Source organism: Pseudorca crassidens, chromosome 20 (assembly GCF_039906515.1).
Source record: "Pseudorca crassidens isolate mPseCra1 chromosome 20, mPseCra1.hap1, whole genome shotgun sequence".
NCBI lineage: Eukaryota > Metazoa > Chordata > Mammalia > Artiodactyla > Delphinidae > Pseudorca > Pseudorca crassidens.
This window is the reverse complement of record NC_090315.1, coordinates 51,988,552-52,132,730: the sequence shown is the minus strand read 5'-3', so window position 1 is coordinate 52,132,730 and position 144,179 is coordinate 51,988,552. Positions and strand designations below refer to the sequence as shown.

General features: G+C 43.6%; 2 protein-coding genes, 1 long non-coding RNA gene and 1 pseudogene across 6 annotated transcripts; 1 reads left to right on the top strand and 3 right to left on the bottom strand.

Moving 5' to 3' along the window:
- Positions 1–14,248: 14,248 nt before the first annotated feature.
- SYCE1L (synaptonemal complex central element protein 1 like) lies at positions 14,249–22,569 on the bottom strand. Its single transcript, XM_067720801.1, has 11 exons — positions 22,353–22,569; positions 20,346–20,405; positions 20,080–20,154; positions 19,451–19,498; positions 19,126–19,180; positions 17,858–17,941; positions 17,547–17,610; positions 16,631–16,700; positions 16,457–16,544; positions 16,165–16,243; positions 14,249–15,976 (listed from the first exon to the last, which is right to left on the bottom strand). Exons 1-11 carry the CDS (start codon positions 22,372–22,374, stop codon positions 15,908–15,910), a joined length of 714 nt encoding a protein of 237 aa, XP_067576902.1. The 5' UTR covers positions 22,375–22,569; the 3' UTR covers positions 14,249–15,907.
- Positions 22,570–27,712: 5,143 nt separating this feature from the next.
- MON1B (MON1 homolog B, secretory trafficking associated) lies at positions 27,713–37,364 on the bottom strand. 4 transcript variants are annotated; one of them, XM_067720800.1, is made up of 6 exons: positions 37,020–37,364; positions 36,320–36,477; positions 34,127–34,447; positions 32,782–33,601; positions 32,268–32,415; positions 27,713–29,112 (listed from the first exon to the last, which is right to left on the bottom strand). In XM_067720800.1, the coding sequence occupies exons 2-6, from the start codon at positions 36,465–36,467 to the stop codon at positions 28,903–28,905; spliced, it is 1,647 nt and encodes a 548-aa protein (XP_067576901.1). In that variant the 5' UTR covers positions 36,468–36,477; positions 37,020–37,364; the 3' UTR covers positions 27,713–28,902. The 4 variants fall into 4 exon arrangements, with proteins under 4 accessions (XP_067576901.1, XP_067576898.1, XP_067576899.1 ...); XM_067720797.1 differs by having other exon boundaries at positions 36,890–37,029; XM_067720798.1 differs by lacking the exon at positions 37,020–37,364 and adding an exon at positions 36,694–36,851.
- On the top strand, positions 37,274–106,942 carry LOC137215516 (uncharacterized). Its single transcript, XR_010939304.1, has 4 exons — positions 37,274–37,606; positions 51,486–51,560; positions 105,969–106,142; positions 106,802–106,942. It is a non-coding gene; the product is annotated as an uncharacterized lncRNA (long non-coding RNA).
- A 2,985-nt stretch (positions 106,943–109,927) lies between these two features.
- LOC137214536 (nitric oxide synthase-interacting protein pseudogene) lies at positions 109,928–112,639 on the bottom strand (annotated as a pseudogene).
- Positions 112,640–144,179: the final 31,540 nt, after the last annotated feature.

The following is a 144,179-nucleotide window of genomic DNA, read 5'->3' as shown; positions in this document are numbered from 1 at the left end:
TTTTGGGGGGGAAGCTGAGTCCACCATCTCCCCAGATTGTTGGCATTCTGATTAAAGGCGCCTTTCCTTTCTACCATTTGAGAGTACTGATTTTGTAAGCGGCGAGCAGTGGGAACCCACATTTGATAACAGAGAAACCTAGACATAGAATTTTGTAAGATGGGTGTTTAATCGTCATATTTCCAGTTAGGCAAGGAGCCAGAATTTGAACTAAAAACCTTCCTGAGCCTCGCTTGGCTGTTTTTCTAAGAATTTTTCCCCATCTGTAGTAGGTTCACTACTGTGCTTCAAAAGCCAGAACATCTGAATGTGACCTTATTTGGAAATAGGGTCGTTGCAGATTTGATTAGTTAAGGATTAAAGTAAGATCATGCTGAATTTGAGTGGGTTCTAAATCCAATGAGAGTGTCTTTAGAAGAAGAGAAAAGGACACACAGAGGCACAGGAAAGAGGACGATGGAGATGGAGATTGCAGTGATGTGTCCACAAGCCAAGACACTCCAAGGATTTGTTACAACCGCCAGAAGCAAGGAGAGAAGCACAAGACAGTTTCCCTCAGGGCCTCCTGAGGACACTAAACCCTGCTAACACCTTGACTTCAGACCTCCAGCCTCCAGAACTATGAATGAGGACATTTCTGTTGCTTTAAGACACCCAGCTTGTGTTATTTTGTCACATCAGCCCTAGGAAGCTAGTACACCATCCCTTATAGGAAAAAAATTTTATTTCCTCATAAAATCCACTTTCTTCACGAAGCCAAATGCCCTCTCATTCCAGTGTCTCTTGAAACATGTCATGTAGACTTTTCTAGAGTGAATCTGAAAGTTGTGAGGAATCAGAATCATTTATAGCGCTTAGATTAGCTGTAAATGGAACGTAGTGATTAATTTCCCTTTGAAATTCGCTAATGTTATGGTTGGTTTTATTTGAAGTATAGAGGCTCCTTCTAAAATTCTCTCCAGACCTCAGTTTATCTTCTATTTTTATTCAAAATAATTTAATTACGCTCACTGAGGGTGAAAAATCATGTTTATATCCATTTAGTTGGTTACCCGTTGGACGGAACAACTGAAAAGTCATTCACTGCCTTTTTAACAAACCCAACCCCTGAAGTGATTTATATTGTTTCACGTATTTCTGACTCTCTGAACCTGACACAACAAAACCATGAACAGAAACTTTTCTAGGGCTAAGAAAGAGAAAAATCACGTTACATTATTTGGAGTATTTAAATACTGTGAATGCAGTGAGACTTGCCAACCGACCACAGCACTCCATCTCCTAAATGTTTTCTTTTTCAGATTGAGCCTGTCCCTCTTTCCGGAAATCATGCAGCCATTATACTCTTGAGGATGGAATGTATTCCCTGCAATCTTCTCATCTTTTTACCTCACCTCTCCAATCTCATTCATCTTTTCCTTTTTATTTAAAATCCTACCAAGATTACTTTTTCCTGAAACTCATTTTCGGCAAAAATCTAGGACTTAACTCTACAGATGAATAACCATTAAGACTAGATTATAGCCCAAGCTTAATATTTAGAATCAGTTCATTATTAATAGCACTTAAATGCAATACCATTTCTTTCATGACTACTTCATTGTGCTTGGAATTGAGAGAATGAATGTACAAATGGACAACGGCCAGAACACATATGAAAGTAGAACTGACCCAAATCCGCGGCAACGACAGTCTTCAAGACGCCAACCCATGATACCTAAAATCTATAGCAACCCATCCAGGAAGCCAAACAGCAACTCCTTTAGCAACTGTCCCAAAACGACCAGGACTTGATTAACAACTGACAGGTTCCCTAACTCTTGCACTTACTTCCAACTTAGGACGAACAGGAGACAGGTTTTACCAAGCAACAGGAGAACACGCCTCCTAACCAACCACATGGATGCCCTTCTTGCAGTTCACCCAATCACAGCTTCCCCACCCAACAGCCTCCAATCAGGGCACATCTGACGCCTTTTTTTGGGGGGGGGGGCACTGTAAAGCTTTCTTCTCCCCTGCCTGCCTTTGAGTCTCTGACAAAAGCAAGTGATGGTGGCAGACACCCTTTCTACAGTAAATTCTGCATAAACAGCTTCTGCTTATTCTCACTTGGGTGGTCTTCACTGATTCCCACAGAGGAGTGAGAATGTTCCTGCTCAACTGGTACTTGATAAGGAGATTTCAGTGTGACTGTTTCATAAGCAGAAACACAGATCCGGCTATTGTCATTTTCAGTGGCTGATTCTTCTCTGTAACTTGAGCTTATGCAATAATCTGTCCTGTTTTCCAACACATACTTTGTACTCATAATCCAACTTTATAAATATGTATACAGAGGCAACTGTTTCCCCTGATGTGTTATTTAACACACGTGATTCATTTTGTTAGGTAATCTCTCATAACACTTGTGTTTTTATTTCTGCTCTTCCACGTGGGTTCCAACTTATCAATGTCAGCATGCTATAAATTGAACTGAAATCACCTAAGGATTGACTTCTTATTTTTAGCTTGTGCTATGTTCACAAGGAAAACTGGGAGATTTGCCAAGGATCCTCTGTTGTCTTTGTTCAGATGCCTTATAATACACAAATCAAGGCTCAAATATTTTTAAAAAAATTTTTTAAAGCTAAGAGTGCTAATGTTTTAAGGGGAGATGTAATTCCCAGGAGGGGGGGAGGGGGAGGGGAGGGAGGGAGAGAGGGAGGGGAAAGGGGAGAGAGGCAGGGAGTATCTGGAAGCAGAGATGAAGTCGTGCATTACTCAGGTGGCCACTGCTTCCCAAAGAGAAACAGCTGGGCCAGCCACACAGGACATCTCTGGACTGTGTATAGCATCAGAGGACAAAGAGAGGACAAGTGTCTCCAGCTCCCTGTCACCTCCCGTCTCTCACTGGCCCAAGTCTGGCCCACTAGGCGTTAACTCCTCATTGCCAGCTCGCATCACCCAAGCGTTTCAGGCCTTCACAGGTGAAGCCACACGGCACGCTCTGGACCACGGCACTCCATCCTTGCCCAGAAGCTGTGGGAGGAACCAGAGCCTCAGGGGGTCCATCAGGTCGGGGCTGCCTGGAGCTTGTGCGTCTCCATCCAGTGGTGACACAAGAGTCCTTCCAGATGCCAGCACTCACCCCGGGGGGAAGACGAGAAAGCCTGTGCTATGAGATGATGGGGCAGTAGCCATGGTTTGAAGGTGGCAGCAAAGGCTGGGACTCGCTCCATAAACAAGTAGCCAAAAGCCCAAGATCCAGTGAAGCCAAGAGAAATGTGACCCACACAGGTGTAACCTGGGAAGACTCTGACAAACGAAGTGTCAACACAATAAAGCTCCGAAGTAAATAAGTTCTCCTAAAAGGGGAAACAGAAAGCTGGAGGATGCCGGAATGTATGCTACTGGAATATACAGCCACCTGCCCTTCAAACAGTGAGCAGAACACAGTCATACTAATGGATTCAGATGACTGAAACCACTTGTCTTCAGCGTGTGAGTTTAGAGAAGCAACAGTGAAAATAATCTACCCTGAGATTAAGGATGGATTTAGGCTGACCAAGACAAAATATAAAGAGGACAAAGACATTTTTAATGTCAGAAAATAGTTATTTTGAGGGAAAAGATCACTATTGCCTTTGATGTATAAGCATAGTCCGACACATGTAACAAGGAAAGAGAATTCATTCACGGAAAAGCCATGCTAAATGAGACGTCACAATGTTTCTGACTGTTTAATTGCTTAAGAAACTACTAATAATATTTTATTCTGTATTTTTTTTACAAGAACTTAGAAATTTTCAATTCAAAAATGATTACAAAGCATATTTATTTTCAGTGTCTGATCTACGAATGAATCAGGTCCTGGGCACACGTGGTCTCGAAAGACTACTGTCAGCAAATGTGGTCCTTTTTAAGCATGTTAATAAGAAGACATTAAAGCTGATACGTGTGGGATATGCAAATATTTGGGTACGCGATTCCTTTTCCCTCCATTTCTCTAAGCCCTGTAGCATGCGGCACAGGAACGAGCTCCTCGTTTGTGTTCGATAAAGCTTCAGACAGGAGAGGGCACCGCTGCCACCTCTGTCCTCCTCCCTGACTGCCCAGGCAGGGGCCCTGCTCTCACGCCTTCACGGGCGCCTTCTCCAAACTACCACTTACTAGTAAAAGAGTTCCAGAGACAAGAGCGCTAGTCAGTCAAGAGCAGCCTTGTGTCTGTTAAATCCCCAGCTGGGGGCCTGCATGGACTAATGACTGATTTCATCTGCAACACGATGTCATGGGAACCACCGTGAACTTGGAGTTAAAAGATGTGGTTTCAGTGCTGAGTAAGAGACTTCCAGCCCTCTGATGTCGGGAACGCAGTTTTACCTGAGCATCAGTTTCCTACTCAAACAAGGGAATTCTAACATCTAGTTAGAATACAGAGCCGATGGTTGTAACAAACCCCAAACAGGAGAAGCTTAAACAAGGTAGAAGTGATTTCCCCTGTGCCTCATAGTAGGCTCCTGAGACATCCACACCTGACACGGCAGCTCCACGGGGCCAGGAACGCGGCCTCCTTTCCTGTTCTCCCGTCACTGATGATATAGCTGTGTCCGCGGGGTGAAAGGAGGCCCATAATCACACCGGCTGGGGTCACATCCCAGCTGACAAGGGGGAAACTGGAGTGGAACACAGACCTCTTTATTCTAAGGGCACAAGCAGTGCTGTGCTGGGGATGGTCAGAACCAGCCTATGAGAGCCAGTTTTCTACTTTTCAGGAACTACAGGAGCTGGTTGTTAAACACAGCCTTTGTTAAAAATTATAGAAATTCACAAATTATGTAAAAAAACAAGGGCAGCAGAGGCTCAGATCTCAACCCTTCCTAATTACAGCACTACATTTCACTGTTACCCCTGTTTTGTGGTTATTTACTTGTAGTGTCTCTGTGTGGGCACACTGCACCACCATGTGCTGCTGCAGGCCTGCAGACAGTAAAGAGCCTTCATGTTGCAGCTTGAAATCCATCATGTCAGTGTGTTTCCACTACAGAAATTGGCAAAGTCTGCAATTCAGGCCTTAATTTATTGTTCTGTTGATTATCTAAGACCAGGAGCTAGCAAACCACCCAGAACCTGTTTCGGTTTAGTCCTTAAACTAAGAGTGATTTTTTTTTTTTTTTTAAACATTGTGAAGTACAGGAGGAAGGAAGAAAAAGAGGGAGGGCGAAAGAGCAAAAGCATGAAAGCAAGAAAGCAAGAAATAAAACATTTGATGGTGGCAGGCTGTATGTGGCTGCAAAGCCTTAAATATTTACCAGCAGGGCTTTTGCAAGAAATGTTCCTGAACCTGATGGACAAAATATTAAAAATGCAAATGAAACTGAGAAGCCTCCTTGCTGGCTGTCACCCTCAGGGGATGGAAGCAGCCTCATTCCTTGTCATGTGGCCCCTTGAGATTCTAAGACAGTGAGGAAGAATATCCCTTGTGTTGAATTCCTCTCAGGCTTTGACTCTTTCACCAGGAAGCACCCAGTGCCTTCGAGGTGCTCACCTGAATAGCTCAGGGGATAAGCACCCTCCCTGGAAGTCAGCTGTGCCACATCTCACACTCTCACCACCACGGGAAGGCCCCGCCCCGCATTTGTCTCTATAGTTACAGGTCCCGCCCCCAATCAAGAGGATGGATTCCACATGGCCTTGGATCACTGGCTCATCCTAGAAGTCTTCCTACTACAAGGGGAACCTCATCGTTGGTGCCACATCTACCTCTTTTATTTACTTTTTTGTGTGTGTGTGTGGTATGTGGGCCTCTCACTGTTGTAGCCTCTCCCGTTGCGGAGCACAGGCTCTGGACGTGCAGGCTCAGCAGCCATGGCTCACGGGCCCAGCCGCTCCGCGGCATGTGGGATCTTCCCGGACCGGGGCACGAACCCGTGTCCCCTGCATCGGCAGGCGGACTCTCAACCACTGCACCACCAGGGAAGCCCTACATTATTATTTTGAGAATTTAATGAGATCATGGATATATAAAAGCACTTTATTAAAATAGAAAGTCTGTAGTGTTAAAAAGTGCTCTGTAAAAAGTTACAAGTGCTATGAAGTCTGAAGTTATTCTTCCTGACCTCTACTCTTCCTCAAATTCATGTATCTGAATGTTTGATAACAGAGCTCCTTTCCAATTCCTACCTCAGAACCCAGGATGCAGGTACACCTCTGACCCTGCTCTGGTTTTGTAACTTCTTCCAATTCTCCCTGAAGAGCTTATTGAACATGAGGAATACAAGACCCCTTCATGGTCTATCTAGCAAGTTCACTGTTTACTGAATAAATCCTTCTTTTGGTAACGAGAACTCAAGATTTTCCGTCCTTCCTTCCCTGTCCCTCCCCCTCCCCCTCTTCTTCCTCCCACTTTTTTTTTCCTTTTATTTATTTCACTAACACATTAGGAAAGTGTATAAAAAGCCTTCTAGAGTTTAGCAATAAGAAGTTAGCTCGCACCTCTAGTCAGCTCCCAGACACTGCTGCATCGGCCAGAGGCCAAAAGATAGTAATTACAGTTTTTAAGTTCATCTTTATAACGTACATCTGCTGCCCCACCATATCTATTCATAAGCTAGTCCTAAATTTTCTAAGGAAATAAGGAGGCAAATGTAACAGATTCTCCCCCCAGTGGAGCCCAGCCTTTCAGTAAGATGTTATGCACCCAGGCACACGAGGATCTTTGAGGCTTCTTTCAACAGGAGTTACAACATTTGATTTGAGCTTCTTTTTAACTGAAAGCAGTATTTTCAGTATTGATGGTTAACAAGAACTTACTTCAGGTGCAGAAATAAAGCAAAAACCAACCAGCTGTATTTCTCACAAGGTCTGCAGAAACACTGGGAACCCACGCGCACACGGATGACATGTAAACAAAAGTTGCATCTGCCATTTCAAGTGCCCACGATGTCCCCTCCACCCCATCTTTTTAACAAAGATAAAGATAATGCCCCCAGCCTTTGTTAAAAACAAGACAGCGGGCCCAAAATACAGTAGCTTATCCTAAGCCTCACATCACCAAACCGAGACAATTTCAGTTCTCCCAGAAATCGAATCTTAAATAAGTCAACCAGAAATCCCCTGATTGGCACTACTCAGGTAATCTGCCTGATGGGCCCCTGCTACCCCCTAAAGGAAAGTAACTTTGCAATAACCAACCGGCTTTTTTGACTAATAAAACTTCCTTGTTCTCACTCCCTTCTGCCTATAAAATTCTTTCATTTTGTGCAGCTTCTCAAGAGTTTCTTTCCATCTGCTACACTGGAGGCTGCCTGATTCAAATCAACTTTCGCTCTTAAAGTTTGTAACATGCCTCGGTTTATCTTTTAAATAAATAGGCGTCAGAGAGAGACCCTAAGGAGACCCCCTCCCCCGACAGCCCCCAGGAGTGCTGAGCAACCAGGGAAGGTACCTGCTGAGTCCCTGGAGCTGGCTGTTTTCTCGCTGCCTCCGGAGGTGCTGGGCAAGTCCTCGCGGTCCTGGATCCTGGACCCGCAGCTCTGGCCTCATGAGCTTTCCGACCATCTGAGCCTTCCTTTTTCTGGCCTGGGTCCGGAAACCTGATGGAAGCTGATTGGTCTGACGTAGAAAGGCTGACGCCTGGAGTCAGAGTGGATCTGACTCGGCCCGAGCGGAGCCAGTATGAGGCCTCAGGTGAAAAAAATTGTGTTTTAAGGCTGAACTAGCAGGTTAAACTTATCAAAGATAATCTTGAATTAGAGAGGCCATAATGGAGAACTTTCAACTTCGGTAAGCTTATCCATTTACAAGATGCCCTAGAAAAAGAGAAGTCTCAGCCAGGGACTCACTATAAAGGGGAGAAGAAAAATTCCTCTTCCTCTTCTCTAGAGCCTGCAGACGGCATCCTGGGAGAGCTAGCGGAAGCTGGCAAAGCGTGAGACTTTTTACCAGTCACTTCTCCCAGGTCTCTCTCTGTGGTGCCTGGTTGAGAGAGGAAGGCACAATTTTACATTGTCCTTTTCTTTGCAAATTCAGACTCTTATTAATTTGGTTCTGGGGATCCACCGTGGTTTTTTATTTTTGTTTTTTTTCTTTTTTGGCCATGCCGCGAAGCTTGTAGGATCTTATTTCCCCGACCAGGGACTGAATCCCGGCCCTACAGTGGAAGCGCTGAGTCCTAACCACTGGACCACCAGGAATTCCCTGTTTTTCCTTAATTGAAGTTTAACTGACATACATTATATTAGTTTCAGGTGTAGGACATAACGAGCCCACATTTGTATACATTGTGAAATGATCACCACAGTCTAGTTACCATCTGTCACAATACAAAGTTACAAATTTTTTTTCTTGTGATGAGAACTTTTAAGATTTACCTTCTTAGTAACTTTCAAATTTGCAATACAGTATTACTAACTATAGTCACCATGCTGATGACTAGATATTTAGTTGCATCCCCATGACTTATTTAATTTTAAAACTGGAAATTTGTACCTCTTTATCCCCTTCACTGGTTTTGCCCACCCCCCTTCCAACCCCCCTCCTCTTTGGCTATCATAATCTATTCTCTGTATATATGATTTCTTATTTGTTTGTTTTGTTTTTTAAATTCCACATAAAAGTGAAATTCTACAGTATTTTTCTTTCTTTGTCTGATTTATTTCACTTAACAAAATATCATCAGGGTCCATCCATGTTGTCACAAATGGCAAGAGTTCATTCTTTTTCATGAACTACTTTTTCATTGTACTACTACTACAATGTAGTAGTCCATTGTGTGTGTGTGTGTGTGTGTGTGTGTGTGTGTGTGTGTGTCTGTGTGTATCTCACATCTTCTTTTCCATATATCTATTGATGGACCCTTAGGTTGTCTCCACATCTTGGCTATTGTGAATAATACTGCAATGAACATAGGTGGGCATATATCCTTTCAAATCATTGTTTCATTTAATTCAGATAAATATCCAGAAGTGGAATTACTGGATCATATGGTAGTTCTATTTTTAATTTCTTTAGGAACCTCCATACTGTTTCCATAGTGGCCGCACAAATTTACATTCCCACCTAGGCTCCCTTTTCTCCACATTCTCACCCATACTTATTATTTCTTTTCCTTTTATGATAACCATTCTGACAGGTGTGACATCATATCTCATTGTGGTTTTGATTTATGTCTCCCTGATGATTAGTGATGTTCAGCATCATTTCATGTGCCTGTTGGCCATCTGAATGTCTTGTTTGAAAAAATGTCTATTCAGATCCTCTGCCCATTTTTTAATTGGATTGTTTGTTTGTTATTGAGTTTTATGAGCTCTTTATCTATTTTGGATATTAACCCCTTACCAGATACATGATTTACAAATATCTTCTCCCATTCAGTAGGTTGCCTTTTTATGTTGTTGATGGTTTCTTTCACTGTGCAGAACCTCTTTGGCTTGATGTAGTTGCATTCATTTATGTTTGCTTTTGTTGCCACTGCCTTTGAAGTCAGATCCAAAAAAATATCACAAAGAGCAATGTCAAGAAGCTTATTGCCTATGTTTTCTTCTAGGAGTTTTATGGTTTCTGGTATTACGTTCACGTCTTTAATTTTTTTTTTTTTTGGCTGCGTTGGGTCTTTGTTGCTGCGTGTGGGCTTTCTCTAGTTGCGGTGAGCAGGGGCTTCTCTTCATTGCAGTGCACGGGCTTCTCATTGTGGTGGCTTCTCTGGTTGCGGAGCTCGGGCTCTAGGCGCAGGCTCAGTAGTTGTGTCTCGTGGGCTCTAGAGCGCAGGCTCAGTAGTTGTGACGCATGGGCTTAATTGCTACGTGGCATGTGGGATCTTCCCAGACCAGGGCTCGAACCCTGTCCCCTGTGTTGGCAGGTGGATTCTTAACCACTGTGCCACCAGGGAAGCCCTTTAATCCATTTTGAGTTAATTTTTGTGTATGGTGTAAGATAGTGGTCCAGTTTCTCTCTTTTGTATGTGTCTGTCCAGTTTTCCCAACACAATTTACTAAAGAGACTGTCTCTTCCCCATTGTTTTGATATATTCTTGCCTCCTTTGTCATAAATTAATTGACCATATATGCTTGGGTCTACTTCTGGGCTGTTTATTTTATTCCATTGATCTATGTGTCTGTTTTTATGCCAGTCCCATGATGACTGTAGCTTTGTAATATAGTTTGAAATCAGGAAGCATGATGTCTCCAGCATTGTTCTTCTTTCTCAGTATTGCTTTGGCCATCCAAGATATTTTGAGGTTCCATACAAATTTTAGGATTATTTGTTCTATTTCTGTGAAAATGCCACTGAGATTTTGATGGGGATTGCACTGAATCTATAAATTGCTTTAGGTAATATGGAAATTTTTACAATATTAAGTTTTTCCAATCTATTTATGTCTTCTGCAGTTTCTTTCATCAATGTCTTACAGTTTTCAGTGTACAGATCTTTCACCACCTTGGTTAAATTTATTCCTATGTATTTTATTCTTTTTGATGCAATTGTAAATAAGATTTTCTTGATTTCTCTTTCTGATAGTTTGTTGTTAGTATATAATAACACAATGGGTTTTTTTAAATTTATTTTTTTATTTTTGGCTGCATTGGGTCTTCGTTGCTTTTCGTGGGCTTTCTCTAGTTGCGCTGAGCGGGGGCTACTCTTCGTTGCGGTGCGTGGGCTTCTCATTGCGGTGGCTTCTCTTGTTGCGGAGCACGGGCTCTAGGCACATGGGTTTCAGTAGCTGTGGCACATGGGCTTAGTAGTTGTGGCTTGCGGGCTCTAGAGCATAGGCTCAGTAGTTGTGGCGCATGGGCTTAGTTGCTCCACAGTCCGGGATCTTCCCGGACCAGGGCTCACACTTGTGTCCCCTGCATTGGCAGGCAGATTCTTAACCACTGCACCACCAGGGAAGTCCCCACAACAGGTTTTTGTATATTGATTTTTTTAACACCTCAACTTTACTAAATATGTTTATTAGTTCTAACAGTTTTCTGGTGGAGTTTTTAGGGTTTTCCATATACAAAATAATGTTGTTCACAGTGACAGTTTTACCTCTTCCTTTCCAATTTCAATGCTTTTTATTTCTTTTTTCTGACTAATTGCTCTAGCTAAGATTTCCAATACTGTGTTGAATAAAAGTGTCTAGAGTAGGCATCCTTGTCTTGTTCCTGATCTTAAGGGAAAAGCTTTTAGCTTTTTTTCACCATTGAATATTTTAGCTGTTGGCTTGTCATATATGGCCTTTATTATATTGAGGTACATTCCATCTACACCCACTCTGTTGAGAGTTTTTTTTAAAAATAATAAATGGATGTTGAATTTTGTCAAATGCTTTTTCTGCATCTATTGATACGATCATATGATTTTGATCCTTCATTTTGTTAATACCCATTGGTTGTTGAATCTTTCTCTCCCAGAACAGCTTTTGCTTTTTTGTCTGTCTCATTTTGTGTCCTGAGAACTTAGCTTTGGAACCATCAGGTTGGGTGTCCCAAAATGTGGCCAGAAAGAAATGCAGGTTGCACTCCATTGGCAACTAGAGTTCTACTGATTGTTGTCAGCTTTCAAGGCAACTGTCTACATCTTTCTCTCTCAGCTGTCTTTTGGGAATGGTTTGGGTCTTGGGAGGGTAGTATCTTTTGCACCCCCCTTGGGAGTATCTCTTGCATCTGAAGGGGAGCAGGCTTTGCCACCCCAAAATATGCCACTTACACATGAGGATTATTTTTTGAGCTCTTGATTATTTTTGAGTTCCTGAACCCAGCAGATTCAGGAAAAGCCCTTTACCTTCCCTTCAACTGCCTAATTTACATGGGAAAGAAGGCCTATACCAGGAAGAAAACTATTATCAGAGATATCATTTTGAAACAGGAGGGAAGGCAGCAGGGCACAACCTTTAAAAGAAGGACATAGCTGTTGAGGATATGACATAAACTGTTTAGAACCAACTAGGTCCAAGATGGTGGAAGATTTGATGTCCAGTGGACCTTGAGCCTCATTATAAGCTCATTGTAATACATTAGCATATGCTAAATGACACACCCACAGGCGCCATGACCATTCCGAGGCTGACCATAAAAGGGCAAAAAGTGGTTGGTGACCCAATTCCTGGAAATCCTCACTCCTTCCCCCAAATCATTGGAATAAACCTCCCACTTGTTGGCCATGAAATTATCCAGACCACAAAAACTAACCACCCCATATTTCAGGGCCACTCTCGCCTTTTGAGACGGACTGCTTTCTGTCCATGGAATGTGTATCTCTAAACAAATCCACTTCTTACCCATCACTTTGCCTCTCACTGAATTCTTTTTGCGATGAGACATAAAGAACTTGAGCTTCATTAAATCCTGAGACCAGGTGTGCGATTTCAGTTAAAAGACAGTGGGGGACTTCCCTGGTGGTGCAGATGGTTGGGAGTCAGCCTGCCGATGCAGGGGGCACGGGTTCGTGCCCCAGTCCGGGAGGATCCCGCGTGCCGCGGAGCGGCCGGGCCCGTGAGCCATGGCCGCTGAGCCTGCGCGTCCGGAGCCTGTGCTCCGCAGCGGGAGAGGCCACAACAGTGAGAGGCCCGCGTACCGCAAAAAAAAAAAAAAAAAAGACAGTGGGTTCGAGTCCCAGTCCATGGGTTCAAGACCCAACCTGAGTTTTGGTCTGGTTTGAGTCACATCTGAGGTGTGTGGTTTCAGTTTCACGTAAGAAACTTATGTGCCTAACCAGGCAATCTTTGTTTTCTGAACATCTGCTCTGCCTTCCTGTGAATGACCTTCCTCCTCTTGGTATCATCAGACCCCCTAGCACTTTCCTTAGCTCAGGTATTATATAGGATGTCGTTACTTGGCTGTCTTTTGAGCCTTCCTATCTTTACAGCGCTCCGTAAATGTTTGTTTCTCCTGTTAATCTCTCGTATCAATTTAATTATTAGACCAAAGAACTTAGAAGGGAAGAAGGCGGAAAATTTTCCATCCCTACACATCCAAGCGGTTGTTCAATACTGCCAGGAATATTTACTGTTTTTCTCGGCTGAAGCCTGACAAGATATTTGAAAGGATTCTTTTTTTTTTTTTTTTTTTTTGAAAGGATTCTTTTTAAAAATAGCTCTATGGTCTGAAGTTGGCCAAGTTGGAAACTGATATTCAGAACCTGATAAGAACTTTTTTTTTTAGGCTTTCTCCTTTAACCTAAAATAAAACTATGTACCCACAGGGGGGAGAAACATTCTGAAGCCTTTGTGGAAGGATTTACTAAAACATTCCAAAGACACACAGCTCTAAATCTAGAACATAGGAATCTTTCGATTTCCATCTTAGTGGAAAATCTTCTCCCTGATATAAAGAAGCAAATTGAGGATAATGTAGCTGGGTGAGTGGGTCAACCTCCATATTATTCAGGTGGGCCCCAATCTTTTGAGGAATTAAAAAATGTCCTTGTCTTACAAATCTGGTCTTTACAAGACCGACATGTGGCTCTAGAAACAGTTCAAAGCAAACCTATTGTTTTTACCAAGCCCCAAACATTCATCTCGAAAGGTTTGCAGATATGTGCAAAACCTCTGAATTTAGGAAACAAGAGCCCTTGGTGGCAGAACTTGCATTCTTTCCCAGTGCCTTTTGAGATGTGAGTATTCCACAAGCTGGGTCGGGTCAGTCTCCACGTTCAGAGAGTTCAGTCTGGGAGGGGCAGTCCCGTGCACCAGCCATCTCCTTGTGTATCACACTGTATTCACATGAGGAGGAGATTCAGGTTCCCTCAGAGGAGGTTTTGGAGGAGCGAGGAGTTGGCCAGGTTTATAGTAAGTTCTGTGCAGTTGGTGGTACCATTTTGCAAATTTGGTAACTGAGTTTTGGAGACATTAAACAATTTGTCTGGGGTCACTCAGTGAGCAGGGAAGCCAGGATTTGAATCTTAGGAGGAAAGTGATGTCAATGGAGTATCCAGGCTGTCCCCATTTGTGTGACATAGAGAACATTTAAGTTCCCTAAAGATCCCTGGACGGTGGTCTAAGGCATGCAGGCAGTGTCAGTGGGGCAGGGAATCAGGACCCAGGCCTGGGGGGTCAGGTGGACCTGGTGTGAGCCATGGTACAGGGATTAAAGCCTTCTGGGCCTTGTCTGTGGACCTGGGATAATAATAGCAACAACGGTGAGACCCCACATTTATCGTGGGCTTACTGTATACTTTCACTGCCTCAATTTTCCTCATCTCTAGACTGGGAATAACAAGACTAGTAATGAGAATAATAAATGATAGGTAGCATTTATTGAATATATTTTGCATGAAACTCTCTGTTCTAAGAGAAATACACACCCTGGTGTTCCTCATCTGTAGCCTGGGAATAATAATAAAAGTAATAATAAGAATAAATGATATGAATGATTTATTAAATACTTAATGGATTATAGGCCCCCGTTCAAAGTGATTCATGCATCTGAGTTTCCTTCACAGATGGATTGGGAATAATAATAAATCATCACAGTAATTAGTGATAGCTAACATTTTACTGAGTGTTTACTATATGCCAGGTCCTGTTCTGAGAAGAACAGACTAGACAGACAAGGGCCATGGGTCCCCAGGAAGTCTCTCATATTGTTAAGGGAATCACTGACTGAAACCACCTGCCCTGGCCAGGCCCAAGAGTACCACCTGCAGGAGTTCTCTTACAACAGGAGGTCCTGGTAAGGAATGCAGAACTAACAAGCTACCAGCACCCAGAAGAATTCGGGAAAGGTCAAAAGGAGACCAGGAAGGACCCTGAGTCAGAATGATTGGCCAGAGACAACCCGGAAACTAACCCCATCACCATAAAACCTGAGACTGCGAGCCACGTGGCAGAGCGGTCCTCCTCGGTTCCCTTACCCTGCTGCTCTGCACCCGGGCGCCCCTCCCCAATAAAGTGTCTTGCTCTGTCAGCATGTGTGTCTCCTCGGACAATGCATGTCCGAGTGTCGAAGGCGTTCCCCTTCCAGGGCCAGCACTCGACCCCGTGCCTGGTCACCTCGCTCGGCTCCACAACACTGGCCTCCTCCAGACGCTCCTCGCACTGGACAAACTCAGTCCCCTCCACAGCCCTTGTGGGCGCCATCCCCTCTGCCCAGCGCCCCTTCGCCCAGACACCTACGGTGCTCACTCCCTCGCCTGCCCCCCTCACCTCCCTGCTCAGGCACCACCACCTCAGTGACATCCTTCGTGACACTGCTACTTAAAATCCGGGGCCTACCATAGTGCCTGGTACACAAGCAGACATTCAGCAAATGCTTGTTTAACCCACACGTGCTTAGCAGGTGGCAAGGTGCCCTTTGGAACTGGGTCCCCCAGGCCAGCCTCCTGAGCTGCTGACATCCTTAACAGTCCTGCACTCCGAGGAGACTGGGGTAAGGGCACCCCAGATGACGACACAGCAGGGCAAAAGCCCTGAGATGACAAGGTGCTTGGAGAAGGGTGGAAAATCAGCTGTGTGGCTTGAAGCAAACGTGTGAGGGTGTGAGAGGTGAGGCCAGGTAGGCGGGCAGGTCCGAGGGAGCCTGTGGGTAATGCAGGGACTCTGGGAGGCTGGGATTTTACTCTGAACCACAGGAGACTGACAGGACCTGCAGCGGGTTTTTAACACGTCCCTTCTAGCCCTTACTGGTAAAACAGACGGTTCAGGAACCCGAGATGAGGCCGTGGAGATGGAGTGGTCTTGACACCCACCCAGTCATTGAGCTGTCGGGGGCGTATACAGACCTCCCGCGTCCTGAGCCGGCCAAGGGACTGGTGGGCAGAGTCCGGCGAGGCCCCGCCCAGACTTCCTGAACCACTCCCCCTTCTCCCGGAGAGAGGAAGGGCACGACCCCCACTCCCAATGACTCCTGTGGCACAGACTCAGCCGGGGAGTTGGAGGATGGTCCGCAAACGTCGCCTTTATTTCCGGGCGGCACTTGAAGGAAGGTGGGGCCGGGTGGGTCCTACTGGCCTAGGGGGGCGTCAGGGCCAGCTCCGCCGGCGGTGCCAGGTCGCCCTCGCTGGGGAGCTGGGGGCCGGCCTGCGGGAGCTGAGAGTCAGGCTTTGGGGCCCTTGGCTCCCGCCCACGCTGGCCCGCGCCGCCCTTTCCCTGTCCCCACCGCCCCGAGGACGCCCTGCACCCGCACACCCCCCTCTCAGAGGGGCTCCGGATCCCAGATCCCGCCCGCTGTGTCTCGGCCCGTCTTGCCTCCATCCCGGGCTCTCTACCTCTCCGGCCTGGTCCTCTGGGGTGGTCTGAGTCTGGGCGGGGACCTGCCCCCCGAGTTTCTCCAGCTCCGCCTTCAGCCTGAGGAGAAGGGTCAGAGGAGAGGAGGAAGAGAGAGGGAGTGTGGAGGCGGCACAGGGAGGAAGCGACTGGCACTCTGAACCCTGAAGACTGCAGAGAAGCCCCGGCGGGAGGAGAGCCCCGCCCGCGGAGGCCCCGCCCTTCTGGGAGGGGCAGAAGGGGAGGTGTTGGCGGGGCGGACCTCGGGCCCCCCCTCCTCCTTTCCCCTCTTACCCGTCTTTCTCTGCCGGGGCGCTCTGGACCTCGGGCGGCGAGCGCAGCCGCCGCTCCACCGTCTCCAGCTTTGCCCGCGCCTGCCTCTCTGCGGGTGGGCGGGGCGTCACGGGCGGGGCCGGGAGCTCCCGCCTGCCGCCCCGGCTCCGACCCCACCCCGCGCAGGAGTCCCACCTTCGGTGAGCAGCTGCTCCTTGCTGCTCTGCAGGGCACGGATCTCCCAGGCCAGTCGCTGCTTCAGCATCTGTGAAGAGAGAGAGGAGCCCTGTCCGTCCAGCTGTCCTCCTGGCCCCTCCTCCTTCGCGCCTCTCGGAAAGTCCTTACTTGAATTAGGGCGTTCATTCATTCATTCAGCTCTCCGTTAATTCAGTGTGCAGCTTCTGCTGTGGCCGGGCGCTGGCATAGATGCTCTCCCCCTTAATCACTCCCCATGTCCCCGTGTACCTTAAACCTCATCTCTTCCCACTGTCTCATCCCCCAGCCTCACTGTTTGCTCTTCCTCAAATACCCCAGGCACAGTTCAGCCTCCCCGGGACATTGGCACTCAGATACCCGCATGGCTTCCTCACTTCCTTCGTGTCTGTGTTCAGATGACACCTGCTCAGACAGGACTTCCCCACTGGCGTTACATGATCTATCTACTTATTTTCTTGTTTAGAGTCTGGGTATGCATCTCCTTGCTCCTAACCAACTTGGGGACAGCAAAGACTTGGCCCCTTTGGAATGCTGTTGGACACATCCAGAGACATGGGTTGAACGAAGGAATGCCCTGAACATGTCTGTCTGGTTCGGAGTTCCCATTTGCCACTGCAGGATAAGCACTGTAGGCAAGCAGGAGGGAAGCACGATCAGCAATGGCTGCTGCAACACTCTGGGCAATGGACGCTGGCTGTGGCAGTGGGGGATTATGAGATGTGGTTGGGTTTAAGGTAGAAGCTGAAGGACTGAGTAGAGGCGGTGAGAGGAAGAAAGGAGTCAAGGACTACCCCTCGGCATTGGGCCTGAGCAGTAGGCGGACCCTGGGCTGATCAGCAGAGACACTGAAGCCAGGGGAGGAGTGGCTTTGGTTGAGGCAATGATAATGGCTCACGTGGAATTCCCAGGGGTCCTTGTGCTGGCCTGTCAAATCCTCCAGACGTTCTTCCACGTGCAACCTAGGGGCCGACATCCAGGAATGAGAAAACACATGCTAGGACTGACACCCAGCCTGGCCCAGTCTGGGGGTTTCTCATTCATAGGCCTTCAGATCTTTGCCTGGTGGTCCCTTGCTAGGAGCCCCTTTATGGGCTTTTTCCTCCAAGCCTTGCTTCCAACAGCACCACTTCCACCAAACTCTCCCTCATGCAAGCCCCACTCCCATTCCCCACACCGCGCCACCCCAGGCCTTAGACCCAGGGTTACCCCGGCTTCCTCTGTCCTTGACTCTCTGTGATCTGAGAGTTATGGATAGAAATTTGTTCCATGTGCTCCGCCAACATGTACTTCCTGGGAAAGGCAAGAGAACCCTCAGTTATATTCTCTGAATGAGCCCCCACTCCTTCCAGCAGGAGAGGGGCTGGGAGTCCTCATTCTCCTTTCCTCTGAGCAAATGTGAACCTTTATAGACCTCTCTTGACACTATCACCCTGTCCATTCTGTCCCCCATCAAACCATGCCTTCCCAAGAAACCTTTGTGAAGGGTACAGTAGTTTAGTTTCATAAATTATAAAGTCCTAGATTGAGGCCTGGATCTGCTATTCCACTGTGATGTGGACAAGTTATTTAACCTCTCTGGGTCTCAGTTTCCTCATATGTAAAATGGTGGGACTGTCATTGCGAGGATTAGTTGATAAATGAACATAAACTGCTCATCAGACAGTGGTAGGTGTGGTGGGGTTAAGCATATATACACTGTAACTAACTATCATCAAGTTTTACCACATTATTAAAATCATGATGTGCCAGCATTTGAGACTTCTGGTCACAAGAATGTAAAGGTTCAAAGGATGGAGAGATAGATGGATAGATGGCTGGATGGACAGTGAACTGGATGGGTGAATGGTAGGCTGGAGAGATGATGTCTGGTTAGAGAAATGATGAGCGGAGGGGTGATGGATGGATGGAGAAATAAAGGAAAGATTGTCAGAAGGATGGATAGCTGTCTGGATGGATGGTTGGGGAAAGACATGAACGGTTAAATGGATGATTGGAAAGGTGGAGAGAAGATGAATGAATGATTGGATGGGTGAAAGATGATTAGATGGAAGGCTGGAGAGATAATGGCTGTCTGTCTGGATGAAGAGTTGGATAGTTGGATAGATGTATGTATGGATGGGTGGGACAGTGGGTGGATGGGTGGGTAGATGGATGGCTGGGGTCATAAATGAGTAGACAGATAAACAAATGAATGGATGGCAGAAGAGCTGGCTAACCAATAGGGGAAGACTTAGAATAATACTAATGGGTGAAATTTATTTGATAAAGAAACCAGCAATGAATGATTAAATGAGTTCATTTTAACACCACCACTTAATACTAACGATGAGCAGGGGTGTCTCTTGTCTAGCCACTCGATTTTATAGAAAGGGAAAGTGAGGAGTGTGTGTCCAAGATTTATTTTCCCTAGCTCTTGCCCACTCCTCCCTCGGGCTGGGGAAAAAGGCGGGGAAGAGCTGGGCAGGACCTCTTACCTCTGAGCCTCACTTTCCTTCCTTTGGCAGTGCAGCTGGAGAGTCCTCAGTGCCTCTGTGGGAGGAGGAACCGAGGGGCTTTGTGAGAGCTCTTGAGAACTCAGGGCTGGGGAGAAGCAAGGGGCCTCGCATCATGCTGGGCATTGGAAGGCACTGAGGGACTTCAGTGCTTACTCCGAGTCAGATGGCAGCCAAGGGAGAGATCTGAGCAGAGAGGGGGCCACCCTGACTCAGGTGTCAGGGGGATTCCTCTGGCTGTCTGAGAACTTCAGGCATTTGTGGGGTGATGCGGTAGAATAATGAGGACGAAGCAGCTGGTAAATACCTTGCTTTTTGCTCAAAACCTCCTCCAGGTGCACTTTCTCTCCATTCACTGGAAAACACAATGACACTTTGAGTCTCCAGGGGGCCTCATCCTGGGCCCTGACTGCAACTTCATGCAAAAGGAAGGCCCAAGGTCACAAAGAAGATATGATACAGCCTCAGAGGAGGAGAGGTATCTCCTCACCAACCGTGCACCCATCTCCCGCTGGGGACCATCCTGGTCCAGCTTTTCCCGCTCGGGGCACACATTCCCTGTAAGTGCTGAAGGAGTGAAGGGCTGCAGGGCTCCCTTGTGTACGATGTCTATGGTTTATACTGAGGGTAGAGATGATGAGAAATACAGAAGTACACCATGTCAACTAGAAATAAAGGCTGTGAAGAAATAAATCAAGCAGGAGAGTGAGAGAAGGTGGTGTTCTATTTTTAGAGGGGGTCATCAAGGTAGACCTGTTGGGGTGAAGTTTCAGCTGACAGCTGAAAGGTGACTCGAGATAGCACGAGGCAATGTGGATTATGTAGGATGAGAACCTCTCAGGTGGACGGAACAGCCCTTGCGAAGACCCTGAGGTGTGCACAGGAACGTCCGCACTGGTCATGAGATCTCTGGGTCCCTCTTCTGGTCCCACTTACAGGAGTCCAGGTCCCTACGCAGGGCCTCCCAGAGAGCTTGGGCTTCTCCCAGTTCCTCGCTGGATTTCTTCTTTGCTGGGTCAAAAAAGGGAAGAAGACATGGTGTGAGTGCAGCCACTAGCCTTGCTATTCTCTCACAGACCATGACACTGCACACTCATCTTCAGACAACCCGGAGGGGCCTGGATCTCACAGATGAAGAAGTGGAGACTTTCAAAGCCCAGGTCCCTCTTGGGCAGCTGGCCGTCTTACATCCCGGAGCTTACCTTGCTGAAGCTCATTAATCCGGTTAATCAGGTCTTCGACCTGTGGCTCCAGGCTTCCCTCTGCAGAAGGAAAGAAAGATTGAGCCAGAGAAGGCAGATGCCTGGCTGTCTAAGGCAGAAGGAGGGGGCGGGTGTTGCCACTGTATCTCCGCTGCTATGGATCAGAATTTATTGAGTGTGCGCTGTGTCCCAGGCTCTGTAAGAACCCCTTGCAGGGCTTGCATTCTGGGTGGGAGAGATGGACACTAAACAAAGATTCATGATGTCAATGCTGGTGGCAGGAAACGCCAGGAAGGGAAATAAAGTGAAGCAAGGGGCTGAAGAATGAAAGGGTAGATGGTGCCTCTTGAGATGTGGAGAGGCCCCAAATGATGTGAAGGAAGACAGCCCTGCAGTTCTGTGGGGTGGGGAGTGTGGAGTGGGGGACATGCCAGACAGGAGGACGATGAGTGCAAAGCCCCCGCAGTGGGGCTGAGTGAGGCGCATGCCCCAAATATACGGCCAAGTGGTCTTCTGTGGCTCGTGTGGCTCTAGTGAGCTGGTGGAGAGTAGCTGGAGGCCAAGTGGGGAAGTGGGAGTGGCAGATCGTCCAGGGCCTTCCGGGATGTGGGAGAGGCTTCCACATGGAGATCTGAATGTGGTGGGAGACAAGGGAGACCCCCCGCCCCCCCATGAAAAGGCTGGCGGGGTGGGTTGTCGCTTCTGTCCACCTGGACTCTGGTGCTGACCTCATATGAGATATGGGGAAAATGCCACTTTTCATTATGACAGCTATCAAGTTCTCCAATGACAGGGAGATCAACTGTCTCTTTAGGGCATCATCGCTAACGTCTCACATTCCGAATTTCAGTGCTCCGTATGGGGAAGTCCTCCTTGTGTCTCTCTGGCTTCAAGGTTGGAAGCACAGGGTTGAGATAAAAATCTGCCCAACCCTCGCTGGGTCTCACTACCAGCCTATGAGACACTCTGGAGTTAAGTTCAAGTTCTGGATTTCCAGAGGCCACCACCTTCATCTCCTGTGGCTTCCAGGAGACTGAGTGCTCTCCGAGGTGCTGATTATGATACAAATCCCTGGGGTCTTTGTTTTACTGGAGACGGGCAGAGTCACTGCATTTTCAATCACGCAATTCCTCTACCTAAGTTTAGTCTAGGCAGCAGCTCCAATGTACTTTTGCATGTGGCCACAGAGTTGGGGAAGGGGAGGTTCCCCTTTATTTGGAACAGACCAGTGGACTGTAGTATTTTAAGCTGCTGATGGACTGGGGGGGATCCAACCTCAAACACGGCCAGAACTCTGCCCCAGCGCTGTTGTGGGTACTGGATGCTGGCTGGCTCCCAGTCTCCCGTCAACAAGCAAAGCAAGGTGCAAAGCTGTTTGCATTGCCATTTGCATATAAAAAAGGAGGGCAAAGAATACACACCCAAGAATGTATTTTTTTTAATGTCTAGAAAAATACCTAAGAATTTTAAAATAGTTGCTGCTGGCCTATGTGTCAGGGAAATGGATGGCTGGGGTGTGTGTGAGTGTGAGTGTGTGTGTGTGTGTGTGTGTGTGTGCATGTGTGTATGTGCGTGCATGCATATGAGTGTTGGAGGGTAGGGTTTTCTATCCCTTTATACTTCTCGAATTCTTTTTTTTTTTTTTTGGTATGCAGGTCTCTCACTGTTGTGGCCTCTCCCGTTGCGGCGCACAGGCTCCGGATGCGCAGGCTCAGCGGCCATGGCTCACGGGCCCAGCCGCTCCGCGGCATGTGGGATCTTCCTGGACCGGAGCATGAATCCATGTCCTCTGCATCTGCAGGCGGACTCTCAACCACTGCACCACCAGGGAAGCCCTACTTCTTGAATTTTGAAGTTGTGTTTTTGGTTTAAAGAATTAAATTGTATAAGAGGGAGAAAGTGCAACGGGATAATTTCCCAAGGTTGTGAGTTGAGAGGGTGGGTTTGAACCACATCTTCCTGACTCAAAACCTCAGGCTAAGCCTCAGACACGAGGAGACACATGACCTTTCTGCAGCTTCTTCACCATTTCCAGCAACTCTTCAGTCTTCTTTGAAGACTTGGTCTGACCTGTGGAGATGAAAATCAGAATTGCAGCATCCAGTGACAGTGAGAGGGGACTGAGGAAAGGTCCAAGCTAATCTGGGCAGGGAGGAAGAAAGCCTCACTGGGTTCTGAGGACACCCCTGGGCTGAACCAAAGATAGGCTGAGGTGCAGCTCTCCAGCCAGAGCAGGGTCCCTGCAGGACCCCTGTCCTTGTTTTTTTTTTTTGGCTGCACCACACAGTTTGTGGAATTTTAGTTCCTTGACCAGGGATTGAACCCAGGCCCTTGGCAGTGAAAGCATGGAGTCCTAACCACTGGACCATCAAGGAGCTCCCAGAACCCCGTCTTGTGTCTCTAGGGTTGATGGCGTGTGCTAGATGAATCAGGACCCGTAATGGCCGTTTCTTCCTGAGAGGTCCAAGACCACCACAGACATCCCTTTAATGAAATTCAGGTGTGAGAGAAGGGGATGCCCTTTTGCTGCTACTGCTGTTCAAAATCAGTATGAAGTTGTAAGCAATGCAGTAGGACAGAACAATTTCATATGAATTTCTTTAAAATCATTATAGGCCACAATTTGCAAATTCTTAAAGAACTGATGGGTCTAGGAAATGGTTTACTAATGGCTGCTAACATCCACGAAAGACAACTGGATATTATAAGCCTCCTGATGGAAGAACATAACACCACCTGTGAAGGATTCTGCTCCCCTCAATCCCAACCAAAAAAAAAAAAAAAGGAAACTTCAACCTTTGTCACTTTTGCCAATGGGATAGGCAAAACCAGCATTTCATTTCAAACTTTCTGGTAGTAAATATTAAAAACTTACTCCTCTGGATCAGAAATTCCACCTCTAGATATTTTAAGGAAATAATTAAGGATGGTGGGCAAGATTGTTCCATTGTTCATAATCTTAAAAGACGGAAGCAACTTAAAGTTACCTTAGTTGACTACAGTACATTCAGAGGATAAAATTCTTTGCAGCCATTAAAACTCATGTTGTAAATCAGGGGTTCTTGGGAATTCCCTGGAGGTCCAGTGGTTACGACTCAGCACTCTCACTGCCGGGACCTGGGTTTGATCCCTGATCAGGAAACTAAGATCCCACGAGCCTCGGGGGAAAAAAACAATCAGGGCTTCTTGACCTAAGCTTATTAAATTTTGTTGAAATGTTTGGTGGTATGTTCATTTTCTTTACATCTTTTTGTCTTGTCTGAGATCTTTTACAAATTGGTATGTATTAATTTAATTTTGCATAAATCTCATTGCTTTTCTCTGGTATCATTGGTTGCTATGTCTCCTCTGGAGACTTTTATGTTCTTTAAATATTCTTAATATTTGGAATGAAATAAAAAAATTAAATCTACTTTAATAATGGAGATATTTGTAATTACTTGTTTTGTTTTTAATATTATGAAAATTTCCAAAGGCACATGGAAGTAGAGAGGATACCATGATGAACTCCAGTTTACTCAGTGTCCAGATCTGACAAGCATTAATATTTGCTTCAGCCGAAAAAAACATATTTGCTTCAGCTATGTTTTTCTTGTGCTAAAGTATTTTCAAGCAAGCCCCAGACTTCATGACATTTCATCCCTAGATACTTCATTGAGTCTCAACTAAAAAAAAAAAGTCTCAACTACTAGAAGACATTGTCTTAGATGACTCCAATCCTATAATCACACCGACAAGATTAGCAATCGTCACTAATCATCGGATCATTTATATCATAAAATGCCCACAACATATGTGGTTTCCCCTGATTGTCTCCATATGTCTTTCACAGCTGGCTTGTTGAACCATTTCTGTGAAAGCTCCGTCTGTGTTTTTCCTCTCCACTGCATGTATTTTTTTTATTGCAGTATAGTTGATTTACAACGTTGTGTTAGTTTCAGGTGTACAGCAAAGTGAATCAGTTATACATATACATATATCCACTCTTTTTTTTTTTAAAGATTCTTTTCCCATATAGGCCATTACAGAGTATAGAATAGAGTTTCCTGTGCTATATAGCAGGTTCTTATTAGTTATCTATTTTATATATAGTAGTGTGTATATGTCAACCCCAATCTCCCAGTTTATCCCTCCTCCCACCCTTACCCCCTAGTAACCATAAGTTTGTTTTCTACATCCATGACTCTACCTCTGTTTTGTAAATTTGTACCCATTTGTACCTTTTTAAGATTCCACATATAAGCAACATCATACAATATTTGTCTTTCTGTGTCTGACTTACTTTACTCAGTATCACAATCTCTAGGTCCATCCCTGTTGCTACAAATGGCATTATTTTGTCCTTTTTTATGGCTGAGTAATATTTCATTTTATATATGTACCACATCTTCTTTATCCATTCTGCTGTTGATGGACATTTAGGTTGCTTCCATGTCCTAGCTATTGCAAATAGTGAACATTGGGGCACATGTATCTTTTAGAATTATGGTTTTCTCTGGTATATGCCCTCAGAATGGGAGAAAATATTTGTAAATGAAACAACTGACATGGGATTAATCTCCAAAATATACAAACAGCTCATGCAGCTCAATTAAAAAAAAAAAACCACAATCAAAAACGGGCAGAAGATCTAAATAGACATTTCTCCAAAGAAGACATACAGATGGCCAAAAAGCACATGAAGAGATGCTCAACATCACTATTAGAGAAATGCAAATCAAAACTATAATGACGTATCACCTCACACGAGTCAGAATGACCGTCATCCAAAAATCTACAAACAATAAATGCTGGAGAGGGTGTGGAGAAAAGGGAACCCTCTTGCACTGTTGATGGGAATGTAAATTGGTACAGTCACTATGGAGAACAGTATGGAGGTTCCTTAAAAAACTACAAATAGAACGACCATATGATCCTCTCCACTGCATTACTAGTCCTAGTCACACAGTAAGATCATAGGTGATCAGTAAATCTTTCAAATAGTCCAGCTAACATGTTGACAAAAGTTAAAAAAAAATCAATGTGACAGGGCTTCCCTGGTGGCACAGTGGTTAAGAGTCCGCCTGCTGATGCAGGGGACACGGGTTCATGCCCCGGTCCAGGAAGATCCCACATGTCACGGAGCAGCTGGGCCCGTGAGCCATGGCCGCTGAGCCTGCGTGTCCGGAGCCTGTGCTCCGTAACGGGAGAGGCCACAACAACGAGAGGGCCGCGTACCAAAAAAAAAAAAAAAAAAAATCAATGTGACAAAACAAAACAGCCTATAGAGCATGAACCCCTTTGAAACACTTTATTTTGAAATAATTTCAGATGTATTGAATACATAAAAGTTGTAGAAATAGGCCACAGGGCTATTTGCCCTTGTATCAGATTTCCCATTTGTGAGCATTACTGCACATGAATTGCAGGCATCATGACCCATTATTTCTTAATATTTCAGTATATATTTCCTATTTATAAGGGGACTCTACCAGGTAACTGCAGTATAACCATCAAAACAGAGATGTTAATATTGACCAATATTAATGTATGATCCTCAGATGCCATTCAGCATTTTTTCTCTTATATTTTAATATTATTTAGCACTACTTACATTTTCCTTTCTAAAAACTTACAAAAATGCTTCCACCTCTACACAGCCCCCAAATCTAAGTCCCTTGTTGAGAGTCACCAGTTAGGCCTTCAGCCTTCAGACGTTTTTCTAAGCAGCACACGTAGGGCTGTAGTTGAACTGCCTCTTTTTTTTTTTTTTCTTTTTTTTAATCCCAACTTGCTTTTCTCTCATAAGAATATGATCTCTTTCGAAGCTCACTCTCTGTTAATGAATCACCATCTTCTCCTTTTAAAATTAATTTTAATTAATTAAATTAAATTGGAATTTTTTTCCTGCCTCTTAAGAAAAAATGTCCACTATACAGGCATTCCATAATGCATGGATATACCTAAATTTAGTCATTTCGTGATTGCTCCTGTGTTTTGCTTCCATCAACAACATTCCAATGACCCTGCTTGGTCCACACATCTGTGTATTCTAAGATTACCAAGCATGGTGAGTGAAGATATGAAAATACCAGATATATTTTTCTAAAGCCAATTTTGATGGGTTAGAAATGGTAACTTGATATGCTTTCCAACTTTCTCCATTGCTGGCGAAGTTGATCCTAACTTCCTTTTTTAAAAAAATTTGATGATGTCTTTTTTTTTTTTTAAAGCACAGTGGCAGCTATACTAAGTGCTTTATAAGGAAGATTTATTGGCATGTCTTATTTCTTATTGAAAGCTTGCACTCAATGTGAGGCCAAAATCTAAGAGCTCTCAGTGTTAGTTAGTTCATTATTCATGCAGTAAAAAGATTACTGAGCACCTACTATATGCCACGCAGGCATTGTTTCAGGTGCCGGGGAAACGGCAATAATTGGTCTGTTCTCATGAAGCTCACATCCTAAGATAGACAATATACAAGTGCATAATTACTGTCATCTGCATAGATGTATCTGGAAAGAGGCAATCCAATGTGCTCATTAATATGATGGTTTAAAGAGTGTGTAGGAAAGGTGGTCAGAGATAAATGAAAGGAGGGCCAAGAGTCGAAACACTTGATACAGAGTGATGGGTACAAGGGCATTCATCACGCTATTTCCTGTGCTTTGGTACATTTTGAAAATTTCTATAATTAAAAAAAATGCTAGTGGCTAACAGGGGATCATTGTCTTGGGAGATTTTCTTCTTTTGGCTAGACCTAAATTTCCAACTCCCTCTAGGAAAATTTTGTCTTTCCTCTCACTGGGGTGTGTGGTGCCAATACCAACAAAATGCCCTGGAGAATTTTCTCCAAAGAAGCCGTCTGTGGGAGTGCCATTCACAATTGAGATTTAAGAGTCCATGCAAAGTGTGATATGGGCTGGGTGTGAAATGATTATATTGGGGAATTACTGTTAATTTTCTTAGCTATGGCAGCAGCTGAGTGGGTTCTGCGAGACCATCCACCCATCTTTTGTTTGAAGAGATGCATACTTAAGTATTTAGTCTATTGTTTACTTTGAAATACGTAAGCAATATAGCCAATAAAGTTGACAGCAATTAATCGACCTGCTGAGAATATACATGTTATTTATCTGCACTTTGTTGAAGAGCTTTTGTTTTTATAAAAGGCTTACAATTTTTCTTCTTTAAGTACTGCTATCAATGTTTCATTATTGTAAGGGCACGAAGCCTCCCTTCCTTCTACCCTGGCCACCAGACGCCCACTTGCCCTCACTACCTTCAGCCTCCTCAAGGACTACCGGCGGCGCCACCTCGGGAGGGTCCAACTTCCCCGCCATTTTCCAACGCTCGCACGACTGGCGCGCCTGCGCTTGGGACGATGATTGGCTTAAAAAAAAAAAAAAATCACGCGAGTGGGGATAGGCTGTGCAGAGCGCACGCGTCCAGTGCGTGTCTGTGCGTCACTGGACCAGGGTGAGAAGAAATGGGCTTTCAGCTCCCGGGAGGGGACAGCCCAGAGCCTCCGAGCAACAGTTGGCCCGCACGCGTGCACCACGAGGCCTGCAACTCCAGGTTAGAGAAAAGAAGGGCAAAACTAGGGTCTTGGTCGTTGGCGAGTGAGTGCTGCATGCACGCATGGAAATTACAGGCAGGTCTCGCCATCTCCCTCTCTAGGATTCTTGTGTTGTGCAGGTTGTGCAAGTCTGGGACAAATGTCCATACGCTGTGTGGTGGTACGCATGCGTTGAGTCCCTTTTCGTTCACGAATCCTCACTTAACAGCCTATGAGACGTTAGGTATCTCCATTTCACGAGTAAGTAGAATGAGCCGTGGAACGTAAGTGGATCTATGTAAAAATTCTGGATCTCAGCCACCATGTGAAGTCAGGTGCTTTGCCGCGGGTTACAAAGACAGGTAGACGCTGGAGGCCATCTTCTCAATACTAGCAGCAGCCAGCACTGAGGGGGGCCGTTTTTGACTGGGTAAAGGTGACGTACATGAAGCACAAAGCAATGTCCTTATGGGGGTCGGTTTTAGGCTTTTTATATGCAGTTTTTTTCTTTAAAATATCTTCAGGCCGTTTCTGGGCACAGGCTGGTCCTGCATTCCAATTCCAGAACCCCCGTGGGCCACCCAAGGAGACCCTGGCCAGCCCTGGACCCTCAGGGCTGAGATCCCGTGGGGGAGGCAAACCCCTGATGCAGGACGGAGGGTGTGGTGCCCAGGACTGGAGGAGACGGTCCCTGATAGAGGCTGCAACATCATCCAAGTGAAGGAGGTGTGGCAGAGGGAGGGGAAGAGGGAGTCCTACGGATTTCCCCAGCGGTGGGGGGGCAGAAGGGGGCTGGGGAAGCAGCCTGCTCACCTGTGTGCAGTCACACTGCCACCCATGGCTCATGTGTGGGCAGCCCCCCAGATCTCGCTCCATTGCCCGGGGAGACAGGGACCAGCCACAGACACCACCACCAGCAACCCGCCCCCCCCCCCCCCCGGCCCATTTCCAGGGTGGAGACAGGAAGTAAAAGCCAAAGGTGGTGGTTCCCCACACGGCACAGTCTGGGAGCTCCGCCTCTCAAGGTCCAGTAAACAGGCCGTTATGGGAAGCTTGGTCCGCGGAGGCAGCTGGGGCTGCTGGGGGCGTGGAGTACTTGGGTGGGTAACGAATGAACAGACGATCCTCCTCTTTCTTCACCCAACGCAGAAGTTTGGTCACTACGAGGATGGCACCTGCCTTGGTCACCAGGGGGCTGAGGCAGGTGTACAGCTCAAATTTGGAGGTCGCCTGGGGGTTTGAGAGGAGACAGGGTCAGCTGGGCCGGAGCTGGCCATGCCCGGTGCTGTCCACCCCACCCTAGCCCCATACCTGTCCCATTTGGAAGGTGCACCTGGCAGCAGCTCCTCCTTGGTGCTGCCTGGTCACTGGGCTAAAGTGGGTAAGCTGATGCTATCGTATCATGAGTGGGCCAAGGGATCAGCGAGATCTAGTGGCTTCAGCTGGGTGATGCTGGCTCTGTGTGTATGTACACTCTCTGGACCTCAGTTCACTCATGTGTGCACTGGGGATGGTGACAACAATGCTTAATGTTTAATGAGCAATGGTTGTATACAAAGTCCTGTTCTAAGCTCCACACACCTGTTTTTATCATCTGTAGCCTGGGCAAAATAGGAGGATTAACGCAATTTAATCTTCATTCCAACCTGAGAGGCTTAACCTGACCAGGTCACCAGCACCTTTCCACATCACCTCTCTCTGCTCTCCCCCTCGCGCTCTCTGTTCCAGCCACTCTAGCCTCTCCTTGCTATTCCTCAAACATAACCAGGCTCAGCCTCACCTCATGGCATTTGCACAGTCCTTTCCCTCTGCCAGGTGTACTGTTCCTGGAGATACCCACACGACCTGGGACCTCCCCTCCTACGTGGATGTCATTTCCTGACCACCCGATTTAAAATCCTGGGCCTACCAGATCTTGCTTTTGAAATACCGTCCTCCACTGAAAGGTACAAGGGCTCACTGGACAGATGGCCAATTTCAGGACTGGCACAGAGAAAGTACAAAGTGAGCTTGGAATATCTTGTGCCAGAAAGTAAGAAGTGCTTAAGCGGTCACGCAGACGTGTCAAAAGGATACAGGGGCCAGTCTGGCTAAATCATGGCTCCTGCTGCCTAACTCAGAGACAATCTGAGCACACAAATAAATGAAAGGAAAAGACTTTAGCCCAATGATTTCAAGAAAATTCCATAATATAAAATTCAAAAGTCAACGAAGAAATAGGAGCAGGGAAAGTTCTTCCATACAGTAGAATCTCAACCAATAAATGAAGTTATGATGGAGTCAGAAAAGTGACCGTCTGGTAAATACCGGAGAAACAACTGTCAAAGGCAAAAATCATTAATGGATATTAAAATTAGGGGATGAAAACACGGTGAAAAAGAGAACACTGACATAATCACCACAAGATATTTACTAATTACAAAATCACCACAAGATATTTACTAATTACAAAGGGCAAAGACACCTAACTTTAAAGTGGAGAAACCCGGCAGCTACCACCTTAATGAAGCGACAGAAGTTAACATCATCAACGGGATACAGTGACATTGTGGTCCTCCTGATATGAAGCAGAAAAGGACACAACATCACTTCTGTGATACACTTGCCCAAAATGCATGACCTCAATTTAGTCTTGATAAAATATTAGAAAAACCCAAGTTGAGGGACATTCTACAAACTAACTGGCTGGTACTTTCTAAAAGTGCCCAAGTCATAAAAGACAAAAAAACGACTGAGGAAATGTTCCAGAATAAACGAGGCTAGGGAGACACAATAAACAAATCTAATATGTGGTCCTGGACTGGATTCTGGACCAGTAAAAGGATATTAGTGGGACAAGTGGTGAAGTCTGAATGAGGTCTGTGGATAAGATGTGATTGTACTGATGTTAATTCCCTGATTTAATGAGTTCCTGTGGTTGTGTTAACATCTGGAGAAACTACGTGAAGGACCTATTTAAAGTAACTTCTTGCAACTTCTTTGTAAGTCTAAAATTGCTTGAAAATGAAAGCTAAAGAAATTTTTTTTGATTAAATAAAATTCTCAGCCTAGAACAGTGCCTGATACATAACAGGCATGCAAATAAATGATTTAATAAATATGCACTAAATAGCAGAATCTAGGGGAAAGTGCCATTTCCCGTGGGGTCACATGACCAAACTCCCTGAAGCTGACCTTGAATAGACCCATAGGAAGCGAGGACAGGAGCCCTGAAGAGACCCCAGGGAAGGATACCCCAGGTGGAAGGCACAGCAGGGGACCAAGCCTGTAGTGTTCAAGAGCGCTGGGAACTCATGGCGTCAAAGCTCAACTGGTACCTGCAGACACGTGGGCGGGGCTCATGGGAAATCGGCGAGCACAGTGATGGTGGATAACGGGGCCTCTTGAAAGTCAAAGACACTCTACTGGTGGCTAACCAGGAGACACTCTACTGTAGACTGGTGGCTTGTCTACAAGTGTCAATGCATGTGTCTAAAAAGAAGAAAACTTAATTTCTGTTTTATGTGAAGAACAAATTCAGATTTGGCACTTTTGTGTTTTAAGTGCCTAAGAATGGAAAGAGATAATTAAAGAGTATTTAAGAAATTTAAGATCATGAACTGGGAGAGTCCTAGGCATAACTGCTAAGAATCTTGGAAACAAAAAGAAGTTGAATGTCTGTCATGCAGTTTCCTTAAGCTACAGTGAACACCATCTTCTCTCTGGAAGAAGACAGAAACGAGGAGCAACTGTGCATGGTAATTTTCACTAAATTCTTCTAAGAATATTTACCTTGTTTACAACTGGATTCATTTATTCCTTCTGGTATTGACTGGAATACTCCAGTCAGATACAGGAATTTTTTGTGTAACTGTAATTTCAAAAATTTCCACATGATGGCAGAAGATCCTAATATCTGGAAACACGTTATTGAATGAAATTCAGAAAACTTTGTATTTCAATTTTACCTGAAATAGTATGCGTCTTTTCATATTTCTGCTAGTAATTTTCACACTTGTATTGTCTGACAGAGACAGTTATTGCTACTTAGAACATTTAAAATGTTTTCAGTAATTTTAAAATTTTAAAAATAAATTTGATTTTCCAGAAAAAAACCCAAAAAACCACCAGACTCTCTACTGGTTGTTTCTCTGGTATTTACCAGATGGTTACTGTTGACCGAGGGAACGGTCAATAGAATGATGGCACTAAAGGTTCTGGGCACTGCAACTGCTGGGTTTCACAGACACACGGAGTGGCCAGGACACTTCTGGAGGCAGAACCGCAGCCCAGGCCAAGGCGTGGTGCACTTGAAGGAGGCTGTCACAGCTGGAGGGGATACAGGGGAGGGAAAGAAGGCTTGAAGTGGGGCAGTTAACTCCTTCAGAGCCCCCCACTCAACTCACCCAGGCCAGCAGCGTCTCCTTCTCAGCCACGTGGTAAATGAGGCGCAGGGGCCGGGAGGTGTTGTGGAGGCGCGCGTGCAGGCGGTGGTACAGGTCGGACAGGCGCTGTCGCTCCTCCTGTCTGCTGTATGGGGCCTCCAGCTCGGGGCTGCAGTGATGGACGGAGGCGGGGGACAAGGTCAGTCTAGGGCTTTCTTGGCTGGCCTATCTCCCCTCAGTCTAGGGAGTTCAGTTCAGTTAGGAGCTGAGCCTCCCCCATTAGACTGGAGGCTTCACAGGGCCTAAGCTCCCCATCAAACTCGGGGATTCCTTGAGTCCTGGGGCCCTCCTCTCCATTAGAACAGGGGAATTCTCGAGGCTGCTGGCTGAGCCTCCCGCATCGGGCAGGCCCCTTCTATTGCATCTCTCTAGAGCATGGCTGGCTCTCTCTCCAGACTCATGTCTATGAGTTGCCGAACCTTCCACTTAGATAAGCCTTCCCACCGGGCCACTTGCCTGCAGGGTAGGGGCCCACCTGGTAAACTGGGGCAGCTGGCGGTGATGGTCGGGGATGTCCAGCGGCTTATAGAGGAAGTGCCAGAGGCCGGCGGCCTCCACAGCCTGCACACTGTAGGCCGAGGCACCGGCTGATGGAGTGTTGGAGAAGCTGGCAGCTTCCCTGAGGGTGCGCATGGCCCCAAGGGAGTGCATGCCGTCCTCGACCAGGCGCCGGCAGGTGGCCATGTCGTGGAAGGCCTCGGGGTCGGTGCCGAGCAGCAGCAGGCAGACAGGCAAGGCGTCCAGGCGGGCCACGTAGGCGTAAAAGAAACCATCGGGATTGAAGCGGGGCAGGCACACAGGCGCCCAGGCCTCGCCCGCCGCAAAGGCCGGTGCCCCCACCCAGTCCAGCAGCAACTGCAGGTCGGCTGGGTCCAGCCGGCACTCGGCCAGCACAGTCCGCTCCTGGGCTGCTGTCACCAGGCGACCGCCAACCGCCAGCACCGAGAGGGCCAGGCCAGGCGCCGTGCAACGTCGGAGCAGCGCACCCAGCGCATCCCGCAGCGGGCGAGCGAGAGGGACGCAGCGCACGGCGCCCAGCAGCAGGGCACCCGGGTCCCGCTCCACACTGTCCAGAAGCCGGTCTAGAGTGCGCTCCGAGCCGGCCAGCAGGCGGCGGAGGTCGTAGTTCTGCTTGCGCGCGAAGATGCGGGCCACGCTGGCACGCGTCAGGGTGCTCACGATCTGTGCGTGCACGGCCATAAGCTCCCCCCGCAGCTGTGCTGCTGACTGAGGCGTCCTTGACACGGCCACCAGCAGCAGTGGGCCCTGCTGCAGGAACACCAGCTTGTGGTCCTCTGGGGGAGGGAAGGGGCAGGGGGTAGAGATGCGTCAGTGGTGACAAGACGGGCTCAGGTGGGGCTCTTCCACCCTTCCCCAGAAGGCATACACTCCTGGTCCAAGCCCACACGGTCACTCTAGGGACACAGCACTAAGGTAAGGACAAACTGGGGGAGTTTGGACATTTGCAGGGACACGATGGGATGGTCAGGGAATCAGGCACACAGCATGGAGTGAGGAAGATGTGGCAAGGACTAACAGAGCTAGAGAGGCACCAACTCAGCCAAACAGCCCCCAAACCCACCCTCTTAGGCAAGAAGGAAATATCCAGCCAGTTACTTAGATCCCAGTGAGTTAATCACTCAGAACCCAGCAGGGCCAACAGACAGACAGACGCCTGGCCAGCCTCCACACACACTGACTCACTCCTAACTAGCTGGATAGTCCCCCAGGCAGCCAGCCAGACAGAAAGACCTACTGCCGGACAGACAGCCACAGTCCCAGTCACCGTCACCTGTTCTGCCTCCTGCCCCTTTGCTCACCAGCATAGATGGCGCGAATGGCATCTCCTGCACTCTGCACAAAGGACACGAGAGCTGTCATCACACCCATGGTAGTTGACAATGCCTCCACGCTACCATACCGCGAGTAGATGGGCTTGCCAGCCTCACTCAGCACAAACACGTGCTTCCGCTTGCTGCGCCAGTCCTCGTCACTGGGGTCCCCGCCCTGGCCCCCTGAGCCACTCTCAGGGCCGCCCACGGGACTGTTCTCAGAGGCTGCCGGACCCCAGAGCCCATAGGTGCATGATGGAGCCTCGGACTGGAGCAGCAGGCCGGGTGGGTGGTCCTTGGTCTCGGATCCTGAAAGGGAGCCCCTGGTGAGTCATCTGCCTGTGGACTCCCATTAACCCCATGTGCCCACAGACCAACCAAATCCCTACCAGCCCTGCAATGACCCCCTGCTGCTGACACAGACCTCCAGGTGTCTCCACTGCCCCTCAATGACATCCACTAACACTTAGGTTTCAACGATCCCCCTAAAACTCCAATAATCCCATCTCACTGTCATTACTGAACCCTTTATATCCCTACAGACTAATTATTCCCCTTTCAATGACTGCCATTCCGAAGTCTTCAAAGCACTCCACTGCCTCCGAATGAGTATCAATCTCTTCATCTTCAATGATTCCCCCATTAGTCTCGGACCCCTCATTTATTTTCCTGGTGTCTACTCACCCCTCAATAGCTACCATTATATCTATTAACATCTATGTCTTTGAATGTGCCCCTCACCACCCTAACCCCTTATTTATTCTCACTGATCCTAATGACCCCATTGACTCTCCCAGTCTTGGTGATGACCACTAATCCAAATTCTGCCACGATTATCCACTAACATCTGGATCTTTAGGACTCCCCTCACCCCCTATTCATTCCCACTGCTGTTCACTAACATTCCAATGACCCCACATTAACGTCACTAATACCTGGGTCTTCAATGACCTTCAATGACTGCCCCGACCCACAATTTAATCTACTCCATGTCCACTGCATTCCCAAGAATGACCACCGTTAACCACCTCTACTAACATCCAAGACTTCCAGTGACCTCCACTGACTCCCCTGACTTTTATTCTCATTGATATGACTTCCCTTTATTCTCACTGATATCCACTCCCCTCCCTACAATAACCACCATAACATCCACTAACACACAGGACTTTAATGATCTCTGTTGCCCTTCACCATGACCATCATTAACATTCACCAATGAAATCCACAATTTCATTGCCCTCTACTGACTACCCTCCCATTTATTTTAGTTGATGTCCACTGATCCCCAGTGACAGCCAGTGTTATCCACTGGCAAACTATGTATCAGTACTTTCCTCATAAAATCCCAATGACCTCATATTCCCTCATTTTCTCATTGACAGTCCCCAAGTACCTACTCCCAATACTTGCCAACAAGCTCTCAAAGACGCCCTCCCCCCCCAATTACTGACTGATTTTCAGTGAAGTGTACTGATCCTTCCCAATGACCCCATTAACATCCACTAATTCCAGAGTGGTCAATGAGCACTCATTCCGCAATGACTTCCGCTGATCCTCCACTCTATACCTTTACACGTACACCAGAGTCTTCAAAGATCTTCCTACTGGTCCTCTGACTCCCCAGATAATTTCACTGATGTCCACTGTCTCCCCATCAATGATCATCATTAACGTCCACTAAGATCTGGTTCCTTAAAGACTCCCTCCAACAACTCCCATCAACTCCTGAATGATGTAAATACTCTGAGCGCCCACTGGCCCCCACTGATCCCCTTTCCCACCTCAATGATTTAAAGACCCCAAAGGGGTCAAAGGGGGACTGACTTCTAAATAGTCCCCCTTTGACCGTATTAATATTTTTTTGGTCATTCACTGACCTTAACATCCTCAATCCCTAGTGCCCCTCTCTAACCCCAACGGATCCCTTTCTGATTCTTCCATTATCTAAATTCATACCAACTCCCCAGTGAACATCCATTGACGCCCATTCATTTCTTTTTCACTCCTCAATCATTTAAACTACAACCTGAGTACACAATGACTTCCCACTGACCCAAGCTATGGTTTAAACTACTTCCCCGAGTCCCAAAAGGCTCCCCTCTGGTCCCCCATGGACCTCCCCCAACAATAACACCCACTAGGGATTCCTTCCAAGACCCCAGTGAAGGGAATGCATACCTGTTTTCTCCACGCTCTCATCTCCAGTACCGGGTAGGTCCCTGCAAATCCCTCCACCGTCTCTAGCCTCCCCACTGGGGAACCGCATCTCCTCCAAGTCCTCCGCGTCCCCGGGGGCTGGGGCAGCAGTGCCTCCTCCGGCCTCCATCTGCACATCCCTGTGGGGGAGGGGAATGGAGAGTGACCCGCAGCAAAAGAAACTTCTTAAAAGCTGTTACTGAACCTGGCCCCCTTGTACACACTCCTGGGGCTCGTTTCCCCTCGCGTTTCAACAGGATGAGACATTCAAAAACACGACCACATACTTGCAACCTCCAACACTTTCCGAAAAGTGAGGCTCTACCGAGCCTCTGGAAATAAAGATATATAAACACCTGATTTAACTCCGTATCTCAACTGGCCAGGTACCATTACTTCCCGCAGCCGCGGAAGCATCGCACTTCCGGATGTGGCCGCTCTCCTGCCAGACTTCCGGGTGCGACGCGGCTCTGAAGACACTTCCGGTTGCGGACCTTCATTCGCTCGCTGGGCCGGACCCCTCTCTCCCGCCACCCACTTGTGTTCCCTCACCGTAGAGAAGGCGCGCGCCACTCCCGGATCTACGTCGGATCTGGCCCGGAACCCAGAGCCCTTTCTGCCCTCGTTCCCACCGCACCCGCACCAGCGGCTAACAGGGGCGAGTCCGGGCCACTTCTCGTACCCAAGGTTGCCGGCGTGAGGGGAGCGCGGCTCACGTTCAGCCAATCCGGAGTACGGAGGGCGGCACTGCCTCCTTTATGGCCCAATCAAGCGAAGCCGGTCCCCTCCGACCGTTCCGCCGCTTTCCGTCGGCTTCGTATCTCCACCAATACTGTGCGTCGGATTGCTATTGCACCCGCCGATCCCTTGACTGACATCTCTCTGGACCCAATCGAAGATTCGAGCCTATTCCTCTCTTCACTGGAGGAGGTTCGCAGCCTAGGTCATGATAGATACCCGTGCCTGGTCTATAGACGTGCTCGCCAGAATTGAGGCAACTTCACCCTCCTTTATCCACCAGGAAAGGCAGGGGCGTGAGGGTGGAGTGGAGTCTGACAGAGAGAAAATGATTGACGGACAGTCACCGCTTCCAATCGGAGTGCCGTGCGCAGGCTGGCCAGCCTATGGGACTCAGATTCTAAGGCGAGAGGCGGGCCTCTCAGATGTAGGAAGTATTCGTGGGTGTCTGGGTATTCAGGCAGGCGAAGGGCTTAGCGGCCTCTGGAAAAAGGCAAGCGCGAGCCGTGGACATGCTCATGGCGCAGAGGGGTGAGTTTGTAAAGGCAATGTGTAGGCTGACCAGGGCCTGCCCAGACCGGCAAAAGGCCGAGCTGACCTCGCTTCCGAAGATAGGGCTCTGTGGGCGGAGCCATGCAGATTAGGAGCCCAGGCCTAACTAGGGTGCTTGTGGGCGAGGCTTTGGGAGCCTTCTGAGACCTCGTTGGTTGAGGAAAATGCCCCTTCGGCCTCTGAGCGCCACCACTGGCTGGACGAGGGTAGGGCAAGATGCCCGCCGCTGGGATCCGTCCCCTGGAGGGTGTCTAAGCTAGCTTAGAGGAGTGCGCGGTCCGGATGATCCGATATTCTTTTCCTGGGCTGCATCAGGCGGTCCTAGCCGACAAATTTAGTGTGAGGGTGAGCGCAGATGTAGACAGTCCTGCTCTGGATTCTCCTTCTTTGCTCTGAATGTCTCTGCCCGCGACTCCTTGTCTCTGAGCCTCTTTCTCTCTCTGTGTCTGGATGTCTCTTTGCGTCTGCATCTCTGTCTCTCTTCCGATGTTTATGTCTCCGTGTGTCTGTGTGCCCTCCTTCCTTATCCCTTTAGCTCTTTTTACGTCTTTTTCTCCAGGTCTTTGTCTTAGTCGTTCTTCAGTTTTCTCTCCTCCAATATCTCCCTTTCTCTCTCTTCCTCTGTGTCGCTCTCACTTTGCTCTCAGTTGATCTCTGGCTTCCCACTCTTTCCCCTTTGGTCAACCGAATGGAGCTCAATGAGGCAAAGTCCCTGAGGACCAGCCTACTTGGAACCCCGACCTCCACTGCCCACAGGATTCCCATTTACGTTGAGCAATCTTAGGAGAAGTTGACTCTCATTGTTACCGAGTCCAAGCTCGTTCTGCTCGCCGCATGACAGGACAATAAATCAAGACAGGAGGTGTTGGGGCAAGGAATAACAACTTTATTTGGAAAGCTGGGAGTCTGAGAAGATGGCAGACTAGGGTCCTAGAGAACCGTCTTGCAGGGGGTCTGGATGCAAGTTTCTTTTTTTAAAATTAATTTATTTTTGGCTGAGTTGGGTCTTTGCTGCTGCGCACGGGCTTTCTCTAGTTGTGGCGAGCGGGGGCTACTCTTCCTTGCGGTGCTTGGGCTTCTCATTGCAGTGGCTTCTCTTGTTGCGGAGCATGGGCTCTAGGCGGGCGGGCTTCAGTAGTTGAGGCTCACGGGCTCTAGAGCGCAGGCTCAGTAGTTGTGGCGCATGGGCTTAGTTGCTCCGCGGCATGTGGGATCTTCCCAGACCAGGGCTTGAACCCGTGTCCCCTGCATTGGCAGACGGATTCTTAACCACTGCACCGCCAGGGAAGCCCTAGATGCTAGTTTCTTTTATAGAACAGAGAGGAGGCAAGTGAGGAGGTAAAGTAAAAAGCCCATACGTTTTGCAAATATCTTCTGATTTCACCAGACTCAAGGAGGGGATATGTTAATTTCTTCTTTCCTGCAGTCATTCACAGGTAGCTTGGGTCAGGATGTTTCCCCGTGAGCTGAACGAAGGTATTTTAGTTTAACTTTCAGGCAGAGGGGGCAGGGTTACCTGAGACGGGCCATTAAGTATGTATGCTTCATGCTATAGGCAACATCCTTTTAGTGATTAACTTGTAACAAAAGCAACGGAAATCAAAGGTTAAAGTAAAAGAAACAGATCTAATATGGAGTCAGATTTGTTATTCCCTATTACAATTCCCCACTGTCAATGTCCATTCCACAATCTTATGGGAAAAGGGGCAATGACCCCTCTGGCTACTTCCTGCTAGATAGGGGTGATGTGGGTGATTGTAGAATGGAATTGATCAGCCTTGGGCTGATAAGAATATTCTATTCTAGTCTAAGAATAGTCCTTAGAATCTTTGGTAGATAGGACAATTCTCAATTATTTGAACCCGATGAAATCCCTCAGTCCTTCTGTTGTCTAATTTGTAATTGGACTTGGGGGTTTTGGTTCAAGTTTCTATACATATCTATTAATTTTAACTTTCTGACTGTGTCATAATTACACTAGATTGCTGTGTTGTTCAGTTGAACAAGATTAAACAAGTAGGTTGACCCACCCTTCTCCAGTTATAATGAAATTGCAATCTCAATACTTATCATTTTTGAAGAGCAAACTTAAGTCTTCTAAGGGTTCACAAACCCATTGTTCTCTAGGCCTTTAGGGAGTTGGGCCATTTTCTGATGACAGTGGTGCTGCTTTAATCTGAGTGTGATAAATCCATGGCTTTTCTTCAGCTAACTTGACAGATGAGTGCACGGTAAGTAATACCACATGTGGTCCTGTCCGCCTTGCAGTCAGCTGAACTTCAGGCCCTTGTTCTCTCCAGGTTTTAAGGAAGACTCAGTCTCTGGGTCGGAAAGGATGTAAGGCTACTTCAGTTGGATAGGCAGACCTGTTCGAGGCAAACTCTTGAAGAGAGGTCAGTATAGTGCCCCAAATTTTAACTAATTAGCAACAGCTAGATCTTTCAGAGCGTTTACAGATTCCCTGGTCCAGGTAGACACCTGGACCTACCATAAAATATTTCACAGGGGCTTAATTTAAGCCTGCTTCTGGGAGCCACTCTGATCCATAGCAGGGCAGCTGGCAGAGCCTTATCCCCAGTTAAATTATTCTCTTGACCTATTTTAGCAGTGCTTCTTTTTAATATATGATTCATTTTCTCATTTTTTTCCCTGTTGATTGTGGTCCCAGGATGAATGTAACTGCCCATTAATTTGTAGTGCTTTAGACGTCATTTGTTGGATTATGCTAGAGGCAAAAGCAAGCCTGTTATCACTTTGAAGGGTGTTAGGCAGTCCAAACCCGGGGATAATTTTCTTAAGGAGGGCTGGAACCACTTCAGAGAATTTTCCTGTCCTGGTGGGTTATGCTTCCGCCCATCCTGAAAAAGTGTCCACAAACTCTAGCAGATATCTGAAATTTCCTACAGCTCAGGGCATTTGAGTCAACTTTATTTGCCAGTCCTCAGTGGGGCAGGTTCCTCTGTGTTGGGTCCCCATCTGGGGAGGCCTAACAGAAGCCTTTGAATTATTTTTAGCCCAAATCATGCAATTCTGAGTGACTCACTGGATGGTTTTTTGTAGGTTAGGCCCCATTATATACTTTTGAATCCATCGTAAGGTGGCATCTCTCCCGTGATGGGTACGATTATGAATGTGCTACAGCACAGTGTCCAGGAGTATCTCAGGAATCAAAACAATTCCTTGTGCACTACATTTCCAGCCAGGTGATGTGTGGTCAAGAGTGAAACCCCACTCTTCGGCCCTCTCCTTGTCCTTTTCTGAATACACTGCCTGGTGTTTTGACAAGTCAGTCTGTGGGAGAAGTGATCCTATCATGGCTTGATGGTTGCCTTCTTTGCTCCCTTCTTTGCAGCTTTGGTCAGCTAACCAGTTGCCCTCTATTATATGAGTTTCACCCTTTTGGTGGCCTGGGCAGTGCATTATGGCCAATTGGGAGGGCTTATGGACTGCTTCTAACAGTGAAACCACTAGGTGGCATTTCGGGGGGCTCCAGGGAGCTCCGGTTCTTTATGTCTCAGCACAGAAAGAATTAAGCGAGAGGCAAAGTGATAGATAAGAAGTGATTTATTGGAATAGGACACTTGTGAGGCTTACAAGTGGGTGGGTGAGAGGGTGCTGCACCCTGAGAACTCAGTGGGCTACAGTTTTATAATCAGAGGAAAAGTGGGGAGGGGGAGAAGACCACCTTCTTCCTCATTCTTGAGTAGATGTCACAGTTCCATCATCAGGTCATCCTCCAGGTTGGGCAGGGGAGTTTTCTTGTCCCTACATGGTCAAGCCAGGAGTGTCATGGCACTATGGAAAAATGATTTCAGCTCTCGGTACAATGAGGGTCTTTCACTTTGAAATGTCACCTTTCCATAAATTATTGTTTTTTATGTGTGCAGAGAGCATGTCCTAGGGGTCATTAACTTACTGAGCTCACTGGGCAGGATATGGCTCTCATGACACCACTGTTTTATTGCTTTGGGGCATGTCTCATGCTTCTGTTCCATGGTTTTGTTGCTAAGCAAGCCTGCTTGGCTTTGCGGTTAAGCAAACCTGCTTTCTTGAGTGATCACTAACTTACAGGGGCCTCCCACCCCTTTTTCTTTACCTACAATACCCTAGTGGGATTAACTATTTAATTACCTACTTTGTCCCTTTACTCTGTCTCTATCAGTAGTGACAGGATTTCAGAAGAACGTTTTATGTCTTTATTGTTCGAAGTGAGGAACCCCTTTTCCTTCCAGATTGCCCCGTGAGCATGCACCACGGAGAACACATAGCAAAGAGTCTGTGTATATATTTACTCCCTTGCCTTCAGTGGGAGCAGGGCTCTTGTCAGTGCAATGATTTCCGCCTTCTGAGCTGAGCTCCCTGCGGGGCAGGGCTTTTGCTTCCACAATCTTTTTAAGGTTTACCACCACATACCCAGTGTGTTGGCTACCTTGGTCCATGCAGCTGCTTCCATCGGTGAACAGTTCCATATCTGGCTCAGCTGAGGGTTGGTCCGTTAAGTCTGGTCTGCTAGAGTACACTAGCTCAATGACGTGTAGGCAGTTGTGCTCTGGGAATTGTGCAGCATCAATTGGGAGCAATGTGGCTGGATTTAGGGCTGAAGTGACCTGAAGTCTTACGTTGGAATTGTCTAAGAGAATGGCTTGGTACTTTCCCATTCTCCCAGAACTCAGCCAATAGCCCCCTTTTTGTTCCAGTAAAGAAAGGACGTGGCGAGGGACATCCACAGTGGTGGGTTGCCCCAGAGTAAACTTCTCAGCTTCCTGAAGTCTGTCACATGTAGTGGCTACAACTCGAAGGCAAGGTGGCCGTCCCTTAACAGTCTCTTCTAGTTGTTTTGAGAAGTAGGCAGTGGGTGAGGGGATATTCCCCAGAGCTTGAATTAACACCCCAAGACTTATGCCTTGTCTTTCATGGACATACAATTTGAAAGGTTTCTTTCAGTCTGGTAATCCCAAAGTCGGGGCTGAGACTAAGTTTGTTTTTATTGTTTCAAAGGCTGTTTGGCACTCTTTAGTCCAAGTAAGGGTCTCAAGATCATGTCCCTTTAAAGCCTCATAGAGAGGTTTTCCTATGAGATCCAAATCTGACAGAACCCTGCCATTCCCAGGAACCCTCTCAGTTGCCTGTGGGTCTTGGGTATTCCCAAGCCTGCAATTGCCTGTTTTCTATCAGGCAAAAGATCCCGCTGTCCTTGGGAGAGGAAAGAGCCCAGATAGGTGACTTGCTTACATATCTGGGCCTCTTTCTGGGAGACCTTATATCCACAACTGGCCAAATCGTTCAGGGTTCTGATGGTATCTTATAGACATTTATCATATGTAGGACTTGCTATGAGCAAATTGTCCACATATTGGAGTTAGACTCCTTCATCCAATATTAAGTTTCTGAGGTCCCTAGCCAACATTTCCCCAAACGAAGTAGTGTTACTGAATGAATCAGGTCCTGCAGCTTGCCGCTTACAAAATCAATACTCACAAATGTCGGTAGAAAGAAAAGGTGCCTTTAATCAGAACACCAGCAATCTGGGAAGATGGTGGCCTCAGCCCAAAACCACCTCCAAAGATTTTGCTCAGAAATCAAAGTTTTGAAAGGGAAACAGAGAAGGAATCTCAGTTAATCATTGAGATGGGGGTCAGAGTTAGCGCCACCGCCCACTGTGTGCAGGCTTGTCGACTTCTGATCTTCCTCTAGACATTATCTTGTTCACAGAGTTTGCTCACACAGTTTGTTCCAGAGTTTACTGAAAGGGAAGCTAGGGAAGAGATCTGGTCATCTGTTAATTACTTATTCTTCATTTTTACTGCTTTGATCTATGGAAAGAACCGAAAAGTTAGGTAAGGTATTGTTTGATTAAAAGATTTGAAAGGTGTGCTTGGGTCAGATATGAGTAGAGCATGGGGCTGCTTGATTTAAAAGTTAGTTACAGTATAGCCTTGCTAAAGTGACAAGGAAAGGGGCTTCCTGCTGAGGGTGGTTTCCTGCAAAGAGCAGCTTACCGTAGGGGAATTCTTAAATCCTTGAGGCAGGACAATCCAACAATACTGTTGGACTACCTGTGTTTCTGGGTCCTGCCACGTAAAAGCAAATAGCTGCTGTGATTCTTCTGCAATAGGAATGCAGAAAAAAGCATGTTTCAAGTCCCAAACCGAGAACCAGCTGTATTCTCCAGCAATCGTTGTGAGCAGTGTACGGATTAGGTACCACAGGGTGCAAATCTTTGACTATTTCATTAATAGGCCTCAAGTCTTGGACAAAGCAATACTCTGCCGAGTTTGGCTTTGACCGGGAGAATAGGGGGGTTGTTCAGGGACTTGTAAGGTTTAATCAGTCCTGTTTTCAAAAACTTTTCGAGAATTGGCTGAATTCCCTTTTGGGCCTCTTGACTCAGAGGATATTGTTTTAGATTAGGTGTCCCAGCATTCCTTTTTAATGGGATTCATATTGGCCATGCATTTTTGGCTTTCCCTGGGGTGCTGTCAGCCTACACTTCTGGCCTTACCTTTTCATAGACTTCAGGGGGGAAAAGAGCTCCATCTCCTTTTCTGGGGTTTCCATGAGCCCCATCTGTAGGCTCAAAGCGTGCTCTGGTGGGTCCCTGATGTCAAGCTATTCTGTCAAAAATGTTACTTGAGCTTTTAATTTACAAAGGAGGTCCTGTCCCAAAGGAGGGATTGGACACTCTGGCATATATAAGAAAATGTGTTTCAGGGTGAGGTCCCCTAGTTGACATTCTAGAGGTTGTAAGAATGAACGATTTTGTACTTCTCCAGAGACTCGCATGACCAGGATGGATTGAGATGTTTTCTGTGCCACCTTGGTGTTTACCACAGAATATGTTGCACCCATGTCTATTAGAAAGTCAATCAACTTTTTCCGCACTGTCAAAGTTGCCCGGGACTCCTGTGGGGAGATTGGAATTTGATGCCTCAAGTCCAAGGGAGCCCCCAGGCCTCTTCACTTACCATGAGCTTTCCTCTCTTTCTACCATGCAAGAGAGCCTCCCTGCTTCCTTTTATCGTTTTTGTTCCTATGTTTCAGCCTAGGGCAATCTTTTTTCCAGTGCCCTTCCTCCTTAACAGTAAGCCCATCGTTCTTTCCACAGTGGTGGCTTACCTCTCTTTGGGTTACTCACCTTCTGGGAATCCAATGCTGCTGCCAGAAAAGTGGTGTTCTGTTTTGCATCTTCTTTCTTCTGTCGTCATCCCCTGTTGTTGAACACGTTAAAAGCAACACCTACCAATTGAGAAGGGTCCATTCCAAATGCACCATCTAACTTTTGTAGTTTTCTTCTTACATCTGGGGAGCTTTGCCCGATGAAGGTCATATTTGCCATCCTTTTATTCTCGGGCCTCAGGATCTGCATCCCTGTAGCATCTATGAGCTTGATAAATTCTATAAACGCTGATGGATTCTCACTGGGTTTTTGTTCTATCTCCTGAATTTTGTTTAAGCTCTTTTGCCTAGGTACCCCCTTTTGAAGACCCGCTACACTTTCTATTGATATAATGCTCTAGGTGTGGCATGCGTCCATTTTTAGGTCCCAATTAGGCTCAGCAATAGGAATGCCAGATTTGCTTCTGGAGTTTCACCTGGATCCGCTAGATAGAGCTGGTGTGCTTCCTCTCTAGCCTTGTCAACAACCATCCTCCTTTCATCCCCAGTAAGCATCCTATTCTTAAGAGTGTGAATGTCCGCCCGAGTGGCATGTTGAGTGGCAAAGACAGATATAAAAAGTTTAGTCATGCAGAGGGGGTCCTCTCGGTAAGCAGGGTTATGGTCTTTCCAGTTAAGCAAATTGTAAGGCACGACACGAAAGACGGAGGAGAGCTTAAACAAGCTTTATTTGGGAACGCTCCCGGGCGAGGTTCACTGGTCCGAGAGAAAGGGGCCAGAGAAGTCGCGCTCGGGTGCGGGCATGAACAAAATTTATAGGGGCGGACGCAGGGGAGGTGCTTGCTGTGTGAAGCAGCCCTTTTTTGGTAATCTCTCGGGTGTTGTGGCAATGTCAGGTGTCGGTTGCATCAGCCTCAGAGCCGTTGGTTCCGCCCCTCGGGGAGCGGGAAGACGGGGGCCCGAGTGGTGTCGCAATGTCAGGAGTGGTTGCATCAGCCACTTTGGCGGGGGTTCCGTCTGGCTCCCTGGGCCCTTCCCCGGACCTGCTGGCCTTACACAAATATGAAGTTGAGAATGGATTGTGCATCCATAGAAACCTATCTGGTTGGCCATTTGCATGAAAGCCTTCTATGGGATATCAGCACAAGGGAAATTTCCCAGCTCCGGAAGTGGCTCCAGGTCCAAACTGAATGCGCTGTTGGGTTTTAAGTGGTGATACCAAACCAGGTCTCCGTGCCCCAGCGGTTAACCTAGAAACGTCTACTTGATCCCCATTAGTAGGGGAAACAGGAGGCGGTAAAAGGGGTGAATATATTGGCGGCATGGGGACGGTCGGCACAGCTGCTGGTACAGTCGGCTCTGCCGGTGGGGGAAGCGGATAGGCTACAGTTCCGGTTTTTTTTTCCTTTTTTCTTTGTTTTTTGCGGTACGCGGGCCTCTCACTGCTGCGGCCTCTCCCGTTGCGGAGCACAGGCTCCGGACGCGCAGGATCAGTGGCCATGGCTCACGGGCCCAGCCGCTCCGCGGCATGTGGGATCTTCCCGGACCGGGGCACGAACCCGTGTCCCCTGCATCGGCAGGCGGACTCTCAACCACTGCGCCACCAGGGAAACCCCCGGGGTAAGTTTTGACATAACATGTCCCCGCTGTCATTTCCTCTCTCTCCCTCTTGTAGAACAGATTTTCCCTTGGGTTTCATTTCAGACCGATGCACCGTAAGGCGTTAGCCCTCTGACTCCTTTTCCTCCTGATGTAATAGTATAAATGCTTCAGTGTGTAGGATCCTGTCATTTTCCCCTGCTCTTTCACAAAACAATTCTAACTGCAAGATCGTATAATAATTGAGTGAGTTATTCAGGGGCCATCGCTCTTCTGATCCTAACACATATTGTGGCCATACACTATTACAATATAATATCATCTCTTTCTTAGTTCTAGGCTTGTTATCGAGTCCAAGCTCATTCTCCTTGCTGCAAGACAGGCCAATAAATCGGGAGCGAAGGTGTTGGGGCATGGAATGACCACTTTGTTTGGAATGCCGGGAGTCGAAGCAAATGGCGGACCAGTGTCCTAGAGAAGCATCTTACTAGGGTCTGGATGCTAGTTTCTTTTAGAGAACACGTAAAGGGGGAGGTGAGGAGGTAGAATAAAAGGCCATGAGTTGTTGCAAACATCTCCTGGCTTAATCCAGACTCCCGGAGGGGATGTGTTAATTTCTTGTTGCCTGCAGCCATTTACAGGTGGGCTGGGTCAGGATGTTTCCTGTGAGCTGAACAAAGGTATTTTAGTTTAACATTCAGGCATGGGGCTGGGGGTGCGGCAGGGCTCTCAGAGAATACAGGCCATTATGTATATTTTAAGCTATAGGCAACATTCCTTTAGTGATTATCTTGTAGTAAAAATAGAAAACAAAAGTTAAAATAAAAGAAAGATGTAATACGAAACCAGATTAGTTCTTCCCTGTTACAGGGCCTGATGTAAGGCCGGGCACGTTACAGAAAGCCAGGCTCTTGACATAAACCTAAGCTCTTGAAGAAAAGCAGGGTTAGGAAAGTTAAACCGGGATAAGACGGGTAAAGCCAGATCACCTGACGAAAACCCTGAAAACCTGAGGTCATGCCAGGCAGGAGGAATGCCATAAAACAGGGTCAGGTGAGGTAAAGCAAAGTCAGCTGATGTAAAGCCTGGAAGTGTCGTAAAGCATTGTCAAGTGATGTAAAACAGGGTAAGGTGATGTAAAGCCTGGGAAATTAATGTAAACAAAGCCTGGTAGTGCCGTAAAGCATTGTCAACTGAAGTAGAGCAGGGTAAAGTGTCATAAAGCAGGGTCAGGTGACGTAAATGCCAGGAAACTGAGGTAAAGTATGCGGACCCTTGTATTTAGTGCCAGTTATGTTACAAAAGCTGGGCACATGACGTTCAGCCCAAGGACCAGACATAAAGAGGGAACGTGAAATAAAGCTGTGGCACCAGCTATGAAGCCGGGAACCTGAGGTAAGGCCGGGGCAACTGACCTAAAGCCGAGGGATAAACGTCAGGAAGAAAACATCCTGGATTTCACCCTAGGGGTCTGGCTCCATTCTCTTTGATGTGCTTTGTGGAAACTTGTCACAAGCCTCTAGTGTCTGTGCGTCATCCCCGTTATATTGACATAGTGTTGGTGATGATGTCAGCAAGGTTACTGATAATACACACTTCATGAGTTCATCGTCAGGCAGGTGTATCCTTCAATGTTTCCTCCTACTTGTAGCCCCAGAACCCTTCACCCCCCCACCCCGCCCCCCACCCCAGTCTGCTGTAGCTGAGGGAGCCAGGTGGGTCTCAGGCCTCCACCAGGTCCTGTTGAAAGAACAAGACTGGCCCTTCATCCCACAGAAACTCTTCTGTCCCATTTCATTCCTTTTCTCCCCGCAGATGACCAAAAGCTTTGTGAGGACATTTGCTGTCTTCTAATTAGCCACGTCATTGATTCTGCTTGAGGACAGCCATGAGGCTGGAGGCCCAAGCAAAGATTTCCTCGTGTGGGCTTCGTGACCCACGCCAGTCTCCTTGCCCTGCACGATTCCCTGTAGCTGGGTCTCAGACGTGGGCCTGGCCACACAGAACCTCTCACGTAAGGTCTTCTGCCCTGAGTTGACTCCAGGACACTGTGCTGCAGAACAAGGAGTCCTAGAGGATTCCTCCCCTGCCTCAGCGTCCTCTGAGCTTCTGGAACTGACTCTTGTGAACCACAATGTGTCCTTTTATGGAGCTATCTGGACACATTGTTCTGGCTCTAATGTTGTACCGTGTGTTCCCTCAAAGTTCTCTGTATAACAGGTTATCTGAGTCACAGTATTTGCCCTATGGATTCCTGGATGGTGCTGCATTTTGAGCAAAACCAGGTTTCCTGGTACACAACACGTGGGATGAAACGGCACCACAAGCAGCTGACCCTGCAGCTCTCCAGGACTATGGCTTGTTTTCCCTCCATGTTCCCTACTGCTTCTCCGTGTTCCTTGTTCTCTGCTTTTTCTTCTCCTTCCCTGCGTTCACTCACTGACCCTGCTCTCCTTCCTCCTCCCCAGTGCCTGTCCCTGTTCCCAGCTCCTTTACCACGTTCCCTGATCCCTCTCTTCCTACTTTCTGATCCCGTTGCTGTTCTCTGTGTGATCTGGTCTCTGTTTTTCCTCCCCGTTCTCTTCCCGCTCACTCTCAGCCTGTCCCCATCTATCTGCTCCGTGGCTTCACCAAGACTCTGTTTCCTCTTCTCAAATATTTGATTCACTTCTCTTCTCTAGTTGGGGTAGACTGCAGTAATGGAGAGCAGACGGGGACCGACTTTGCTGTACTTTGTAGGTAGATTTCAAAACAAATGTGGGTTGCTGCTTTCCTGAACTCCTGTCCCATGAAGAAGCCCCATTTGCATGAAAACATTGAGTTCAGTCCACTTGTTGGTGACCGGCTCCTGAGGCCCTCTCTGCTTGCCCACCGTCAATGAAACTATATAAATAAGAGCCTCCCGCATTTCACTGCACCTCACCCAGTTGGTTAGTTGTCTTAATCTCTAAGCTCGTAAGTCTCCCCAAGCCTGTCAATGTTCCCAAACACCCGAAGACTGCCAGGCTCACCAGTCATTCCAAACACACCATTCTTGCTAATCCCATCACCCCTCCTCCAAGCCCCCAAAGCTCACTAAGCACATGAATTCTTATCTGCATGTGGGCACTTGTTTTGTTTTGTAACAATTCACGAAGTTGTACACTTATGTTCACACATCAGTATAATAGAATAAATAAGTATACCCAAATTGTCCTCTCCTCTCTGCCTCTTCATTCTTGTACTTTGCTATTTGAATTCTTCCTCACCTGCAAGTCACACTCCTGGCGCTGTTTTTTCCTCAGTCTCAAGTATAGTCTGCATCTTTACCCCACTGAGAGTATAAAACCTCAAGCTAGAGAGGGTGCTTGATCCAGAGTGTTTTGTGGGTAAGAAAACTTTCATCATGTGAACCTCTCTTAAAGATCATGGAAGCCTTGAGTCGTCTGGGATAGGGAGACAGGGAGAACATCTGGCCTGTTTGGAGGGTTGAGTGTTACATTTGACTGGTAAATCCCACAAGGTCTTAGACACGCACAGGAGATGGTCTTGAGATGTGGGTGTAGTTCGAAGAGTAGGGTCGTGCCTCATGGATGCCATTGGCAGCTTGACCCTTTTCCTCTGATGAGCCTGTAAGCCTGGCTCCCAGTCCAAGGCAGGGACAGGGCTATGGCTCATGGGGTAATGGACAGGTCTGTGGAAAAGGGCATGGTGCATGGGGAGAGGTTCCTGTGCTGCCTGTGACTTCCTCCTATCTACAATCTGGTTTTCCTCTGAATCCCAGTGGACCTATATCCCTCTTCCTGCTCTCCTGTTCTCAGAGGGTCTTTGGGGGGCTACACGGCTCGAGGCAGGAGGCACTCACATTGGGAGTTCAGGCGTCATCATGGCAGACAAGATGAGCTAGTCAAGGCCCATCCTGCCAAACCCTGTCTCCTCCACTGAACCCTGGGGACTTTGAGAGGTCCAGAGCGTGCCTGATCGAATGGATTTAATTCTGAAGTGAGTGATCTCCTGCTGTGTACGGAGAAGATCTTGGAGAATGGTTATGACCTGGGGTCACAGTCCAAGAGGAGAGCCCTGGAGGAGAACAGGGCCACCAGAGCCTGACCTGCCTGCGTCCTCTAGCCAAACACCCGCTTGGCCCTGGGCCTTGCCAGCACTGGGAAGGAGCTGATGGTCTGGTTACAGACCAGTGTGTATCCAGAATTTATGAAGCATGGTGACTGCTTTCTGACCCCTAATTGCCCTCTCACCAAGTCGTTGATTCAATCCGCACATTTCCTTGCTTGACTTGTGCTCTCCTATGATTGCTGCACATAGGGTCTCCAGGGGTCAAGGAGACCTGAGACCTTTTAGGACGTCAGCAAGCTGTAGTGCAGACCAGATGAGCTGGTTGAGGCCTCAAAGACTCAGATAAGAGAAAGCCTGCTTTTCTCCCCATCCCATAATGAGGCATGGACTGGCCTTAGTAATGGCTTGGGCATGGCCAGCCCCATAGATTGGGGTGGGAGCCACGAGCATTGATTATTGACCTGTGCATCTCCTTCCACTGAGGGCCTGAGAGGTCTTGGACATTCTTAGGCTGAAGATGAAGCCATTAATGTTGCATATAATTAGCCCAGTCTAGGACCTGGGAGCTTCATAACTGGCCTCAGATCTTTGTGTGACCTTCCACAAGATCTAGCCAGGGCCTTCCTAGGGCCTAATGTATGGCTACATAAGTACTTGAGATATCTGTTCCCTTCCATGAAATGGGATCATTCTAGTAATTTGCAAAAGGAAATACACCAGAGGTGTTTCACCCATACCTGGACCTGATCTAGATGATAAGATTCCGGATTTTTTAGCTTATACTTTAATGGGAATTTGGGAGACCTTGGGAGGGGATGAGAGTATTTTGCCTGTGGAAGTGTTGTGAATTTTAGGTGCCAGAGGGTGAACTGTAGTAAACAGCCTCTAAGATACCCTTCGATTATTCCTGCCTCTTGTTGCTCATACTTGTGTGTAAACCCGTCCATCTGAGTGTGCACTCGATTTAATGACGGTTCTGAGGCATAGAATGTTGCAGAGTAATGGGATGCCATTTGCTGATTAGGTTATAAAGACTGCATCTTCCTTCTTGGGCAAACTCTTTTGATCTCCCTCATCTTTCTTGCTCTAGGGGAAGCCAGCTGCCATGTCATGAGGCAGGTGAAGAGGGTCTCAAGGCAAAAAACTGAGTTCTTCCAAGAGCCAAGTAAGTAACCTGAGAGGCATAGCCTCCTCCACTCGAGTCTTGAGATATCTGTGGTTCTGATTTTCTTCTTGATCATAGTCTCACAAATCACCCTGAACCACAATCACCAAAGCTGAAAAAAGAACCTTTTGAAACATTGGACTCCATTAAACTTTAAATTATGCTATTTGAAAGATGTTGTTAAAAGAATAAAAGGAGGGCTTCCCTGGTGGCACAGTGGTTGAGAGTCCGCCTGCCGATGTAGGGGACACGGGTTCGTGCCCCGGTCCGGAAAGATCCCACATGCCGCGGAGCGGCTGGGCCCATGAGCCATGGCCGCTGAGCCTGCGCGTCCGGAGCCTGTGCTCCGCAGCGGGAGAGGCCACAACAGTGAGAGGCCCGCGTACAGTAAAAAAAAAAAAAAAAAAAGAATAAAAGGCAAGCAACAGATTAGGGGAAAATCACATAGCTAATAAGGGACTGTATCTTGAATACATAAAGAACTCTCAAATTTCAACAAGAATATGAATAACCAAATACAAAATTGGCAAAAAATTGAACAACTACTTTACAAAAGAAGTTCTACATATGGTAAATAAGCATATAGAAAGGGCTGAACTAATTAGTCATTGGAGAACTGCAAATTAAAATCACAAAGAGATACTACTGCATATTTAATAAAATGTCTAACATAAAAAAGTAATGAAATTTAGAAAATCAAGAGGATAAACAGTAGCATCAACACCACAAGACAGTTAGTGGGAATTTTAGCAAAATGTGTGCAAGACCTGTATCCAGGTAACTATAGAATTTTGCTGCAAGAAACCAAGAAGATGTAAATACGTTGGGATGTATACTATGATCATTGATTGGAGAACTCCACAGAAGTTTCATTTTTTAATATAATAGTAATGAAAACCGTAATGTGCATTTTTGAGGAAACTTATGAGATTATTTTAATATTTACATGAAAATGCAAATATTTTAGAGTAGTTAAAACCATTTAAAAAATGAGGGAAGACCTACACTAGCAGGTTTAATCACATACTTAGATTATATTAAAGAAATATAGGGCTTCCCTGGTGGTGCAGTGGTTGAGAGTCCGCCTGCCGGTGCAGGGGACACGGGTTCGTGCCCCGGTCTGGGAAGATCCCACGTGCTGCGGAGCGGCTGGGCCTGTGAACCATGGCCGCTGAGCCTGCGCGTCCGGAGCCTGTGCTCTGCAATGGGAGAGGCCACAACAGTGAGAGGCCCGCGTACCGCAAAAAAAAAAAAAAAAAAAAGAAATATATATGATAGTGAGAAAGTTTACACATATAGATCAATGGACCACACTAGAGAACTCCTCCCCCCCCCACCTCTACGGTGCAACAAAAATGACAAGATAATTCAATGGGGAAAAGATGGTCTTGCCAACAAATGGAGTTGGAACAGTAAATATTCATACAGAAAAAAAAATATTCAACCCTAAATTAACACCATACAATGAATTAATACAAAATACGTCAATCACCTAAGCATAAAAGTTAGAATTTTACATTTCTAGAAGAAAACATAGAAGAAAAATTTTCACAGTCTTGGGTTAGGAACGTTTTTTTTCACTTATGTCTCCAAAAGCATCAATCATGCAAAAAAAAAAAAATGAATTGGACTTCAAAATACACCACGAAAATAAAAACAAATAACACAGACTGAGAGAGAGAATATGATAGATTAGATAGATAGATAATTGACAAAGAAATTTTACCAAAGAAAGTGTGCATTTGGTAAATAAGCACATACAAGATGATCAACATCATTAAGGATTGGAGAAATGCAATTTAAAACCACAGTGAGATACCACTGCACATTTAAAAATTTTTAAATGTCTCAAATTGTCAGACAAAGAATATATGGAAAGAACTCTTAATAAGAAGAATACAACCCATAGATACTTTTTAAACTAAGGTACGCACATGACTAATCAGTACACGACAGGTGCTGAATATCATAAACCAAACTGGGAATTCACATTTAATCCAGAATTATCTGTTGTTTGTGGCCAGTCCCCTCAGTGTCACTGCAGCCTCCACGGGAAAACAGATTGTCCTTCATTTTCTTTTTTTTTTTTTTGCGGTACACGGGCCTTTCACTGCTGTGGCCTCTCCCGTTGTGGAGCACAGGCTCCAGACGCGCAGGCTCAGCGGCCATGGCTCACGGGCCCAGCCGCTCCACGGCACGTGGGATCTTCCCGGATCGGAGCACGAACCCGTGTCCCCAGCATCGGCAGGCGGACTCAACCACTGCGCCACCAGGGAAGCCCATGTCCTTCATTTTCAACCCCCATCAAATCTCCCAGATTGCACAGGCCCATCGATTCATGTTAGGGGAGCCTGGAAAGGGTCTCTGCACACTTTCTCCTCCAAAGGTTTGGGTATATGTAAGGATAAATTCTTTAGTCTCTTCATAGCAGGGAATTCCTGAATTGTAACTCCTTTCTTACCCTGGCCAGCCTCCTGTGTTAAATTCCAGGATCCTGGCCATATTAGCAGGAATATGCCTGTCCATGAAATTAACATTTAAACAAATGAACTTTTCCAACCTCCATGTCCCCACCAAAATACAAGGTCTTTAAAAACGGCTCTGGGTGAATGGGGTTGGGTGAATTCCTAGAGCCCAGCAAATTCTCTTGAAATATTAGGACTCTGGATTCCCACAGATTCCCTTGTATTAATCACCTCTTACTGCTTTAACAACTTATCACAACTTCAGTGGCTTAAAACAGTACAAATGTGTCTTATTACAGTTCTATAGGTTAGAAACCCAACATGGATCTCACTCACCAGGCTAAAAATCAGGATGTCATTGGGAGGGCTTCCCTGGTGGCGCAGTGGTTAAGAATCCGCCTGCCAATGCAGGGGACACGTGTTCAAGTCCTGGTCCGGGAAGATCCCACATGCCGCAGAGTAGCTAAGCCTGTGCGCCTCAACTACTGAGTGTATGCTCTAGAGACCACGAGCCACAACTGCTGAGCCCGTGTGCCACAGCTACTGAAGCCCACATGCCTAGAGCCTGTGCTTGTGCTCTTGTGCTCCGCAACAAGAGAACCCACCACAATGAGAAGCCCATGCACCACAATGAAGAGTAGTCCCCACTCACCGTAACTGGAGAAAGCCTGCACATAGCAACAAAAACCCAACTCAGCCAAAAAACCAAACTAATTAATTAATTAATTTAAAAAAAAGATCATTGGGGATGTGTTCTTTTCTGGAGGTTCTAGAGGAGAACCTGTTTCCTTGCTTTTTCTAGCTTCTACAATCTTCCTATATTCCTTGGGTCATGGTCTCCTGCCTTCATATCCAAAGCTGACAGTGTTGCATCTCTCTGAGTACTCTTCTGTCACCACATTTACTTTTCTGACTGAGATCTAAGAAAGGTTCTCTACTTTTCAATATTCACACAGTTAAATCGGGTCCACCCAGATAATCCAGAATAATCTCCCCAACTCAGTGTCCTTAAATTTAATCATGCCAACAAGCTCCCTTTTGCTATGTAAGGTAACATAATCACAGGTTCTTGGGATTAAGACACAGACATATTGGGAGGGGGGCATTATTCTGCTATGGATTGAATTATGTCCACCCAAATCCATATGTTAAAGCCTTAACCCCCAGTGTGATGGTATTTGGAGGTAGGGCCTTTGGGATGTAATTAGGTTTAGAGAGCCGTGAGGATGGGTCTTCATCATGGAGTTAGTGGCCTTATAAGAAGAGACCAGAGAGCTTGCTCACTCTCCACCATGTGAGAATACAGTAAGAAGGCAGTGATCTGCAAACCAGAAAGTGGGCCCTCACCAGAAACCAGATCTGTCATCACCTTGGTTTTGGACTTCCCAGGCTGCAGAACTGTGAGGAATAAACATCTGTTGTTTAAGCTACCCAGTCTATGCTATTTTATTATAGCCGCTTAAGCTGACTAAAACACTTGCATACTCTTCAGGCCATGCCACACTCCTGTTTTTCATTATAGATGATCAAGGCAACTGAGAGAGTATATGAGTTCATTTGTATAACTTCTAAGGAGGATAACTATTTACATCCAAAAGTAGACATCGCGGGAGAAGTTGAACTTCTCAGGAGGCACTTACCTTGGTTCCTCATCTAGGCTAAGCTGACCATTGTCCAGACTCCTACCCCTAACCCTTGGTATGCGTTCCTCAAAAGTATACCCAACCCATCTTCCCAGGACAAAAGGTTCCACTCCCTGCACATTATTCTTCATGAGTCTCCCAGTACTGACCAGCCATGTCCATTCTATACCTGCCCCAGGGTGCCCTGAGTCTCTGGAACAGACTATTTGTAAACCACAACGTGTTCTTGTCTGTGGATATCTACACACACTGAGGTGGCTCCGGGCTATGACCTCTGTTCCCATGAGCCTTTCTGAATCACAAGAAATTAAAACTGAATATATGCAGCAGGAATTACTAGGGAAGATTTCTAGCTGGGAGTAGCAGCAAGGCAAACTCTGGGTCTACAAGGGAGAATGCAGCTATGCTATTTTAGACTGTGTCTTGGGCTTGTTGAATATTATATGGCATGGTTCCTTTTATTTATTTATTATTTATTTATTTATTTTATGGTGTTGCATTTGCTTTTTTTTCTTCCAGTTGTATTGAGATGTAATTGACATACAGCACTGTATAAGTTTAAGATGTACAGCATAATGATTTGACTTATATACATCATGAAATGATTACCACAATAACTTTAGCGAACATCCATCATTTTATATAGACAAAATTAAAGAAACAGAAAAAGATTTTTTCCTTGTGATTAGAACTCTTAAGGTTTACTCTTGTAACAACTTTAATATATAACATATATATGAGCACTGTATATGATAGTGATAATTATATTTGTTCATATCGTACATTACATCCCAGGTACTTATTTATCTTATAACTGGAAGTTTGTGCTTTTGACAGACTTCTTCCAATTTCCCCTTCCCCCAACGACTGCCTCAGGTAACCTGATCTCTCTTTCTATGAGTTTGTTTGTTTGTTTGTACATGGTTCCTTTGAAAATCTTCCATTTTAGTAAGTGATCAATCTGTTTTGGTTTGGAACGCATATTCTGACCTGCTTTTATGGGCTGTAGCTCAGCTATGAATTTAGCTTTCAAAGCCTTTGCAGTGTGACTCTTGTCTCCCTCACGTGTGTGCTACCCAGAGGCCAATTTTGAAACTTGTTTGGTTTTCTATATTGTAATTCACTTCTCAAACCTTCTTCTGTGTTGGTTATAGCCGCTTTCATACGTACATTTCTTAAGGGTCTACCAGGACATCAAATACAGATTTAGTGAATCCCTTTCTCCTGCTCCATCATTTCCATAAAGCTCCCCATACTCTCTAGTTGGGATAGGAAAAAATGCCATCTTGTTATTGTAGGGAAGCAATGAGGATGTAGGAATGGAATTTCAAGCTCTAGGCAACAAGATGACAGCAGTCACACACACACTGAGGGAGAAGCAGACTACAGAATTAGTCCAGGGAAGTCACTAAACAGACAAATAAAAATCCATCAACTACAACCACCCACAAGGCAGCAACAGAATCTAAAGTTAGTATAACATACTGTCTAAAATGCCAGTTTTTCAAGAATACATGCAAAGAAGCAGGAAAGTGTGCCTTATACACAGGAAGAAAAAAATCTGTCAATAGAAATCTTCTCTGAGGGGGCTAAGATGTTGGACTTAGTTGAAAAGGACTTCAAAACAGGTGTTATAAATATGCCTTAAAAACTAAAGAATCAAAGAAAATACAATTACATGACTCATAAAATTGATAACATGGATAAATACATTGAAATCATACATATGAACTAGTAGGAATATCTGGAGTTAAATAAGTACAATAACTGGTATGGGTGATTCACTGGAGAGGTTCAACAGCAGATATGAGCTAGCAGAAGGAAAAATCTGCAAAACTGAAGATAGATCAATACAGATTGTCCAATTGATGGACATAAAAGAATGTATTCAAAGAAAAATAAGAGAATCTTAAGAGACCCTTGGGAAACCATTAAACATACTACATTAAACATGCAATGCTAATCCCAGAGAGAGACAGAAGGAAGGAAAGGAGGAAGGGAGGGAGGGAGGAGGGAAGGAAGGAAGGAAGGAAGGGAGGGGTCAAAAAGAGACATTTAATGGCTGAAAGCTCAGATATGAGGAAAAGTATTAATATGTGCATTTAAGAAGTTCAACAAATTCAGAATAGGTTAAGCACAAAGAATTCTACACCTAGATGCTGGGGATGACATATACCTAGCCTAGGCCACTGTTCTAAAGTGCTGCTCCTTTGGCGTTCCTGGCTGAGACACTCCACAGAGTTTCTGCAGGGCTCTCAAGCTACTTAGGAGATAAATAGTCAACTGTATTTTATTTTCGTCTTTTGGGCATATCTGTGAGAGAAATACAGGCTGATGATGGGTTCACAAATCAATTGGAATCATTCTTCTTAGGTTACTTAATGCAAGTCACCAACTCCACCTGCCCTAGACTCCTTTGCTTTATTTTGTTTATTCTTAGGAAGGGCCTTTTCACAATTTTGTTTTTACATTTTAACTTGTTAAATGAACTTTAATTTTGGAAATTTAGTATGGAGAGTTCCTGTATACCTTTCATCCGGTTTCCCCAGGGAAAGTACCTAAAATACATGGTATGCAACCATTGTACATTCGTTAAAACTATTAAATTAGCGTTGGTACAATATTATGAGCTAAACTATAAACTTTATTCATGTTTAATCAGTCTTGCCACCCATATCCTTTTTCACTTCCTTGGTCAAATTCTGGATAACAGATGACATTGACTCCTTAAGTGCCATTAGTCTTCTACAATATGTGGCAGTTTTCAATCTTTCCTAGCTTTTCATGACCTTGAGAGTTTTGAAGAGTACTAGTCAGGTATTTTATAGAATGTCCCTCATTGTTGTCTGTCTGGTGTTTTCTCTTGTTTAAATTTGGGTTATGGATTTTCAAGAAGAATACCATAGAGGTATTCCCCTTCTCATTGTATCATGTCAGGTGATACATGATATCAGTATGAACCATCACTGGTGATATTCACCTTGATCACTTAGTTGAAGGTGTCTGTCAGGTTTCTCCACTGTAAAGTTGCTAATTTTACCTTTTCATACTTTATTTTTTGGAAGTGAGTGAGTCATTAAGTCCAGTCTGCGCTCAAAGAAGGAAGTGAAGTCCTCTAGGGCAGTGGTCCCCAACCCCCAGGCTGTGGACCTGTAGTGGGCTGCAGCCTGTTAGGAACCAGGCTGCACAGCAGGAGGTGAGCGATGGTCAAGGGAGCGAAGCTTCATCTGCTGCTCCCCATCGCTCCCCATCGCTCGCATTACCGCCTGAACCATCGCTCGCATTACCGCCTGAACCATCGCTTGTATTACCACCTGATCTATTCCCCCCAACTCCTCATCTGTGGAAAAATTGTCTCCCACAAAACCGGGCCCTGGTGCCAAAAAGTTGTGGACCAGTGCTCTAGCGGTATCTACGTATGTTATTTGGAAAACTTTTGTAGGAAGGATTTGCCTCTTTTCCTCATTTATTTCTTTATTCAATCTTTAATTTATATCCATATAATTAGTGATATTTATTTTTTCTTTTTGGGCATAATCCTATACTGTCACTATATATTTTGGGCAAATTATTCCAGCTTTAACCATTGAGATCTCTTTGAGATCAACTCCTGTTTCCTTTTGGGATATCTGTAATTCTTACGTATTTATTTAAATTTTGTGCTTTCTTCTCGGCCATGGTCACCGAGGGGTGGAGAAAATGGAGGAGAGGTGGGTTCAAGGGTTACAGACTTTCAGTTATAGATAAGTTCTGGGGATTGAGTGTACTGCATGTGCCATAGTTAATGATACTGTGCTGTATACTTGAAACTTGCTAAGAGAGTATGTTAAGGGTTCTCACAGCACTGAAATAATTTTTAAAAGAAAATGCAACTATATGAGATGATAGATGTATTAATTTAGCTTGACTGTGGTCATCATTTCACAATGTATACATATATCAAACCATCATGTTAACTTCTTTAAATATATACAGTTTTATCAATTATACCTCAATAGCTGGAAAAATCTGTACATCCTTGATTTGTGGCACAAGATGATGCCCTGGGATCATTTTGCATTGTCCCTGCTTCTGTCCTGGAATCAGCCATTTCTCCCTGGTGCTGCACTCTTTGTCACGTTCTACCAAATATTTTCCTAACTCAGAGCCTTTCAAGGGCTTCCCACTAAGTCAATACCTATGAAAAGGTCATAATGTATTCCAGTGAGGGACACGTTGAGCCTGCTAGGAAAGTAGAGACAATGTCTCAGTATAATGACAGTACATAGATATCATGTACTGGCAAGAGCCATGGAGTGGATGTGGAACCAGACTCTGAGGTTGCTGGCCAGGTGGTATTGAAGATTCCATTTGGATCAGAACACCAAGGATACAGGATTTAACACCAAGGCAGGAACTGTTTTAGATGGTGTCAACCTGTCTCTAGGATGGCTCCTAGCAATGTGTAATAACTAAAGTACTTGATGGAGAAAAACCAGAAATGCCATAGCAGACAGAAGAAGGTAACATAGACCCACAGAAGTAGGCGTGTTGGAGTGGATTAACTACGTAAGATGAGAAAAACTATCAGACCACTCAGTTCTTTAAGAGGGCCCATGAGATAACCGTTTATATCATCCATAAGTAATGTACTGGGGAGAAAGGCATCAGAATCATAGCAAGTTATTTAGTGGCTCCCCTCTAAGCTCAGTACTGAAAATAGGAAATGCCATTCAGATCTGAGATCGCTAATAGCATTGGAAATGGTAGGTAACCAAGAATATAGGTACTAGGTATAGGACTTAACCGTCAAAAGCCTGGTGATACAATTATCTTCGTGAGCTACAAGGTGGGAATGGAAGACAAAGGGGCCTGAATGGCTGAAAGTAATCGAGTTAAGTAATAGAAAAGAGTCCCCCTCAAGCAGATTAGATGGGCAGCCATCATGGTAGTTCTCAGTCTGTACAATCAAATGAAGTAAAAGAGGGATGGGAGGCTCAGGGAAGCCGTCAAAATGAACACTTCCCCAGTCCTGAGCCACTGTCTTTACTGGGAACACACTAAATGCTGGAGAGGATTGGTCCACAGAAGGGAAGACCCTATAACACCATACAGTAAACATTTTCCTGGTCCTCCAATGGGACTCTGGACCTTTTGGTAACTATATACTGGGACAAGGAGTCTAACTGAGCATTTCCATCACTGTTCAGCGCGGGTCTGAGTTCACATTGCTATCCGGAGAAACAAGTTTGATTGGGATCATATGAGAGCCAGGTAATTAGTAGAATCCTGGCCCCAATACAGCTCACTCTGGGTTGACCAGGTCCACATAAACTATGCTTGCACTGGATCATTCCCAGGTGAAAACTTAGGATCCTCTCAGGTCTGTTCTGAGCATGTGCCTTGTCCTGGGCCTGTGCATAACCTTCTAACTTCCCTGTCTATGTGAGTGCTTTTGAATGCGTGATTTCCCAGAGAAAGTCTTCCCAGATTTTGCTCTGAAGTTTTGCTCTCTGGCCTTAAGCAATCTATTGAATGTTTTGAAGGTAATATTTTTGCCCCAGGCATCTGAGGGTAGTTAATAGGCCTTGTAGTGTTTCTGAGGAATGCCTGTTACTTTTCTGCTCTGTTATGCTGGCTTCCAAGTTAGATGAAACAGAGATGAGGAACTTTTATTAGTTTTATAGGTAGCCCCCAGACAGATCTGAACAGATATACAGTAATTTGAAAAAAAGATCTACTCAGTTCCTTCCTGATCCAGGGAGAAGCGTTCCTTTCAGGGAATGCAGGTTGCTACTGCTTTAAAACTGCTGCTTGGCTGGGGAGAGGGGTGGAATAAGGGCAAGTAAAATAACCACAAAACTTTTCTGCAATTTTGAAGATTCATTTTTTTCTTGATTCAGCATTGGCTTAATTGAGGTACATTGTTGATTGCTGGAGAGTTCTGATAAAATTGGTTCTGATAGTTTCTGTTTTTGATGTGTCTGTGGGGAGACAAGAGCTTAGAGCTGCCATTTTGCTGACATTACTCTTCCAGATACTGGCTTTTAAATACCATTCTCTGATTTTAAAAAATATGGGGTTTGCAAATGGGTACAGGAGCCAACCTGAAATTGCTCCCAGTAAGCAAAGCTGGAACAATTTGAGCAAATACATAGATAATACTAGTACTGGATTATATAACCCAAGAAACTAAATATCCACGAGTCTATGAAAATGTGAATGAATCATTGAATGCATAAATAGATGGGGGGAAAGGAGGTCGATCTTCCTTATAGAACAATTTGAACGTATTCCAATTACTTTCCCTTCCCTGGAGTGTAGGCTGGACTTCTAGCTCACTTCCTAATGTTAGGGTATGGAGGGAATTCCCTTGGAAGTCCAGTGGTTAGGACTCTGCACTTTCATCCCTGAGGGCGCAGGTTCAATCCCTGGTTGGGGAGCTGAGATCCCACAAGCCTTGCGGTGCGGCCAAAAAAAAAGAAAAGAAAAGATAGGGTATGGAGAGAGAAAAGAAAAAGTGGCTTTACAGTGGAGAAGACATGGTAGAAACCACCTTAACCAAATGATCAGGATTAACATCACCAGAGATACCACGGGCATATGACGTACTCCTGTTATGATTTCATGCGAAGGGTACTTGCTCTTCGGGGATTTTTTTCTCCCATAAAAAATGTAACCCTAGTCTAATAATGAGAATACAGGAGACAGAAATCGAGGGATATAGTACAAAATATATGATCAATACTGTTTACATTTTCTAAGTTGTACAAAAAAGGACTAAGAAACTGTCGCAGGTCAGAGGAGACGAAGGAAACATGGTGACTAAATGCTGCGACCTGGAATAGATTCTGGCACAGAAAACGACATTAGTGGGGAAACTGGTGAAATCTGAACAGGGTCTGTCATTTAGCTAATAGTACTGTGCCCATATTAACTTTTCAGTTTTGACAAATGTACCCTGGTTATGTAAGATATTCTCCTTAGGGCAAACGAGGTTAAGGCTGTAAACAATTCTGTGTACCCTCTTAGAATCTTTTCTGCAAATCTAAATTTATTCTAAAGTCTAAAAATGAATAGAACAAAACAAAATAGAGAATGCGCTGTCTTTGAAGGACTCTAGAAGAGTTTGGTGTTGTGAAATTATGTTAAAAGGAGACATTTAATCAGTTCCCAAAATATGAACTGTTCAGACTCATATCTGCCGTACATCTCCTACAACTCTAACTTGTGTCTGCACCTTACTGTGTTGTCATAATGTTGGCTGTGCTGCATTTTATTTTTGGAAACATGTTTTACTTAAAAGTAGTCAAACTCACTAACAATTTCCTGCATATTTTGTGCCTTTTGTATCTTGAAGTCCTAAAGATAGCCTCCTTTGTGTTATGATAAAATTTTAAAAGTTTTACTCTTTGGGAGCTGGAATACCCTCCCTTCTCTTGCCCAATGATTCTTGGGTTCAGCAAATCATCTAGGGAATGTTCGGGGCATGTCAGGTGGAGTTTGACTCCAAATCCCACTGGATCTGTTTCTTTGTCCAGGCTGTGTTTTGCTTTGGATGGAGTGAGAAGATGGCAGGAATTTTGGAATGGGAAGGGTTAGGGTCAGGCATGAGTTTGCTGGATGAATAAGAGATAAAAGGTAAATGAAGGGCTTCCCTGGTGGCGCAGAGGTTGAGAGTCCGCCTGCCGATGTAGGGGACGCGGGTTCGTGCCCTGATCCGGGAGGATCCCACGTGCCGCGGAGCGGCTGGGCCCGTGAGCCATGGCCGCTGAGCCTGCGCGTTGGAGCCTGTGCTCCGGAACGGGAGAGGCCACAACAGTGAGAGGCCCGCGTGCCGCACAAAAAAAAAAAAAAAAAAAGGTAAATGAAGAATACAGAGGATCAAGGAGATTTTTCATCAGGATGGAGTTTGTTATCCTGAGATTTATTTTCATAAATTTTATTAATGCATATGTTACTTATAGAAAGTAAACAAAACTTAAGGGTACAACTCAATAAACTTTCACAAAATCACCCCAGCTTGTCCCCATTTCCCACATCAAGGAACCAAACATTATAACCCTACAGTGAAAGGACAGGCTGAAGTACTGCTTGGACTACTTCAAGTAGTTTAAATGAACTGGAGGAGTTTTTGCATTCCACGTAGTTGTTAGTGGTCTGGATGGAAAGGTCATAGGATTAACAGTTGGATGAGCTGGTGGGGTCCTTGGGTGGAACGGTAGAGTTGTGTCCAGAAAAGTTATCGTGTGTGCTGGGGAACTGTTGGGATTCAGGCTGTAAGTGGGCAGGTGTACATCAGGATTCTTCTTCGGAGGGGAAGGATTGGGCGCCACATCAACTTGGGTCCATTCACAGCCACCAGTCATGGAGGGCACACACTTGGAATGCAAGGACTGGTTTCCTACCCATAAGCGGCAGCCTACATCCAATGACTGGTCTCGATGGGATATAAAAGTCCACAGACAACCCATTCCTGAAAATATAAACCCCATTCTGTAAGCCCACAGATCGATACTCACTACCCCACATATGTCCATCAGTGTCTCCATACACCACCGTCATCAACCCCAAAAGCCCTGTCACTTATCCCACAAACCCAGTTCACACTCCACAGCTCCAGTGAGGTTTGTGGGCAAGGCCCCAGGTAGGCCAAGAAAGAAGAGAAGCATCAAGACCCTCCTGCCATCTCTGCTCACGTAAAGACTGTGGTCCTTCTCAGAAATGACCAGTAGATGGCAGGAAAATATATGATTTGGATATGTAGACATGTGCTCCCAAAATTATGGAGCTTTGACAGTCTAGAGTATTTCTAAGGACACCAGCTCATCTGCCTGGTGAATACTGAGAATTACAGATCATCGTGATATCATCAAATTTTCCATCAAGACGTTTTGTTCTCAGCCCACCACTTATAACACTGCCCACCTACTTCTATGTCACTTGTCCAAATCTGTACTTGTCAGAATAGTGTTGTGGTTAATCTCACCTTTCTCTTTGTTAAAACCCATTAGGAGGAAATAATCTACTTTTCTTTTTTTAAGGGATTTAAAAATTTATTTATTTTTTTTGGTTGCATTGGGTTTTTGTTGCTGTGCGTGGGCTTTCTCTAGTTGAGGTGAACAGGGGCTACTCTTTGTTGCAGTGCGCGGGCTTCTCATTGCAGTGGCTTCTTTTGTTGTGGAGCTCGGGCTCTAGGTGCATGGGCTTCAGTAGTTGTGGCTCACGGGCTCTAGAGCACAGTCTCAGTAATTGTGGCGTGCAGGCTCAGTAGTTGTGGCTCACGGGCTTAGGTGCTCTGCAGCATGTGGGATCTTCCCAGACCAGGGATTGAACCCATGTCCCCTGCATTGGCAGGTGGATTATTAACCACTGCGCCACCAGGGAAGTCCCTCTACTTTGAAAACTATAAAAGTCTTGAATGTGGTATTTCACGTTTCCTACTAGAGTTTTCTGCATTACAATAGAGATTTGGCAATCCAAAGTGATGAATGTGTAATAGAATGGTGTGTGAATAATTTTGGACAAGGAAAGAGTTCATGTGCTTTTGAAATTAACTTGGTGGAGGCAGCCGTATAATTTTAGTAGTAATACTAAAAGCTGATATTTATTTAGCACTTACTATATGCTAGGCGCTGTATGAAGCACTTCATATTGGCACATTTAATTTTCACAATAACCCTAAGAAGTGATGGCTATTTAACAATTTTTTTTTTTTTTACTAAGAAGTACACTGATGCCCAGAAAGTTCAAGTAATTTGTTCAAGGTCCTACAATTAGAAAACTGCTCAGGACTTTTCCTTTTTATCTGTTCATACTACATGCAGTTAACAATGTGGTGCTTGTTGTTAGCATTGCTGGAGCCTTATGAATTCAGGTGAAATATTATTGTTCTCTTGACACTGTGACGCGTGGGTTAAAATCTTCTTCCTAGATCTGGGAAACAGTTTTAGCTGTGTTATCTTGAGTAAGTGTGACCATAAATGAATGCTTAAGAGAGCACTGTGATAGCATCCAGGCTGATGTTAGAGAATATTTTCAACCAGGACTGTCTTGCTGGCCCCAGGTTACATGACCCTATTTTATATTATGTTCTGTTATGTTGTTATGTTGTTATGTTATTTTTCAGGCCGTGCCGTGTGGCATGTGGGATCTTAGTTCCCTGACCAGTGATGGAACCCGGGCCGCCTGCATTGGGGGCGTGGAGTCTTAACCACTGGACCGCCAGAGAAGTCCCATGACCCTCTTTTAGTATGATGGAGCGGCTAAAACACACATCCTAGCTGCCAGGGACCATCTTGAGTCTATCTTCTCCCTCCTGCACAGGCAGAACATCACTCAGTTCTTCCAACCTGGTATGTTTCTCTGGTGGTCTAGTTTGATGCTCATGGGCTTTGTGGAACAGCTCAGCCTCAGCACCCCTGGGACTGAGTGAGTTTTGTCAGCGATGTGTTGTGTTGTGCCACGGTCCTGTGCCTAGAAAACAGCCTCCCTACTCACTGGCCCATCTCCTAACACTTGTTATAGTGGTTAGGATGCTGGGTTGAAAGTAAGAGAACCCAGCTCTGGTGAGCTCATTAAAAGGGAGGTAAGGAATCAGGGCCTACCTCATGGCACATTGGATGGAAAGCAGCTGAACTTCAGGAGGGATGGAATCAGAAACTGGAAATCCTGAGGTTTCTTTCTCTGCCCTCTGCCTATACCTCTGTCCAAACATCCTTATACCTCTCTCCACACCTCTCTCTATATCTTTGTTATTTACTTCTGAGCCCCCTGCTTTCCTTGTTTCTGAATGAAAATCCTAACCACACAAAGCTCTCAAATTCCCTTGTTTCGTGTTTAGCCACATAGGAAGATCTGCCTTGTCGGCCCCAATTCCAAGTTCCTCAGCAAATATCTGATGAGTTCAGTTCTGAGACTTGCCTTTTACCAGTCAGCTGTGGGTAGAGCCAAATCACGTGGTACACACATGGCTTCTGGGAGCCTGTCCCTACGGTGTGAGAGAGAGGGGCTCCAGAAGGAGTGCACAGATCCACAAAGCTGCAACAGACAGAAGCGTCTCTCCATAGCTGTGCTTGGGTAGACCTTGCTCAGAACAGTAACAGGGTAGTGAATGGTGTATGAGGCCCGCTCTGGGGCATTCTCTTAGGCCCTGGTGGATGATTGCCATGTGATCACAGGTGTCTCTGGTCAGAGAACACTTTCGCTTGAGAGAGCTATAGGGGCTGTGATGTCCGTCCCCTGTTTTCTGAAAGTGGCGCTCCTCTTCTCTTTTAGGAACTTCTCCTCCCTCACCCTTGTGGCCCTTTGGTCCATGAATCACCTGGCCCCACCCTTCCCTGGACAGAGGAGTCAAGGCTTGGGCCAAGCCCGTCCAATTGGAGTACCACAGCCCAGACCTTAGTGACCGGTCGGTGAAGGGCACATGATCCCGGGGTGGACTCCTTGGAAATTTTCATGCCTGAAAAGAGAAAAGACTGCCTTTTTTCAGTGGGGTGGCTGAGCCGGCAGATAGTAGCCCATCGGAGGAAAGGCGCCAAAAGAATCCAGAGAGTGTGAGGTGGAGAGGCAGATCAGGAGGCCTCAAGGTACTCAGTCTTCGTGTCAAGCCAGGTCTGAAGCCAGAGGCAGTTCTGTATTTCCTCACTGTGAGATCCCATAAATTCTTCCTCTTTTGCTTAAGTTACTTTGAGCTACTTTTCTGTCTCTTACAACCTAATGCACTCTCTTATTTGCCTAAACCCACAACAGTCTCTGAAGGTCTTCACAGGCCCTGTTTAATCATTTCATTCACGGTTGTTTGTTTTATTTGTAAGTCTCTTCAAAGGAGAGCATCTAACTAATCATCAACAGAGCCCCAGAATGTCACCCTTCATCACCCTTCAAAGTAGGCTCACATCTGATGCTGGGATTAGTAACGCTTGGTGTTGCATCATGAATGAATTCACAGGCTTAGTGATGTTATCTTGTTATCTGTTTTCGCTTAGTTGAATCATTAAGGAACAAGATCATGAAATAAGTTTTAGAAAATTGCCTAACTTGAGGGGAAAATCCACTACATTTTTTTCACCCTTAATGTTAGGCATTCCTAAAGCCTAAATACAGAATCATATGTGGAAAGGAGGGATAGTTACATCCACATAGAAATGCTGTGGTGTCAAGAGCATGTGTTAACCACACACCCAGATCACTTAAATTAGTGGAAGATCTGATCCTTATCATTTGTTTGCCTTACTCACCTCCCTGACAAGCAATGGTGGTATCAACCAAATGTTATACAGATCCCTAAATTTCCCTCAGCCTGCAAAAATAAAAACTGAGCTCAGAGTATGTGAAAGAAATATGGAACATGCTTGTAAGAAAATCTGGAAATTACTAAGAGCATTATTTTTTAACATATATATACCAAGCATCATGAAGGTTAAGACATTTCCATCTTCTGTCATTAACAACATGAGTTGCAGTCTCATAGGGAAGGACCTCATTTGAGTCACATTCTCAGCAAACATCCTGAAAGACCAGAAGGCAAGACCCCTACACTCCAGTAGTCAAATTTTGAGGTTAAGTTTTTGCATTAACTTAGTGGATCCTAGATGAGAAAATTCAACAAGAAAAAAAAATGAGGGCAAATCTGTAATGGTCAGCATTTAATTTTTTTGCATTAGTTTAGAGTCAGTGGTTATAGATATAGTCATAAATTTAGTACGTTATAGCAGAGGCTTACAAAGGAATTGTAATTTAAATATAATGCATTCATTACATATTTAAGTAAATTTCACTTTGAAAAGAGAGAAAGTATATTTCTAAAATATACTCAGAGGTAGAGTGTGTTTCTCATTGCATCATGTCAGGGGATATATGGTTTCAGTAAAAATTATCACTGCTGAAATTAGCTTGATTGCTTGCTTAAGATCTTTCTTCACTACTTCTCTATTATAAAATCATGATTTTCTTCTTTCCATATTCTATTCTTTGGCATATGGCAAGTCCTCCCCATACTGAAGGGGAAGGAAATGAATTTCCACTTCTTAGAAGGCAGGTATCTCAACATGTTATTTGGAATTCTTCCATAAGGAAGATTTGTTCCCTCCATTTATTTATTTATTCAATATTTTATAAATATTGGTATGGGCTGATGGATATTTATTTTTTTCTTTGGGGTATAATTCAATATTATATATTTTGCTAGGAAAATTGTCCCATATTTTATTTATTTATTTATTTATTTATTTATTTATTTTTGCGGTGCGCGGGCCTCTCACTGTTGTGGCCTCTCCCGTTGTGGAGCACAGGCTCCGGACGCGCAGGCTCAGCGGCCATGGTTCATGGGCCTAGCCGCTCCGTGGCATGTGGGATCTTCCCAGACCAGGGCATGAACCCGTGTCCCCTGCATCGGCAGGCGGACTCTCAACCACTGTGCCACCAGGGAAGCCCTGTCCCATATTTTAATTTTTCCATTTGTTATATAGTTTTCTAGGAAAATGGTTCCAGCCTTGTCTATTGGGCGTTCTTTCATATTGATTCATGTGTCCTTATAACATAGATGGGATCATCTTGTGTTTTACCTGGCCCAGCCCTGTATTCAGCCCTTTTTCCAAAGAGCTCTGGTTTCCCTTTAATGGATAATGGTGTTTAGAAACCAAGATCTGTGCACTGAATGTGCTCATTGCTTTCAGGGTGTCAGTGCTTCTAGGTCTGCTCAGGAGACAGAGCCAAGAAACAGACAAAGAAACAAATGAATAAATAAATATTCAGTAAATATCTATTCAATAAATAGATTATATATATATATATATACTGCTAATTTTGTATATAAGCATATCTATAATTATTTCTGCATCTGAGTATCTGAATATATAGTAAAATAGACATGAATGCTCACTGCACTGATATCTCTGACTATTCTGTCACCACCAAATGCAATGTATTCAATAGCATTTCTCTCCCTTGCTTATGCAGGGGGGCTGGATGAGTTCAATGGTGGCGCCGAGAGGCCCTAGAAGAGGGCATGGGGACAAGAAACTGATCTTTGACCTATTTGTGACCTCCTCCTCAGGCAAAAGGCAGGGTGTGTGATTGAAGTCAGGGCTTATAGCCTCAAAAAGATTGTATGTTGTTTGTTGGGGTATGTTGTGGCTGTGTGCTTGCGTAGACTTGGGCATTCTCAGAGGAGGGGGGAGACTAGGGCATGGCCTCACTCTGGTGAGTGGCCAGCATGGGGTGAGGGTGTAGGGACATGGCTGTGTCCAAGAAAATTCACGGCCAACTTAGAAGGAAAATGGGGGGTAACGACTGTGGGGACTAATCTCTGAGCAGATTACAGAGTTTACAGAGTTCTTTCATATCCCGGGACCTTTATAACCAGGGCCAAGAAAGTCGTCATAAGAATGTTGGCATTCTCTTTGGGAGTATTGATTTCCCTTTAGGAAATGGGGATGATTTCGGTACACTGTTAATTTACATTAGTATAACATTATACCCATGATTAATACTACCCTGGTGAATCCTGTTGTTGTCCCTTAATCTATACAAAATTGGGATAGTTATGATGCATCGTTGATATTACTTTTGCCTTTATAATTGAAATTAATCCTATAATTAGGAATGAAGAGATACTTATAAATTAGGGGGATAAATCTATATTTTTATGAGTATTTGTGAGGTGTAAAAGAGGTAGATCGTGACTTATTAAAGCTATGTTAGTAACAGTAACTACTAACCATAGAGAATACAATACAAATCCATAGTTTTTGAGTGTTCACTTGGTTTCGGGTCATACCTCAAGTGTATTCCGTGCATTAAACGTGTAACCTTGTCGGTAATCCTGTAAGAGAAGTTCTGTGATTACCTGCATTTCATAGTTGAGGAATCTGAGGCAAAAAGCTGTTGAATGACTTGTGCTGAGGTACTTCAGTCGGAAGTTCATGCAACTTGGATTTTAACCCAAGCACCTTGAGTCCATGCTCTATTTATTTAACCTCTGTGTTTCTCATGGTGATTAAAAGAATACTTATCATAAGTCACTAGTATTATTTATCTACACCCTGTCAATATTATGTCAATTAAAGACAGGGAGACTGCAAGAAGGTCTTTTCCTAAATCTTTCCTTATCCCCCACGCTCCCACCTGGCTCCCACCTTCCTGGTGGTCTCTGCCTCTTCCTGCCTCTCATCACCATGCCTGCTCTTGTGCACTATTACACCACTGGATTGTTGCTTAGAAGTTGGGGAGTCTGTTAAGAATGCAAGGTCCTGGGGACTTCCCTGGCGGTCCAGTGGTTAAGACTTCGCCTTCCAATGCAGGGGGTGCAGGTTCGATCTCTAGTCGGGGAGCTAAGATCCCACATGCCTCACGGGCAAAAAACTGAAACATAAAACAGAAGCAGTATTATAACAAATTCAATAAAGACTTAAAAAAAATGGTCCACATCAAAAAAAAATCTTAAAAAAGAAAAAGAAGAATGCAAGGTCCTTTGCTGTGGTGTTTCAACATTTGGTTCGAAGGGGTGAGAGTTCACCCTGCTCAGGTGGTTGAGGGAAGGATCCCAGGTATGAGTGCAGTGGGGCTGCACATTTTGTATTTTGAGTCTTGGCTGGAGGCACATGAGTGGGATCTTGAATACCTAGACATGAGGGGTCCCATGCATACTCTTTCCACCCTCTCAATCATTGCTGCTTTATTCTAGGGCTTGGCCGTGTCAGCAGGAAAATGTAGCCCTATGAGAGCGCATTAGCAGGGAAACCCTACCAGTTCCTCCCCATAGGTGTCTCCCCTCGAGAACAGAAGATTTTGGCCAACGGAAGATTCTGACTGAGAGAATGTGCAGGGAGGGTGTCTGGAGTCTAACAGGTCTGGGTTACACACAAACACCACAGTCATTCCACCCCACACATATTCCTGAGTGCCATATCACTCTCTTTCCTCCACAGGTGATCAGATCTCTTGAGGAGAAATTTGAATTTATCTATGCTAGTGGTAAGGAAAATTAGCATGGTTACATTCCTGAGTGGAGTTTTCAGCAAAAATACCTAATCTAGGATGAGTCACACACCCCCTAGCCCTTTGCCTTCTCTCACCCGCTGGCATGGAACCCTCAGTTTTGGCCAACAGAACAGAAATATAATCTGTCTTTAGTAACTTAGAACATTGTGCTCCCTCCCGGGACTGCTCATCCATAGCTGATTTGTTTCCCTGCCTGGGGTTTCCTGAGGCCATTAGGACTAGATTCACTTAAACCACAGAGTGGACACAGTGTGCTGACCTTCCAAATTTGACTTCTGTCTTCATGAGCAGTTTTGAGTAACAGTAAATCAAAATTGAATAGACGTAGCATGAAATACGGAAAAGAGTATAACTAAGATACCTTCTCCATATCTACAGGACAGGTCATTCTACCATGAATGACCCATCCGCTGTTCTTTCAGCCCAGGACCTGGTGCCTACTCTCTTTGTGCCTTGCTGCCTCTCCCTCTTCCTTTCCTCCTCTCCTCTCTATCCTCTTGGCCGTTCCGTAGTTCCTTTTTTTAAATCTGTGTTTGCCCTTTCTCTTTGATGAGCTTCTGATCTTCCCTGTTCTCTGTTGTCACTACCTGCTTTACTTGCTACTGTTTGCTCCACTTGCTGTCTTTTTGTTCCTTCCCTCTCCTCCCAGGACTCTGCCAATCCTTCATCTTCTGTTCCACCTTTTTTCTATTGTCTGCATTGAACAGGGCACAGAATTAAGACGTGGTAAACTTTGCTCTGCTTTCTGCATCCTCCAGAGAGATTTCCGTAGGGATAGTGGTCACTGCTTACTCATACTCATACAGTCATATAGGCAAGATTTCTCCTGCCCTGTCTTCAAGGTGTACAATTTACCAAACCAAGCACCTGTCTAAACTGTGTGAACAGTTGTTCTGAAATAACTTGAATAAGACCCTCACAGACGTCATGCCAACCTCCTCAAATCTAATAACACTTAAGTGGTTTGTGTTTTCTTTCTTGATCCAGATTCTGGTAAGAGGAATACTAGGAGTTGTAGAATTTGATAGAGCGGTGTCCATAGGAAACACACACATTTCTCCTTGGAGTTTTTTTTTTTAAATTGAAGTATAGTTGATTTATAATATTGTGTTAGTTTCAGGTGTAAAGTGATTAAGTTGCATATGTATATTCAGATTATTTTCCGCTATAGGTTATTATGAGATACTGAATATAGTTTCCTGTGTTATACAGTAAATCCTTGCTACTTATATATTTTATGTATAGTAGCATGTATGTTAATCACATACTCCTAACTTAGCCCTCCCTCCACTCCCTTTCCCCTTTGGTACCATAAGTTTGTTTTCTGTGTCTGCGAGTCTGTTTCTGTTTTGTATATAGATTCATTTATATTATATCTTAGATTCCACATATAAGTCATATCATATGATATTTGTCTTTTTTTCATAAATTTATTTATTTTGTTTATTTTTGGCTGTGTTGGGTCTTCATTGCTGTGTGTGGGCTTTCTCTAGTTGCAGCGAGTGGGGTCTACTCTTCGTTGTGGTGCATGGGCTTCTCATTGCGGTGGCTTCTCATTGTGGAGCATGGGCTCTAAGCACTTGGGCTTCAGTAGTTGCAGCATGGGGGCTCAGTAGTTGTGGCGCACAGGCTCAGTAGTTATGGCACATGGGCTTAGTTGCTCTGTGGCATGTGGGATCTTCCTGGACCAGGGATCGAACCCACGTTCCCTGCATTGGCAGGAGGATTCTCAACCACTGTGCCACCAGGGAAGCCCCTGATATTTGTCTTTGTCTGACTTACTTAGTATGATAATCTCTAGGTCCATCTATGTTGCTGCAAATGACAATATTTCACTCTTTTTTATGGCTGAGTAATATTCCATTGTATATATATGCCATATCTTCTTAAACCAGTTGTCTGTTGATTGGCACTTGGGTTGTTTCCATGTCTTAACTATTGTAAATAGTGCTGCTATGAACATTGGGGCACATGTATCATTTTGAATTAGAGTTTTCATCTTTTCCAGGTATATGTTCAGGAGTGGGATTGCTGGATCGTAATGCAGCTCTATTTTTAGATATTTAAGGAACCTCCATACTGTTTTCCATAGTGGCTGCACCAATTTACATTCCCACAAACAGTGTAGGAGAGTTCCCTTTTCTCCACACACTCTCCAACATTTATTATTTTTAGGCTTTTTGGTGATAACCATTCTGTCCAGTGCGAGGTGCTACCTCACTGTGGTTTTGATTTGCATTTCTCTAATAATTAGCAATGGTGAGCATCTTTTCATGTGCCTGTTGGCCATCTGTATGTCTTTTTTGGAGAAATGTCTATTTAGGTCTTCTGCCCTTTTTTCGATTGGTTGTTTGTTTTTCTGATATTGAGTTGTATGACCTGTTTGTAAATTTTGGAAATTAAGCCCTGTTGGTCGCATCATTTGTAAATATATTCTCCTTTCAATAGGTTGTCTTTTCATTTTGTTGATGATTTCCTTTGCTGTGCAAAAGCTCTTAAGTTGGAATAGGCCCCATTTATTTATTTTTCCTTTTATTTCTTTTTGCCTCGGGAGTTGGATCTAAGAAAATATTGCCACAATTTATGTCTGAGAATGTTTTGCCAATGTTCCTTTCTAGGAGTTTTATGGTGTCATGATTTATAGTTAGGTCTTTAAACCATTTTGAGTTTATTTTTGTATATGGTGTGAGGAAGTGTTCTGATTTCACTGATTTACATGAGGCTGTCCAGCTTTCCCAGCACCACTTGCTGAAGAGACTGTCTTTTCTCCACTGTCTATTCTTGCCTCCTTTACTGTAGATTAATTAACTCTAGAGGTATGGGTTTATTTCTGGGCTGTCTATTCTGTTCCATTGATCCATATATCTGTTTTTGCGCCAGTATCACACTGTTTTGATTACTATAGCTTTGTAGTATTATCTGAAGTCTAGGAGGGTTATGCCTCCAGCTTTGTTCTTTTTCCTCAAAATTACTTTGGCAATTCTGGGTCTTTTGTGGTCCCATATAACTTTTAGGATTGTTTGTTCTAGTTCCATGAAAAATGTCATGGGTATTTTGATAGGAATCACATTAAATCTGTAGATTGCTTTGGGTAGTATGGCTGTTTAAACGATATTAATTCTTCCAATCCAAGAGAGTGGAATATCTTTACATTTCTTTGAACCATCATCAATTTCCTTTATCAGTGTTTTATGATTTTCAGCATATATGTCTTTCACCTCCTTGGTCAGGTTTATTCCTAGGTATTTTATTTTTTGATGTGACTCCTACTAGGGCTACAGACAGTCAGTGACTTGGATCTTGGTCTCCAAAAATATAACTGGGATAGATATAAGAAGTAATAAAATGATGGTTACCAATTTAATCAAATATGTTAAAGAAATGGACACACAACACGACATGCACATTTCAATCACACAGTCTAAAGAATTTTTATGAATAAACACACTATGTAACAATACCTCGGTCAAGATACAGAACAATAGCATAAATACTTCAATTCCCTCATATCCCTTTGGAGTTAATCATTCACCCATGCCAGCTTTGGACAGACATTGACCTAATTTCTATAAATATTGATTAATTTTGCGTATTTTAGAATTTAATATAAATAAGTTAATATAGCATAATCTCTTTGGTAAATGGCTTCTTCCTCTCAGCACAGTCATTTTAAAATTTATCCATGTTGCCTGTACTAATAGTTCATTCCCTTTCTTATTAGTCACTGTTACAATGTATGAATAAACCAAAATTTGTTTATTCAATCAATTTCTGATGGAAAATTGTTTTCTCTCAAGATTTTGGCCATTATGAATAAAGCTGTCATATACAGTCCTTACCAGTCTCTGTTGTCATATGCTTTCATTATTTGTGTAAATTCTAAGGCTGTAATCTGTTGATCATATGATAATTTTATCATTAGCTTCATAAGAAACTGTTGGGCTTTTTCCAAATTGGTTGTCATATTTTGTACTCCCAAGAGCAATTTAGAAGAGTTCCAGGGGATTCCCTGGGTGGTGCAGTGGTTAAGAATCCACCTGCCAATGCAGGGGACACGGGCTCGAGCCCTGGTCTGAGAAGATCCCACATGCTGCAGAGCAACTAAGCCTGTACACCACAACTCCGGAGCCTGTGCTCTAGAGCCCACGAGCCACAATTACTGAGCCTGCGTGCCTCAACTACTGAAGCCCACGTGCCTAGAGCCCATGCTCCGCCACAAGAGAAGCCACTGCAATGAGAAGCCCGCACACCGCAAGGAAGAGTAGCCCCTGCTCACCTCAACTAGAGAAAGCCCACACACAGCAACGAAGACCCAACACAGCCAAAAATAAATAAAATAAATAAATTAGGGGCTTCCCTGGTGGCGCAGTGGTTGAGAGTCCGCCTGCTCATGCAGGGGACATGGGTTCGTGCCCCGGTCTGAGAAGAACCCACATGCCGCGGAGCGGCTGGGCCCGTGAGCCATGGCCGCTGAGCCTGCGCGTCTGGAGCCTGTGCTCTGCAACAGGAGAGGCCACAACAGTCAGAGGCCTGCATACCGCAAAAACAAACAAAAAAACAAATAAATTAATTAAAAGAAAAAAAAAGAAGAGTTCCAGGTACTTCAAATCCTTGTCAACACTTGGTATTATCAGTCATTAATTTAGCCACTGTAGTGGATGTGAAGTTGTATCCTGCAGAGGTTTTACATATATTTTTCCAATAAATGTTGTAATGGACTATTAGACATTCATGTACCGTGTTTTATAAAATGTTCAAATACTTTGCCCATTTGTATTGTTTCTCTTTTTATTATTGAGTGGTAAGAGGTTTTTAAATTTTCTTTAAGGTATTCTGGATACAGGTTGTTTGTCAGATAATATATATTTTGCATATAACACTTCTTTCCGAAGCTTATTGTTTTATTTTTGGAATTACAGCTTTTGAAGTGTGGGAGTCTTACATTTTAATGAGGCGCAATTTGTCAATTTGTCTTTTATAGATTTTTGCTTTTGGTGAGTATCTGTTGCCTGGGCCACTGATAGATTTTATTTCACTTAGGCACTCACCACACTAAGCTAGGAAATATATGTTATCAATGTATACACAAATATTTTAAAACATTTTTGTAACTGTGTGTGTGTGTATGTGTGCGTCTATGTGTGTATGTGTGTGTGTGGCCTTGTAGTCACAGAAAACCTCCTTGTGCCCATTTGGTTCCCCCAGTCTGTGACAGGTATGCCATCTGTCCCATAGTTGCTCTATTTTTTGAATCATCCTTTGATTCCAGGGTGGATAGTTGAACTCCAGGGAGGATGAGATCACAGGCAATTGGTCTATGGATTTTGAAGCCTCCCATTATGCTTATTAACCATAACTATACCCACTCAGATTCTTAATTCTTTTTCCAGGAGCTCTGTCTTATTCTGAGAGCTTTTAATGGGAGGACCTCCTTCTTGGAAACTTGAAATTGGGAGTCTGGATAAATTAGGTGGGGATTGTAGAGGTGTAATTACCAGGCAGTGCCTTTATTCCTGACACCGCATGTAAGTCCGCCCAGATTTCTGAGTCTGGGCCAGGAACACCATCTCCCCTGCAGGGCTTCCTCTCTCAGAATGGACACAGATGCTTCGGGAAGCTTTGTGCCCAAGGGTAGGACCATAAATCTGAGTAGATGTATGTAAAAACTACATAAACCTGATACTCTAGTTGATAAAATTATTTTCACAGGTGTATATGTTGAAAATTCTGAAACTACTTTATATGTATACTAGAGTCGAACAAATAAGTAAATAAGTTATATAAAATGGGAATCAGGTTTCTTATTGTCAGAGAAAAAATGTACAAATAATCAAGGGTTGAGGGCTAGAATTAACCCTGTATTACTCTGTAGTTGGAGATAGTATGAACTCATGTTTATTTAATATATATTGAGGGAGATATAGAAGTAGTTATGTCTATGTGTATATACATGAATTAGTAGCTCTGTTTACTGAGAGGGCCTGGAAGCAGTGACCCCAGTGACAGTGAACAACCCAGCGCCCAGGTATGGGTTTCTAAATTCCATTGTTCAGTTATAGAAAAAAAAATAACTATGGGCATGGTCAATAGAGTGTAGAAAAGGAAAAATCATGGCTTTACAGTGGAGAACCCTGGCAGACACCACCTTAACCAAGTAGTCATTATTAATATCATGAGTGATGTAGTGTCAATGCTATGTACTTGTGATGTGGTGCAATGAAAAAATATTTCCTCTTTGTGGTCCTCTTCCCCAAAATTGATAGCCCCAGTCTGATCATGAAAACACATCAGCCAAACCCAAACTGAGGAACAGCCTGTGAAACACCTGACCAGAAAAATTGCAAGGTCATCAAAAACAAAGTTAAACTAAAAAGCTATCACAGACCAGAGAAGACCGAGGAGGCAGGTTGACTAATTTCTGCAGTATCCAGGTTTGGGTTCTGGCACAGGTGAAAGGAAAAGGTGTAGAAGTCTGAACAGAGTGTCATTCAGTTCATAGTATTGTATTCATGTTAATTACTTAGTTTTGCCAAATGTATCATCATTACATAAGATGTTATCATTAGGGCAAACTGGGTAAAGGGTACATATGAATTCTCTGTAATCATTTTGGTACTTTTTTTGGTAAATCCAAAATTATTCCAAAATTGAAAAAAATTAATTGAATAAAATGAATAAAGAGAGAAGACACTGTTTTCAGAAGGACTGTGGAAAATTTTCAAGGGGAAAAATGGTGTTCAAAGGAAAACTTCAATTAATTCCTTAAAACATTCATTGTTGAGACCTCATTTTTACCATAATGCTGTAAGTCTGCTATCATTCCAATCTATGTCTGCATCTTATATTTTTATAGTGTTCATGGTGCTTTATTTTACTTTTGGAAAGATGTTTTATTTTTAAAGTAGTCAAATTTATTAATATTTTTCTTCATATTGTGTGCCTTTTGAGTTTGAAGTCCTAAAAATATTCCTCTTTTTGTTCTTGTAAAAGCCTGAGTTTCATATTTTATTTTCAGGACTTTACTCTGACAAAGAATGATTTTTATATTTGCAAAGGAGTCTTGATTCAGTGGGAATAAGGAATATTTTTTCTCCCTGGCCCAGTAATTCTTACTTCTGCATATCATGTGGGAAAGGGTCAGGGCATGTCAGGTGGAGACTGACTCCAGTCTCTCTGGATTTATCCCTTTGTGTGAGCCCAGGGCTCTTGCTTTTGGTAGGTTGAGGAAATGTCAGGAACTCTGGAATGAGAGGGATTAAGGTCAGGCATGCTGTTGCTGGATGAATAAGAGATAAGAGGTGATTGAAGAATTGAGAAGATAAAAGGAATTTGTTACCAGGGTCGAGTTCACAAGCTTGGGATTTATTTTTATAAGTTTTATTGATGCATACACTACTTGCAGAAAGTAAACTAAACTTAAGTGTTCATCTCAATGAATGTATACAAAACTAACTCAATTCTGTTAAGAATAGCCACGTCAAAAAACAATATTAAAACCCTATAATGTAAAAGGTAAGCATCTCAGGAATTGTTTCTGGAGTAGTGGTTTCGGGTTGATAATTATGGGTCTGGATTCTGGTCCATTCACAGTGACCATAGCACGTGAGGGCACACATGGCGTACAAGGACTGGTTTCCTTCCCATATATGGTAGTCACAGGCTCTCTGTTGCCACACACACTCTTTGAAATCAGGTTGAGGGCAAGGGCGCCAGCAGAGGAGGCATGGCTGAACCTAGAGGTGGAGAGAGACCCAGGGCTTGTTGCCACCTGCTACCCACTCCTGTTCACAACCCCACCCTAAAAAGACAAGGGTCTGAATACAGGTAGAGGCTAAAGGAAAGAGTGAGGGGGGCAGGGAACAGGAGGGAAACGGGCAGGAGGCGGCCAGGGAATAGGAGGAAGGTGAGAGAGCAGGGGTCATCCACAGAGGGAGATAGAAGGGAGAGAGCCCTGGACACAAGGACGTGGGACAACCACCAGTGCCTGGGCTGCAGAGAAAAAAGGCTTAGGAGGCCACTCACGTGACATTTGCATCTTTTTTTGTACAGTGCCTTGAAACCTAGTCTCTGCTCACTGGTGAGCCGGTACCAGAAGTATACCGGGTGGCATTTTGTGAAGTACAGCGCCTCCCTCCTCAGATACCCTGCGGTGATCAGAGTGCACGCCCTGAGAGTCAGCACAGCCTGTGTGGGTGACCCCAGAGAAGGACACGCTCTGGCCCCTAGGTAGTTGGCCCCAGAGGGTCTGGAAACCCTGAGGCTGGTATGGAGTCAGCCATGAATGATGGTCCAGCATTCTTCCCTGGGAAGTATCTGTCAGATCATGGAGAAGGGGCCCTTGGTCCTCGGTGGTGCTACAGTTGCAGAAGTAGAGTGGGTAGCAAGGTGGAGGGGCTGCATGTGGACAGGGTGCTCGCCTGCAATACGTAATTGTGATTGTTGAGAAGTCCTCACCTCATAACCACAGCTATCCCAATCCTTGGATGTGTAAACATAATTGATTTGGGGGGCCTTCCTGGGAAACTTGAGTATCTGTGATGGGAGGGATAGAAAGAGTAGGACCTCAGTTTTTCATAGAAGTTGCTGGTCTCTAGAAAACATCCAATTCCCTTGGCAAGAGCAGATTGGACAGCTTGTGATTTTGAGGGAAGAGGGTAAGAAGGAAGTGTTGGGTAAAAAATTAAAATGCTGTACTAAATGGTTTTAGCTCTGAGAGGGGAAAAATCCCTTTCATAGCTGTTGACTACAGAGCAAAATTAAATCCCTGTTACCATTCAGTAAAGCTGGTTATGAACAGCTAAGCTCAGTTTTGAGTTGAGAAACTCAGAATTTGACCATCTTGCTATGTCGCCTAAAGAGTAAATGGTCTAAGTAAAGCCGAAAGTACTAATTAGAACATAAAAAGATGGAGAGTTTTACGATGTTTCAGTTGAGTGACAAAGTTTGGTAGAATGACTAAAACAAAACTATGGCGGCAGGGCAGGGAGAAGAGCAAGGAAGTTTTGAATTAATTTTTAATATTTATTTTCACATTTGCTTCATTGACGATAAGAATAGTATCCATACCTCATTCCTTGATTCAAGTATTATTTATTGAGTGCCTAGTATAAGCCAGGACCTGAGGAAATGGGACGAAGACAGTCTTTGCCCTTAAGGGTTCCAAGTTAATAGGAGAGTATGTTGGTGGTGGTAGGTAGCTAAGAAGTGTGTCATAATAGTGTGACAAGTGCATTAGGACACATAAGAGACACCTTATATGGTCTTGAGGGTGGGATAGAGCATGAGAGGGATTTATTCTAAGCTTGAAACTTAGAGAAATGTGCAAAAAGTAACAATAGAACAGGAATCTTAATAGTTAATTACTATGTTTTGATGGAATCAGCTCTACAATGGGAGATAGAATTGACCTGGCTGGTGACAAGGAACCAGTCTCACAGTTGTCGTTTTATGTATCTATAAGATTAAAAAGAGCAAGTGAAGGTAACTTAAGATCTTGTTTCTTTATAAAAGTTATAGATACAATGAAATATATATTATGAATAATATGTGTGTATATGTATATATATATATATATAAAACATGAAAGACATGAAAAGGAAATCAAAGACAGGTGAAAAGATTTTGAGTCAAAAGATAATAGGGACATATGACTTTAACAAGCAAGAGCAAGCTTAAATAACTATTAAGAATAATTAATACTAATATTTATTCTTATAATTAATATTCTTGACATACACACTGCTATACTTAAAATGGATAACCAACAAGGACCTACTGTATAGCACAGGCAGCTCTGCTCAGTATTATGTAACAATCTAATCAGGAAAAGAATTTGAAAAAGAAAAAAAATATTAACATGCACAATTTTGAAATAAAGCAAGCGATGACAGCATGTCCTTTCAAAGTCATACTAGGTCATTGGTGAAAGGTCTCATCCAAGGATTATTTAATTATCTAAGCGAATGCGTCCGTGTTTAACTTTTTTCCTTATTATTTGATGGGAGCATTGAAACTCTGATTTTAGACGTTAAATTTTACATTTCTGTCCAGTCAGAAATCTAAACTCCAAAGATTTCAGTTTATGGCCCTGAAGGGCATTAACCAGTTTTGCATCTATTAACAAATTTGTTTCAGCATCCCATTGAATGACTATTTAAATTTCTGTTCCTTGAATTCTACTTTGAACCAGGTGTACCATCTAAGTGATTTCTTAAGTTATTAAATATATATTGAATTAAATAGTTGACATGTGCTTATCGTATGTTTACATGAGTCAAATTTTTACCTTTTTGAAATTATCCTTCAGTAAAAGTCATTACTTTTCTAGGGAAGTGCAGCAGGAAATATTGATGTTTTGAGACATTATTTGATAAGGGACAACACACGACTACTCGGTTAGAGTAATTCGAAAGCCTCATTTGCTATTGGCCTGCAAACTGGGTCAAAAGACTGAAGTTCCCAATGGGCTCCATCCCAGAGATAAGGCCCTAGAGATAAAATGGTCCTCCAGCCCATCCAGATCCAGTCTTATTGTTGAGTGAAGAATCCATTATTTTGTTCTAGCAGTATTTTTATATGTGTACAAAAACAAATTTGAAAGGATAATCACCATATCTCAGAGCAGGAAGGTATAAAATTATAAGGGATTTTCACTTCCCACTTTATACAATTGTATCATTTAAACATTTGAAAGTGAGCATATATTAGCTTTAATAAAACAATAAAAATATCCCACATTGAAAAATGTCAATTTCGTATTACTTATTTATGTCACCCTTTGCAATCATCATGGATAATTTGAGGTGAACTCTCCTACTTAAATGTTTTCCTCCATTGGATGAATATTTAAAGTTCAATAATAATAATGCTGTTACTGGCAGTGTGCTCCTCTCCCCAATTGAACCTATTCCCTGAACTAATACTGTGTATCATGTATGAGATATTTGATATATGTTATCTCATTTAATCCTCAGTACTTTCTTTGGAGTGGATGTAACTATCACATTTTAGGGATAAGGTAAACAGAGGCCTTAAAAGGTTAAATTATTTAGTCAAGCCAAGTTGGGATTTCATGGTCCCCAATTCCATGCCTCTTCTGCTATTCCACACCACCTCTGTTCTACTGTGTAGTGTTCATATTAAAATGCAAAAACATGAGCAAATTTCCAGAATGCAAGGCCACAGTCATTTCATTATTCCTTTGAGATAAATCTAATCTGGTCACAAAAAACTCGGAAGGTGTAAATTGCATAATGATGATGGGTGAGGGCCACTGTTTTCACAGATCTCTCCATCCCAGATTCGTTTCCCTGTAGAAGTAGTAAAGCCAGTCGGCAGCATCACTCTTCAAATAATTAGAAAACAAGGAGCACAAAATCATTTCCAAGTCACCTGCTGCCAGAAAATAAGATTTGAATGGATTTTCTAATGTTTCAAAGTACTTCCTTGCAGATAGATAAGAAATTCATAAAACCAGCCATGAGAGTTATATTGCCTGTAAGTGTAAACAGTCATGATAGAAGAATGACTGCAAACACCCAGAGAGCCTTTTAAGAGGAGACGGATAATAGGTTATACATCTCAGAGAGGAAGAAAAAGGCCCCTTTGATCATTCTCATGCAAATCCCCAGTAGCCGACAGAAAGCTGCTTTAGGTTGTGCCGTATTTTCTTTTTAAAATGCGTATGGAACAACTAGCTTAGAAGTAATGATGTCCTTTTGAAGATGTTTTTTCTTAAATTGGAAACAATTATGGGAGTTAGACTCTTCCTTTTTTAAAATAGAAATTTCTCTGTAACTCATCCGCTGGAAAATTCCTTCAGAGGCGAAGAGAACACAACAATGCAATTAGCTTCTGGATTTGTTTATCACAGTGGCTTAGAGTCCCCTCTCCTTTCTCTCCATCTTGTATGTAATCAGAAAAAAGAGGCACAAAACACCAGCACCAGCTGCCTCATTTCCTATTCCTTGGATTTCAATAGAGGCACAAAAAATGGTCTCCTGACTCAGCTGAATGAGGTAGAACGTTGCAGTTAAGAACCTTTTTTTGTTTGTCTGTTTAATTTGCTGCGACCTATTTCTCCAAACACAATTCCTTCCTGGTGCCCTTGACTTCTCTGGCCATTGTGATGGGTCACCGGTGGTCAGATCACGTGGGATCCCTTATTGGTTGCTTCCCTCTGGCTCTCTCTCCAATTGTTTGGAACAGTGATATAATTCTGCAGGGTGTAGTGGCACTCCCCAGTCAGATGGGGAGGTAGGAGCATCTTTGCCCAAGTCCTTCTCCCAGCCTAGAATGGCCTACTCCCCTTCCTCCACCAGTATCTTCAAGGTACAGCTTCAGTGCCACCTCTCCCACTGACAGACTCCTTCCCACCATCAGGAATTGCAGAACTTTCACAAACTTAATCACCAGACCCACAGAAGAGACCAGGACTTAATTATTCTCTAATTATTTTTGGGTAATGTAGCTTAGAGTTATTTGTTTCTTCATTAATTGAACACCATCCTTGGGGTCTTCTGGAGGATGGATTGAAGATGAAGAACACACAGTCCATGCCCTTAAGGACCTGCCAGTTTCCTGGCAGTGGCAGACAAGTCAGCAGCTTTCACAGCTGGGTAGGAAAACTCCCCTCAAATTTGAATTGTTCCAAACTGAACCTTGTCTCCTTCCCCCAAACTTAATGGCAACAGCAATCAGTCCCGAAGTGACTCAAGTCCATCCCCTTGGGGTCACCCTTGCCTCTGCCTTCTCCCCATTCCCAGGTCCAGTTATTAATGACCAAGTCAGCAACCCCAGAACCTGATGAGCACCCCTGGGCCTTCACCCACACTGGGCCTTCTGCCTGAATAGTCTGGTGAGATCAAAAGAAAGGAGTCTGTGAGGACTAACGCAAAGTCTAGGAAAAGTTGGCATGAGACCTATATGAGTTATGACTATTATTATTTGAAAAGGCAGAAAACTCAACTCAAGCTGCCTTAAATAATCAACGAACTTTATTGGCCAGTAGGGAAAGGGTGAGCCTTGGTCCGGGGCTCCAGTGATCTGACCAGGATTCAGTTTCTTTCTCCATTTCTTTTTTTCTTTGGTGCTTACTCCAATTTCTAGTAGTCTTTCCCCTCTCATCCCCAAGATGGTACCAGCAACTTCTTTGGCTACATATGTCCTGCTTCTGTCCAGAGGGATTGGAGAGAGTCTGTTTCTCAGAAGTCTGCAGAAATTTCATTGATCACTGACTCACTGGTTGGATTACTGGTTGGATTATGTGTCCACCCTGAACCGACCACTGTGGCCAGGAGAAGGGTCATTTAGAGTGGCCTATGGCAATACAGATTCACTCTAGACTTGAAAGTGACGTTAAGACTACTCAAGCCATAGCAGGGAATAGTTTTTCGAAGAAAGTTCAGGTGCTGCAGCCGGTAGGGAAGTGGGGAGGCTGAGAAAGCAGTAAACAAATGTCCCTTCTAGGGCCCAATCCATGCATGCTTTGATGGCATGATGCAGGTTCGGACTGAGTGATGGCAGCTGTGGGAAGCCAGCGGGATCTTAAGGAGTCCATTCTTTTCAGATTTCTCTCTCTTAATTATTGGAAAGAATAGTGATGAAGGGAAAGGAGAGATTTTAGAAGCCAGTAGAATGTTAGAGAGTATGATAATGTGTAAAGAGTATGGCAGTCCTTTTGGGGAGGAATTAAACCTATCTGTGTCATGACAAATGGAAAAATCAAGGTTAAATAAATTCAACAAATGAATACATGACTGTGTATTAAAGCCTTTCTGTCATTCATCAAGGAAGAGCTGAGTATTAGAAACAAGGCACTTGTTCATTGCTCTTTGCATTTTACGTATGGACTTGAGAGTAAATGAATCCGTTTCATACAGTCTCTCTAAGGCAATTAAGAAGGAAGAGCTCCCCCAAGTGGCAGATGATGTAGAAACATTGTGCTCACCCACCTTACCACTCTGTTGTCCTAGAGACTAGTAAATTAGTTAACCGTCTAAATGTTATAATTTCTCCTCAATTTAGTTTTATTTAATTTTTTTTTAATTTTTAAAGATTTATTGATTTATTTTGGCTGCATCGGGTCTTAGTTGCAGCACGTGGGATCTTCGTTGAGGCACACGGGATCTTTCCTTGTGGCATGAGGGCTCTTTGCTGCGGCATGCGGGCTTCGCTCTAGTTGTGGTGTGCGGGTTTTCTCTTCTCTAGTTGTGGCGCGCGGGCTCCAGAGAGCATGGGCTCTGTAGTTCGCGGCTCGCGGGCTCTCTCGTTGAGGCGTGCGAGCTCAGTAGTTGTGGCGCGTGGGCTTAGTTGCCCCGCGGCATGTGGGATCTTAGTTCCCTGACCAGGGATGGAACCCCCATCCCCTGCATTGGAAGGTGGATTCTTTACCACTGGACCACCAGGGAAGTCCCTCAATTTAGTTTTATTAATGAAGGAAGTATAGATATACTTCTTTAAACAAAGATTTACAATCTGAGGGGACACTAGAACATCAGAGTATTAGAGCTAGCAGGGACCAGCCAGGATGACTTATCTGATAGATGAGAAAACAGATTGGGAGAGAGAAGTGACAGGCTGATGCCATGTGGAGAATCAGTGGCTAAACTATCGGTCTTTGAATAGCCAGTCTGGGGGTTGAGCCTCCTTGAGGACTCAGGCCTTTGTTTTTCTTCCCCTCTCATGTAAGATCTCAGGGGCAGCTCCTGGAAAGTGTTAAGCTGGAAAAGATGCCTGGGAACCAGTGAGTTCTTCTTCTTCTTCTTTTTTAATTGGCTTTATTAAACTATAATTGATATGCAAAACCTGCACATATTTAATGTACATTAAATTTGATGTGTTTGGACATATATGTACACCTGTGAAATTATGATTCCACTTATGTGAGGTACTTAAAATTGTCCAGGGTGGGATGCCTTTTATGCGGTCATAAAGGCTGTTGTCCTAAAAAATGACCAGTAGATGGCAGAAAAAATCCATGTACCTGGTAAGGAGGCACCTGTTCCTAAAAGTCTGAAGCTCTGAGTATCTGTTATATCAGGAGATCAGTTCTCTGCCTGGTGAGTATAGAGACTTACGGAGCACTTTGATACCAGCCCACCCCCATGTCAGTCCTCCAGATCTTTACCTCTTTCAAGAGTCTGATGGTTAATCTCATTCTTCTTTTCATTAAAACATATTAGGAGGAAATAATCCACTTGGAAAACTATTTTATAAAAGGCTTGAATGACTGACCATTAGGTCGTATTTCATATTTCCTACTAGAATTTTCTTGCGTTACAGTAGACATTATTTGACAACCCAAAGTGATGAATCTCTGATGGCCTGAGTGGTGTCTGAAATAGTTTTGGATGAGGCAAAGTTCACCTGCCACTGAAATCGAATCAGTGGAGGCAGCCAGGTACTTCTAGTAATAATAATAACGTATATTTATTCAGCATTTATCATGGGCCAGGTACTATACTAAGCACTTTGTATTAGTAAACTTATTTAATATTCACAATAATCATATGAAGAAATGCATATTAAAGCTGTTTTACAGAAAAGTATACAGAAGCCCAGAGAGTTTAAGCAATTTGCTAAAGGTCATATAATTAGAAAAATGTAAGTGATTTAAAAAAATGTATTTCTACCACACGGAATTCACAGCATTGGTGCTTGATGTCAGCCTCGTTAGGGCTTCATGAATGCAGATGAAAAGTGATTGTCTCTTTGGCCCTGTGATGCGTGTACTAAAATCTTCTGCTCATCACTGGACCACTGGAAAGAATGAATCTGGGAAACTGATTTAGCTGGACTTTCCTGAGTAAGGATGAGCATAAATTCTTAAGGGAGGTTTGTGGCAATGTCAAGGCGGATGTTAGCAGAGTATTTTAAAGTGGGACTTTCCTGCCAGCTCCAGGTTACATGGCCTTCCTTAGTGCCATGGAATAGTTAAATCACACATCCTAGCTGCTTTGAGATGCCCGCTCAAGTCTACCCTCCATCTCCTTTGCAGACAGAACACAGCCAATGTGATGTGTTTCTCTGTTGTATAACCTGATATTCAAGAACTTTATGCGGGATGTCAGCACCCCTGGAACAGAGTGAGTTTTGTCAGTGATGTCGTGTGTTGTGTCACAGCCCTCTGCCTCGCAAACAGCCTCCCTATTCACTGGCCCATCTCCTAACACTTGCTGCAGTTGTTAGGATTCTGGATTGAAAGTAAGAGAACCCACCTCGAGGCAGCTCATTCAAAAAGTGGCTACAAAATCAGTTCAGGTGTACCTCATGGCACATAGGATGGGAAGGAGCTGGACTTCAAGAGTGACGGAATCCAAACCTGGAAAGATCCTGAGATCTCTTTCTCTGTCCATCTCCTGCCCCTGCTTATGCTTCTCTCTGTACATATTCATTCATCTTATTTCTTAGACCTGAACTTTTCCTGCATCTTCGTAAATATCCTGGCCACCCACAACTCTAAAATCCTCATGTTATGTGTTCTGCCACACAAGAAAATGTGACTTGTTGGTCCCCTAACCAAGTTCCTCACAGAAATATATGATGGGCTTCTCCTGGGACGTTATTATGCAAACACCTTAATTTTTCTTCGTCTCAGGCCATGGCATGTTTTAGAAGTTTGTTTTGCTTTTTCATCATAGTGGGGCTTTTCTTGCTTACTTTTAGATAAGGCTGTGGCAGTTCTTCCAATATAACCTGTTAATTTCAAAGGACTTCGTGAGTTGGCTGTAATTCACATTCTCAGAATTTGGAAAATCTGTGTCTTTTGAGATAGAAGAGTTCCTTTTTCTTTTTCCTTTTTTTCCCCCCCTAAAATATGAGAATGCTAGTTTTTCAGGTGCCATGGGGCTCTTTGACAACACACAGGCTGCTTTAGTTGTTTTCAATGAACATTATCGGCAGCTGCTCAGCTGTGAGAATGCTATATATTTTTTTTTTTTAATTTTCGGGGATGATGGAAAGACCCCTGTAAGCTGTGCACCCTGAAGCTCGCAGAATCACTGATGACCTCCTGGGTACCAGGGACGCCCCTTGCGACCTGCAGGGGGCGCAAGCACTCCTCGTTTCTTTAAGCACGTGAACAGGTGAAGGCTCCGGTGAGAGAGTCAAGTGGGCACCATCTAAGTTTGGACCGCAGTTTCCTCTTTGTATTGCCCTTTCTCCCCTGCATGCTCACGCTGGTGTGATGGGAGGTTGATCTGTGGAACTTGTCCAGTTGCCAGATCCTCACAGAAGTCTCCAAGCTGTCTCTTGGTGTCTCAGTCGTCATTCCAGTCACCTTCCCTGCCAAGCTGATATAAACGGAAGATTAGGAAGATGGGCTGGGGTGCGCCCTGGCTCTTCCCGCTGCGATTCTCCACCTGCACTCCAGCCTTTTAGAGATTTTCCAAGACCATCCTTTAGGAAGAATGCAGGCTTTCAGAAGACAGGCAATCTCTTTCCCTAACTAGATGTGTCTGCTTATATAGGAAACTGGCTTGAAGAGTAGGAAAGAGAGTTGATACAGGCTGCAAGGAGAAAGGAAGATAGATTGTGGTGGAACCCCACAGTAGTTCTGGAGGATTGTGGTGGAACCCCAGTAATTCTGGAGGATCAAGGTCATGAATCAAGAAGAGTCTACTGAAGAATAAGCTGGTCTTGAGTATCCTCACCGGCTTTATCTTATAATAAATAGTTATTATAAATTCCCTTTCTCATACCATAGAACAAAAATCAATTCCAGGTGGCCAGTAGACCTAAACATGAGACGTAAAACAAGAACGGTTCTAGAATATCATTTAGGAGAATATCCTCATGACTCGGTGGCTGACAACAGTCTCTTGAACAGGATACACCCACACACCCATGTGCCGTGTGCCAACGCTCTGCAGGACCAGGTGTTTTACAAAGTTTGTTTTCCACTCACACAATCCATTGAGGTAAAAACAACTCTCCGCTTTTGAGTCTCGGGAACTTAAAATTCCACATCTGACAGGTTGCCGGTTTTGCAAAGCTGATGAGTATGTGATGAGAAGTCTGATTGGCGTTCTCATCCAAGCTCTCACCCCAACCCACAAGTTGGCTGCAATGATATTTGTAGTTAAAATCAGGGCTCTTTTCAAACAGAAGTGTTAGTCTCAAATTATGAGAAAAAAATCTAATGTTAAAAAAAATCTAATGTTCATTAATCACCTATCATGCCAGGGACTAAGTGAGCTCATTCATACACACGACCTTGCTCAATCCTTACGATGGTCCTACGAGGCAAATATAATTGCGCCCATTTTTATAGCTGATGAAATGAATTGATAGAGAAGTGAAACGTCCTCCCCAAGGTCACAAAGCTAGCAACCGCAGGAGCCAGGATTGGATGCAGAGAGTCATCTTCATTTACTATCCATGAAGCAAAAAGGGTAGGGGATTATTTGGATTAGAAATTTTCCAGAACATACGCTACCCACTGCTGGCCTCCATTGTAGGATGACCTCAGTTTTCCTTCCATGGAACCATAGGGTTTCTATGTACCTTCTTCTCAATAGCCAGGCGAGTGTTTATTTTCCAGTTAGACTGAGATGTGTTTGGGGCCAGATTCATTTGGCTTTTGGAAATGTTTGCTGAGTGATTTTAAATGGCACGTCTAGCCACGGGGGTATAGGTGTTCTGTGCTTGATATTTCAGAGTAGTGATCAGTGCTTCCTTGTTTTCTTTCTTTTTTTTTTTTTTTTTTGGCCATGCAGCATGGGGGATCTTAGTTCCCCCACCAGGGACCAAACCTGCGACCCCTGCATTGGAAGCACGGCGTCTTAACCACTGGACTGCCAGGGAAGTCCCGATCAGTGCTTCCTTTGGAAACATTTAAATTTTCAATTTTATCAGACATATAGAATTGGAATACATATGGAAGAGTACAGTGGGGCAGAGTATAATATCTATTTTGTTGTTTCAGGAAATATTTCTTTATTGTCCAAAAACGTAAAAAAATAAATGTTCAGAAGCAGAGAGAATATCATTGATGAAGATCAGTTATCCTACTCTTTGACTCAATCCTTTTTATTTTTTGCCTTCCCCTATTCCCCTCCAAGATTATACACAGACTTTTCTGTGAAATCTGTTTTTCATTCAGTCTCTCTCCCTCCCTCTCCTTCCCTTCTCTCTCTCTCTCTCTCTCACTCTAAGGGCCCAACACTCAAGACAAGAAGTAGATGCAGGTTTGACACTAGCTTGAGGGTGGAGAGGGCCATGTGAAAGTTGTGAGAAGGAAAAGAATTCGGCTGCCTCTTCCCCTCCTGTAATTAAGAATTGTAGAAAAGATGCTTCCCTAACATCTGGGAGTAGACTTGGTGGGCAGTGATTGCCATCTCTGTGGGATAGCCTCAAATACAATAACATAAACTAACCTCAGAGAGAGATGTTGAAACAGCAGGTGGAACCAGAAACACCCAGCCTTGGAGCTGATAAACCCACTGGTGACTTTATTAGGAAACAACCACATACTGTAATAGGATAAACCCATCCATGACTTTTTTAAAAGAAAATAATGGTATCACCTTATCTTGTATTTTAAATTATTTTAGGTGTTTTGTTGAAAGTCACGAGTGAGTATAGGTCCTTTGAGAAGCAGTTTATCCTGGATGGAGAGTTAGAGAATAATAAAGTTATGCAGCTACTAAAATACTTATTTAGAAGGATGGGATCTAGATGTGAGACGTTTAGGAACTTGGGACTGCAGGTTTGGGGGAGGGTGCTAACCTGTAGAATTAATCAGATTCTTTCAATTTCAGCTTACCTCAGGGAGAGGCAAAGTACGTTCAGATGTTACCTGTGAGGAAGGACAGCTAACAAGTCACAGAATGCCCGAAGCGGGCAGTGTCCCTGGATCCAGAAACTTCAAGCAGTAGGACCTGGGAGAATATGCAGTCTATGGAGTCTGTGGCAGATAAAAGACAATGAATTTCTAACATCAGACAGCTTCAGTCTGATGGGTGGGCACCAGAGCTAAGTTTAAAGAGTGGTGCCTAAAATACCACTTGCTGGTTCCGTGTATCCATCCTCGATGAGGGGTCTGTTTCTTTAAGTCTTATTTCACATCTTATTTAAGGGCTAACATAAGAAACCGGTTATGTTAGTTCAGAGTTGAGTTCTAGTTTTTTACTAAAATGAATTTTATTAAACAGCAACAACAATAGCAATGAAACAGGAAGATCTGATGGAAGGAATTAGGTTTGAAATTAGATATCACTGGAGTTTAAAACCTTAAAAAAGTTTTTTCCAATTTTATTGTGATACAATTGACATACATCACTGTATATGTTTTAAGGTGTATAGCATAATTATTTGACTTACATATGTCATGAAATGATTACCACAGTAAGTTCAGTGAACATCCGTCACCTCACATAGATACAAAATTAGGGAAAGAGAAAAAAATTATTTTTCCTTGAGGGGAAGTCTTCGGATTTACTCTCTTAATTTTCATACGTAATATACAGTAGTGTTAATTACATTCATCATGTTGTATATTACATCCCTAGTACTTATTTATCTTATGACTAGAAGTTTGTGCCTTTAGAATGCCTTCATCTAATTATCCCTTCCCCCATCCCCCTGCCTCTGTTAACCTCAAATCTGATCTCTCTTTCCATGAGTTTGTTTGTTTGTTTTGGAAGTACATTGACCTACAAAGTTTTGAACACTTCCTGGTGAACAGGACAGTGATTCCATGTTATTATACATTTCAAAACGTTCGCCATGATAAGCCTAGTTACCATCTGTCACCGTACAAAGACATCACATGATCATTGACTCTATTCCCCACACTGTACATTTCATACTGTGACCTTTATTTTGTAACTGGTAGTCTACACCTCTTGATCCCCTTCACCTGTCTCTCTCCTCCCCTCACTACCCTGTCCTCTGGCAACCACCTGTTTGTTCTCTGCATCTATGACTCTGTTTTTGTTGTGTTTGTTCATCTGTTTTGTTTTTCAGATTCCACATATAAGTGAAGTCACGCAGTATTTGTCTTTCTCTTTCTGACTTATTTCACTAAGCATAACACCCTCTAAGTCCACCCATGTTGTCACAGATGGCCAGATTTCATTCTTTTTATGGCTGAGTAATATTCTGTGTGTGTGTGTGTGTGTGTGTGTGTGTGTGTGTGTATCACATCTTCTTTACCCATTAATTTATCAATGGGCACTTAGGTTGCTTGAATATCTTGGCTATTGTAAATAATGCTGCAATGAACCAATGGGTGCGTATATATTTTTTCAATTAGTGTTTTCATTTTCTTCAGATAAATACCCTGGAGTGGAATTGCTGGATCATATGGTAGTTCTCTTTTTAATTTTTTGAGGAATCTCCATACTGTTTTTCATAGTGGCCGTACCAATGTACATTCCCATCAACAGTGCGTGAGGGTTCCTCCTTTTCCACATTCTCGTCAACACGTGCTATCTGTTGTCTTTTGGATGACAGCCATTCTGATAGGTGTGAGGTGATATCTCATTGTGGTTTTGACTTGCAGTTCCCTGATTCTTAGTGACGTTGAGCATCTTTTCATATGCCTATTGGCCATCTGTATGTCTCCTTTGAAAAAATGTCTATTTGGGGTCCATCCCATTTTTCAATTGGGTTTTTTTAAAAACCCAGTTCTTTGTATATTTTGGATATTAGTGCTCCTCTCTGTTTTTGGGTTGTCTACCTGGGGGTGTAGGTCTTGACTATATCACATCACACTCCTCCTACCCATCTTGTTGTGGTTCCTTTTTTATATCTTTAGCGATAGAAGATCTTTTATGCTAGTCTTCTCATCAGTAGTTGTTCTGTAAATAGCTATTACTTTGTTCAGCCGTGCGAGGGGGTGAGCTCAGCGTCTTCCTACTCCATCATCTTGGCTGCCCCTCCTGGGGTTTGACACCTTGCTTTGCCATTTCTTAGCTGAGTGACCTTAGTCAGATGACTTAATTGTTTTGGTTTTCAGCCTTCTCAGTTCTAAAATTGGGTAATTGATATGTAACCTTCAGGGTTGTTGTGAAAAACAAGTGAAATCCCTACTTCAGTGCCTGAAAGTTTGTGTGCAGTCAATAAACAGTTGTGTGTAAGTGAATATTACTTCAGTCTCTTGGTTACACACATCAAGGGATTTATATTTACCCCTACTCCTTTGTCCCTGGCTGGCACTAACCTTTCTAATAAATACAGAACTTACAGGTATAGAGTTCATGAAGAAACAACCAATTTTTTGTTAACTTACTTTGCAGATGCAAAGCATTTTAGGAATAGTAGATTCAGTGCTTGCAGCTGCAAAACTTCCATTAAGTTTTATGTATCGTCCTCTTCTCTTCCCTTGATGAAATAAAATGCTAGAGATACGTATATTGAGTAACAATTAGAATTAGTGAGAGACAATGACCAAGTCTTTAAAACTCTCAAATAAGAGGAAAGTTGGCCATCCTTTGGGAGGAAAGAAAGCCCTCCTTTACCTCAATTAACAGGTGAAACCACCAGGATTCTGCCTAAATAACAAAAGTAATTGAAGTTGCATTTATATGTCACAAGAGAATCTTTTTTTTTAAACATCTTTATTGGTGTATAATTGCTTTACAATGGTGTGTTAGTCTCTGCTGTATAACAAAGTGATTCAGCTATATGTATACATATATCCCCATATCCCCTCCCTCTTATGTCTCCCTCCCACCCTCCCTATCCCATCCCTCTAGGTGGAAACAAAGCACCTAGCTGATCTCCCTGTGCTATGTGGCTGCTTCCCACTAGCTATCTATTTTATATTTGGTAGTGTATATATGTCCATGCCACTCTCTCACTTCGTCCCAGCTTACCCTTCCCCCTCCCTGTGTCCTCAAGTCCATTCTCTACGTCTGCGTCTTTATTCCTGTCCTGCCCCTAGGTTCTTCAGAAACTTTTTTTTTTTTTTTTTTAGATTCCATATATATGTGTTAGCATACGGTATTTGTTTTTCTCTTTCTGACTTACTTCACTCTGTATGACAGACTCTAGGTCCATCCACCTCACTACAAATAACTCAATTTCATTTCTTTCTATGGCTCAGTAATATTCCATTGTGTATATGTGCCACATCTTCTTTATCCGTTCATCTGTCGATGGACACTTAGGGTGCTTCCATGTCCTGGCTATTGTAAATACAGTTGCAGTGAACATTGTGGTACGTGACTCTTTTTGAATTATGGTTTTCTCAGGGAATATGGCCAGTACTGGGATTGTTAGGCTGTATGGTAGTTCTATTTTTAGTTTTTTGAGGAACCTCCATACTGTTCTCCATAGTGGCTGTATCAATTTACATTCCCACCAGCAGTGCAAGAGGGTTCCCTCTTCTCCACACCCCCTCCAGCATTTATTGTTGGTAGAGTTTTTCAGTGATGGCCATTCTGACTGGTGTGAGGTGATACCTCACTGTAGTTTTTTTTTGTTTGTTTTGTTTTTTTGCGGTGTGCGGGCCTCTCACTGTTGTGGCCTCTCCCGTTGCGGAGCACAGGCTCCGGATGCGCAGGCTCAGCGGCCATGGCTCACAGGCCCAGCCGCTCCGCGGCATGTGGGATCTTCCCGGGCCGGGGCACGAACCCGTGTCCCCTGCATCGGCAGGCGGACTCTCAACAACTGTGCCACCAGGGAAGCCCCTCACTGTAGTTTTGATTTGCATTTCTCTAATGACTAATGATGTTGAGCATTCTTTCATGTGTTTGTTGGCCATCTGTATATCTTCTTTTGAGAAATGTCTGTTTAGGTCTTCTGCCCATTTTTGGATTGGGTTGTTTGTTTTTTTTTGATATTGAGCTGCGTGAGCCGCTTGTATATTTTGGAGATTAATCCTTTGTCCGTTGCTTCGTTTGCAAATATTTTCTCCCATTCTGAGGGTTGGCTTTTCGTCTTGTTTGTGGTTTTCTTTGCTGTGCAAAAGCTTTTAAGTTCCATTAGGTCCCATTTGTTTATTTTGTTTTTATTTCCATTTCTCTAGGAGGTGGGTCAAAAGGATCTTGCTGTGATTTATGTCATAGAGTGTTCTTCCTATATTTTCCTCTAACAGTTTTATAGCGTCTGGCCTTACATTTAGGTCTTTAATCCATTTGGAGTTTATTTTTGTGTATAGTGTTAGGGAGTGCTCTAATTTCATTCTTTTACATGTCGCTGAGAATAGATGCATCTTTGAGGACAAAATTTAAGGTGTACTTTGAAGGTAACTCAGAGATATTAGACACAACATCAAAACTTGATTTCCTATGGGACAGCTTGAGTGAGAACTCACTGTAGTAGTGTTTAAAAAGTGAAAGCTTGAGAAATCCAGGCCATCTGCTTCCTCTTAACTCCTTTTTCCCAGAGCTCAGCCCTCTGGCATGGAGGTAAGATCTTCAAGGTAGTGGTAAATTTCAGCTCTGTGTTTAACTGAGCTAGCTGGGAACCAGGTCAATTGTAGTTGTTCCTTTTTCTTTTTTTTCTTTTTTCATTTTCTTTTTTTTTGCCACACCACGAAGCTTGCAGGACCTTAATTCCCTGACCAGGGATCAAACCCAGGCCGGCCCTCGGCAGTGAAAGCGCAGAGTCCTGACCACTGTACTGCCAGGGAATTCCCCAATTGTAGTTTCTTTTTTTTTTTAAATTAATTTTGATTGGAGTATAGTTGCTTTACAATGTTGTGTAAGCTTCTACTGCACAGCAAAATGAATCAGCCATACGTATACATATATCCCGTCCCTTTTGGAATTCCCTCCCGTTTAGGACACCACAGTGCATTAAGTAGAGTTCCCTGTGCTCTACAGTAGGTTCCCCTCAGTTGTCCCCAGTTGTAGTTTCTTACAAAGACAAAGCTGATGGCTGAATTTCAACCATTTTATCTCTTTATTCTGTGCTTCTACTGTTGATACTAATATTTACAGCCAGATCCCTACATACGTTTTACAGTTGCTGAATCAGAATAGTGACATAGAGGGCTGTGGCCCCAACGAATGGAAAATGACTCCCCGTAGCTTACATGCAAAAGAAAGTTATTTCGTTATAACCAGGTTAAAACCAGTTATAACCAGGAAGATGACTGGTTAGCTCAACAGATTGAAGGGAGAATTGAAAATCAGTCAGGCACAGTGTCAAGGCAGCTCTAAGAGTCCAGTAGCAGGTGCGATTGGTCATTCTTCTTTGGAGACAAATGAGAATATATAGCAATGGCTTAGATCCACCTTCATTCCCATGGTGCGTCATTTCTCTTGAGACTCAAGTTCTGGGAAGTGGAGTCAAATTGTCCTGAATGTCCAGTGAGGAGGGGAAGAGTGTAGGGCACTATGATTGACACAACGAAAGGCATTGATCAGTTTTGCAAGGAAAAATCAGAGCGCTGTTACTTAAAGAACATTGGAAGTATTCTGGGCAGGCAAGACCTGTCCCTACAAGTGACATCTCGCTGGCAGGTAATGATTTTACCTAGAGTGGAGCTTTCCCAGTAAATCAGTTGCTAATGATGAGTGAAGTGTAATGGCAGCTAATTATCTGACTGACACCTCACTCCTATTAGAGCTTAGCAATGGCAGACCAATGGCATAGGTGACGTTACAAAAAAGGGAAAAAGAGGAGAGAGCAAGGAAGAAGAGGAAGAAGGAGGGAAGAAGAAACAGTGGCTCACATCACAGCCACCATAACCCAGTACAGTGCCCTTCACATAGCTCTCTCATCATGCCACGTGGTGGCTGGAAGGGCATGCAGGTAGGACCTATCCCCAGAAAGAAAACCTTTCATCTAGATCAGCACTGTCTGGTAGAAATATAGTGCCGGCCATGTAAGTAATTTTAAATTATCTTATAAGATACACTAAAAGAAAAGTAAAAAGTAACAGGTGAAATTATTTTTAATAATTTGATTTCTTCTCTCAAAATATTTTGAGGTCAATGTATAATTAATGCAAAATGTGAGTGAGATACGTTACCATTTCTTCATGCTAAAGTTTTGAAATCTAGGGTGTTTTTTATGCTTACCGCACCCCTCAGTTTGGACTAGCCCCATTTTAATAGCCACAAGTGGTTAGTGGCTACCATATTGGACAATAGAGGCTTAGACGATTCTGGCATTCCGGCATTACTTTGAAACATCAGATCACTTGTATAATTATTGTACAGTTGTACCATAGTATCTGAGGCGTGCGTGAGGGCCAGGTGTCCTGGTTTTCTTTCATTTTAAGCAAAAGTAAAGGTAAACACACTTTACTTCCATTCCATGTTTACTGAGCTAAGGTGGTTGGTTTGTTTTTCTGATTCACGTTTGTCGTTTTTCCCAGTTCCTCTTCTGAGGAGTAATCAGTGTTCTGTGAAACTTCCGCAGAAGTTCCTTGGAGACAAAAGAGAGGACCCTGGTACCTATGAGGAACATGAGTCCAGGAGACAATCAATAACTTGTCCAAAGATTTGCCAGCTCGGTGGTTGCGGAGCTGGGATTGCAGTCTCGTTTGCTTTCTCCGCACTGTAGCCCTGAGCTTTTTCTTGCATCAGACCCATCTCACTTCTTTGCTGTTGACCTTGGTGTGTAGCTTCCTGGACCCTGAACCTCCAGGAGAGGATGGAGATGGTCAAAGGAGAGCCGCCCTGCCCCGTGAGGGTGAGGAACTAGGTCAGGGGTAAGAGGAAGCTGCCTCTGTACAAAGGTGGTCACTTACATCCACGTCTTTAAAAAATTTATAGCCTAATGACTACATGTTTGCTGATGTGAGCATTTTAAACCTTCAGTTTCCTGGTTACAGGGAAGCTTGGAGAATGACTCTGTTTGTCTCCATCAATGGTTTCCCTTCAAGCTCATAGGCCGGTGTGGAGCATTTGTAATTTTTTTAAACAGTAGCTTTCTTGTCATTATGACAAAAGTACATGCTTCATGTAGAAAATTTGGGGAAAAAATAGGTCTGTGTCACACACAGAAATAAATACATACATACAATACATACATATGTAAATCAATCAATAAATGTCACCTGTTTTCCTAGCGGTTGGGGCAGGGGAAGAAGCTCAAAATTTTGTATTTTGCTATATTTCTTTATGGTGTTTTTTCAAGATATATGAATATAACATTTATACAGTTTATTGTTTCAATAACAATGAGAGTCTACTGTACAATTGGTTTATCACTTACTTCTTTTTACCCTTTGCTTCACTGCTTCCCATGGTAGATTTTGATTTCTGATCCTTCCCCTGGGTCACCAGGATGGCTTCACATAAGTCCTTTCTCTCTGGCCTCGTGATCCAGCTGTGCCCTGGGTCTCCATGGAGGGAGGGCATAGACCAGTGCTCACCATGTCTTCTGGGCTCAGCGCACCTGTGGGACAGGCCTGGCAAAGGAGGAAATTGGGGGACCACAGAATCGACCAGCCACTCTGACTCCCATTGGGTTCCCTGAGGAGCCCCAGGACTGAGTATCCCAGTAGGTTAATATTTCTGAATGTACAAAAGTCTGTTTTCGTACAGTTGCAAATATAGCAAGAAGTACGTCTAAGGGCTTCTGTGAATTTGGAAGAAGGGTGTTCACTACTCTGGGGCTCCACCAGAGGGGGGACTGGAAGGAAAATTAGTTCAGGACTGTGAACGAATATGTGTTCTTACCCCAGTTTGCGGTGGGCAGACACAGTCACGTGAAAGCTAGGACCATGCCATCTGGCCAGCAGATGCCTGGACCCTTCTAGCCCCACAACACACACTCGCCCCATCAGTCCCCAGAGAGGCTTAGCAAGCAGACAGCGAGGGCTAGCCTTCACCTCCTTGGGGATACGGAACCCAGATGGGCCTTGGGAAGAGGAGCCGGTTGTCCAGGTGGTAGGTGTGCGGGCAGTGGGAAGTCATGTTGATGCATGTCTGCCCCCATGAGTTAATGCTCCTACTTTCCAGGCACATGTGGTTGGAGCAAAGAGTTCACTTCCACTGAGGGAGAGACCCTTAGTTTCCTTCTCCCCCAAATCGGGAAGCAATTGATGGTATTCTTCCCACTAGCAAACACCGAGAAATTTTTCTTTTACTAGCTTTTTACAGATGTCTTAATTGACCTACTCCCAAAATTCATCCTAACACGTGCCGATGACTACAACAGAGAAGCAGGGGGAGAGAGATTTTTCAGCCTGCTAATGTATGAATAACAACACCTCTTTTTTTCCCCCTTTACTTAAGAAATAAAGTATACTGTCTACCAAGAGAGAAGATGACAGGCGTGTATGCAGAGATAATTGCATGAATTTGCCTCTCTGTTTGTCTAGTGAAATCAGCTCTGTTTCAAAGAAGATTTTTTTTAAATGCTTTCCCGGAGTTACTTTCCTCCTGTTGATCCCCTTCTGATGGTTGACAGTAAGGTTTGCCAGTTTCCTTTTCCCAGAAATGTTACGCTCACATCAGGATTCTCTCCAGCAGTGTTCCTACAGAGCTCTTGACTGTTCTTTTCCTCCAGCCAGGCCAGTCTGGTTCTAGAACCAGATCAAACATTCTGCCATTTACACTCTGTCTGGCTCTGGGCAAATCACACCACCTCTGTGAGCCAGATTCCTCACCTGCAAGGTGGGGATGATTCTCTCGACCACACGGGTGTGGTGTGGATACAACGAGGTCGTGATTGTGAAGGCTCCAGAGACAGTGCACGGCTTATAAAAAGCACCAATAAATGTCATCGTCCATCTCTCCTGCCCCACGGAATAATGATAACAATTCCTACCATTACTGAGCACGTGATGTGCGCCAGGCATCTCACTGGCATGTTCTTGTTTAATCCTCAGGATGTGGGAACAGTCTGACGAGGTGAGCATTACAAGTCCTTTTGCAGATGAGGAAAATGAGAGATTTAGGGATTCAACTCTGGTCCATTCACTATAAATGAGGGAGCCAGAATTTGATGCGTGTAACTTCAGAAGGGATCATCTCAAGCCCCGCACTGGAGTTCTTCCTCACAGGGAAGTCTTATTGTCTAAAACATCGTAAATAAGCTTGCTCGTGGGAGGTGTGTGTGTGTGCGTGTGTGTGTGTGTGTGTGTGTGTGTGTGTGTGTGTGTTTTACCACTTGGGAATAAAATGTGAGTACATGTTAGGCACTTAAAATTACTCCTCTTTGGGCTTCCCTGGTGGCGCAGTGGTTGAGAATCTGCCTGCCAATGCAGGGAACACGGGTTCGCGCCCCGGTCCGGGAAGATCCCACATGCCGTGGAGCAACTAGGCCCGTGAGCCACAGCTACTGAGCCTGCGCGTCTGGAGCCTGTGCTCCGCAACGGGAGAGGCCACGATAGTGAGAGGTCTGCGCAGCGCGATGAAGAGTGGTCCCCGCTCACCGCAACTAGAGAAAGCCCTTGCACAGAAACGAAGACCCAACACAGCCAAAAATAAATAAATTAATTAATTTAAAAAATTACTCCTCTTTTCCCACCCGGTGACGCTGCTGGTTTCCCATAACTCTGCACTCCAGAGCACGTGGAAACCAAGCCCTGCCTCAGGTTCCCTCCTTCCTGGTGGAGGACTCCCTTTCAGAGTAGAGGGACCTAGAATGCCATGTCCTCTGTCCCTCAGAGGCACCTGACCACTCAGTCCCTTGTGATGCAAACTCAGAAGCTCACTGGAGAGGTTGTACCACCCCTGCAAGCAGCATCTACTCCTGTGTCAACTTAGAAAGGTAGTGAGCCAGCCCCGGGAGACAGTCCTTCTCCTCCGTATCAACACACGCTGCCTGTCAGTTGCCGCTTTCTTTGAAAATAGCCAATTTATTTTCATCATCATATTGATGCGTCCTGCTTCCCCTGCCACAGCAATGCTCTCGGACTCCTGCTCTTTGAATCCGTGAATTGCTTCTTAGGCCAGGTCCTGTGCTGGATGCTGGGGAATCAGTGGAGGCCAAATCAGGTTATGTGAGGAATGCCACACTCTCTGGCCAGGAGAACAGACATTAAACAAAATATTCCATATAAATTGTTTGCAAGAGAACTACCTGCAGTTAAGAGAAGTGTAGAATGCTATGCAAACACAAGACGAGGGGGCCTAAGAGGACCTGGGATGTAGGAGTTGAGGGGTATTAGTTTCTTGTTGCTGCTGTAACAAAATATGCGTGGAAGCTTAAAAAAAATCTTAAGGTTCTGAAGGTCAGAAGTCTGAACTGGGTCTTACAGGGCTAAAATCAAGGTGTTGGAAGGGCTGTGTTTCTCCTGGAGGCTGGAGTGGAGAATCTATTTCCTTACCTTTTCCATCTTCTAGAGGTTGCCCACATTCCTTGGTCTGTGACTCCCAGCCAGTAATTACATCACTCCAACCACCACTTTTGCAGTCATATCTCCTTCTCTGACTCCCCTGCCTTCTACTTTTCCTGGATCACGACCCTTGTGATTTCTTTGGGACCAGTGAGATAAGCCAGGATAATCTTCCCATATCAAGATTCGTAACTTAATTGCATCTCAAGATCTCTTCTGCCCTGTAACATACTCACAGCTTTCAGGAATTAGGATGTAGATCCGTGGAGAGGCCATTGTTCTGCCTACCACCTGGAGTAAAAGAGGAGTTGAGGAAAAAAACCAGGAAGAGAAGAAGCATTTAGAAGAATACACACGGGATAGTAGGAGGGAAGCAGGTGTTGTGGGCAGCAAGGACCCACCACCCAGAGAGAGTGCCCTGTGGAAAGGTCCAGAGGTGGGCAGAGATGTGCTGCCTGGACCCGAAAGAGTCCTGGGTTGGTGTTGTAGGGAGAATGAGAGCACATGAGATCAAAGCAGCTGGCAGTGGTCCACTCATGAGGGACTTGGCTCTGCTCTGAGAGGACTAAGACGGAGGACTTCAGCAGGGAAGGGGTGGCTTCACATCCAGGCTTTAAAAGATGACTTTGGTGGTGTCTGGGGGATCACATTAGAGGGGGGCAAGAATGAATTCCAGGGGGCATGGCAGTGAGAAGGAAGAGATCATTGTGGCTTGTCTAGGATGGTGGCGTCAGATTCAGGAGATATTCAAGAGGTGGATGAAGGTGAGGTGTCAGGGGTAACCTCAAGGCTTCCGGCATGAACACTAGGGTGACTGGCGGCACCTGCACGAAGACAGGAAGCTTTGAAGGAGTGAAGGTGTGTGGTGAGTTCAAGAATAAAGTTTTGGACCTAGCTTGAGTTACCAATATGACATTTAAATTGAGCTGTTGAGTAGGCCTACTGGTATGGCATAAGTCAAGGCTGGTCCTCTTTTAGAGACATTTATTCAAGCAGTATGACAGGCTACAAGGAGATAGGATTTGGAAGCAAAGTTTTACGTGAGTCCTGTTTTTCCATCAATGTTCTGTATGACTGCGTCAAGCCATATAGATCCTCAGAGCCCCAGTTTCCTCATTTTAAAAATCATTAGTAAAATTTCTGTCCTGCTGATAATACCAGATTGTTCTGAAAATCAAATGATAAAGTAAATATGAAAGTGCTTCGTAACTTTTAAATGTTTTATAAATGTTATGTTAATGTTTTTTTAGTAGCATTAATGATTCAGGTACGTAAAGTAGGAGGGGGCATATTACCGTTATTGATTACAAAATCATCTTAATCACATTGTATAGTATTTTGTCCACCTTCTCTCTCCATGGACTAAATAATTCCACTTCCCATATCGTCTTTGAGATTCCATGTTCTAATCATTTGATCATCTCTGTGGACAGAGCTGGCCCTGGACAAAACTGCCAGGAGAGTGGGGCGGGGAGGCGGAGTCCTATGATGCGGTGGCGGGAGAGTTGACAGGAGAGTGCTCATTGGAGAGGAGGTTAGGAGAACGTTCCTGAAATGTTTACTGTCTGTCAGCACCTCGCAACTGCTTTACGACATGGGCGTTCTTTTCCCATTTTACTGATAAGGATGCAGAGTGTTCGGGGCGTTCATTGACCTTGTGGATGGAGGCTGGTGGGTGATGCAGCCCTCAGCATCTGGAGTCCACGCTTCCCTCCATGCCCAAAGCCTCCTGGGAACAGGAAGAGTGGGACTTTTGTGCCCCGTTGTCCCCTGGAGGTGCTCATTGAGCTGACACTTTTCCGGTTTAAAAAAAAGAATCTGACTGATACTCACTGAGGTGTTTTTGACTTCACTGTGAGCTCCTTAGCCCAGAACAGAGCTCTTTGAAAATAGAAACTCTCCGTGTTAGCCATATTTATGGAGGTGATCATTTTGCCATGTATACAAATGTTGAATTATTATGTTGTACACCTGAAACTGATACAATGTTATATGGCAATTAGACTTCAATAAGAAAAAAGAAAATGGAAGCTCTCTCTTTTATTGTTGTTCTTTAATATTCTGAAGCTTCTAGTGGGTGTGCGATACAATTTTTTATAACTGAATAAATGATTCCTCTCAGTGTCATTTCTATTATAAAAACGATTCAGAAATGGCAGTGGCTCCCTTTGGCAGTATTTCAGATGGAGAGAAAGCCTGGAAGAGTAATTGACGGTGTGCATTCTGTAATCTAAGGGGTCATCCTCCAATGTGGCTCCCTACTTCGTAGACTCATAATCCTTACTGACGCTGGAGCTCTTCTCTGGAAGGCACCTCTCCAAATTCTGCGTCTGACCCTGCTCTCATCCCTGCTTAGCACAATGAGGCCCAAGTTCCCAGCCTGCCCGGGATACAGGGTGGTATTTCCTATTTGCTTTCTTTCCTCAGAAAAACAATTCAGTGCATGGAACAACAACAACAAAAACGTAGCAGACACAAGCATTTTCATTTGTAGTGGCAAAGTCTGGGATATATGCCTTCTATAACAATTAGGCTTTTTGTTGCCTTCGATCTTCAGTAATATCTTACACCTTGACATGATTTCTGATGTGACGTTTCCCTGTAGAGATGCGAGTTAAGACGTTGGTACTGACTTTGCATTTGAGAGGAAGTTGTTACCGCAGCACTTGCAGTTTAGAAGATACAGGAAAATAAGTCATCTTTGCATGATTTATTCCCAAAGCCCATTATCACAAAATGCCCCTGATAATTCAGGTTCATATTAAATTTCTGCCATTCAGAGAAAAGACAGTTTGGGCAAATAAGTGCTCATTAAAATTTATTTAGAGGGAATGTTTTCCATTAGGGTGTTTCATTATTTAAGAAGGAAATAGAAGCCTAGGCAGTAATGCATAATGCTCACACCAACATGGCGTTTCAGATAAATTACATGTGGATAAGGGTGAATGTGTTTGGGTTGGGAAGGCTGAGTGATTCTAGCAGGTACTGTAGTTGCATAATTATAAGCCAGGTTGAAAGAAGTTGCTGAAAAACAAGGATGAGCCCAAAGAAATCCACCAACAAGCCAATAAAAAATTATTCCATGCTGGTCTAATTTTTGTTCCTTTTGAAACTGAGGGTTGGGGCCTCCGTATCGGTGGAGCCGGCGTGTGTGCATTACTGTGAGTCTGTGGGTGGTTAAGAGGCTAGACAGGCAATACGGGGGGTGAGCAGAGAATAATGGGCACCCTGAGGGATACCGACCCTAACTCAAGGCACCACACTTCATTATTTTTAAGGCAGAGGAAGGACGGCTGGGGCCAGATGTGGGGTTTGGTTCACCAGTGAGCATCCAGGACATTTCAATAACCACACATCTCTCTTAAAGAGCTGCATTTTCACTCACCACTGAGGCTTGATAATATTCTTTCACACAGCCTCAGGGAAGTTCTCAAGGTGCCCTCTTTCTGCGTCGAGGAGGTCCTTTGTGCAGACGCCTTGGATGATTTCCCTTCCTCTCAAAACAGGATCTGGTACCACTTCCATGTGTGTGGGGGGATGTTCCCCACACCAGCCAGCGAATCTTGGGACACCAGCTGCGTGTCTTACAATTCAACTCAATTCAGCTATACTTGGAGACTACATCATATTCCACGAGTTAAGTGTTCAGTCCTACAAGACTGTCTGATCAGGCCTCCCAAGGTGGCTGCTGTCTTGCTCTCTGTACCTCCCCTGCTTCACCTATACTCTACTCACGTGACCGACCTTCCTACGTACTTACCCCTGCCCCAGCTAGTGATTGTTCTAATCTTTTTTTTTTTTTTTTTGCGGTACACGGGCCTCTCACTGCTGTGGCCTCTCCCATTGTGGAGTACAGGCTCCGGACTCGCAGGCTCAGCGGCCATGGCTCACGGGCCCAGCCGCTCCGCGGCATGTGGGATCTTCCCGGACTGGGGCACGAACCCGTGTCCCCTGCATCGGCAGGTGGACTCTCAACCACTGCGCCACCAGGGAAGCCCTGTTCTAATACTTAGGTCAGAACATCTTCACCTGTTAGCTTATCAAAGGGGCCAGGAGGGGCCTCGTGCCCCTTTGCTAGTTTCCCTGGTAACCGATGAGCCCACCCGATGTCAATTCTCCCTATAACTAGGAACCTCCCTCTCCCCTGGGAGCGAAGACTTCTGCCACATCCTGCATGCCGCCGGAAGCACACGGTGCGATGTTGTTCCAGGACCTTGCTGCAGATGTGTAAAGTCCCTCTAACCATTAAACCACTGACGTCTCTGTCTCTGACTCCAGGCTCTTTCTTTCGTCTTAGAGCTGGGTAAGTACTGACCTTGCAGGCCTGCGGGGTGCAGCCCAGCAAACACTCCTCTCCCTCCCTCTTCCTCCTTCCCGCCCACTTCAGATGCAAGTTGCAAGGCCAGTTGGTTATCTGTGCTTCTGACCTACTGGCTAGAAATCAGGGGTTCCCAAGAGCCCCTCCTTGGGTTCAATTAATTTGCTAGAGTGGCTCATTGATTTTAAGAGAAACATTTTACTTACTAGATGAGCAGTTTATTATAAAAGGGTGTAACTGAGGAATAGGCAGATGGAAGAGATGCACAGGGCAGGGCGTGTGGAAAGGGTGTGGAGCTCCCAGGACCTCCCCAGGCCTGCCATTCTCCCAGGATCTCCACCTGTTCACCAACCCGGAAGCTCTCCAAACCCTGTCCTTTTGGGGGTTTATGGAGGCTTCATTACATAGGCAGAAGCACATAGGCATGAATAATTAAATCATTGGCCATTGGTAATTGGTTCAACTTCCAGCCCATTGTTCCCTTCCCGGAGGTTGTTGGTGGTGGGGGGATACTGAAAATTCTAACCCTCTAATCATGTGATTGGTTCCCCTGGCAACTAGCCCTCATCCCTAAGTTACCTAAGGGCTTTACAAAAGTCACCTCACTGACATAGTAAAAGACACCTTTATCCCTCTTATCACAGGAAATTCCAAGGCTGAAGACCAAATACATATTTGAAGAACCTCAATTAATACCAAGCCAAACAACTACAGAGAACACCACACCCAAGTACATTATATTCAAACTGCTGAACACCAAAGATAAAGAGAAAATCTTAACAGTGGTTGAGCTAGCTGTGCGTTTTGTTGTTGCTCTGGTTACCCTCAGTGGACCCCCAGCTTTGAATTCTTCCAGCTTTGCCTTGTGCTTGAGATGGGGACAGGTTATCAGAGGTTTTCTCCATGTTCTTATGCCCCCCGCCACCCCCTCAGCTTTAGGCTTTCCCTCTGAGCCAGAACCTCAGAGATCATTGTTCTGCATGGTCTTGCCCCATTCTGTGTGATGGACAGTTGATCTTTGTAATTGATCCTCACTGGCCCCATTGAGGTGCGAAAGGGTATTCTCTGGTTTTCCCTCTTAAGCCTCAACCTTAGGCTTCTGTTGTATTCCTGGGGCTCATTGGTGGAGGTTACTCAGTGATTCTGCCACTCCTGCAAAAATAGAGAATTTCTAATGATCTGAGCCCACATGGTTTCCTGAGACTCTCCGAACAGTAGTGTGAGTTGTGCCCTCCTTTCTTTGCTGCAGTGGGTCTTTGCCTGTGTTCTAAGTTTGGCAGTTCTTGCCACCCTTTCCTCAACAGCTTAATGCTTTTGTTCCATGGAGGAGGAAGATCTGGGTGGGGATTCAGGCTTTCTGAACCACCCTGTTCTTCATCTTGCTTCTGATGTCCATAAAGAATAACCTGTGAGTTGGTACAAACTCCCTTTATATCTGAATCTCCCAGGGGTTCTATACTCTCACACTTGCCTAAACTGGTCTTCAGCAAGTTGTTAGAATTTTTAGCTGAAATCTTGCCCACTTGTGTGGCATATGTGGCTTGACTTGGTGAAGTAGAATACTCGTACTCAGGGCAAAGTGCTATCCGTATCAAGCCTTTCTGATTCCGGGGAGTGCAGCCCATGCTGGGGGAAGGAATTCTTAGCCAGCCTTGGCCATGGGGTTAGTTCTCTTGGTCTAAACTCACTCTCTGCACCTAGCACCCATGCTAGGCAACTACTGCTTTTAGATAGTTCCTTTTCCGGGAGCAGAGGGCTGTGGCCCAAGCTGCAGATAAATTCCTAAAACTGTATATTTATGTTATGATTTAGCAAATTATGTACTCTTTAAGATTAAATGTGGTAATCCATTAAATTCCCTATGAAACGTCATAACCTGTGGATACATGCAGAGCAGAAGGAATCTTCTCAGCCCCTAATTAGGCACGTGTGCATTCAATAAGTTACCCCAAATTGCAACTCACACAGGCTAGAGCACCGCAACAGATCTTTCTGGGGGAAATGTATTTGTAAGATTTACTCTGAGGTCCAAACTTTAGAATAAGGGGAAAGTACTTATCCTGGGAGAAGAGGGAGCCCTTTCAGTACATTACCAGGACTTGTTGACTGCTTATGTAATAGACATTACCCCCATTTTGCTTTTTAAATATCCCAGGTTTTTCTCAGGTACCCACCTTCTTTGTTATGGTGAAGTTTAATCACATTAATTTCCCTTGCTAGGAATGGGTTTAGGAACAGACTTAGGAAAAATCATGACCCAGGAGGTGAGGGGTGTGTGTGTGTGTGTGTGTGTGTATGAGGCAAAGGACTGCTGGGTGGGTTGCTAAGATTTATTTTTTAGAGGGGACATTGTGACAAAAGCCCTTCTTTAACTGGATTTTGTTGGCTGACACCTGGGGTGGTGGCAGCCAATCTATGTTGTAGAAGAGCAGGAAGAGAGAAAGAACCTAGCTCCTTGATAATGTCATTGAGACACTAAAATAAAAATAAAGCCACCATATAAATAAGCAATATAAATAACTAATGAAATGATAGTATAGGTAACTTTAAAATACCAACCAACATTCTAATTTAATTAAAAAGTATCTTATTTCCTGTAATAGTCAAAGGAAGATATATCCCTAGTGTGAAAGATATATATAATATAAAAGTATATGGACTTAAATGTGGACCTTTCTCTTTACCACAATCTTCCTTTCCTGGGCCTGATCTTACTTCCTGAGAGGTAACCAATGACCACTGTTGGGTATGTATTCTTTTCACTCTTTTACTTTGTACTTAAGTACTAATGTATGCTTACATTTGCCCATATAGTTTTATTTTACAAAATGGAATCATAGCACGTGTCTTCAATGGGATTTTTTTTCACTTAAGTTTAACGTCTTTAGGTTATATTTCCTAGTCATCACGTACAGTGTATATCTGTGTACATATAAAAGCAATTTAGTAAGACAGACTCCTAGAAGAGGGCTTGCTGTGTCAGAGGCTGTGCCTGTTTAACTTTTGGCTGATATGACCAGATTGCTATCTGAATCAGCTTCAGCAAGTTATGCTCTCACCAAAAGTGTATGGGAAAAAGCATTCTATATTTCCTGGAAAACTTTTTGGAGGGCAAAAGACGATCAAACTAATAAGCTGTTTTGTGATAGGTATCAGATTCTACCTTTTTACACTCTTTGACACAGCCATTCCACTTCTAGAAAGTAATCCTACAGATATAGTACACAGGTAGATAAAGATAAAAGAATGGCAGCAGTACTCACAATCTTGAAGACTTAGGGACAACTCAGTGTCTGGCAAAAGGCAAGTCGTTCAATGAATTTTGATACAGGAGACTGTGTGCTTGAGAAGAGACATTTAATATGTCCCAGCTCAGGGAATATATGTTCAAAGATCACAACCTGAAAATCTAATGGTTTAGTTCCAGCTGTCTTGGGACAGCTCCATAAACATTTACCCCACTGGTAAAAGGTTGAGATCTAGCAAATGAGGCAACAAAATAGAGTACTTCAAATTTATATTCTCAAGTGTTTTATTGTAATTTATTTAAAAGACAAAAAATAAATAAACTGACCTCAGGCTTTAAAAAATGAGTATCAAAATAGACCAACAGAAATTAGGAAGAAAAGTTAATTGACATGAAAGCTATGAAAATTTAAAGCAGAAGTGCAAGCAGAAATGTTTGACAGGATACATGAAATTGTGCAGATAACCTCCAGCCCCCCCCCCGCCCCAGTATCCATACCTGTCTTTTTATCCAGGAATAGAAGTTTGATTTTTTTTTTTTTTTTTGGGCTGGAAATCTACTCAGGCTGCATTCCTAGCACTCCCTTGCCTCATACTGTGGCTCTATGATTAATTCAGGCAGATGATACATTAACAAAAGTATGGTCAGGAACTTCTGGGAAGGCTAATAAGGGGGCTGAATTACTGGTGAAGTGATTCTTTTATCTTTCCCTTCTTCTGCCTGCTACTGGCCAGAAAGACGAATCTGATCATTAGAGCACCACAGTTGTTGTGAATGATAAGATCACAAGGATGGAAGCTAGGCTGGGGAATCACAGCTTGAAGACTGTGTCTGGGTCCCTGATGATGCCAGAGTGCTAACACAACAGTCCCAGGCTGCACACCTCTGGACCTCTTTTACATGAGAGAGAAATGAACTTTTTCTTGTTTAAGACACTGTTCCTTAATTTTTTTTGTGATATATAACATGTTCTATGTTACATGATACAGAATACACATTTTTGTTTAAAAAGAATAATAGAATAAAAAAGGAAATTCCTGGCAAACGTAATTAAGAGGGAGCGAGAGAAAGAGAAAATAAATGTACAATGTTAATAATGAGATACATTACAGAAAAGCTTAAAGATTTATATTAAAGCATCTTGTACAAACTCATGATAATAAATTTGGAAACTGAGAGAAATGGACAACTTACTATCAAAACATAAAATATCCCATTTGACCCAAAAATGATACAGAAAATTTGAACAGACCAATAACCACAGCTGAATTCAGTGGCAGGCTCAGATGGTTTTACTGCTGAGTTTAATCTCAGTTCATAGATCATGTAATTCCTATGCTATTTAAATAATTGCAGTCCACAGAAAGAGATGAAAGACCCCTAATTCATTGTATAAAGTATCATAAAGATAGCACACCAGAGAAAATAAGATGAATTTTGATTACAAGTATAGAAGCAAATATTTCAAATAAAGTATTGGAAGTCTGAATCCAGCTATCCATTTATAAAATTATGATATAAACAAATGGGATTAATTTCAGTAATGCAAGGACTTCAGAAACAAGAACTTTATCAACATATTTCATTATACCAACAAACTAAAGGACATCAATAGATGTTGAAAAGTTATTCAGTTAAATACAGAGCTACTGTGAATAACTGCAAAGAGTTGGATTAGAAGAAAGCTATTTAAACAAATGCTATTTACTAAAATAACCAGTGATATATTTTTTAAAATTTGTTTATTTTATTTATTTATTTTTGGCTATGTTGGGTCTTCGTTGCCCGTGCGTGGGCTTTCTCTAGTTGTGGTGAGCAGGGGCCACTCTTCATTGCGGTGCAAGGGCTTCTAGTTGTGGTGCCTTCTCTTGTTGCCGAGCATGGGCTCTGGGCGTGCGGCGGGCTCAGTAGTTGTGGCTCCTGGGCTCTAGAGCGCAGGCTCAGTACTCGTGGCGCATGGGCTTAGCTGCTCTGCGGCATGTGGGATCTTCCTGGACCGGGGCTCGAACCCGTGTCCCCTGCATTGGCAGGTGTATTCTTAACCATTGCGCTACCAGGGAAGCCCCAACCAATGATATTCTAAAGGGTAAAATATTAGTATATTTACCATTAAAAACTGGAATCAGCACTGCTCACTTCGCATATTCCTTAATTTTCACTTTAGCCCTTTGAGAAGGAGACTTAATATCCTCGTTTTCAAGGTGGAGAAAGTGAGGCTGAAAGCGGCTAGGGTAATTTACTCTAGCTAGTTAGCAGGGAGTCAGGTTTTGCACTCAGGCAATCTGGTGCAGGGCAGTTTTCCTTTCTCCTGCATCTAAGCCTGTTTATTTGGTTTCCCCTGACCTCTGCCAGCAGCTTCGCCCGCAGCTTCTGGAACCCAGGAGGCCCAGCCGCCCACTGCAGAGCCACGACATTGAGGTCCACGGGGTGTCACGGTCAGGGGGTCCACCACTTCCTTCCGAATCAGCCTGTCATACAAGCAAGGGTGGCCACGGCGCCCGGCACGGCGTCATCCAGGCCGGCGCGGGTCACGGCGCACACGTCACTCACCGCGCATGCGCCGGCCGACACGGTCCACGGGGTCGCCAAGTGCGGCGGGAAGCGAGTCGTAGGCCAGACGTGAGCCTTTTCTCCCCCCGCGTGGGGCCTATCACGATGCGCGACAGCTGCTCTAGCTCGGTTGTGTACAGGCTCATAAAACCTTGGCCTCGGGGGCCAGACGGAGCCGGAAGCTGGCAGCGCCTTGTCCTTGCCTGCGGGCTGCCCTAGGCCTGGTGGGGCGTCACCCGGGAGGCTCCCCGAGGCGGCCCTGGGCGTGCGGGGGTTGAGGAGCCTCTCACGGTGACCGCCTCCTTCTCCAGAGAGCCGCACGCCCAGTCCTCTGCTTCGGCCACTGCGGCGCTTAATGCTGCTCGCACCGCGCGCCCCGCAGCCTCTCGCAGGCCTGTGTCCGCCAGGCGATCTCCTCCTTCCGGTGCAGATGTACCTCGCATTGGCTCACGCTCATACAGGAAGCCATCTGCGGGGATGAAGGGGTCCTGGCAGGGCTGCGGAGACGGGCAGCAGCATCGGGTCCTTGACAGCATCCCGGCCGAGGAATGCTCCGGGCTCCATAGCCTGAGGCCGCCGTGTCCTCGTTCTCCTGGTGAGTGTAGACGGCCCCTGCCGTGCAGTTCTTCCTGTGTCTATTGACCCTCACCGTCGCCTCTTCTTTCCTGCCTGGCTTTTCCAACATCGCCCCTCCTGCCGGAAAGGAACCAGAGAATTAGGTCTCCTATTAATTCAGCCAGCTCTCTCTGGATTGGTGTTTTCATGCCGTGTCTTTTTCCAGCCTTTTCCTGTTTATCTGTGCCTTCTGTTGAAAGCTGGTATTTTGTGGGTGACAGATAGTTCTTTATTTTAAAATTCGGTTTGACAGCCTCTCTTACTTGTAGTGTTTACACAATTTATATTTAATGTTATTATTGACATGGTGGGATTTAAATCTGCCATCTTGCCTTTTGTTTTCTATTTGTCCCACCTGTTTTTGGATCCTTTCCCCCTCTTTCCTGCCTTCTTTGGGGTTAATAGAGTATTTTTTTTAAGTGCTGTCATTTTGATAAGCTCACTGTGTATCCAGATGAATAAACTCTTGTCCTTCCTTATAAAAGAGTTGTTTCCCCAATAGTGCAGACTATCTGCCTGGATAAAGTGAATTGCAAGAATTTTCTGAAGGTAATAGTGAAGTTATTTCTTAGGTTGCTGTCTTATCTTCCTGCACTAGGCTCTGCTGGAGCAAATAGTTAATGCTATGTTTGACACAGGTCATCTCAGCTCTCAGAACAAATATTTAAGTTTAATTTATCCACAGAGTAAGAGAATGGATGAAGCATGGCATTATTACACTCTTGAATATTTTACAGCAGTGAAAATTAATGTAGCCAAAGGAATTAGCATGAAAATGCTGAATCTCAAAAACAGTGAAAAGAAAGCAAGTTGTTAATGATTATATACAGTATGAAATCATTCATGTCAGTTTAAGAACAGATAAGTAGTCAAACTACAAATCAAATAAAACAGGAACGATGAAAACAAAATTCGGAAGAGTTCCTTGCCCCTTTTCCCACAAGATAAAATAAGAGAAGGCAGTGATCAGGGAGTGTCCCAGTGAGAGTTTCAATAGTTCTGTCCATTTGTTAAGGTAAATGGACTATTCATGGTTCTTTAACTTATACACGTGCAAACTCTGTATACATTACATATTTTTTTATTTTTAGAAATATTCATTTTAAGAATGCGAAATACTAAGCTTTCGTGGTACTGAAAACATGCAGTCCTCCTCTTCTTGTTTCATCAAGTATCATCAGGCACGCAGTCACCAGTAAACCGAGGTCTTTTCAGGTTGCCTCCACACTCCAGCCCTCAGTTTTATCTGCAAGACAGGGAGAAACGTTTTATGACCACTGAAGTTCCTTACAGATAAATAAAATGCTTTGGTTTTATAAGGGTATTTGAACCTGCCCCCCCCCAGAATCCCACCTGGAATCAGAATGTATCATTACTCGATTTCAATCTTTTTTTTTTTTTTTGGAGCAGCAGCTAATGCAATGTAAACAAGAAATATTTACAATAAATATTGGGGAAAAGAGACATGTTGGTGACGTGATTGTAAAGTTAAAAAGCCCATAAAGCTCTATAAAATATGAGAATTAAGAAAAGAATTTGATAACGTAGTGAAGGAAATCATGAAGGGCCGAGTGCTGAGGGTGCTTTCTATGATAAGTGCTAAGAAGAAAAAAAGAGTAAGATGTTGTGTAAGAGATTGTGAAGAGGCTAGTTGAGAGGGATCGAAGAAGGTGTCTCTGAAGAGGTGACATTTTAGCAAGACCTTGAATGATTAGACTTGTGTTGACCTGAGATGCAGGATGAGTGTCAAATGTTACACCTTGAGGTACCCCCAGTTGGCGACGCATGGTTTCAGGGAAGGAGGTGGTGATAGCTTTAAAGGACCCGAAGGACACAACTTTTCCCAGGGGAACGTTGGAAGATACTGGCAGGAGTCCGCGAAAGGAGCTTACTCTGCATGGTCGTAGGCAGAGAGCGTCTTGCCCTGCTTCCAGCCATTCTGCTGTTCCTGATGGGCTGGCCGATGGTGAGCCAGGCCAGGAGCTGGGAATGGCTCTTTACAGATCTCAGATTTATCCTCCTTTTGGGGCAAGAACAAACCCTTCTACCCAAGCCTGCTGGTTTTGGACATGTTGGAAACATTCTTTTCCTGCAAGGGAGAGGAAAAATTCCAACAGCCAAAGACGACCAAGGCAAACTCTTTGTCCAACAAAGAAGATTTACTGACTTACTGCAACGGGGCGGGGACTGGGGGGGGTATGCTAGTGAACTGTGAAGTGTCTCTTGATAAGAAGGAGCTGGGAGGGTGTTTTTAAACTGAGGCTTGTGCTTGAGTTAAATGATTCTTAGGAAGGGTTAGAGGCAGCAGGAATCATCTCTGAGTTACTTGCTATCATCGAGAGGTGGAAGTTGCAAAGCTGGGCTACGGACATCTTTTGTGAGAAACCAGTAGCCCTCAAAGAAGAGGGCCATTATGATACTCTACGGCCGCAGCGTGACCTTTGGAGAAATATTCTTTAATGTTAACTTTGCAGTTGGCTTTATTGTGTCTGTTATCAAAATCTGGTTAATGGCAGGCCTGATATTTAATACCTCAGAGGAAAAGTGTCCCTGACATCTTTAGGAAATCAGGGGTGTGATCAATAGTGTTTTTAGCCCCGTTGTGCTTGAAGTGCAGAATAAACCCACAGAATAGCCACAGGCTGGCTTAAGTTGGACCAGGTATCTTCCATCCAAGGCAGATTGGCCCTAGTTAGGAATAGAGTCTGAATTGAAATGGCCTATTTTGCTGAACCGCAAAGTGAATCTAAATACGTATTTTTTTATTGAACCAAAAAAAATTTCCCCAAAAACTATTACTCAAGGGAAAACAACCTAACAAACCAGTTCAAATGAAAATGTGACGAAGCTAACTTTTTTGTTTTTTATTATTGTAAAAACACATAACATTAAATTTGCCATCTTGGCCATTTTGAAGTGTACAGTTCAGTAGTTTAAAGTATATTCACATTATTGTGTAAAGTATATTTACATTATTGTCTAAATTCAGATCTCTAGAACTTTATCATTTTGCAACACTGAAACTCTACATCTGTTAAACACTACTTCCCTCCTCCCCTCCCCTCAGCCCTTGGGAACGACCTTTCTGTTTTCTGTTTCTATAATTTTGACTCTTTTAGATATTTCGTATGAGTGGACTTATATATTTATTTGTCTTTTTGCACCTGACTTATTTCATTTAGCATAAATTTCCTCGGGGTTCATCCATGTTGTAGCCTGATAGGATTTCCTTCCTTTTTAAGGCTGCGTAAAATTCAATCTTATGTATGTACCACATGTTTTTATCCATTAATCTGTTGTGGGAATTTGGGTTGCTTTCACCTCCTGGCTATTGTTAATTATGCTGCAATACACATGGATGTGCAAATGTCTCTTCAGGATCCTGCTCTGAGTTCACTGTATATATACCCAGAAGTGAGATTGCTGGATCATATGGTAATCCTGTTTTTTAATTTTCTGAGGAAGCTCCATATTTCCTCCATATGGAACGCCATTGTTTTCCATAATGGCTACTCCATTTGCATTCCCAGCAATGCACAAGGATTCTAACTTCACATCCTCCAGAACACTTATTTTCTTTTGATACTGGCACCCCAGATGGATATGAGGTGCTATTTCATTGTGGTTTTGATTTACATTTCTCTAATTATAAGTGATGTTGAGGATCTCTTTATGTGCTTATTGGTCATTTGTATATCTTCTTTGGAGAAATATCTATTAAAGTTCTTTGTCCATTTTTTAAATCAGATTTTTAGTTTCTTGTCATTGTTGAGTTACATAAGCTTCTTATACATTCGAGATGTTAACCCTTTATCAGGTATATGATTTGCAGTTATTTTCTCCCATTCTATAGGTACCTTTTCACTCTGTTCATTGTTTCTTTTGACATGAAGAAAATTTTAAGTTTAGTATAGTCCTTTTTGTCTGTTTTTAATTTTGTTTCTTGTGCTTTTGGTATATCATATCCGAGAAATCATTACAAAATCCAGTGTCCTGAAGCTTTTCCCTTATGTTTTCTTTTTTTAATTTCATTTTTTTTTTATACAGCAGGTTCTTATTAGTCATCCATTTTATACACATCAGTGTATACCTGTCAATCCCAATCGCCCAATTCATCACCACCCCCCCAGCCCCCGCCGCTTTCCCCCCTTGGTGTCCATATGTTTGTTCTCTACATCTGTGTCTCAATTTCTGCCTGCAAACCGGTTCATCCGTACCATTTTTCTAGAATCCACATATATGCGTTAACATACGATATTTGTTTTTCTCTTTCTGGCTTCCTTCACTCTGTATGACAGTCTCTAGATGCATCCACATCTCTACAAATGGCCCAATTGCGTTCCTTTTTAAGGTTGAGTAATATTCCATTGTATATATGTACCACATCTTCTGTATCCATTCGTCTGTCGATGGACATTTAGGTTGCTTCCATGACCTGGCTATTGTAAATAGTGCTGCAATGAACATTGGGGTGCATGTGTCTTTTTGAATTATGGCTTTTTCTGGGTATATGCCCAGTAGTGGGATTGCTGGGTCATATGGTAATTCTATTTTTAGTTTTTTAAGGAACCTCCATACTGTTATACATAGTGGCTGTATCAATTTACATTCCCACCAACAGTGCAGAGGGGTGCCTTTTCTCCACACCCTCTCCAGCATTTGTTGTTTGTAGTTTTTCTGATGATGCCCATTCTAACAGGTGTGAGGTGATACCTCATTATAGTTTTGATTTGCATTTCTCTAATAATTAGTGATGTTGAGCAGCTTTTCATGTGCTTCTTGGCCATCTGTATGTCTTCTTTGGAGAAATGTGTAGGTCTTCTGCCCATTTTCAGATTGGGTTGTTTGTTTTTTTAATATTGAGCTGCATGAGCTGTTTATATATTTTGGAGATCAATCCTTTGTCAGTTGCTTCGTTTGCAAATATTTTCTCCCATTCTGAGGGTTGTCTTTTCATCTTGTTTATGGTTTCCTTTGCTGTGCAAAAGCTTTTAAGTTTCATTAGATCCCATTTGTTTATTTTTGTTTTTATTTCCATTACTCTAGGAGGTGGATCAAAAAAGATCTTGCTGTGATTTATGTCAAAGAGTGTTCTTCCTGTGTTTTCCTCTAAGAGTTTTATAGTGTCCGGTCTTACATTTAGGTCTCTAATCCATTTTGAGTTTATTTTTGTGTATGGTGTTAGGGAGTGTTCTAATTTCATTCTTTTACATGTAGCTGTCCAGTTTTTCCAGCACCACTTACTGAAGAGACTGTCTTTTCTCCATTGTATATCCTTGCCTCCTTTGTCATAGGTTAGTTAACCATAGGTGCATGGATTTATCTCTGGGCTTTCTATCGTGTTCCATTGATCTGTATTTCTGTTTTTGTGCCAGTACCATATTGTCTTGATTACTGTAGCTTTGTAGTATAGTCTGAAGTCAGGGAGTCTAATTCCTCCAGCTCCATTTTTTTCCCTCCAGACTGCTTTGGCTATTCAGGGCCTTTTGTGTCTCCAAACAAATTTTAAGATTTTTTTGTTCTAGTTCTGTAAAAAATGCCATTGGTAATTTGATAGGGATTGCATTGAAACTGTAGATTGCTGTGGGTAGTATAGTCATATTCACAATATTGATTCTTCCAATCCAGGAACATGGTATATGTCTCCATATGTTGGTATCATTTTTAATTTCTTTCATCAGTGTCTTATACTTTTCTGAATACAGGTCTTTTGTCTCCCTAGGTAGGTTTATTCCTAGGTATTTTTTTCTTTTTGTTGCAATAGTAAATGGGAGTGTTTTCTTAATTTCTCTTTCAGATTTTTCATCATTAGTGTATAGGAATGCAAGAGATTTCTGTGCATTAATTTTGTATCCTGTAACTTTACCAAATTCATTGACTAGCTCGAGTAGTTTTCTGGTGGCATCTTTAGGATTCTCTATGTATAGTATCATGTCATCTGCAAACAGTGACAGTTTTACTTGCTCTTTTCCAATTTGTATTCCTTTTATTCTTTTTTCTTCTCTGATTGCCATGGCTAGGACTTGCAAAACTATGTTGAATAATAATAGTGAGAGTGGACATCCTTGTCTTGTTCCTGATCTTAGAGGAAGTGCTTTCAGTTTCTCACCATTGAGAGTGATGTTTGCTGTGGGTTTTTCATATATGGCCTTTATTATGTTGAAGTAGGTCCCTCTATGCCCACTTTCTAGAGAGTTTTTATCACAAATGAGTGTTGAATTTTGTCAAAAGCTTTTTCTTCATCAATTGAGATGAACATATGGTTTTTCTTCTTCAATTTGTTAATATGGTGTATCACATTTTTTTGTGTGTATATTGAAGAATCCTTGCATCTCTGGGAAAAATCCCACTTGATCATGGTATATGATCCTTTTACTGTGTTGTTGGATTGTGTTTGCTAGTGTTTTGTTGAGGATTTTTGCATCTATATTCATCAGTGATATTGGTCTGTAATTTTCTTTTTTTGTAGTATCTTTGTCTGGTTTTGGTATCAGGGTGATGGTGGCCTCACAGAATGAGTTTGGGAGTATTCCTTCCTCTGCAATTTTTTGGAGGAGTTTGAGAAGGATGGGTGTTAGCTCTTCTCTAAATGTTTGATAGTATTCACCTGTGAAGCCATCTGGTCCTGGACTTAAGTTTGTTGGAAGATTTTTAATCACAGTTTCAATTTCATGACTTGTGATTGGTCTGTTCATATTTTCTATTTCTTCCTGGTTCAGTCTTAGAAGGTTATACCTTTCTAAGAATTTGCCCATTTCTTCCAGGTTGTCCATTTTATTGGCGTACAGTTGCTTGTAGTAGTCTCTTAGGATGCTTTGTATTTCTGCGGTGTCTGTTGTAACTTCTCCATTTTCATTTCTAATTTTATTGATTTGAGTCCTCTCCCTCTTTTTCTTGATGAGTTTGGCTAATGGTTTATCAATTTTGTTTATCTTCTCATAGAACCAGCTTTTAGTTTTATTGATCTTTGCTATTGTTTTCTTTGTTTCTATTTCATTTATTTGTGCTCTGGTCTTTATGATTTCTTTCCTTGTGCTAACTTTGGGTTTTGTGTGTTCTTCTTTTTCTAGTTCCTATAGGTGTAAGGTTAGATTGTTTATTTGAGATTTTTCTTGTTTCTTGAGGTAGGCTTGTATAGCTATAAACTTCCCTCTTAGAACTGCTTTTGCTGCGTCCCATAGGTTTTGGATCATTGGATTTTCATTGTCATTTGTCTCTAGGTATTTTTTGATTTCCTCTTTGATTTCTTCAGTGATCTCTTGGTTATTTAGTAACATATTGTTTAGCTTCCATGTGTTTGGGGTTTTTAGTTTTTTTTCCCGTGTAATTGACTTCTAATCTCATAGCATTGTGGTCAGAAAAGATGCTTGATATGATTTTAATTTTCTTAAATTTACTGAGGCTTGATTTGTGACCCAAGATGTGATCTATCCTAGAGAATGTTCCGTGCGCACTTGAGAAGAAACTGTAATCTGCTGTTTTTGGATGGAATGTCCTATAAATATCAATTAAATCTATCTGGTCTGTTGTGTCATTTAAAGCTTGTGTTTCCTTATTAATTTTCTGTTTGGATGATCTGTCCATTGGTGTATGTGAGGTGTTGAAGTCCCCCACTATTATTGTGTTACTGTCAATTTCCTCTTTTATAGCTGTTAGCGGTTGCCTTATGTATTGAGATGCTCCTATGTTGGGTGCATATATATTTACAATTGTTATATCTTCTTCTTGGATTGATCCCTTGATCATTATGTAGCGTCCTTCCTTGTCTCTTGTAACAGTATTTATTTTAAAGTCTATTCTATATGATATGAGTATTGCTACTCCAGCTTTCTTTTGATTTCCATTTGCACAGAATATCATTTTCCATCCCTTCACTTTCAGTCTGTATGTGTCTCTAGGTCTGAAGTGGGTCTGTTTTAGACAGCAAATATATATGGATCTTATTTTTGTATCCATTCAGCAAGCCTGTGTCTTTTGGTTGGAGCACTTAATCCATTCACATTTAAGGTAATTATCAATATGTATGTTCCTATTACCATTTTCTTAATTGTTTTGGGTTTGTTTTTGTAGGTCCTTTTCTTCTCTCGTGTTTCCCACTTAGAGAAGTTCCTTTAGCATTTGTTGTAGAGCTGATTTGGTGGTGCTGAATTCTCTTAGCTTTGGTTGTCTGTAAAGCTTTTGATTTCTCCATCGAATCTGAATGAGATCCTTGCCGGGTAGAGTAATCTTGGTTGTAGTTTCTTCCCTTTCATCACTTTAAGTATATCATGCCACTCCCTTCTGGCTTGTAGAGTTTCTGCTGAGAAATCAGCTGTTAACCTTATGGGAGTTCCCTTGTATGTTCTTTGCCATTTTTCCCTTGCTGCTTACAATAATTTTTCTTTGTCTTTAATTTTTGCCAGTTTGATTACTATGTGTCTCGGCGTGTTTCTCCTTGGGTTTATCCTGCCTGGGACTCTCTGTGCTTCTTGGACTTGGGTGGCTATTTCCTCTCCCATGTTAGGGAAGTTTTCGACTATAATCTCTTCAAATATTTTCTCTGGTCCTTTCTCTCTCTCTTCTCCTTCTGGGACCCCTATAATGCGAATGTTGTTGCATTTAGTGTTGTCCCAGAGGTCTCTTAGTCTGTCTTCATTTCCTTTCATTCTTTTTTCTTTATTCTGTTCCACAGCAGTGAATTCCACCATCCTGTCTTCCAGGTCACTTATCCGTTCTTCTGCCTCGGTTATTCTGCTATTGATCCCTTCTAGTGTATTTTTCATTTCAGTTATTGTATTGTTCATCTCTGTTTGTTTGTTCTTTAATTCTTCTAGGTGTTTGTTCTTTAATTCTTGTAGGTTTTTGTTAAACATTTCTTGCATCTTCTCGATCTTTGCCTCCATTCTTTTTCCGAGGTCCTGGATCATCTTCACTATCATTATTCTGAATTCTTTTTCTGGAAGGTTGCCTATCTCCACTTCATTTAGTTGTTTTTCTGGGGTTTTATCTTGTTCCTTCATCTGGTACATAGCCCTCTGCCTTTTCATCTTGTCTGTCTTTCTGTGAATGTGGTTTTTGTTCCACAGGCTGAAGGATGGTAGTTCTTGCTCCTGCTGTCTGCCCTCTGGTGGATGAGGCTATCTAAGAGGCTTGTGCAAGTTTCCTGATGGGAGGGACTGGTGGTGGGTAGAGCTGGGTGTTGCTCTGGTGGGCAGAGCTCAGTAAAACGTTAATCCCCTTGTCTTCTGATGGGTGGGGCTGGGTTCCCTCCCTCTTGGTTGTTTGGCTTGAGGCAACCCAACACTGGAGGCTACCCGGGTTCTTTGGTGGGGCTAATGGCAGACTCTTGGAGGGCTCACGCCAAGGAGTACTTCCCAGAACTTCTGCTGCCAGTGTCCTTGTCCTCAGTGTGAGCCACAGCCACCCCCCGCCTCTGCAGGAGACCCTCCAACACTAGCAGGTGGGTCTGGTTCAGTCTCCTGTGGGGTCACTGCTCCTCCCCCTGGGTCCCAACGCGCACACTACTTTGTGTGTGCCCTCCAAGAGTGGAGTGTGTTCCCCCCAGTCCTTTCGAAGTCCTGCAGTCAAAGCCTTCAAAGTCTGATTCTCTAGGAATTCCTCCTCCCATTGCCGGACCCCCAGGTTGGGAAGCCTGACGTGGGGCTCAGAACCTTCACTCCAGTGGGTGGACTTCTGTGGTATAAGTGTTCTTCAGTTTGTGAGTCACCCACCCTGCGGTGATGGGATTTGATTTTATTGTGATTGCGCCCCTCCTACCGTGTCATTGAGGCTTCTCCTTTGTCTTTGGATGTGATGTATCTTTTTTGGTGAGTTCCAGTGTCTTCCTGTCGATGATTGTTCAGCAGTTAGTTGTGATTCTGCTGTTCTCGAAAGAGGGAGTGAGAGCATGTCCTTCTACTCCACCACCTTGAACCAATCTTCCTTACGTTTTCTTTTAGGAGTTTAGTAGTTTTAGGTCTTACATTTAGATCTTTAATCCATTTTGAGTTAACTTTTGTGTATTATGTCATTGATGACACAAATTTCTTCTTTTTATATTGCATATCTATTAACATAGTCTTATAATTACTTTTTATGCTTAAAAAATTCTATACATATTTTTAAGGGATTTACTAATCTGTTTTCCAATACAGCAGGCTTCTATATTTGTCTATGTATTTATCCTTACAATGACCCTGATGAGAGAGAGTGGAGTGTGTCAGGAAATCCCGCCTGGGTTTTTTTTTAATTTGTTATTTATTTATTTAGCTGCACCGGGTCTTAGTTGCAGCATGCGGGATCTAGTTTCCTGATCAGGGATGGAACCTGGGCCCCCTGCATTGGGAGCGCAGAGTCTTACCCACTGGACCACCAGGGAAGTCCCCCCGCCTGGGTTTTGATGCGGTTGTCTTCATGCTTACCTGGGGGTGCAGGAACCTTGTAATTGGCGTCTGGATGTCTCACAGAGGTATTTTGTTGGCTTTCTGTTGTTAAATCCGTGTCCCTGTGGGGGAAGGAGGGTCTGGGGCTTCCTATTCTACTGTCTTGCTGACGTCACGCCTCCCAGCCTACTTTTCCAAAGCAGAACCTCCAAACACTTTCCACTCGATTTAGTTAAGGATCTTTAGCACAGAGTCTTTAGAGAATCTGTGTGGTGGGAAATGTCTGGAAGAGACTGGAAGGAAGCATAGCAACTTACATTCGAGTTTATTAAGCAGAAGCAGTGTGCTTTGCTCCTCCCTGCCTCAGCCTTCTCTTCAGAAGTGTTATGGACACACATTTTCAGATTTCATGACAGGCGCTGGGGGCACAAAGAGAAATGGCACTACCCATGTCCTCATTTTATATTGGCTTGGCCAGAAAGTTCATTCAGGTTTTTCTGGAACATCTTATGGGAAAACCAGAATGAACTTTTTGGCCAACCCAATAGAATTAGAAACTGAAGTTTAAAGAAGTTAAAGAAATTAACCAAGAAATACATCTGGTAATTGACTAAGCTGGGATTTCAGTTCATGCCTGTCTGAACCCAGTTCCTTCAAGAAAACTATTGTTGGAAAGGAAATAAGACTTGGACAGCTCTAGGCAACTACTATAGATGTCTCCTAGGCGTTTTCTGCTCACACAATCCTTTTTCCTCTTCAAAGTTTTTTATTTTCCTATCTCACCTCTGCTCCTCGATCTGATGGCCTATTTCTCCCTTTGTTACCCTCCTTCACTTAGAAGCCCAACATAGGTTTGTATGAAGCAATGATATAAGAAAGAGCCATCCTTAGCTTTCTCTGGGTTCAAAGAGAAAATTAGGCTTCAGTGAAGAACCAGAAATTGACTGAGCTGATATATGATTTTCAGTAGATATTCTTGGCTGTGGGCTTCTTTTCTTCTGTTTATAAAATGAAGGTAGTTAAGCCCACCTCCAAGTGAGAGCTTCTACCCTCGAGATTGGTAAAAACTCAGTGGAGGTGGCACAGACGTTTCAAAGAGTGCTATGGTTGAGCCTCCTGCAGTTTTCAATTAGAAGGTTACTAGGAATATAGCTATCAGTGTAGAAAAAAAACATCTTTGACTGTCCACTCAAGAGTTTAGGTGGGGCTTCCCTGGTGGTGCAGTGGTTGAGGGTCCGCCTGCCGATGCAGGGGACACGGGTTCATGCCCCGGTCTGGGAGGATCCCACATGCCGCGGAGCGGCTGGGCCCGTGTGTCCGGAGCCTGTGCTCCGCGGCGGGAGAGGCCACAGCAGTGAGAGGCCCGCGTACCACAAAAAAAAAAAAAAAAAAGTTTAGGTGGCAAGCCTGGGACGCTAGTGGGATATCAGGTGGTTGTTATTGGAAGAAATACCACCTCTTATTTTCCTCTCCCCGTAAGAGGTTTGAGCAGATCAATGAAATGGGAACTAAATTCAGAGTGCTGCTTTTGAAGGCCTCCAGCCAAGAGAAGGGTGACCTTGCATCTCCCTCCAAACTGGCGCAAACAGTGAGACGCTAATATGGAAGGAAGGAGTTTTCTTTGTTAGTATTTGTTTCGGTCATGAGGTAAAATCAGAAGAGGGAATGACGTGCAGTGCAGTGCACAGTATTTAATCTTTCTCTTTGGTGTTTTCCCTCTTCCTTTCTCTCCATCCTGTAAGTGGCTGCTCACAGAGAGAGCACTTAACGAGCTGTGGCAGCAGATGCCTGCTTGCTCTGCAGTCCTTCAGTGCATATAGATAAAGCAGACCTGAGGAGTGAACAGTATTTTTCTCCAGCCAATCCAGAATTGAGAGCACTAGTAACTGCTTTGAAGGAAAGATGGTCCTCTCCGGACAGCGATGGTATCCTGTGGGTAGCCGAAGAAGATTATTTTTTATTTTCTTAATTAGGTGGATCATATAATGTCTGGGGCATGTGTGCCTTAAGCGAAGAACCTTAACTGTGGGCATTCTTATGTCTCATAAGGATTTCAATATTCCCACTTTTAAATTAATGAGTACACACACCCAGCTGTTAGGACACACTCTGCTAGAGGAAAATAACTAATCAAAATATCTCCAAGTTCTGTTTAAAAAAAAAAAGAGGACTACTTAATTTTCTCAGTATCTTGAGGAGATTTAAATTTTTAGTACAAGATTTGTTTCCTTTACATGTATATAACTGGGAAGTTATTGTATTTGTGAAATCTAGAAACCTGGAATTTTAGCTTCTACGTAAAACCCCTTAAAATGTGAATATGTATATACCATATTTTCAAAATAAAAATAGTTCTTGGGGGCTTCCCTGGTGGAGCAGTGATTAAGAATCCACCTGCCAATGCAGGGGACACGGGTTTGAGCCCTGGTCTGGGAAGATCCCACATGCGGTGGAGCAACTAAGCCTGTGTGCCACAACTACTGAGCCTGCGCTCCAGAGCCCGTGAGCCACAACTACTGAAGCCTGTGTACCTAGAGCCTGTGCTCCACAACAAGAAAAGCCATGACAATGAGAAGCCTGCGCCCCGCAATGAAGAGTAGCCCCCGCTCGCTGCAACTAGAGAAAGCCTGCGCGCAGCAACAAAGACCCAACGCAGCCAAAAATAAAATAAATTTTTAAAAAAAGTTCTTGGTTCACCTGTATATAAAAATTGCATTCTCATAAACATAGAGATTTCCTGTGATTTAATTTCCTAAGCACTGCTTTTGCGCTTTTGTCTGCCTTCCTCTTTCAGCATGCTTTTATCATTCAGGGATACAGATATAGAAGGCAAGTGTTTTGAAAACACTAGTTAATGCTACAAGCACCATACAACCTTACATTCATCAAGAATTTAGGATAAACTTGAGAAGTGCTTTACTTGTTTTTTCTTATAATGGTTATTCTGAAATAGAAGGCCCTTCCCAAGACACACTAACAACTCTACTTTAATATAGCTCTGCAGCCGAAACACAGAACCTCCGAAAGTTCACAGTGGACCGAAGATCCACCAGTTTCCAATGTTATCTGTGTTTATGAGACCTATTTTATTGAAAAAAACAGAATGCCCCAGTAGAATAGAATTTGTTTAAAGAGCATGCTCTCAAAGGGAGATCCTGGAAATGAGAGAGGCATCAAATGGCTGAGATGAGCTATCTACGCACCTCTGTCTGGGAAGCTAAACATGCAAGAGTGACCTGAGAGAATCCAGTGGAAAGAGAACACCAGGGATATTGGAGAACTAGCTGTGACTTTGAATGCTTTCCCCAGAATCAGCACAGACACAAATTGATCGGTAGAGGGTGGAAGCATTAGCAGCTTGAGATGCTCGAGCACAAATCTTGCCCCTATTGTTAGCTAGCCAGTAAACAATACAGATACAGGAGCAACCCCCAAGAAACTGGGATAGAAAATAAAAGTAAGAATAAACAGAACACACTACCTGGGAGAGATGTTTTTGCAGTTTAAGTCCAGACAAGTAAATAATAATAATAATAGTAGTTATAATAGTAATTATTATTACTCTTTATAGAATAATAATAAAAAGAATCCACAGCTCCCACAGTATATTATCTCGAAAGGAATCCACAGTGTCTACTATATATTATCTAACATTTCCACTTTTCAACCAAAAAGTATAAAACATGCAAAGAAGTGAATGTGTGAGTGATGCACAGGGGGGGAAAAGCAATAAAAACGGACTCTGTAAGTACAGGATATTGGATTTAGCAGTCAGAGACTTAAACCAGTGTTCACAAATATGTGCAGAGATTTAAGGGAATTATATTCAAAAAATTAAAGGAAATACAATGTCAGTGATGCTCCAAGTGAGGCATCTCAGCAGAAACATTGAAATTATAAAAATGAACTAAATGGTATTTTTAGGCTTGAAAATGATAATACTGAAATTAAATATTTACTGGACAGGATTACTGGTATATTTTAGATGTTAGAAGAAATAGTGAACTTTCTGATAGGTCAACAGAAATTACCCAACCCAAAAAAAAGAAGAAAAAAGAGATTGAAGATAAATGAACAGAGGAGGTCAGACTGAAAAATGGCAGAGTAAGGAGCTTGACAATTCTTATGTCCAAAAATCAGTGATGAAAGTGGACAGAGTTTTCCAAAGCAACCATTTTAGGACTCTGGAAATTAACCAAAGGCACACAACAATCTGACAAGCATTTATTAAAGATAAATACTTGAACTTTGGATAAGAACAATAGGAGTTTATGGCATTTTAGCCTGGGGATACTCTCATCCCACCCCATCTCCCCCAATTCTCTCAGCTCCATTGGCATAGTAGTTCTACCAGGGCAGGATAAGATGTGAAAACCAGAAGCTTTGCTCTCAGAGAGGGTTGACTTAAATTGGACTGTGGTATTGAAAAAAATGAATGTTCCTGGGAATTGTTCCTGGGAAATGGTAGCAAATGAACAAGGAAGACCAATATAACAGCTAGTCTGACGTTGTAATCATAGGTGGGGAAAGCAATGGAGAGGCAGACTAGCCAGAAATGTAGCAGGGAAATTTGGGAATGAAATAGCCATAGTGGATGACAATAAGCTCCCACACATCCTTGGAAGTCCTTGCAGTTGTGCACATGCATCAGGCTACATAAGCTTAGGAGACACTGAGAGGTCCCTAGCATTTTACATGTCCCTGGCTGAACATGATGCCTTGCACACAGCAACATTTATGAGACATGTAAATAAGTAGGAACATGTAAGACATACACAGGGGAAAAAATTAGTCGATAAAAATGGTCTCTGAGGGATCCCAGGTGTTGGACTTAGAAGACAGAGACTTCAGAGTAGCTATGATAAATAAGTTCCAAGAACTAATGGAAAGCATGTCATACTGTTACTCTTTATGGAATAATAATAAAAAGAATCCACAGACTGACTCATATAATAAATGGTTTAAATAAAGAGATAGACGTTATATTTAAAAAAAGAACCAAATGGAAATTCTGGAGTTGTAAGATACAATAACTGAAATGAAAAAGAAGTCACTAAAGGTGTTCAGCAGTGACATGAGATGGCAGAAGAATAAGAAAACAGGAAGCTAGAACAATAGAATTTATCCAGTCTGAATAAAGGAAAGAAAAAAAGAATAAAGAGAAATGAACAAATCCTCAGAGACCTTCTGAGGCACCATGAAGGAACCATTGTATGCATAATGGGAATTGCAAAAAGAGAAGAGAGAAAGAAATGAATAGAAAACATATTTGAATACATAATGGCTGATATCTTTCCAAATTTGATGAAAAAATTAATTTGACAATCTTTAAAATCTTTAACATAGAGCTATGATCCAATCCAGTTATTCCACTCCTAGAAGTCTACTCAAGAGAAAGGAGTCATAGCCATACAAAGACTTACACATTATTCTTAAAAGCGAAAAACTGTCCAAATCCCCCCTTAGTTGTTAACTGGATGAGCAAAATATGGTATATCTATATAACACTATCAGGCAGTCAAAAGGAACAACCTACACCAACAAGGATGGATTTCAGAAACATAATTCTAAGTGAAAGCAGTCGGACACGTAAGACTGCACATTGTCTGATTCCATTTACTTGAAATTCCTAGAAAAGTCAAAACTATGGAGACATGAAACAGAACAGTTTTTGCCTGGGGCTGATTCTAGATGTGGGGATTGACCAAAAATGGGCACGAGGGAACTTTTGGGGGTGATAGAAGTATTCTACAACTATACAAATTTACAAAAACTCACCAAACTATATACTAAAAATGGGTGAATTTTATGGTATGGAAATTTTACCTCAGTGAAGCTAACCAAGGTCTCAAATGACATTTCAGAGAGGAATACACAGGGGCATTCAGCCATGTGGTGGATAGTTCTGATAGATTTGCATTTGGAGAGTAACTGTCTCTGTAGAGGTCAGACTTCTTGATCTTGTATTATTCTTAACAATATTGGTATTGCTGTTATTAAACAAGATGATATCACCTATTTCTAAATCAATGTCTAAAAAGTGTTCTGTATATTGGAAGCAACACCATCTCAAAAGATCTGATTCTTTTGCCTATACTTTCTTGGTTGTGGAATTGAGGGTGATATCCAAATATGCCAGACTCTTGGAAGACATAAGGAGGATAACTCTCGTCCTGATAAATCCTTCGCGTTCTTCTGATGGACTCTGGGCAGAGTGATAACACTGTGGGAGAAAGCAGGACAGGAAGATAAGAAAACACTGTATGGGCTGTGATGTTTTTCTGTGAGACTGTAACTTATGCATTCTTCTTCCAGAGCAGGAAAAATCATACTACACGGAACAGAAGAGATATGCTGTTGAGTTTGTAATTTAAAAGGGAACGAAAGCGTTTCACCCGTCTCCGAACCCGCAGCTGTCCTTCCTCTGCCTTGACATACTTTTTCAGGCTAGGGCTTGAGAGTTTCTTCTCAAAGGAGAAAGCTGCACATGGGACTTTCGGGATCAGCGTGGAGCTGCTGAGAGACATCACTGGTTTTGTCAGAAAGAGTCTCATCAAGAATAAACTCAAGGGCTTCCCTGGTGGCTCAGTGGTTGAGAATCTGCCTGCCAATGCAGGGGACACAGGTTCGAGCCCTGGCTGGTAAGATCCCACATGCCGCGGAGCAACTAGGCCCGTGAGCCACAACTACTGAGCCTGCGCGTCTGGAGCCTGTGCTCCGCAACAAGAGAGGCCGCGATAGTGAGAGGCCCGTGCACCGCGATGAAGAGTGGCCCCCACTCGCCGCAACTAGAGAAAGCCCTCGCACAGAAACGAAGACCCAACACAGCCAAAATAAATAAATAGCGTTCCCTTTAAAAAAAAAAAAAGGAATAAACTCAATTCCCTAGGAAAAAGACTGCACAGTGCCATTTCCAGAATAAATACATGCCATGATCTCTTTCAGGAAAATAGATGACTTCCTTATTCAGTCCTGGCACAGATAAGAGGCAGAGCAGTGCCTTTGAGTCCTGAGGATGGCACCTGGAGGTCCCGTTGAAGGGCAGAGTCCCCTTCAGCAGGGCGGGGGTGGGGCTCCGAGGTCACACTTTGAGTAGCAAGGAATGAGAGGGTTTTGTCAACGTTAGAAGAATAAAGTACAGTTTGTTTGAAGAGTGACTCAGGAAGAAATGATTTTCTTTTTCATTAATATTCCTTTCATTTCAGTCGGAGACAATGAGATTTTTGTGGAATTCAGGGAGATGAAGAGTAATTTGATTATTGTTTTTGAAGGCTTTAGGAAGAAACAGCTGTTTTCACTCAGCCAGTGGGCTAATCAAGGTCTCAAGTGATGTTTCCAAAGCTTACACTGAGTCGTTCAGCCATAACGTCAGGGAGAATACTTCTGATAAGGGCTTGCATTCAGAAAGAAACTGTCTCTAAGATCAAATTCCTTGCCTTCTTTATTACATTTAACTACTTGTATTATTATTGTTAAGCAAGGGGAAATCACCTGTCAAGTGATTTCCAAAGTGGCTGTTATAAGGATGTGTGCATCCTGAAAATGCACAAAAGGATCTTCTGGCTTTGGGAAGAAGAGACTAGAACTTCTATACTTTTTGAAATGTAAGAATGAAAAAATAAATTAAGCTTTACTATTACCCACTACAATTTTTTTTTTTTTTTGCGGTACGCGGGCCTCTCACTGTTGTGGCCTCTCCCGTTGTGGCCTCTCCCGTTGCGGAGCACAGGCTCCGGACGCACAGGCTCAGCGGCCGTGGCTCACGGGCCCAGCCGCTCCGTGGCATGTGGGATCTTCCCGGACCGGGGCACGAACCCGTGTCCCCTGCGTCGCTGGGCGGACTCTCAACAACTGCGCCACCAGGGAAGCCTACCCACTATAATTTCATAACATTTTAAAGGTGTACTATTATTGGGTATTCCAGAAAGAAAAAAAAATGCTGACCATTAAACCATGACCCAGTGCCTTCTTTTAAATCTTATACTTACTGAAAGAGCCCCTTTCTACTTATCTAGACATAATATAGATTTTAAAATCATATATTGCTCTTGTGCGTACATGAAAAAGAGAATAAAGTTCACGTATGCTCAGGTAATGACTAGGCCACAGCTGCTCTGGCCCACAGTGATCAATCATGAGATACATCTCGATTTCAGAGCCACTAGGGTGTGAAAGCCTGTGTCTTCAGATCATTGAAATATGGTCAGATGCAGAGTAATCTTATACAGGCATACCTTGGAGACATTATGGGTTTGGCACCAGACCACCGCAATAAAACAGATAACACAATAAAGTGAATCACATTAACTTTTTAGTTTCCCAGTGCATATAAAAGTTATGTTTGCACTATACTATAATCTATTAAATGTGCAATAGCATTGTGGCTAAAAATGTTGATATTTTGACTTCTTTCCATGAGTCATGAATGTTCATGGCATCTTGAATGGTGAATCCTTTCCAGAAGGTTTTCAATTGACTTTGCCCAGATCCGTCAGAAGAATCACTCTCTATGGCAACAATAGCCTTACAGAATGTATTTCTTAAATAATAAGCTTGAAAGTTGAAGTTATTTCTTGATCCATGGGCTGTACAGTGGATGTTGTGTTCACAGGCATGGAAACAACATTTATCTCGCTCAGAGCTCTTGGGTGACCAGGTGCATTGTCATTGAGCAGTAATATCAGTATTTTGAAAGGAATCTTTTTTTCTGAGCACCAGGTCTCAACAGTGGGCTTAAAATATTCGGTAAACCATGTTGTAGACACATGTGCTGCCATCTAGGCTTTGTTGCTCCATTTATAGAGCACAGGCAGAGTAGATTTAGCTTCAGTCTTAAGGGCTGTAGGATTTTTGGAATGGTAAATGAGCAGCGGTTTCAACTCCAAGTCACTAGCTGTGTTAGCCCATAACTGGAGAGTCAGCCTGTCCTTTGAAGCCAGGCATTGACTTCTCCTCTCCAGCTGTGAAAGTCCTGGGTGGCATCTTCTTCCAGTAGAAGGCTGTTTTGTCTGCACTGAAAATCTGTCGTTTGGTGTGGCTACGTTCATTAATGATCTCAGCTAGATCTTCTGTATAACTTGCTGCAGCTTCTGCATCAGCACTTGCTGCTTCACCTGGCACTTTTATGTTATGGAAATAGCTTCTTTCCTTAAACTTCATGAACCAACCTCTGCTAGCTTCAGAGGAAGCTTTTCTTCTGCAGCTTCCTCACCTCTCTCAGCCTTCATAGAATTGAAGAGAGTTAGGACCTTACTCTGGTTTAGGCTTTGGTTTAAGGGAATGTTGTGGCTGGTTTGATATTCTGTCTGGACCATTAAAAATTTCTCCGTATCAGCAATAAGGCTGTTTTGTTTTGTTTTGTTTTTTTAAATGAAGGTGTGCTTTTTCAAACACCAGTAGAAGGCTGATATTTTTTATTGAGTGCAGTGACTTTATGAGGTAGGTGCTATTGTCCCTGGTTTACAGCTGGGGAGACTATTACTTTTTTTTTTTTTTAAGAAGATGTTGCGGGTAGGAGTTTGTTAATTAATTTATTTTTGCTGTGTTCGGTCTTCGTTTCTGTATGAGGGCTTTCTCTAGTTGTGGCAAGCGGGGGCCACGCTTCATCGCAGTGTGTGGGCCTCTCACTATTGCGGCCCCTCTTGTGGAGCACAGGCTCCAGACGCGCAGGCTCAGTAGTTGTGGCTCACGGGCCTAGTCGCTCCGCGGCATGTGGGATCCTCCCAGACCAGGGCTTGAACCCGTGTCCCCTGCATTAGCAGGCAGATTCTCAACCACTGCGCCACCAGGGAAGCCCAAGGCTGTTTTGATTTCTTATCATTCACAGGAGTAGCACTTTTAATTTCCTTCAAGAACTTTTCCTTTGCATTCACAACTTGGCTGTTTGGTGCAAGAGGCCTAGCTTTTAGCCTGTCTTGGCTTTCAACATGCCTTCCTCACTAAGCTTAATCATTTCTAACTTTCGATTTAAAGTGAGAGACGTGTGACTCTTCCATTCAGTCGGACACTTAGAGGTCACTGTAGGTTATTAATTGGCCTGATTTCATGTTGTTGTGTTTCAGGGAATAGGGAGGCCTGAGGAGAGGTAGAGAGCCAAGGAACAGCTGGTTGGTGGAGCAGTCAGAAGACACATTTATCAGCTAGGTTTGCAGTCTTATGTGGATGCAGTTCATGGTGCCTCCAAAACAGTTAGGATGGTGAGATCAAAGATCACTGAATCACAGGTCACCAAAGCAAATATAACAGTACTGAAAAAGTTTGAAATATTGAGAGGATTACCAGAATGTGACACAGAGACCCGAAGTGAGCAAATGCTGTTGGAAAAGTGGTGTTGATAGACTTGCTTGACGTGGGGTTGCCACATGTTTTATTTGTAAAAAATGCAGTGTTGGGCTTCCCTGGTGGCGCAGTGGTTGAGAGTCCGCCTGCCGATGCAGGGGACACGGGTTCGTGCCCCGGTCCGGGAAGATCCCACATGCTGCGGAGAGGCTGGGCCCGTGAGCCATGGCCGCTGAGCCTGCGTGTCTGGAGCCTGTGCTCCACAACGGGAGAGGCCACAACAGTGAGAGGCCCGCGTACAGCAAAAAAAAAAAAAAAAGAAAATAAAAGGAAAAAACCCCCACAAAACCCAAAAACAAACAAACAAACAAAAAAATTCAGTGTCTGTGGTTGCTGCCCACATTTCTAAAGAAATGCTGAAAGAAAAAGGAGGTGCTATGACACATTGATTTTGCCCCAGAATGACTGTGATGCTTATTTTTACCTCTTTTCCTGGTGGCACTCACAGTACTGGTGGACAAAATGGTTGGAGTGAACTCAAGTTGCCCAGGCCCTGGCCACCCTGTGTGCTGACACCAGGACAGACTGGAGCTGGCCCTCAGGACATCACAGGATGCGGACACTCCCACTCTCCAGCTCCCTCCTCACCTGCCTCCTCGGAACAGTCCAGGCTTCCCCGCCAGGGTCCACATTTATTATCCTGAAGCTCAATAAAATTAGCACCCTGTAAAGGGAGTTTGCTCAGTTAAGCCCTGTTTATTTTCTCCAGGATTAAGAAGCAAACTCCCAGGCATTTCTGAAGTAGTCATAAGTGAGCTCTGGTGAGGAAGACGGGAACAATTCTAATCTAGCCTCCCCTTCTCTCTCTCTCTCTCTATTTGTTCTCTCTCTCATGTGATAATATGAGGTTTTGACTTCATTTATATAGCAAAAGGACTCTACCAGTGAAAGGGCCTTTTTTTTTTTTTTTTTTTTTGCTTTTAGATTGTAACTGAACTCAGCAGAACCTTACCCTGGAGTGTGCGATAAGCAGAGCAGACATCTGCTATGATATTTATTTGAGATGCTTATTTTAAGTATATGATAATCCCAATATTAACTAGACTTGCAGAAAAAAACATTAAAAAAAAAGAAAAACGAGTTATTGTTCATATGAAATACCAAAACTGTAATTGAGAAAAGAAAGTCGATAGGGTAAGATAAGCTTCATTGGGAAATATTTTTTCGTCTTTATGGTTTATGCCCATTTGGATACAATAAAAAAAATGCTTTGTTCAGTTCCCCATGGTGATGGGAACCAAATAGTTTTAGAATGTTCAATAAAAATGGAAAAGACATAAATATTTCTTACAGCTTCCTAGGTGGGTGATCAGTAGTACCAAACTGATCATAAGCAGATGCCTAAGAAATAATAAATGCATTAATTAATGAAGCTTAAAATGTGAACTAGATATGGAGCCAGCAGTGCACTCATGCATAACGCCTATCTTTAAAAATAATAAAGATGGGGCAGAGTGAAGATGGTGGAGCAGTAGGATGTGGAGTTTGCGTCTCCTCACAGCTAGGACGCCTACCAAGCACCGGTGGGGGACCTTGGAGACCTAAGGGGATGGGAGGAACCCCGAGTCACTGGGTAGGAGATGGGGGGAGGGAGAGGGGAGGAGAAGTGGAGGTGGGACGGGACCAGCACCCCTCAGGGGCAGCTGGGAGAAGGGAGGAGTTCCCACGCCCGGAGGAGCCCATTCACGGCAACAGGATCAACAGGGATGGGGAGAGACCCTCGGGGGATCAAAGGATTAGAAGGGAATGTGGCCAGCATTTCCCCCACCTGCTTGGCCCCTGGCGAGCCTGCTGGGGTCCTGGACCAAAACCCCTGCACTCCAAGGCCCCCTCTGGCTGCAACGAGCCTAAGCCCCGTCCCCACACCCCCAGGGCCTTTTCCTGAACCTAGGCCCTGCCCCCTGCCTAAGCCCTGCCCCGCCACAAGCAAGGCCCTTTCTGGCTTTTTTTTTTTTTGCTCTTGTGGTTCTGTTTTACCTTGTTGTTGTTTCATTTATATTTTTATTTTTTCTAAAAAAATTTTTTTTTCTAATTTTATTCTTTGTTATTGTTCTGCGCCCCCCCCCCCCCGCCTTTTTCTCCCGATGTGGCTTGCAGGATCTTGGCTCCCAGGCCCGGTGTTGGGCCTGAGCTCCTGTGGTTGAAGTGTCAAGTCCAAACTGTTGGACTAACACAACCTCAGACCCCAGGGAATATTCATCAGAGTGAGGTCTCCTGGAGGTCCTCATCTCAGCACCAAGACCCAGCTCTACCCACTGCCTGCAAAATCCAGGGCTGGATGCCTTAGGCCAAACAATCAGTAAGACAGGAATGCAGCCACACCCATCAAAAAAAATGAGATGGCAAAAATATATGTTACAGACAAAGGAGCAAGGTAAAAACCTACAAAACCAAATAAGTGAAGAGGAAATAAGTAACCTACCTAAAAAAGAATTCAGAGCAATGATAGTAAAGGTGATCCAAAATCTCGGAAATAGAATGGAGGCACGCATCGAGAAAATACAAGAAATGGTTAACAAGGACCTAGAAGAGCTAAAGCACAAACACTGATGAGCAACACAATAGCTGAAATGAAAAGTGCTCTGGAAGGAATCAATAGCAGAATAACTGAGGCGGATAAGTGAGCTGGAAGACAGATGGTGGAAATAACTGCCAAGGAGCAGAATAAAGAAAAAAGAATGAAAAGTATTGAGGGCAGTCTCAGAGACTTCTGGGACAACATTAAATGCACCAACATTTGAATTATAGGGGTCACAGAAGAAGAAGAAAAAGAGTCTGAAAATATATTTGAAGAGATTATAGTTGAAAACTTCTCTAACATGGGAAGGGAAATAGCCACCCAAGTCCAGGAAGTGCAGAGAGTCCCATACAGGATAAACTCTAGGAGAAACACATCAAGACACATATTAGACTAACAAAAAATAAATTAAAAAAAATTAGAAGTGGCAAGGGAAAAGCAAAACATAACATACAAGGGAATCCACGTAAGGTTATCAGCGGATTTGTCAGTGGAAACTCTGCAGGCCAGAAGGGAGTGGCAGGATATACTTACAGTGATGAAAGAGCAACACCTACAACCAAGATTACTCTACCCAGCAAGGATCTCATTCAGATTCGATGGAGACATCAGAAATTTTACAGACAAGCAAAAGCTAAGAGAATTCAAAACCACCAAATCAGCTTTACAGCAAATGCAGCAAAGGAACTTCTCTAGGTGGGAAACACAGAGAAGAAAAAGACCCACAAAAACAAACCCAAAACAATTAAGAAAATGGTAATAGGAACATACATATCGATAATTACCTTGAATATAAATGGACTAAATGCTCCAACCAAAAGACCCAGACTGGCTGAATGGATACAAAAGCAAGATCCGTATATGTGCTGTCTACAAGAGACCCACTTCAGACCTAGGGACACATAGTGACTCAAAGTGAGGGGATGGAAAAAGATATTCTATGCAAATGGAAATCAGAAGAAAGCTGGAGTAGCAGTACTCATGTCCGATAAAATAGACTTTAAAATAAATACTGTTAACACCCCACTTAACACCAATGGACAGATAATCCAGACAGAAAATAAATAAGGAAACACAAGCTTTAAATGACACAACAGACCAGGTAGATTTAATCGATATTTGTAGTACATTCCACTGGAAAGCGGCAGAATACACTTTCTTCTCAAGTGCACATGGAGCATTCTCCAGGATAGGTCACATCTTGGGTCACAAATCAAGCCTTGGAAAATTTAAGAAAACTGAAATCGTATCAGGTATCATTTCCAACCACAATGCTATGAGATTACAAATCAGTTACAGGAAAAAAATGTAAAAAACACAAACACATAGAGGCTAAACAGCACACTGCTAAATAACCAAGAGATCACTGAAGAAATCAAAGAGGAAATAAAAAAATACCTAGAAACGAATGACAATGAAAACATGATGAACCAAAACCTATGGACGCAGCAAAAGCAGTTCTAAGAGGGAAGTTTATAGTAATTCAGTCTCACCTCAAGAAACAAGAAAAATCTCAAATAAACAATCTAACCTTACATTTAAAGCAACTAGAGAAAGAAGAACAAAGAAAACCCAAATTTTGTAGAAGGAAAGAAATCATAAAGATCGGAGCAGAAATAAATGAAATAGAAACGAAAAAACAATAGCAAAGATCAATAAAAATAAAAGTTGGTTTTTTGAGAAGATAAAATTGATAAACCTTTAGCCAGACTTATCAAAAAAAAAGGGGGAGGACTCAAATCAATAAAATTAAAAATCTGAAAAAGGAGAGATTACAACTGACACCACAGAAATACAAAGGATCATAAGAGACTACCACAAGCAACTCTATGCCAATAAAATGGACAACCTGGAAGAAATGGACAAATTCTTAGAAAGGTACAACTTTCGAAGACTGAACCAAGAAGAATTAGAAAATATAAACAGACCAATCACAAGTAATGAAATTGAAACTGTAATTAAAAATTTTCCAACAAACAAAAGTCCAGGACCAGATATCTTCCGAGATGAATTCTATCAAACATTTAGAGAAGCTCTAACACCTCTCCTTCTCAAACTCTTCCACAAACTTGCAGAGGGAGGAACACTCCCAAAGTTGTTCTACGAGGCCAGCATCACCCTGATACCAAAACCAGACAAAGATATCACAAAAAAAACTACAGACCAATATCAGTGATGAACATAGATGCAAAAATCCTCAACAAAATACTAGCAAACAGAATCCAACACACATTAAAAGGATCATACACCATGATCAAGTGGGATTTATCCCAAGGATGCAAGGATTCTTCAATATATGCAAATCAGTCAATCAGTGTGATTCACCATATTAACACATTGGAGAATAAAAACCATATGGTCATCTCAATAGATGTAGAAAAAGCTTTTGACAAAATTCAACACCCATTTATGATAAAAACTCTCCAGAAAGTAGGCATAGAGGGAACCTACTTCAACATAATACAGCCCTTATCAGGAAAAACACAAGGATGTCCACTCACGCCACTATTTTTTTTTTTTTTTTTTTTGCAGTATGCGGGCCTCTCACTGTTGTGGCCTCCCGTTGCAGAGCACAGGCTCTGGACCCACAGGCTCAGTGGCCATGGCTCACGGGCCCAGCCGCTCCGCGGCACGTGGGATCTTCCCGGACCGGGGCACGAACCCACGTCCCCTGCATCAGCAGGTGGACTCTCAACCACTGCGCCACCAGGGAAGCCCCACTCATGCCCCTATTATTTGATGTAGTTTTGCAAGTCCTAGCCACAGCAATCAGAGAAGAAAAAGAAAGAAAAGGAATCCAAATTGGAAAAGAAGAAGTAAAACTGTCACTGTTTGCAGATGACATGATACTATACATAGAAAATCCTAAAGATGCCACCAGAAAGCTACTAGAGCTAATCAATGAATTTGCTAAAGTTGCAGCATACAAAATTAATACACAGAAATCTCTTGCATTTCTATTCACTAATAATGAAAGATCAGAAAGAGAAATTAATGCAACAATCCCATTTACCATTACAACATAAAGAATAAAATACCTAGGAATAAACCTACCTATGGAGGCAAAAGACCTTTACACAGAAGACTATAAAACACTGATGAAAGAAATCAAAGATGACACAAACAGATGGAGAGATATACCAAGCTCTTGGATTGGAAGAATCAATATTGTGAAAATGACTATACTACCCAAAGTAATCTACAGATTCAATGCAATCCTTATCAAATTACCAATGGCATTTTTCACAGAATTAGAACAAAAAATTTTACAATTTGTATGGAAACACAAAAGACCCCGAATAGCCAAAGCAATCTTGAGAAAGAAAAACAGAGCTGAAATAATCAGGCTTCCTGACTTCAAACTATACTACAAAGCTACAGTGATCAAGACAGTATAGTATGGGCACAAAAACAGAAATATAGATCAGTGGTACAGGATAGAAAGCCCAGAGATAAACTCATGCACCTATGATCACCTAATCTATGACAAAGGAGGCAAGAATATACAGTGGAGAAAAGACAGCCTCTTCAGTAAGTGGTGCTGGGAAAACTGGACAGCTACATGTAAAAGAATGAAGTTAGAACACTGTTTAACACCATACACAGAAATAAAATCAAAATGGATTGAAGACCTAAATGTAAGACTGGACACCATAAAACTCTTAGAGGAAAACATAGGAAGAACATTCTTTGACATATGTCACAGCAAGATCTTTTTTTAAAAAATTAATTTTTAGCTGCATTGGGTCTTTGTTGCTGTGCACAGGCTTTTTCTCTAGTTGCAGTAAGCAGGGGCTACTGTTTGTTGCGGTGCGCGGGCTTCTCATTGAGGTGGCTTCTCGTTTCAGAGCACGGGCTCTAGGTGCATGGGCTCAGTAGTTGTGGCTCGTGGGCTGTAGAGTGTGGGCTTAGTAGTTGTGGTGCACAGGCTTAGTTGCTCCGCGGCATGTGGGATCATCCCGGACCAGGGCTCAAACCTGTGTCCCCTGTGTTGGCAGGCAGATTCTTAACCACTGCTCCACCAAGGAAGTCCCTCGGCAAGACGTTTTTTGACCCACCTCCTAGAGTAATGAAAATTAAAACAAAAATAAATGGAACCTAATGAAACTTAAAAGCTTTTGCACAGCAAAGGAAACCATAAACAAGATGAGAAGAAACCCTCAGAATGGGAGAAAGTATTTGCAAACAAAGCAGTGGACAAAGGGTAAACCTCCAAAATATACAAACAGCTCATGCAGCTCAATATCAAAAAAACAACCCAATCAAATAATGAGTGGAAGACCCTAAGTAGACATTTCTCCAAAGCAGACATACAAATGGCCAAGAGGCACATGAAAAGATGCTCAGTGTCACTAATTATTAGAGAAATGCAAATCAAAACTACAATGAGGTATCACCTCACACCTGTCAGAATGGGCATCATCGGAAAATCTACAAACAATAAACAATAAATGCTGAAGAGGGTGTGGAGAAAAGGGAACCCTCTTACACAGTTGGTGGGAATGTAAATTGATACAGCCACTGTGGAGAACAGAATGGAGGTTCCTCTCTTACCTGAGGCTCTGCCTCTGACAAGCAGTGACTGTGGCAGAACCTCAGAGGTACCCATCCCTGCTCTTCCCTCAGGCTCAACAATCCCACTACTGGGCATATACCCAGAGAAAACCATAATTTAAAAAGACACATGCACCCCAGTGTTCATTGCAGCACTGTTTACAATAGCCAGGTCATGGAAACAACCTAAATGTCCATCGACAGATGAATGGATAAAGAAGATGTGGTATATACAATGGAATATTACTCAGCCTTAAAAAGGAACGAAATTGGGTCATTTGTAGAGATGTGGATGGACTTAGAGTCTGTTATACAGAGTGAAGGAAGTCAGAAAGAGAAAAACAAATATTGTATATTAACGCGTATATGTGTAATATAGAAAAATGGTACAGATGAACCTGTTTGCAGGGCAGGAACAGAGAAGCAGACGTAGAGAAGGGACTTGTGGACACAGCGAGGGAAGGGGAGGGTGGGATGAATTGGGAGATACGGTTTGACATAAATACACTACCATGTGTAAAATAGATAGCTGGTGGGAACCTGTGGTATAGCACAGGGAGCTCAGCTCGGTGCTCTGTGATGACCTAGATAGGTGGGATGGGGGGATGGGAGGGAGGTCCAAGAGGGAGGGGAGATATGTATACATATAGCTGATTCACTTCACTGTACAGCAGAAACTAACATGACATTGTAAAGCAATTATACTCCAATAAAAAACATAATAAACATATCTGCATATAATTATATTTGTAGATTTTGATTAGTGTTATAGTAGCTATTTGTCCTAAAACTTAGAGTAATTTATCAGTAACACAGTAAAAAGTGTACACTACCTTAATTAAAAAGAAACTTATACATGCAGGTCTAGCTGTTTTTAAAATGTCCTATTGGCTCCCAAACCTACATGACCTCTGATCTTACTTTTTGTGGTTGCCCTAAAATGACTCTCCACTTAACGCTCATGGAAGAAGTCTCCTTTCCTCCCTCCCTTCCTTCTTTCATCAGTGAATTGAGGACTCCAGGGAAGCTGAGTCTGACCCTCCCTGCATTTGCAGGTAACTCACTTGGACCCTGGGATGAATGCATGTACCGTAAGATGTGATACGCTAGGGAGCATTACGACCCTCCTCCCTCAGCCTGGGGCATGACGACAGTGGTGGGATAACCCTGAGCAATGCTGGGGAGTCTCTTACCTGAGGCTCTGCTTCTGACAAGCAGTGACTGTGGCAGAATCTCAGAGGTTCCTCTCCCTGCACTTCCCTCAGGCTCAGCTGCTAGGAATGTAGCCCTTGGGGTCACCCATGTTGATTTTCAAAATAACAGTAATTACAGTGCTCACTTCCTCATCTTAAAAATTATAGAACAGATATTTGTACAGCCACATTCCTAGCAGCATTATTCCCAAGAGCCAAAAGGTGAACACAACTCAGATGTCCATTGACAGATGAATGGATAAACAAAATGTGGGATATACGTGGAGTGGAATATTATTCAGCCTTAAAAGGAAATGAAGTGTTGACACATGCTATAACATAGATGAACCTTAAAAGGTTCATCTCTGAACCTTAGTTCATAAGGTTCATCGATGAACCTTAGTTAGTTGAACTAAGCCAGACACAAAAGGACAAATACTGTGTGATCCTACTTACAGTAGTCAAGCGCATAGAAACAGAAAGAGCAGTGGCTGCCCGGGGCTGAGGGAGTGGGGAATGGGTAATTATTGCTTAATGCTTACGGAGTTTCAGTTTGGAAAGACGGACAAGTTCTGAAGATGGTTGCTGATGGTATTTGTGCAACAGTATGAAAGTACTTAATGCCACTGAAGTGTATACTTCAAAATTATTGAAGTAGTAGATTCTATGTTATATATATTTTATCACAATAAAAAATATAAAACAAGAAGGCTGTTCTTTCCCCCAGTCTAATAAATTGCACCCAAACCCAAAATCCCCCACATAAAACAAGAAAGTAATCACAAGGAGATGCTTGATTTCATTAGTGCAGGTTCCCCTTTCTCTTAAAGTAGAGCGTTCCTAGGAGATCTTTCGTAAGCCTAAATGGCAGAAAGTGACGAAGCAACTACCTTAGGACGCATCTCGCTAACAGATGCACAAAATAAATCGAGATAAATCACAAGATACAGACACCGTTCAGAGCTATGGAGGCTCGCTGCCGAGATGCTGGGTGCAGTTCCCGGGGAAGAAGCTTGGTGGCGCCACTCTCACTGCTCAGGCTGCGTGCTGCTGCTATATGGGCTCAGCTCACTTGCAAAACCAAAGCTGAACACCAGTTTTGCTTTTCGCCTTTTTTCTTGAAAGTGAAAATCCTCTTCGGATTTTATTTTTTCATCAGCGGAAACAGGTACTAATGTAGGTCTTTCGTAAAAGTGAAGTGGCGTAAAGCAATCTTTTAAAAAGCGGGGGATACCTGTGTTGTTGACAGAGGTATCAAATCGTGGGCGAGTCAGTGGCCAGATGATTTTGAGGGATTTGAAAGTGCTATTTGGGTGTGGCACTCAACGTTGCAGTGGTGAAGGAAAAATGCATATATGCTGTAAATACTAAAATAGCAGCTGTGTATTTCCAGTGCTTTCTTTCCCTTCCTCACCAGCACGGGTTTGTCAAGGGCCCAGGAGCCCCTTGCAGGTCTGCATGAGGTTAACCATCTTGAAGGCGTGGTTAGTGTGGCCAATACTAACTACTTTCCTACCTTCCTTGATCCATTTACAACCCAGGAAAGGACAGGGAGCCAACAGGCATGTTTATTTAAAAAGTGAAATAAATTAGAAGTCCAAGTTTACATTTTTACCCCAGACACTCTCCTTTTTCTCTTGCCGTTTTTGAGGCATCGGATTCGTACAGTGGACAGAACATGAAATTCGGAGCCACACAGTTGCTTCTCTTTAGTGCTGTAATCTGGAACTTCTCCGTATCAGTTTCCTCATTGGTAAATTGGGGGAAATGATACTGACCTTTCAGACTTTCTTTGAGTAAAGGAGATGAGGGAAGTGACAGACACAGCGAATGTTCAGCACGTGCGAGTTTTCCTTCCTCCCTTCCCCTTCCTCTTCGCAGCTGATGGAGGTGTCAGGGGTGTGGGTACTAGGCTGGAAGGCGTAGTGTGGCGTGGGGTGGAATGTGAGCAGAAGTGGATGCCGGCTGTCAGGAATGGAGTCCCAGCTCAGCCGTCTGCTGGCGGCGGAACCTCAGGCATGTTTCTCTCTCGTTTTTTGTAGGAATATATATAGCATATAAAATTGTAAACATACTTTACATATTTTTTGTTAATAGTGTGAAATAGAATTTATCAGAATTTCTACGTTTGTAAGGCAGTGTTCTGTAGTAGTACTGCAAACAGAAGGTACATCTGTATGTGAGGTTGCATGTTTTATGAACACCAACCGAAAAAAATTCAATCAACCATGCTAGAGGAAGGAGTAAATTAACATGCAATTATTTCTAGAGAACATGAAATGATCAAAATGGTTGCCATATAAGAAAGCAATCAAAGCGTATGCAGGTTACCAAAAAAAACCAGAAAGATATTTTCTGGATGTATGTTGGGTGGGTACCTAATAAAAGTGTCATGTGTTTGGATTTTGTGATAATGGTGGTGTTTTTCAGATTTTTATCGACAATTTTTATAATTCCTCTGTCAGTCTAAATAAGCACCCACATGTGTACATAAGTCTGTTTTTTCACTTTATGTTCTTTTTCTTCAATTGGGCACAAAAATTCATTCCTGGAATTGCCTCTTACAAGATTCTCTTTCAGGTGAGTTGATGGCGGAGCCCAGGCAAGAGGAGGTGATTCAGAGGCTTAGGAGGCAAGAATTCCACC

Bases quoted from the DNA above. Each gene is read 5' to 3' on its own strand.
- SYCE1L (XM_067720801.1), bottom strand. From the start codon at position 22,374: ATGGTGAAGAAGCTGCAGAAAG. The intron at 19,499-20,079 runs GTAAGTGGGACC...TGTGTTTTCCAG, and splicing joins GCGTAGGGACCTGGACTCCT to TGAATGGAGAGAAAGTGCAC. The intron at 17,942-19,125 runs GTAAGAGGTCCT...TGCCTTTCCCAG, and splicing joins AAGGAAAGTGAGGCTCAGAG to GAAGTACATGTTGGCGGAGC.
- MON1B (XM_067720800.1), bottom strand. From the start codon at position 36,467: ATGGAGGCCGGAGGAGGCACTGCTGCCCCAGCCCCCGGGGACGCGGAG. The intron at 34,448-36,319 runs GTATGCATTCCC...GCTCCCTTTCAG, and splicing joins TGAGAGCGTGGAGAAAACAG to GATCCGAGACCAAGGACCAC. The intron at 33,602-34,126 runs GTGAGCAAAGGG...TCCCTCCCCCAG, and splicing joins CATTCGCGCCATCTATGCTG to AGGACCACAAGCTGGTGTTC.